The sequence below is a fragment of the Mobula hypostoma genome, chromosome 5, assembly GCF_963921235.1.
Source record: "Mobula hypostoma chromosome 5, sMobHyp1.1, whole genome shotgun sequence".
In the NCBI taxonomy this organism is placed as follows: domain Eukaryota; kingdom Metazoa; phylum Chordata; class Chondrichthyes; order Myliobatiformes; family Myliobatidae; genus Mobula; species Mobula hypostoma.
The window spans coordinates 31,823,336-31,967,514 of NC_086101.1; the positions used below are offsets into that span (position 1 = coordinate 31,823,336).

At 47.7% G+C, this 144,179-nt stretch overlaps 3 protein-coding genes, 1 non-coding gene and 1 pseudogene across 11 annotated transcripts; 1 reads left to right on the plus strand and 4 right to left on the minus strand.

Annotated features, from left to right (window-relative positions):
- Positions 1-4,075: 4,075 nt before the first annotated feature.
- LOC134347381 (U1 spliceosomal RNA) lies at positions 4,076-4,239 on the plus strand. The gene has a single exon (XR_010018137.1). It is a non-coding gene; the product is annotated as a U1 spliceosomal RNA (small nuclear RNA).
- Positions 4,240-12,920: 8,681 nt separating this feature from the next.
- On the minus strand, positions 12,921-31,789 carry LOC134346732 (class I histocompatibility antigen, F10 alpha chain-like). Of its 2 annotated transcripts, none has more exons than XM_063048305.1 (7): positions 31,634-31,789; positions 25,089-25,349; positions 24,675-24,947; positions 24,227-24,499; positions 23,857-23,964; positions 16,131-16,178; positions 12,921-13,420 (listed from the first exon to the last, which is right to left on the minus strand). In XM_063048305.1, exons 1-6 carry the CDS (start codon positions 31,680-31,682, stop codon positions 16,132-16,134), a joined length of 1,011 nt encoding a protein of 336 aa, XP_062904375.1. In that variant the 5' UTR covers positions 31,683-31,789; the 3' UTR covers positions 12,921-13,420; position 16,131. The 2 variants fall into 2 exon arrangements, with proteins under 2 accessions (XP_062904375.1, XP_062904376.1); XM_063048306.1 differs by lacking the exon at positions 12,921-13,420 and adding an exon at positions 15,054-15,128.
- Positions 31,790-38,880: 7,091 nt separating this feature from the next.
- Positions 38,881-61,529, minus strand: LOC134346730 (uncharacterized). 2 transcript variants are annotated; one of them, XM_063048296.1, is made up of 12 exons: positions 61,363-61,528; positions 50,876-51,136; positions 48,830-49,102; positions 48,344-48,607; positions 47,076-47,348; positions 45,540-45,812; positions 45,054-45,317; positions 43,786-44,058; positions 41,869-42,141; positions 41,406-41,669; positions 39,987-40,034; positions 38,882-39,412 (listed from the first exon to the last, which is right to left on the minus strand). In XM_063048296.1, exons 1-11 carry the CDS (start codon positions 61,412-61,414, stop codon positions 39,988-39,990), a joined length of 2,517 nt encoding a protein of 838 aa, XP_062904366.1. In that variant the 5' UTR covers positions 61,415-61,528; the 3' UTR covers positions 38,882-39,412; position 39,987. The 2 variants fall into 2 exon arrangements, with proteins under 2 accessions (XP_062904367.1, XP_062904366.1); XM_063048297.1 differs by lacking the exon at positions 48,830-49,102 and having other exon boundaries at positions 38,881-39,412; positions 61,363-61,529.
- Positions 61,530-65,887: 4,358 nt separating this feature from the next.
- Positions 65,888-67,272, minus strand: LOC134347308 (nucleolar GTP-binding protein 2-like; annotated as a pseudogene).
- A 26,188-nt stretch (positions 67,273-93,460) lies between these two features.
- LOC134346731 (class I histocompatibility antigen, F10 alpha chain-like) lies at positions 93,461-139,074 on the minus strand. 6 transcript variants are annotated; one of them, XM_063048302.1, is made up of 9 exons: positions 110,787-111,006; positions 107,298-107,419; positions 101,505-101,732; positions 98,747-99,019; positions 97,311-97,574; positions 96,913-97,014; positions 95,683-95,727; positions 95,379-95,426; positions 93,461-93,938 (listed from the first exon to the last, which is right to left on the minus strand). In XM_063048302.1, exons 2-8 carry the CDS (start codon positions 107,371-107,373, stop codon positions 95,380-95,382), a joined length of 1,035 nt encoding a protein of 344 aa, XP_062904372.1. In that variant the 5' UTR covers positions 107,374-107,419; positions 110,787-111,006; the 3' UTR covers positions 93,461-93,938; position 95,379. The 6 variants fall into 6 exon arrangements, with proteins under 6 accessions (XP_062904372.1, XP_062904368.1, XP_062904369.1 ...); XM_063048298.1 differs by having other exon boundaries at positions 93,462-93,938; positions 101,505-101,765; XM_063048299.1 differs by lacking the exon at positions 110,787-111,006 and adding an exon at positions 109,823-110,015 and having other exon boundaries at positions 93,462-93,938; positions 101,505-101,765.
- Between the last annotated feature and the right edge of the window lie 5,105 nt (positions 139,075-144,179).

The window sequence follows — 144,179 nt, forward strand, 5'->3', positions numbered from 1 at the left end:
CCGAATGGCCTACTCCTGCACCTATTGTCCATTGTCTATTGTCTATAAAAGTGCTCCCAATGCTCCATGTGTGATCTGACCAGTGCCTTACAAAGTCTCGGCATTTCATCCTTGCTTTTACACTCTAGTCCTCTCGAAATGAATGTCAACATTCCACTTGCCTTCCTCACCACCGACTCAACCTGCAAGTTAATGTTCAGGGAATGCCGCACAAGGAATCCCAAGTGCTTTTTCACCTCTGATTGCTGAATTTTTCTCCCTGTTTTGAAAATAGCCTGTGTTTTTATTCCTCTATCAAAGTGCATAATCATACATTTCCCTTCACTCTATTCCATCTTTCACTTCTTCGTCCAATCTCCTTATCTTCCTAAGTCCTTCTGCAGACACTCTGCTTCCTCAACTCTACCTGCCCTCTACCTATCTTCATATCACCCGCAAACCCAGCCACAGAGCCTTCAATTCCATTATGCAAACCATTGATATATAATATGAAAAGAAACAGTCCTAACAACGACCCCCATGGAACATCACTAGTCATTGGCAGTCAACCAGAAATGGCCTCCTTTGTTCCTGCCAGTCAGCCAATATTCCATCAATGCTAGTATCTTTCCTGTCATACCGTGGGTTCATATCTTGTGTGTGTGTGTGTGTGTGTGTGTGTGTGTTGTAACGAGTCTTTCTAAAGCTGTGGGAGGGTTGTGTCTCCACATTAACAAGAGCTGGTGAGCAGACACTCAGTAGTACCAGCCCACTGTTCACAGCCAGTAGAGATCTCAGTGAACAAGTACTGGCCCTGCTACTTACCAAGGGAGTGCACTGCATTTCTGATTGTAACTGTGTACTGTATATTGTCAAGTCTTTCTTCCACACAGACACTGCTGCCCAGGTTTGGGATCTGGCTGGATTCAGACTCAGGACGATCCATCTCAAAGTCCAGTGCTGATACCACTAAACCACTGGCTGGCCCTTCACATACTGACGAAAAATCGACTGTCCACTCTTTTCCACAGATGCTGCCTGGCCTGCTGAGTTCCTCCAGCATTTTGTGTGTGTTGTTGGGCTTTCCAGCATCTGCAGATTCGCTCTCGTTGGAACAGAAGTAGAGAGGTATGGTATTTGGGTTCGTTGTCTGTTCAGAAATCTGATGGCAGAGATGGATCTCCATCCCGGTGAGAGGATTCTGGTCAGTTTGGAGTCAGGGAGTGATGGATCTCCATCCCAGAGTGAGGATTCTGGACAGTTTGGAGTGTGGGAGTGATGAATGTCCATCCTGGAGTGAGGATTCTGGACAGTTTGGAGTGTGGGAGTGATGAATGTCCATCCCGGAGTGAGGATTCTGGACAGTTTGGAGTGTGGGAGTGATGGACGTCCATCCCGGTGAGAGGATTCTGGACAGTTTGGAGTGTGGGAGTGATGAATGTCCATCCCGGTGAGAGGATTCTGGTCAGTTTGGAGTGTGGGAGTGATGAATGTCCATCCCGGTGAGAGGATTCTGGTCAGTTTGGAATGTGGGAGTGATGGATGTCCATCCCGGTGAGAGGATTCTGGACAGTTTGGAGTGTGGGAGTGATGGATGTCTGTGAGGATGCTGGAGAATTTGGTGTGGGAGGTGGCGGATGTACAGAGGGGAGTGTTCACTGAATTGGAGGGTCATAGGGATTCCTGTACAGTAGAGAAACTGAGTGATATTGTACACAGTTCTCTGACAATGGTGACACAGGTAGGGAGAGCAATGGTCTTCGGTCAGGATATTGACGGCTGGAGTTGGGATGTCATGTTACAGTTGAACAAGACGTGGGTGAGGCCAGTTTTGGTCTAATGTGTTGTCATGGTCCAGTCCGTGAAGTCCATATTCCGGTTCACAGTCCGGTCCATCAACCCTTGCTCCAGGTTTTCCTGTCTACCATTTCTGTCCTTGTTTAGCTCTAATTGAGGCAGCTGATTCTCGTTGGGGCTGGCTGCATAAATACCTCCAGAGACCAGGGCATGGCTGCTGGATTGTTCTTGTCCTTACTCCTTGTATCCCTTCCTCTGCCTCCTGTTTCCTCCCTGAAGCCCTGCCTTGTCTTGCCGGTAACTCTCACCTCACCTGAAGTTCTCATCTTGCCTTGCTTTGCCAGCAGCCTTTCCTTGTCTTGCTGTCTGGTCCTGGAGCCACCCTGTACCTAGCTCCCTTCCTGTTCCTTGCCTCCACCCAGGTAAGCCAGGCTGTCTCGCCGTTACCTGGGGTTGGTTCTGTCCCTTCCTGTCCCTTGCCTCTGTCGGGTGGTGATCCACACCCTGCCCAGGAGGAGCCTGCCTAGCCTCAAGCCTCAAGTCTCCTGCCTCCGGCCTCCAGCCTCACCTGTAGATTTCTGCCTCGCCCTTGCCTAGATCTGAGGTTCGAGTCAGAGGCAAGACCCAGGTACTGGGTCCTTGTCCTGTCTCTGGCTCGGAGTCCAAGCCCGGGCTCCTAGCTCCCTTGTTCAGTCCTGTTCCAGGTTCCTGGTTTTCCTGTCCATGTCCTTGCCATCGCCTTGTATCCTAGTCCTGTCCCTAGTACTTCAGTGTCTGTGTCTTGCACTTGGGTCCGTTCCCAGCCACCACCTTATGACATGTATACACATCCGGTCATCCAGGAGTTAAACCAGGAAAGGTGCAGATAAGATTTATTTCCCGAGAATGGTGGTTTCATTTATTAGGAGTGATCGGATGATCTGAGATTGTTTTTCCCCAGAGCAAATGAGACTGAGTGATAACCTTGTTTAGAAAATCACGAGGGCGTAGTGGATGGTGGCAAATTTCCCAAGGCAGTGGAGTCTAAATCTGAGACAATGGTGGATAGGGAGAGGGGATCTCCCACCCACTCTCCTCACTCCAGCCCCAGACTAGGACGGCAGGGTCTGGGCCCGAAACGCCGACGACACTCTTTTCCATAGATGCTGCCTGGCCTGCTGAGTTCCTCCAGCATCTTGTGTGTGTCGCTCCGATTTCCAGCATCTGCAGATTTTTTTTTCAAGTGCACAACCAGTACAGATAACTCACACACAACACACAAAGTGATATTACGATAAATGAACTAAGAAATAACAAGGTGCACACGTTACTGAGCAAACAGTGGAAGACTACTGGCACTTCATGCGCGATGAGACCGAGATGCGGTACGGACCTGCTGGGTAGGTCTTTCGATTGGATTTCAGTCCGTGATATTGCTGCGATGCTGACCCCAGTCGTCATCTGTAAGAAACGTTTCCCGGCAGGTGAGTTTACCTTCATTACGAACAACACAGCCGACCACATTTAGCTCTTTGTACCCTCACTGACTGCTTGGATCACATCGATTCCCACTGCGAGCAGCTGGGAGCACAGCACCGATCCTGCAGCAGGGATAAATCACAGCCTCTTCCCTAATCAGGAGGTGTACGTCTCAAAGCCATGGCAAATGTTCACCATTACCCGTTCCACCTCATAGTTTTTCATCCGGTTTTCTCTGGCACTGCAGTCAAAGCCTGCCCCGATGCTTAACCAGGTTCAACCCCCAGCTTTAGATGGTCACAACAATTTTGCGAGGTTTTGGTCACTTCCCGGTGGGGACTCTGAATTCATTCTTTCCGGTGACCAGAACAGCAACTCATTGAATCTTCAATACACGGAGAAACTCCAAGACCCCGGCTTTTCTCCAGGGTGCCCCAGCCGTGACTGCGAGTTCGCAGTACGAGCCTGGCGGTCTGGGCGAGCAGAACGCGGCCGGGCAGCGAGGCTGAGCGCACAGGAGCCGCGGACACCACTCACACGTCCCGCAGCCGCTGAATAAAACCGCGGAGTGGTGTGACACCTCGTGGTCAGTGTTAAAATTGCAGCTGGGTCGTCAGAGAGGCTATTTCCTTTTATGGAAAATATGCAAAGAAAAAGCGGGTGCGAAATGTCTAAAAGCTGCAGTAATTTACAAGAGACGAATATTAACTGGAGGAGGTACATGCGTGTGTAGTCTTCTGGTTGTGTTGAGGGAATGAAAGAAAATGTTTGAAATTGCTGGTCGTGAGGATGGTAAGGAGTGATGAGCATGATTGGCCGGGGGTGAGGAGACCGGGGTATCATACTTACCTGGCAGAGAACCGTTGGTGATCCGGAAGGCCGAGGTTCCAGGACGAGGCTATCCCATTGCACTCCGGGTGTGCTGACGCCTGCGATGTCCCCAAATGCGGGATACTCGACTGCGGAATTTGTGGTAGTGGGGGACTGCGTTCGCGCTCTCCCTGATCTTCAATTGAAAACTAGAATCCGACTCGTTATCTTCACAACTCCACTTCCTGCGAGTCCCTTTTCCTCACCTACTGGTGTCTGGGCATCGCGGGCCGGTTCCTGTGCCCTGTAATGGCTGGGTTTTAGAATGCCCGGAGGTTGGTGACTCAAAGTTTTTTTGAGGGGATGGTTCCCATCACAAATAATGGCGCGACCGCACCGTCACACCAGGGGACCGGGGAAGGGACTAAACGGGCAGGGAGCAGTGTGTAGGCGATGAGGTAACTGGCGCCCGGAAAGGTGTTTCACGGAATAGACACCTGTGATCGGAGGCACAATGAGCAACTCTGCTCCAGTTCACCAGCTGAATCTTGTCACTGCAGCCTCAGGTGCATGTCCATCTCCCCTATAATGCCTATAGTGCTCCCTCTCTGCACACGATCTGGCACATCTCCCTCAGACCACCTCTTCCTCACTTAAACTCCACGATCATTCATGTCTTTTCAAGGCTGCGGATAGATTTTAAATTTTAGGAGAACCAGACAACATGGGGCCAGGAATTAATGATGGGGAATTCTAAAATGGCAGAGGTTCTACCTTGATCTCACTGGCAGATCGCGGAAAACATCTCAATAATGGAATCTTCATCACGAGAAGCAAGGTATAAGGCAAACTATTTTGGGGCAAAGGTAAGTACCCAGGATATGAGGGTCTGTATCCTGGGCTCCCGAAGCACATCGCTGTAGAGTCAATGATTCACCAAAATTCCCTGGATTCTCCGGAGAGGTCCTAGAGCATTGCAACACCACCATTCAAGGAAGGAGGGAGAGAGAAGTGGGAGCCTGTAGATCAGTTACTGGGAAAATACTGGACCAGCATCAGGACACTTAGAAAAAAGGCAGAATCAATGTGACTTTATGAAAAGGAAATTGTGTTTGAGAACATTTGTCAGACATTTGTGAGGATAGATAGGGGGTCCAATGATATACTGTTTCTGGGTTTCCGGATGCTCAGTATAAAAACTTCCTGCACAAGACATCACAGGGTTAGCGGTGACAGATCATCTTGGAGAGAGCGGTGGGAGTGTAACAGAGGACAGAGAGCCGTGATCAGTTAAACTGGTGAGTGTTCACAGGGGCTGAAACCTCTGATGCTGATGATGTGAATGCAGGGACTGAGTGCATTGTAGCCCGATCTACTGGTGATACACAGATATGTGGGGCAGCACGATGCAAGGGGGGCACGAAGAGGGATATGGAGAGGAGAGGTGAGGTGAATGGGCAAGGTGTTGGCAGGTTGAACGTAAGGAAGGGAAAACCTGAGTTTACTGACTAGCGAGGCGGGAGGTGGGGGTGGGGATGAAAAGACAAGTTTCCATAAACGCCGCCTGGCCTGCTGAGTTCCTCCAGCACTTTGTGTGCGTTGCTCAGTTTTCCAGCATCTGCAGATTTCCTCTTGTCTGGGATTGAACTCTGGCAGGGTGTTTTCCCAGGGTAGGGGTGGGGGTGAAGGAGATCTGGAAATAGTGAGCAGAGTCCCGGAATGATGCCTGTATCATGCGGCTGTGAGGTAGAATTCCTTCCCTCCGCGGGGTGAGGGAGGGGCGACTTTCGAAATCTCACCCCCAGGGAGTGGTGGAGGCAGAGTCGGTCAACACCTTCAAGTTGGAGACTGACAGATATCGAAACTGCATGGCGGTCGAGGGGTCCGGGGAGACCACAGGAAGGTGGTGTGGAGGCCAAGGTCGAATCAGCCAAGACCTTTTTGGAGTGGCAGAGCAGGCAGGAAGGGCCGAATGGTCTGACACTGGCCCACATCCTTGTACAGACAGAACTGGAAAGGCCGAATGGACAGTCCTGGACAATATCGTTGCACAAACAGCCATGGAGGGTCGGGTGATGAATGGGAAGAGCACTTGGTTACCTGATCCGTTCCAGGCTGGACACCGGGGACGGGCAGAGTCAGTGACCACAAGGAGCTGAACAACGAACAGGGGCGGGGTAAATCCCCGTTCAGCAGCCGGGCACACCTGGGGAGGAGGTGCTGGAGTGGGGAGCAGTGGGCCTCGGGAGGGGTTGGGTGGTGTGGTGACAGGGTAATCGAGGTGGAAGTAGTGAGGGGAAACAGGAGCGAGGAGACCAGGATGGGAAGACACGTTTAAAGAGGGAAGGGTCACTATGGGCTCAGAGTGAGAATAATATCTAAAAGAAAATGAGTGAAGTTGTTAATGGGACAGAGACATATGGCAAGATTTGGAAATACATATCCTGGTAATATATTCATTTTTAAACAATACTTTTTATCAGGTGGATCTCTCCAACAATTCAACAGCTAAATCCTTACAACACCGATTACATTCCAAGTAGACAGTTAGCACCTTATACACCAGGGAGTGGTGATCTGGACGCAGTGTCCCCAGGTAACTGCACACCATAACAACACTGACGCAGTGGCCTTTAGCAAATGCCACGCACTGAAAGAAGCTGCCTGTGATGCTGCGTGAGACTTCAGCACACCTGAGTCACCCTCAGACCCAGTTCATGGCGAGCAGGAGGCTGCCATCCCCAGAGAGCAGCGAGCAGGTAAAGAGGGGGCCAAACCCGGCAGAGTGCTGTGCACAGGGTGCCGCTTCAGAGCAGGGCAGCGGGCCGCTGATCGCTCCACTGGGCGAGGGTAGCGCAGGGGGTCGGAGATAGGGCTGCGCGTCGACCTTTGGAAAGGGCTGCTGGAGGGGGGAGCGAAGTGAGGAACTGAGAGCAGCGCAGACACTGTGGACCAATCTCTCGCATTCTCAGAATCAGTAACCGGGCACAGTCCGACTCCGGGCATGAACGGAGATCACAGCGGACGGCTGTGAGCTGAATATTACATCCCGGTGGTAGATGCGTGACGACACATTCCAGTGTGCAGAGTGACGAGGCAGTGGGATCAACTTAAACAGAGGAGAGGGGTGACGGGACAGCAGGGTCTTTATCTGAACGACAGCACCGTGCAGGTCTGTGGTGAACACGGCGGGGCGGGGTGAAACCTCCCAAAACAGCTGGTGGATACATTCTTCTACAAAATGGCACCTCTCCTGCATTTCTTCTGTTCCTGACGATGGCTGCCGGCTTTAACCACGAACAGCGGCGTGACAGACTCTCTGGCGCGATAACCTCCACCCACAGGTAATCCCGCAAAGCGATTCTTCGGGCGTGCGAAACCGCAGGGAGTAATCGGCGGCCCAACCTGCGCAGTCGCCATCTTCCCCGCTGTGCTTTGTCTGATGTTGTAACAAGTATCTAAAACTCTTGAACCTCTTTTGGCACAGGGCTGACTGAAAGGCTTTCTCCTCAGCGTGATGCTGCGTTAGATTACTGGACGTGTAAAAGCACTTTCTGCGCACTGAACATGCAAAAGGCCTCTCCCCAGTGTGGATGTGTGAAATCTCTTCTCACACACTGCGCACCTGGGCCTCTTCTCCCCGGTGTGAACCCGTTGATGCTCGATCAGGTAACCAGACCGGGAAAACCGCTCCCCGCACACAGTCCATTCGAAAGGCTTCTCTCCGGTGTGAATCTTCTGATGCTGGGTCAAAAGACTGGAGGTAGAGAACCGCTTTTTACACGCAGCACATTCAAACGCTTCCCCATCCGCCTGGACCTGCTGATGTTGGATCAGATTACTGGACGTGTGAAATCTCCTCGCACGCACGCTACATTCACACGGCTTCTCGCCCGTGTGAATCTGCTCGTGTTTGCTCAGGTCACAAGCTCTGTAGAACTTCCTTGAGCACAGAGCACAGGCAAACGTCTTCTCGCCGCTATGAATTTTCCGTGTTGAATAGGAGTACTGGATGTGTGATTTCTCTTCCTGCAGACGATGCACTCGAAAGGCTTCTCTCCGGTGTGAACCCCCTGGTGCTTGGTGACCTCGCTGGAGGAGTGAAACCGCACCTCGCAAGAGGCGCACTCGAAAGGCTTCTCCCCGCTGTGGATGCGCAAGAGCGTGTCCAGCGAAAGCGCTTCCCGCACGCGTGGCACGGCGAGGCGTCCCCGCACCGACTGCCCAGGAACTGCCGGCTGCAGTCAGCTGCTCCACCGGCTCTCTGCATAATCCTCGTCAGTGTTTCGCGTTTGTTTCGTCTTGTCCTGTAATCCATTCTCTGCAGCCCGGGATGTCTCCCAGACAAGAGCAAAAGGAATCAGTGATCAGCTGGGAATGTCGGGAAAACCGGTTTCGGGGAAAGGGATTCAGTGAGGAAAGGAACACACATCAAAGTTGCTGGTGAACGCAGCAGGCCAGGCAGCATCTGTAGGAAGAGGTGCAGTCGACGTTTCAGGCCGAGACCCTTCGGTGAGGTAAGGGATTATTTACGTGAGCTGGCATAGACAGAGGAAGGCCGATTGGCCTTCTCCATCATATAAAATTATGATCTGACTGTAACCTTAAACCCATAAGCCTGTCCATCTGTTCACCCCCTGCTAGTCACGTATCTACTCACTTCTGTCTTTAAAAAGATTCAAAGACTCTGCATACACTGGTCTTTACCAAGATCATAACTCTCTGACAGAAAGACACGATAGCTTTTCGCTCTGCCTCAACCGGCTGACCTCATAGTTTTAAACACTGGCCCTTGGTCCTAGATTCGAGGAAGGTGATTCTAGATTCAAAAGGGAATACAAGTTGGGGGCACAAGACACTGCGGGTGCTGGAAGTGGGCAGCACTGTGCAAAGTGCTGGAGGAACTCAATGTGTCTGGCAGCGTCTGTGGGCGACACGGTGGTGAGCATCACGCTGTTACAGTGCAGGTCACCTGCGTTCAACTCCTGACACTGCCTGTAAGGAGCCTGTACTGTCCATTCTCCCCGTGACCATGTGGATTTCCTCCGGATGCTCCAGTTTCCTCCACATTCCAGAGACGTAGGGGCTGGTAGATTGATGACGTGAGCGTAAGTTGCGGGAGGCGTGGGTTCGTTGGACTGGAGGGACCTGTTACCATATTGTATCTCTAAATTAAAATGTTCAAGTTCTGGGCAGGGAAATGCACAATCAACGTTTTGGGTAGAGACCCCTCATCATGACTGAGTGACGGAGAGGTTACGTTATTTGTCTCATAACTCAAAGACCCCGAGATCAAATCTCACTATGAAGAAATTCCTTCATTCAGACAGGACTAATATAACCATATAACAATTGCAGCACGGAAACAGGCCATCTCGGCCCTTCTAGTCCATGCCGAACTCTTACCCTATCCTTCCCCCTCCGACCTGCACTCAGCCCATAACCCTCCATTCCTTTCCTGTCCATATATCTATCCAATTTAACTTTAAACGACATCATCAAACCTGCCTCAACAACTTCTGCTGGAAGCTCGTTCCACACAGCTACCACTCTCTGAGTAAAGAAGTTCCCCCCATGTTACCCCTAAACTTTTGTCCTTTAACTCTCAACCCATGTCCTCTTGTTTGAATCTTCCCCACTCTCAATGGAAAGAATCTAACCACGTCAACTCTATCAATCCCCCTCATAATTTTAAACACCTCTATCAAGTCCCCCCCCCTCAACCTTCTATGCTCCAAAGAATAAAGACATAACTTGTTCAACCTTTCTCTGTAACTTAGGAGATGAAACCCAGGCAACATTTTAGTAAACCTCCTCTGTACTCTCTCAATTTAGTAAACCTCCTCCACTACTCTCTGGCATCTCCCATCTAGCCACCGCCGAATGCATTTTACTACTTCCATATTAATGCCTAATGATTGAACCTTCCTAACTAACCTTCCATGTGGAGCCTTGTCAAAGGCCTTACTGAAGTCCATATAGACAACATCCACCGTTTTACCCTCATTAACTTTCTTAGTAACCTCATCAAAAAATTCAATAAGATTTGTCAAACATGACCTTCCACACACAAATCCATATTGACTGTTCCTAATCAGACCCTGTCTATCCAGATAATTATATACACCATCTCTAAGAATACTTTCCATCAATTTACCCACCACTGACGTCAAACTCACAGGCCGATAATTGCCAGGTTTACTCTTAGACACTTTTTTAAACAATGGAACCACATGAGCAATACGCCAATCCTCCGGCACCATCCCTGTTTCTAATGACATTTGAAATATTTCTGTCAGAGCCCCTGCTATTTCCACACTAACTTCCCTCAAAGTCCTAGGGAATATCTTGTCCGGACCTGGACACTTACCACTTTTATATTCCTTAAAAGTGCCAGTACTTCCTCTTCTTTAATTCTCATACTTTCCATAACTACCCTACTTGTTTCCTTTACCCTACACAATTCAATATTCTTCTCCTTAGTGAATACCAAAGAAAAGAAATTGTTCAAAATCTCCCCCATCTCTTTTGGCTCCGCACATAGCCGTCCACTCTGATTCTTCAAGGGATTATTTGGAATTTTCTACCCTGGAGGTTAATGATCTGGAATTAACACCAATCTGTTGGGCCTGGGTGAAAAAAAAATGCAGATGCTGGAAATCTAAAACAGAAACAGAAACTGTTGGAAAAGAATTTAGCTGGTCGGGTCCAGAAGGGTCTGTGACATAGTTCCCTCTAAGCTGTGCGCCTGTGCGCAAGCACACACGGTTTTCAACCAGCGCACAAAGGAAATTAATGTGGGCACAAAAGGTTACTTACCTAAAATAACGTAGTAGTTAATAATTATACTTATTGAAAATAATCTTTTAGCTAACTGTTTCTGTTAACTAGTTAGTCGGTTTTTCAAATACCACAATGCACGTCACTAATTTACGTCACCTCACCTATCCTGTTCCAGTTTGTACAGCTGCATCACGGCGGCAGCTATGTTTGGCGGACAGTGTTCATATCGCAAAGTTTACAAAGATCTGTTTCAAATCCTGTAGATAGCTTACTAAGTTTTTATTGGAAAAAATATTGATTCACTATGTCGAATTCAAAAGAAGCGAAGGGTGTGAAGCGCAAAAGAACTGCAAATTTGTTTAAAGTTGAATGGCTTAACAAAATAGTAGAAACTGCAACACGGAAAGCTCATGAGGTCATGAACGTTCAGCTACGAGAAATATTTATGTACGATTCAGAAACTCGAGTTATCTGTTTGCATTGTCGTGATGCGAAAGTTGCTGGAGAATTTGCTAGTGGAAAGAAGTGAGATGATATTTGGAAACTTGACTTTTTGAAGTGTCATTTGGCAAGTAAAGCGCCACGGTTAACCACACAAAAAGTGAGACCTTGCTCTTCGGCAACTGACCCAGCCGATCCTGTACCCCCTTCACGGTCCGGTGCTGGGGATCTGGTTTGGAGGGGCTGAGTTGGGCAAAGAATTGGCTGCAGTGACTGGGAAGGTGAAGCAGAAATTGGGTCTGCGGGGAAGATGCTCCCTATCAATAACTGGGAAGACTCTGGTCATCAGGTGTGAGGTGCCCTCAGAGCTGATGTACTTGGTCCCTTGCTCCTCCAGCTTGGGAATCACTTGAGCTGCCTTCAGGGAATCCAAGGTGGAGGAAGTAAAACAGGTCAGTGCACAAGTCCATGGACACTGCGGACAAAAACATACCAATGGCACCCTGACCCTGATGACCCCCTTCATGAATGGTTGCATCAGGCTGTGTGTGGAACCGAGGAAGTGAGCATCAAGTTCCACTATGTGCCGAGGATCTACCTGTCCCGTGTTGCGAAGATGTTGCCGGCCTAGTTGTCCTTATTAGCTCAGTACTTTTTTAAATTTCTGTTTTTGCATTACTTACTTAATTTAACTATTTTTATATATAAAATATAAATTTACTGGGATCTTGTTTTTTTCCCGATATTATCATGTATTGCATTGTACTGCTGCCGCAAAGTTAACAAATTTCACGACAAATGCTGGTGACTCTGATACTGAATTACTCCAGCCCGTCACCTTTGACTACAAGGCCATCAGCATGGGTCAGCACAGAGCTTCTCGAAAACGCTGCAGGGAAAGGACTCGATGGACACGGCGGGGTGGCTTCCTGAGCAGACGGTCGGAACCATCTGGCTCACTGCCAGATCCCACCGGCAGATAGCGTGAACTTGCCTGGCATGCAGTGAGAGGGGTCCTCCCAGACTGTTCCCTCCTGCTTGTCCGGTTCGTCACTCCTGCTGTGCGCTGCCCAAGGGACGATGGAGGTGAGGTTTGCAAAGAGGGTGTGAAGAAAGATGCGAGGGCCTGTGTCACAGTAGTTCAACCCAAGTGTCGCAGAGGACTCTCTGCCGTACAGGCTGTTCCCAAGGACGGACGGAGGACATACACACACACACACACACACACACACACAAACACACACACACACGACATCTATGTTGTTCGCAGATCATTAACTCAGTGAAAGACGCTCTTTGGTCAGCCTGAAACTCGTTGATCTGCCAGCACATCGAGATTTCCATGGAAGAAAGCTGCCATCTGACCTAGTCCAGGCTGCAGGAGTACGTATTTGCTGAGGGACACACTGATGCTTGGGGCAGCCACTGTAAGGGCTGGGTGGGGGAAGGACTGGGTGGGGAAGGACCACAGTGTAAAATTCTTCTTGTGCTGGAGAGGGAAGGGCTGGGTTGGAGGAGAAAGCCCCTCCGTTACTACTGTAGCAGTGTCCCACCCCAGGGAGCAATGAATGCATTGGAACAGAACAGAAAGCATTGTCTATGGATGTAAAGAATAAAAACGCATTCAACTGTTTATCCTTGTAAATAATTTATTAAGAATAAAGTTTATTCTGTTTAAAAAAAGTAGTGTACCACCCAGAGGACCACATGAGTGACAATGTTGCTATTGGCTTTAAAAAAATATAACTGAGGATTGTCTACTAGTAAGTAAAAAGGTGTTGCAAAGTTTATACTTGTAAATATTTTTATTCTGAATAAAGTATATTTTTATAAAAATAGAAATTCCCCTCTAAACCCCATTCACTTTATTCAAACCAAATCACTTTTCCAAAGTGATTTAACTTTTGAAAAGCAGCATTATATAGTCCAGCTTCTGCCGTGACAGCAGTGACTTGTCACTAAACCCAACCAGAAAGGTAAACACCCAAGTGATAGATTTCCCTGTAGAATAAGGGTTCCCAGCCTGGGGTCTGTGATATTGGTCCATGGCATGAGAAAGGTTGGGAACCTTGGCATAGAAAAAGGCCCAGCCAAGGATTACACTCTTCCACCCAAGTTTTCTTCATCAACATCCCACCGTCGATCAGATTTCCTGCAGAGGAGGAGGGGAGTGGGAGAGAGATTGATATAGTGAGACAAACCCACAGAAACTTCCGTAGTCAAGCTTCCCCCAATACTGACAGTGAAACCCACTGAAACCACCCACGCAACAGTGAGGATAATGTCTCGGCATTCCCAATTCCCAATATCCACTGTAATGTAACCCGGATATCCTCCCGCTCCCCCACCATCCCATCTAACAGCCTCACCCCATAACTCCCCATCACAACACCCCACAACCCCCGCAAGACGGCAGTGGTGTGGAACCCCGGTCACAAACTGCACGAGAACCAGGAACACGATTCCCTGGAATCAAGCGAAGCCACAGCCCGTTCAGAATCACTGGCATATGTTATGAAATTTGTTGTTAATGCGGCAGCAGTACGATGCAATGCATAATAAGAACGACAAATATAAATATATATTTAAGAAGTAAAACAAATAGTGCAAAAAGAGAAAGTAAAAATATTGAGCTGGTGTTCATGGGTTCGATGTCCATTCAGAAATCTGATGACAGAGGGGAAGAAGCTGTTCCTGAATCATTGAGTGTGTGCCTACAGGTCCTGTACCCGCCTCTGATGGTAGCAATGAGAAGAGGGCATGTCCTGGGTGATGGCAGCCCTTACTGCTGGATGCCACCTTTTTGAAGCATCACTTCCTGAAGATTACCTGGATGCTGGGGAGGTTAGTGTCCATGATGGAGCTGATTGAGTTTACTTTCTGCATCTTATTCTGATCCTGTACAGTACCCCCCACCCCCCACCATACCAGGTGGTGATGCAGCCGGTTGGAATGCTTTCCACGGTACATCTGCTGAAATTTGCCAATGTCTTTGGTGACAATATCAACATTCCTCAAACTGCTAATGAAATATAGTCACTGTCATGTCCTCTGTCGACCTGCATCAAGATTTTGGGCCTGAATAGATTCTTAGGGCTGTTGACATCCAGGGACTTAGAATTGTTCAGAATCAGATTTAATTTCACCGGCATAGGTCATGAAATTTGTTAACTTTATGGCAGCAGTGCAATGAAATACATGATAAATAAATATATAGGAAAAAATTGAGTTACTTTAAGTATATATATGTCTATTAAATAGTTAATTTAAAATGAGTGGTGTGGAATAATGGGAATAAAAAAAGTAGTGAGGTAGTTTTCGTGGGTTCAATGTCCATTTAGGAATCGGATGGCAGAGGGGAAGAAGCTGTTCCTGAATCGCTGAGTGTGTGCCTTCAGGCTTCTGTACCTCCTACCTGATGGTAACAATGTGAAGAGGGTGGTGGGGATTTTTAAAGATGGACACTGCCTCCTAAGGCATCGCAACTTGAAGATGTCTTGGATACTACGGAGGCTGGTACCCTTGATAGAGCTGACTAATTTTGCAAGTTTCTGCAACTTATTTTGATCTTGTGCAGTAGCCCCCCGCCCCCCACCCCCCATACCAGAGGGTGATGCAGCCAGTCAGAATGCTCTCCACAGTACATTTGTAGAAGTTTGAATGTTTTAGTTGACAAACCAAATCTCCTCAAACTCCTAATGAAATATAGCCGCTGTCTTGCCTCCTTTATAGCTGCATCAATATGTTGCGTCCAGGTTAAGTCCTCAGAGATATTGACACCCAGGAACTTGAAGTTGCTCACTCTCTCCACTTCTGATCCCTCTATGAGGATTGGTTTGCGTTTCCTCGTCTTGCCCTTCCTGAAGTCCACAAGCAGCTGGTTAATCTTACTGACATTGAGTGCAACTGAGTTACATTAAGTATATATATGTCTATTAAATAGTTAAATTAGTTGACTACAAGGTTGTTGCTGTCACACTACTCAACTAACTGGTATGTCTCCCTCCTGTACACCCTTTCGTCACCATCTGAAATTCTGCTGACAATGGTTGTATCATCAGCAAATTTATAGCCACACAGTCATGGGTGTAGAGAGAGCAGAACAGTGGGCTAAGCACACGTCCCTGTGGAGCACCAGTGTTACTTGCCAGTGAGATGGAGATGTTTTTTCCTAACCGCTCAGATTGTGGTCTTCTGTTTAGAACGTCGAGGATCCAGTTGCAGAGGAAGGTACAGAGGCCCAGGATCTGTAGCTTTGTGAACAGGACTGTAGGAATGATGTGTTAAGTGCTGAGCTATAGTCAAACAAACAGCATTGTCCAGGTGATCCAAGGCTGCGTGGAGAGCCATTGAGATCACGTCTGCAGCAGACCCATTATGGTGATGGGCAAATTACAGTGGGTCCAGGTTCTTTCTGAGAGGGGTGTTGATTGTAGCCATGACAAGCCGCTGAAAGCGTATTATCACCGCAGATGTGAGCACTACTGGGTGATAGCCGCTGAGGCAGCTCACACTGCTCTTCTTGGGCACTGGTATAATTGTTGCCCTTTCTGAAGGCAACAATCAATTCCTTAGTTTTAGTGACATTGAATACGAGGTTGTTGCTGTGACACCACTCAACCTCGCTCCTGTACGCCTTCTTCTCACCATCTGAAATTCTGCAAACAGTAGTTGTGTCATCAGCAAATTTATAGATGGCATTTGAATTGTGCCATTTATAAATTCCAAGGGTGAGATGCTGTGGGACTGGTTACTGCCCATCTCAGAGTACTAGTTCCAGTGCCCAGACTGTGCTGTAATGACCAGCTCAGTGACAAGAGCTGGGAAAACGAGCATTGACCAGAGCCCAACACAGTTCCTACCTCAGGCCACGTCGGAGGAGTTGGGAGAGGATTCTTCTTTGTCAGAAGCTGTGAATGAAAGGACAGGCAGGAAAACATTTACTACCAATGTAGTGCAGACACGGAGAAACAAAGACATATGCACACACTGTACAGACACAGGTTAAAGTCTGTAGAGATAAACAAGCACAGATACAAAGACATGCACACAGACAGCCCCAGATCCCTTAATAAGATATGTTAAACATACACTCAGTGGCCTCTTTATTAGGTCAACCTGCTTGTTAATATAATCAGCCGACTTTGTGGCAGCAACTCAAACATAAAGGCAAGCATGAAAGAGGTTCAGTCGTCGTTCAGACCAAAGGTTCATTTATTATCAAAGCATTTTGCAGTATACAGTTCTAAGATTCGTCTTCTCCAGACAGCCATGAAACAAAGAAAACCATGGAAGTCATTGAAACAAAGGCACCCCCCCCCCACTTCACACAAAAAAGAAATAAAATCCTGCAAACCCCAAATCCCCTTCTTGCACACAAAATACTAACAGGATGGGGAACAATTGTGATCAAAGTGACTTTGACCGTGGAATGATCGTTGGTGCCAGATGAGGTGGCTTGAGTATTTCAGAAACTGCCAATCTGTTGGGATTTTCACTCAAAACAGTTCTAGAATTTACAGAGAATGATGAAAATCAACATCGAGTGAGCGGCATGTCTGTGGGAGAAAACACCTTGTTAACGAGAGAGGTCAGGGGAGAATGAGCAGACAGGTTCAAGCTGACAGAAGAATGAGGTTAACTCAAGTAGCCATACGTGTGGAAAACCAATGGTGTGGAGAGGAGCATCTCTGAACATACAACACATTGAACCTTGAAATGGATGGACTACAGCAGCAGACTATTCCAGGTGTACTTAATGAAGTGCCAGTGAGTGTAACTACTGCAACACGACCATCCAGACGTGATTTATAGTGAACTTACTTCTGGTGGGATTGTAGCCGCTCTCCCCCTCTGTAAACTACAGAGAAGGCTCCCATGTCCCGAGCATATAACCTTGTATGCTCAATACCGGATGCACCCAGTGAGCTCTGAACCCCATTCAAACCATAGTCCAGATAGAAGTTGGGAAAGCATTAACTTTCCCAGCCCACTGCAACACCAATGAGACATCTCTCCGTAAAAGACTGAACAAAGTTGGCGGGAGACCGGGTGGGAAGGGGGAGGTCCGCAGTGACCATTTACTCGGATACTGTCCCCATCAGGTCCATCAGGTGGGAATATACACAAGGATGAGAAGCACAGATGAGGCAGGGAGGAGAAACCATTTCCCCAGGGCAGAAGTCTAAGAACGAGGAGCAACTGAACCTGAAACAACCTGAGAAAAGATTTTCCCCAGGAGGAGACTGGAACACACTGTGTGGGGGGATGGTGGAAACCCTCATATCATTGAAGTCGGATCTAGAGAGGCACTTAATTACCAATGTACAGAGAGATACAAAATGGGATCAGTCTGGACAGCAGGGGACAAGGGCTTCATACTGTACCATATGACTCTTGGTCATAGAGTCAGTACTGGGGAAGAGAGAGACAGGTTCTAGGGAAGGTGGGACCTGCACAAAAGAGCCAGTTTGCACCTGAACTGGAAGGGGGCTAATATCCTAGTGGGAAGGTTTGCTGGTGCTGCACAGGGATAGTGGATGAGGGGGTTTTAAACTAGAATTGCAGGGGGATGGGAATCAGATGTCGCTAAGATCTCAGAGAAAGTCAGGAATCAAAAGTCTGAGCATGGTGCAACTAATGTCCTGAGTTGTAAGCTGTGTATATTCCAACACAAGGAGTATCATGGGAAAGGCGGATGAACTCAGGGCATGGGTTGACACAATTATAATATTGTAGCCAATAATGAGACTTGGTTACAGGAGAGGCTGGACTGGCAGCTCAGTTTTCTGGTGTTTTGTTGATTTTGGGCACGACAGTGGGAGGGTTTAAAGGAGAAGGGGTCGTGTTATTGTTCAGGGAAATGTCACAATAGTGCTCAGTCAGGACAGACCGGAGAACTCGACTAGTGAAGAATTATGGGCGGTACTGAGAAATAAGAAAAGTATGATCGCATAAATAAGGCTATATTACAGACCACCAAACAGTCCGATGGAACAAATTTGTAGAGAGACTGCAGACTGTTGCAAGAAACACAAGATTGTTACAGTAGGTTATTTTAACTTTCCACATATTGACTGGGAATCCCATAGTTTAAGAGGACTAGATAGGATAGAGTTTGTCAAACGTGTCTGGGAAAGCTTCCTTAACCAGTACATAGAAGTCCCAATAAGTGACTGTGTGATACTTGATCTGCTATTGGGGAATGAGACAGGACAGGTGACAGAAGTTTGTGTAGGGGAACACTTTGCATCTGGTGATCACAGTGCCATTGGTTTCAAAGTAAATATGCAAAAAGATAGGTCTGGCCCGCAGGTTGAGATTCTAAATTGGGGTAAGGCCAATTTTGATGGTATCAGAAAGGATCTGGCAAATGTGGATTGGAACAGGCTGTTTTCTGCAAAGATGTACTTCAAAAGTGAAATTTTGAGAATACAAAGCTTGTATGTGCCTGTCAGAATAAAAGGTAAAGATAACCAGTGCAGGGACCCTTGGTTTTCAAGAGATATTGAGGCTCTGGTTAAGAAAGAAAAAGGAGGTGCCTAGCAGATATAGGCAGGTGGGAACAAAAGAGGTGCCTTTGGAATACAGGAAATGGAAGAGAACACTTAAGAAAGAAATCAGGAGGGCTAAAAGAATGTGTGAGATTGCCTTAGCAGACAAGGTGAAGGAGAATCCCAAGGGATTCTACAGATCCTACGCCCCTCTTCCCTCCGGGAGAAGGTTCAGGAGCTTGAAGGCTCGTACGGCCAGATTTGGGAACAGCTTCTTTCCAACTGTGATAAGACTGCTGAACGGATCCTGACCCGGATCTGGGCCGTACCCTCCAAATATCCGGACCTGCATCTCGGTTTTTTTTGCACTACCTTACTTTCCATTTTTCTATTTATGATTTATAATTTAAATTTTTAATATTTACTATAGATTTGTAATCCAGGGAGTGGGAAGCGCAGAATCAAATATCGCTATGATGATTGTACGTTCTAGTATCAATTGTTTGGTGACAATAAAACATAAAGTATAAAGATATGTTCACAGTAAAAGGATTGCAAGAGACAAAATTCTGTAAGATCACAATGGTAATCCATATGTGGTGCCAAAGCAGATGAGGGAGATCTTAAATAATTTTTTTGCATCTGCATTTACTCAGGAGATAAACGCAGAGTCTCTAGAAGACAATATGGCATCAACTTCATGGGCCCTATACAGAGTACAGAGGAGGAGATGTTTGCTGTCTTGAGGCAAATTAGGGTGGATAAATCCCCTGGGCTTGACAATGTGTTCCCTCAGTCCCTGTAGGAGGGCAAGTGCAGAATTTGCCGGGATGCTGGCACAGAGATTTAAAACATCCTCACAGAGCCCTGTTGGCAGCTGATGGAGTACCATCTGCTCCTACCCTGTTTACTTAATTGTCTCCGACCAGTCTTTTTTTTTGAAACTTTATTATAATACTTCAATACTGCTTTGCTATGGCTGGGAAAAGAACAAAAGCTTCTGCAAAAGCAAGGGAAACAGAAGATGAATCCCAGTCACTTTGGATTCAATCAGTGACTTCCTTAATCGGCAAAAATTGGAATTTTCTGAGGAGTTTCAACGACTTAACGGCAAATTGGTTAAAATTAAACAAACTTTATCTGAGCATGAGAACCGAATTCAGGAAAATACTGCGAAGCTGGTGACACTTGAAGAGGATGTTGACGATACAATTAAACTCTGCAAAATGTTATCTATCCAATGACAAAATGATGAAAAGGATCATCAGTCTAGAAAATAGAAACAGGAGAAATAACTTGTGAATTCTGGGTCTTGAAGAATTAATTGAAGGCGCTGACCCTACGAAGTTTTTTGCAAACTTTCTGAAACAGTTATTCCCTGCTTTATTCACTTCTGAGCCGAAGCTCGATCGAGCTTATGGATAACCGACGTTGAAGCCATTGTCGGCGGCGGCAAGACCCAGATCGGTAATTCTAAGCTTTCATGAATTTTGTATTAAGGGTCTTTTAATTCGCCATACCCGTCGACAAGGAATGATCGATTTCCAAAGTTACAAGGTTAGATTTGTGGAAGACTACTCGCCTGAAATTATGGCTGATCGCATAATTATAAAGAAGTTATGTCGGAATTTTATAATAAAGGATATTAAACTATCCCTTCAGATTCCTGCCCGTCTGAGTATTGTTTTGAAGAACGGATTGCAAAAAAGAATAAGGTCAGTTGAAGAAGCAAAAGCATTTCTGAAGGATGAAGTCTAAAACTGTTATACTTCTTATTTGATCAATTTTTTCTTCTGTTAATATGAATTTGAAATAAGGTTTCATTACGCTTACGTTTTGGCTGTTCATATATTGTCTTTTGTTGTATTTTCTTTTGATACATTTTTATTATATCCCTTTTTGAGGCTTTATTTTAATACAGCTCTCTTTGAATTTGTTTAAACTGATCCTTTTATATTTTTGAATACTGAGTTATTTTTCTTTTTATGTTGTGTCTTGGTAGGGACATGATGACCTTGTAGGACCGGAGTTTTTGTCAACTGATTTTTTGGGGAGGGAACTTGGTTCTTAGCTCGCTGACTGCCTATTGGTCAGCTTTCTCACTTCGTTTGGGGGAGGGGGTAGTGCCTATTTTTCTCTGGGAGCTGTGTTGGGCTGACTATATGATTGCTTGTTTGAATGCATTACCTTACGGTTTGTTTTCTAGTTTTAATAACTTATGGCCAGATCTTTTAATTACATGTTGATTGGTATTTAAAATGGTGCAAAATATTAACTTATTTAGTTTGAATGTGAAAGGGCTGACTCACCCCATTAAATGGAACAAAGTGTTTGCTTATATTAAAAAATTAAAAGCACCCATTATTTTCTTAGAAGAAACGCACATACGCAGCTGTGATAGCTTACGTTTTTTTTTACTCGGTGGAAGGGTATGCAATTCCATTCTTCGTTTAATGCAAAATCACGTGGAGTTTCGATTTTTGTAGATAATACAGTTTCCTTTGTTCAGCATAAAGTTGTGTCAGACCCTAATGGTCGATTTGTTATTGCATCAGGGAGTTTCAACAGTAAATTGATTGTTTTTGCTAATGTATATGCCCCCAATCCAGGATTTTTTGAACGTCTATTTTCATTTTTGCCAGATTTGTGTACTTACTCCCTTGTGATGGGAGGAGATTTCAGCTGCTGGTCAGATCCAGTATTAGATCGCTCATCTATTAAACCAGCCACATTTAATAAATCAGCTTTGTTTATCCAATCCTTTCTAACTAAATGTGGTACAGTTGATGCCTGGCGTTTTCTCCATCGGACTGACAGGGTGTATTCTTTTTTCTCTCATGTTCATCATTCTTATACCAGGATTGATTATTTTTTTTATTGATAGTCAAATGATTCCATTTGTTCAATCGATTGAATATAAAGAGATTGCTATTTCTGACCACTCTCCTGTACTTCTATCTTTAAATCTTCCTGATCCTATCCCTATGAGTAGATTTTGGCAATTTAATTTAACTCTGTTATCTGATGAGGCCTTTTTAAAATTTATGGAGAATCAAATTACTCTCTTTTTTTGAAGAAAATACGTTGGAAGAGAAATCTAGTCTTATTACATGGGATACTTTTAAAGCATACATCCGGGGTCAAATTATTTCTTATATTGCAAACATCATTAAAAAAGCTAACAAAGAGAGAAATGAACTAGCCAATCAGTTAAAACAACTGGACCATAAATATACTTCGGTACCCGATCCTGAAACACATAAGAGACATATTGAAACTAAAACTAAATATGATATTCTTCTAAGGTATCCAATTGAAAGCCAACTTTTAAAAGATAGAAGTCAATTTTCTATTCATGGAGATAAAACTGGTAAATTACTTGCTAATCAATTGAACCCTTTTATAGCCAAGCAGTAAATTAAAGAAATACGTAAAATTAATGGGGACATGACAACTGACCACCTTGAAATTAATAACACTTCTAGGGAATTTTATTTTGAATTGTATAGTTCTGACTCTGTTAATGATAATATTGCAATGAATAATTTTTTAGACCAGTTAAATATTCCTACTCTTTCGATAGATGATCATAGGCAATTGGATCAACCAACTTCCCAGGAGGAAATAGCCTAGGCTATTCGAGAATTGCAGTCTGGGAAATCCCCAGGACCCGATAGATTCTCTGGAGAGTTTTATAAAGCTTTTTCCTCCTTGCTTATACCACATTTATGTTCTACCCTTACAGATTCCCTTAAGGTAGGAAGATTGCCGCAGTCTTTTTACGAAACTTCCATTTTGCTCATTCTCAAAAAGAATAAGAATCCTACTGAATGTTCTTCGTATAGACCTATCTCTTTACTCAATTTTGATACTAAAATTTTATCTAAAATGTTGGCTCGCAGACTTGAAAATGTTATATCTTCTATAGTATCGGATGATCAGATGGGACTTATTAAAAATTGATATTCCCATTTTAATATACGGCATTTGTTAAATGTTATGTACTCTCCATCTAAGGAAATATCGGAATGTGTGATATCTTTGGATGCGGAGAAGGCTTATGACAGAGTTGAATGGAACTATCTATTTACATCCTTGGAAAAATTTAATTTTAGACCTAATTTTATTCATTGGATTAAATTACTTTATCTATCTCCCTCCACTCGGGTTCTTACTAATTTTCAGAATTCTAAACCCTTTAAACTCCAATGTGGAACTAGACAAGGTTGCCCTTTGAGCCCTCTGCTTTTTGATTTGGTATTAGAATCCTTTGCAATTGCTTTTCGAGAGTCTAAAGAGATCATTGGTATTTTAAGGAGAGGTACTATTCATAAAGTATCACTCTATGCTGATGAATTATTGCTTTTTGTATCTAATGTTACAACCTCCTTACCATTTGTGTTCCGTTTACTGACTAATTTTAGTCCGTTCTCAGGATACAAATTAAATTTACAGAAGAAAGTGGCATCACATGTAGATAGGGTCATAAAGAAAGCTTTTGTTATACAACATTATGAGGGGTAGAGAGAGGGTAAATGGAATCAGGCTTTTTCCACTGAGGTTGGTTGGGATGGCAGCTAGAGGTCATAGGTTAAGGGTGAAAAGTTTAAGCAGAATACGAGTGGCAACTTCTTCGCTCAGTAGGACGTTAAGAGTGTGGAACAAGCTACCATCACAAGTGGTGCATGTGAGCCTAAGTTCAATTTTTATGAGAGGTTAGGGCATGGATTGAAGGGGTATGGAGGGCAATAGTCTCGATGCAGCTCAGTGGAAGTAGGCAATTTAAATGGTTCGGCGAAGGGCCTGTTTTCTGTGCTGTACTTCTCTAAAAGACTGGGGGAAGATGGATAACGATTTGACTGACCCGACAGTCAGGGGGAAGGAGAGGGAGAGCAGAGTGCTAGGGATAACACAGATGTCATTATATCAGCAAAAGGGAAGGTGGTCAGCAATAGGAAGGACATGGGATGGGCGAGGAGGGGGAGGGTCTGAGGACAGGGCATCCTTTTGTGTAGAGAGGCTGGAGTGCTGAGAGGACATTCTCCTTCCCAAACTCACTTCCCCTGGGGAACAGTACATCTCCCTCCAGTCCTACCTTTCTTCTTGTAGAAGGGATAACTCACAACGTCAGCGAAGACGACCAGGATCACCAGGACCACGAGCACAGCAATGACCATGAGAGGTATATAGCTGGACTTCAGAACTGGCCAAGATTCAGAGAAACAGTCGGTTAGGCGCAGGGACCGAGATTCCCAGTCTGTTTCCACACCAACTTTCCCCCACCTTACACCCTTCTGTCCAACAGAGGGAGACTGACTTGCCCGGTCTTTTCATCCTATTCAAGGCCCACCATCCTGTCTTTGCACCTCTGACCCCCCTCCCTCTATCCACGCCAAGGCCAGTGGTCACCAGTGCTCCCTCTCTCTCCCTGCCTCTGTACCACCCCACTGGTGAGTGTCTCTTACCCAGGAACAGGACGAGGGGCTTGGGGAGACCCCGGTGTTCCACCCGACAGGAGAACTTGGAGAACTTTCCTGTGTCCGTGGGCTGCACCTGCACCGTCCTGGTCAGCTGGTAGGTGTTGTCGTGATTGGGGAGGATCCCGTGGGAATGGGTCTCCTCCAGGATCCGGCCGTCCCGCAGAATAGTCACGTCGATGGACTGAGGGTAGAAGCCGGTGGCCACACAGGAGAGGTGGCGGTTATCCAGTGAGGTGATAAAGGAGACTTCGGGGGGATCTGCAGTGAGAGGAGACAGTGCGGGGGGTACTCGCATAAAAACACTGATCCCTCCACTCACTTACTGACCCTACCCCCCAGACATGCATAACACACACGGAAAACTCCCAGGACACGCCAACCCACCATTCCACCCCCACTCCACAGACACACACCGGACGCCAGCACCACTTACTGGGCTCCAGGTGACTCTCCCCATCTTGAATGTACTTCTTCAACCACTCGACGCAGGTCTGCTCCAGGTATCCCTTGAACTGCTGGTTCCTGGCCGTGTTCTGGTCCCACTTGTCCTTGGTGATGACACCCCAGGGCACAGGGGTCACCCACACCATCCGGTCCTTGTCGAAGCTGATCAGGTCCGACCCGTCCCAGCTGTACTGCATGAACCCGGCGGTGGTCCCGTCGTCATGGAGCTCACAGCCATACATCAACTGGATAGTGTGGATCCCTGGAACACACCGTCCGTCAGTGTGGGCTGGGAGTGGGGTGGGAACCGTCCCCTTTTCCCACAAGTGCTGTTCCTCCCTCGCTCATCCGCCACCTGACACATCTCCACACCCACTCTGCCCCCACCTGGTGTCCCACTCACCGCCCGTCTGGTTGGTTCGCTTCTGCAGTGTCTGGATGTCAGCCTTGAACCCCGGCTCGTTGCCCCGCAGGTTCTGCGTCTCACGCTCCCAGTAGTCGGGGTCCTGGCTCTCCGCCATCCACCCCCGCCGGGGCACCATCCGCCCCAGCACACTGTCGTGGTAAACAATCTGCTCCTCGTCCACGTACCCGACCACCACAAACTCGGGGACCTCTGGCACCGGGGTCACCGCCGTGTAGAAATAACGGAGAGAGTGAGAGCCTGGAATTGGAGCAGAGAGTCAGGGAGGCCTCGAGACCCCGAACCCCATGATCAGGGTCCGAAAAACCAGGGGGGGCCCGTGGTATAACTCTGAACCCCCGAGTAAATCAGGGTCTCCATCGCAACTGACCCCTCACCCAATGAGCCATGTGAGTCCCACCTGGAGACAGCTGCAGTTTCCTGGATGACCTGCGTTGTGGGGTCCATGGAACACGACATGTTCAGCAGGGCCGGATGGGTTAAATCACTCTCTGTCTCTCTGAGCTCTGTGAGGGCGATTGAAGCACAGAAGCGAGACCAGAGGGCGAGCGCCAGCTGCCTGTCTTTTGGTCGGTTACTCTGTACCTGAGAGGGAAAGGCTTGCTCCTGTATCCGGCCCAGAAGAGTATTGTCCAGGTTTCTCTGTGCTCTTTGGATTTGGACTTTGGACTAATCTCTGATCTTCTCGTTGTTTTGTGGGGGAGGGGGATTTGAGGGTCGACATGCCTGATCTATTTTGCTGTTTTTTTTGTACGGGGGGGGAAGGATTTCGGGGTTGATGTGCCTGATCTGCTTTGTACATTTTTTGCATGGGAGGAGGGATTTGGGGGTCAACGTGCTTGATCTGTTTCGCTCATTTTTTTTTGTGTGGTAGGAGGGATTTGAGGGTTGAAGTGCCTGTTTCTTTTTCTTTGTGGGGAGGTGAGATTTGAGGGTTGAAGTGCCTGTTTCTTTTTCTTTGTGGGGAGGTGAGATTTGAGGGTTGAAGTGCCTGTTTCTTTTTCTTTGTGGGGAGGTGGGATTTGGGGGTTGAAGTGCCTGTTTTTTTTTGTGGGGAGGTGGGATTTGGGGGTTGATGATCGTGCTGCCTTTCTCTCTTGGTTTCGTTGCTACCTGGAGAATTGAAGAATTTCAGAGTTGTGTACTTTGATAATAAATTGAACCTTTGAGGTTTTTGAGTGTTTTGTCTCCACGTGGAAGGGACTGGGGATAAAGGATATGGAGGCTAAGGCAGTGGTCTGCACCTCCTGCAGGACATTGGAGATCAGAGACTTTGTAATATCCCATTGACTATCCCTGCAGAAAGCGGGTCCAGCTACTGCTCGGGGCAGACCACGCCGAGTACCTAGACTCATTATGAAGCATTCCAGCTGCAGAGAATGTGATAGGAGGTTTGGTTAGTCAGTCAATACCATCACAGGTCCAGAAAGAGGAGGTGGATGACCACTAGATAGGGCAATAAGAACAGGCCAGTAGTACTCGGAGCTCCTGTGGCCACTGCCCTCTCAACTATGTCGGACACTGCTGGGGAAGATACCTCAGAGGAAAGTGGTAACAGCAGCCGAGATTGTGGCATCATTGTTGGCTCTGATATTGGTGGATAAAGTTACAGTAAAGAGTAGTGGCCTTTGTTAAGTAAAGCTGTTCTGTGGCTGAGAGTGAGACCCGAGGATGGTGTACTGCCTCCCTGGTGCCAGGGCCTGTGATTTCTCGGACTGCGTACTGAAAGGTCTGAAGGGGGAGAGAGCAAAGCTAGAGGTAATTATAAATGTTGATACTAAAGCTACAGGTAGAAAGAGGGGTGAATTCCTGCAGAGGACCTTTAGGGAGATAGGAGAAGGTAAAAAGCAGGAACTCTATGGCTGTAATCTCAGGATTACTCCTGGAGCATCGTGCTTGTGAGGGTGGAGACCAGGACAGGACAGATGAGTATATGCCTGCACAGTCAGTCACAGCGCAAAAACAGGCACTGCAGCTCAACTGGTCCGTACTGACCAGATTCCCGTCCAAGCCAGTCCCATTTATCCCTCTAAACCTGTCCAAGTCTGTTTGAATGTCATTAATTCACTTGCCTCAGCCACCCTCTACTGGCCGCTCCTCCTCATATACTGATCACCCTCAGGTTCCTAATAAATCTCTTCCCTCTATATCCTCTAGTTCTTGATTCTCCAATTGTGGGAAACAGACTGTACATTCACTCTATCTGTGCCCCTTAAGACTTCATATACCTCTACAAGATCACCCCTCATTTGCCTATGCTCCAATGAAAATAAGTCCTAACCTACTCAGACCCTCGAGACCTGGCAACATCCTTATGAGTCTCCTCTGAACTCTTTCCAGTTTAAGGGCATCTTTCCTATTGTATAGTGACTAAAACTGAACACAATATTCCAGATGCAGTTGTTCAATATGTTGGTGAGGCTGCAAAATAACATCCCAACTTCTAGGCCTGATGAAGCCCAGCATATCAAAAGCCACCTTCGCCACTCTGTGACACCACTTTCAGGGAACCATGTACTTGTATTCCTAGATCCCTCTGTTCTACAACACACCCCATGGAACTTCCTACTCTATTTGACTTTCCAAAGTGCAACTCCTTGAACTTAAAAAATTCAACTCTATTTGCCATTCCTTGGCCCACTTACTCAATCGATCAAGATCTCTCTGTAAATCCTGATCTTCACAGTCATCAGCACTAGCTATATTAGTATTATTTATTAACCATTCCCTGTACCCTCTCTTCAAAATCATGAAGGAATTAGTGCAGGAGGGAGGGCTTTAGCTGTCTGGATAACTGTCATTCCTTCTGGGGCAGTTGGGACCTGTATCAGAAGGTCAGGTTACACTTAAACTGGAGGAGGACCAATATCCTTGCAGAGAGTACTGCTTGCACTACTCAAGAGAGCTGAAACTAAGTTGATTGGAAGTGGGAAACTCAGTAGTGGTGTGACAGTAATTGCAATCATGGAAATGTGGTTGTGGGAAGGACAGTTTCCAAGTAAAGAAGTTTCAGATGTGACAGTGGAATGACAAAGATGAGAGGCAGTTGAACTGCCTATTGAGGAGAAAATCACTGCGGAGGAGATTCTGAAGAGATTTTCCAGTGAAGCCATATCTGTAGAATTTAGGAATAAGAGAGGGGTGGTCAGTTTGCTAGGATTACATGAGAGGCCTCTCTTCCATAAATTTGAATTAGGATGGATATGTAAACGAGTTGCAGAAATGTGTTAGAGTTATAGTAGTGGGGATTTTATATTCCCCAGTATTGAGTGAGATCAATTCAGTGCAAAGAACTTAGATGGAAGGAAATTTGTTACGTGTATCCAAGATAGTTTATTCATACAATACATGGAGAGCACTGCCAGAGACCATGCTGCACATTTAGCGTACCCAGGAAATGAAATCAGGCCTGAGGTGGAAGTGTTCGTGGGAGGATGCTTTGGGAACAATGACCATAATTCTGCAAATTCCAAGGTAATTATAGGAAGGGTTCCCAAGTTAAGATCCTGAACAGATGGAAAAGTAATTTCACTGGTGCAGGAAAAGACCTGACAAAGGTAGGATGGGAGAAGATATTTGCAGGTAAAACAATAGCTGACGATTGGGAGGATCTTAAAAGGAGTTAGTTCAGGGCCATTTAGGAAAGGGGAAAGGCAAAGATAGCAAGTCGTCCTTGGATGAGGAAGGACAGACGTTTTGATCAGATGGAAAAGAGGCGGCGTATGGCAAGAACTTATAAATACAAGTGATTCTGAAGACGCTGGAAATCCAGAGTGACGCACGCACAAAAATACTAGAGGAGCTCAGCAGGTCATGGAGTTTCTATGGAAGGGAATAAAGAGTCAATGTTTTAGGCTAAGACATTCAATACGTTCCCTTGGCATATGGTACGTGAAGGAAACTGGAATCAAGCAAACTCTTGTGTCATAGAGCAACACATTACCGAAATAGGCAAGTTGGCCCCACTTGTCCATGCCAACAAAAATGCCCAATGGATAGACCCATTTCCCTGTGTTTGACCCTATTCAAACCTAGAGGATGCAGACATGAATTTAAGAATGGGATTGGGCGAGAGGTGGGTGACATCTGAGATTTGCTGCCGGAGAAGGTGGTGTAGTCAGATGCAAACACTACATTTGAGGCACTTAGACAGACACTCAAGTAGGCAATGTGTAGAAGGATACAGGCATGATGTCGACAAATGGGTCAGCACAGTTCTGATGGGCCAAAGGCTTCATTTCAGCACTTTACTTCGTTAGCTAACAACAGGCAGCCAGGAGTTCCCCAGCAGGTAAGCAGGAGGATCTCTGTAGGGGCAGGAGGTGGTCTTTGTGAATCTGGCATCTCCACAAGGATGGGAGGTGTGCAGGTAGTGGATTCTGCAGGGACAGCGGGTGGGTCCCTGCAGAGGTTGGAGGTGGACAGGGGTTCGATTCTATGGAGGTAGGGTCTTTTCAGGGGCGGGAGCTTGGCAGGGGGAGTCTGAGTCTGCAGGGGCCATGGTACTCCATGGTGGTTGGAGACGATGATCTGCTAACATCCTAGACACTTCCCCCATTTCTGTGGGCTACCAGCTGCTCTGGTCTGCTTGGGAGAGTCACTGACCTCCCGAACTTTGATATCTCTCTACCCAACTAATACTGGCTGGGAAAACCATCCCAGTATCGCCCACCCGACCCTGCAGCTGAAATCCCTGGGAGCACCCCACACCCCACATACTGTCTCCCGTCATTCCACGGTCTGAACACAGTTCCAGTTGAGTCCTGGCCATTTTTCACCATGATCTTGTACCCTGTGCCTCTCTGTGTGAATCTCAGGAGTATATCAACAACTGCCCGTAACAGGCCCTGACCTGCCGGGACTTTGTCTACTTACACCAGCTCCCTTTGGTCTGCACAACCTCAGTTCCACCATTTAACCTCTCTCCTCTCTGCCAGGATGCTTCACCTCCTTACCTCCTGTACCCCAGTTAAGCTGCTTTACACTATCCGGTAAGAATCCTCTCTCTGTCCCCTGGCCATCCAAGCTGTGTAAGTGTCCCCTGCACGCTCGTGTCTCAGTCATTAACGTGTCCGGAGGCCACAGTGCTCCAGCACAAACACAGTTCAGTGCGAAAGTCTTTACATGGCTGGAGTGCCTAAGAGTTTTGCACCGTAGTAAAGTAAAGTAGAAATGAAAAGAAGAATTGCCATTGCTAAACCCAACTTCCAAAAAATGAATCCCATTTTTACCAACAGACACATTTCTATGACAACAAGGCTTCGGCTACTGAAATGCTACATCTGGACAATCTTGCTGTGTGCTTCCGAAACATGGACTATAACACCAGAACTCCAAAGAAACTTAGAAACAATAGAAATGTGGTTTCTTAGAAGAATGCTGAAAAGATCATGTAGAGATAGGGTAACTAATGCGATAGTACTTCAAAGTGCCCATACAAAAAGATCTTTAATGAGAACATTAACTGAGAGGAAGCAAATTCCTGGGCCATGTCATCAGGAAGGTAGAAATGGAATGCCTTACATTCCTGGGCCGTATGCCTGGGAAACGCGGAAGAGGAAGGCAAAGAAGAAAATACATGGACACTGTGAAAGAACTAACAGATCTAAGTGTGCGAGATATCATTGACGCTGCATGGGATCGTTCGATGTGGAAAGCCGTGATCACCCGAGCGTGTAACGTGCAAGGCGCACGAAGAAGAAGATAGTGATTTTATGCATAGCACTGTACTGTTGCCGCAAGAAAAAAACAAATTTCATGACATATGTGAGTGATGATCAACCTGATTCTGATATGGGTCTCTACTGTGGACTGAGTGTGAAAGGGGCAGGGAGAGCGGAGGGAGCAGGAAGAAACAGATAGATATTCTGTAGTGATCAGGAAACCAATTGTTTGGAATCAAATGGCCTTGCCTGGTGTCTCAGGGCGGAGTGTGTCTGCACTTGCACCACCCACCGCCCCTGGCTCTCCTTCTCTGCCACTTGTCCCGTACCCCTCCCGCGGCGCTCCACCCTCGTCATTCCCAACAGCCTCTGCTCTCGCCAGTTTGACAAACTCCTTCTCCACTCCACTTAAACAGGTAGAGTACTGTGCAAGAGTCTCAGGCTTCCCAGCGGTAGATATGTTCCCAAGAAAAGTGCATAGTACTGTAAAGGGGACTGAATGGGCTCTTCCCGTGCCACCCCCGCAAACCCCAGTGCTAACCAGATCCCTGGTGTCCCACTGTCCACTTGTTCAGTGACACTGTTCCGGCCCAGGTCAGTGAAAGTGCCGAGGTTATTCCACCTCTCCCCGCCCTCTTCACCCCGTGCGCAGTTTCTAGATTACAACCCCTCCCCTCCCACCCCCACCCCCACCCCCAAGCTGAAACCCACTGAGCTCAGGATGAGCGGTATAGGACCCTCACCCCAGATCAGGGCCTGTTACCGTCTCCCCAGCGGCTCAAACCCTATCGGGGGGGATGTGACCCTGTGTCCAGCCTGTCACTGACCGGGATCTGGGTGCCCCGCTGACTTCTCACCCACCTGCGGAGGTCCCTCCACAAAGGAGGACCAACAGTAGTAGCCGCGACATCGTCACTCTATCATTGTCAGCGCCGTCTCAAGTTTCCCAGTCCCCCGCCAGCGCACGGTGCGATCCAACTCGGCTCACGGCCGCCGAAAGATCTTCCTATCCTGCCCGGCGCCGGGCGGGCTCATCCCCGGTCTGCGTGTCGATTGGTCCGCGCGATACCGTGACCCAATCGAGATTCGTACCTGCTCTTCATACCTGTTTGCGTCATTGGTCTCCAGGCGGAGCAAATCGAATCGCTTGGAAACCTTTCATTCAGGGCCAGAGCTATAATTCGCATCATTTGTTGCCGGGGACGGTGGAGCGAGTGGAGACTGCATTGACAGAAACTTTCATACTCCAGTCCACGACAGAGATCCACCTGGGCCATTTACTCCCGATCAGCTCACAGAATCTGGCATCCCACAGTGCATTATCTCACACTTAATTTGATTAAATTCTGCCTGCCTCAGCTCCAGTCAATCTTCCATCTGAGTTATTCATTCCTTCAAAGTTCAAAATTCAAAGTAAATTTATATCTGCATATACAACCCTGAGATTCATGTTCTTGTGGGCGTTTACAGCAAATGCAAAGAAGCACAGTAGAATCAATGAATAACCAGACCCAACAAAAAGGACAATCAATTTGCATAAGACAACAAACTGTGCAAATGCAAAAAGAGAAAAATAAAATAATAATAATAAACAATAAATATCAAGAACATGAGATGAAGAGTGGCTGAGCATTAAGTCCATCGGTTGTGGGAGATGTTCAGTGATGGGGTGAATGAGGTTATGCCCGGTGGTTCGGGAGCCTGAGAGTTGAGGGGAAGTAACTGTTCCTGAACCTGGTGATGTGGGCCCTGAGGCTCCTGACCCTCCTTTCTGATAGCAGCAGCAAGAAGAGAGCACAGACTGGATGGTGAGGGTCCTTCCCGGTGGATGCTGCTTTCCTGTAACAGCACTCCATGTTGATGTGATCAATGGGAGGGCTTTACTGTGTTGGACTGGGCCTTATCCACTATTTTTGTAGTCTTTTCCCTTTAAGGCATTGGTATTTTCATACGAGGCCATGATATAACCAAACAATATACTCCTCCACCACACGCCTACAGAAGTTTGTCGAAGTTTTAGATGGCATGACGAATCTTTGCAAACTTCTAAGAAAGTAGAGGAGGTGCTATACTTTATCTGCAATGGTACTGATGTGCTGCACTCAGTACAGATCCTCTGAAATGGTAACACCGAGGAATTTGAAGTTGCTGAGCCTTTCCACCTCTGATTCCCCGATGAGGACCGGCTCATGGACCGTGGGTCTCCTCCTGCTGTAGCCAATAATCAGATCTATGATCTTGCTGACATCGAGAGGTTGTTGTCGTGGCACTAGTCAGCTAGGTTTTCAGTCTCCCTCCTATATGCTGATTTGTCACCATCTTTGGTTCGGCTAACAACAGTGGTTTTATCGCCAAAGTTAAAAATGCATTGGAGCTGTGTTTAGCATCACAGTTCATAAGTGTAAAGTGAGTAGAGCAGGGGGCTAAGCACACAGCCTTGTGGTGCACCCGTGCTGACAGTGATTGTGGAGGAGATGTTGCTAATCCGAACTGACTGGGGTCTGCATCTGAGGAAATAGTGGATCCAGTTGCACAGGAGGTATTAAGACTTAGGTCATGAAGCATATTGATTAGTTTTGAGTGGGTGATAGTATTGAATGCCAAGCTAAAGTCAATAAAAGACATCCTAGTGTATACATCTCTGTTGTCCATATGTTCCAGGATTGAGTGAAGAGCCAATGAAATGGTATCTGCTGTTGACCTCTTGCAAGGGTGGGCAAATTGGAGCAGATACAAGTCACTTCTCAGACAGGAGTTGATGTGCTTCATCACCAACATCTCAAAGCACTTCATCACAGTGGATGTCATTGAAGCAGGTTACCGTGTTTTTCTTAGGCACTGCTTGAAGCAGGCGGTAACCTCAAGAAACAAGAGGTTAACATTATAAGTGAATACTCCAGCCAGTTGATCAGTCCAGGACTTCACTACTCAGCCAGGGCTGGGTGCTTCTGTGGGTTCACCCACCTGAAAGATGCTTTCATGTCAGCACAGAATCACTGGGGGCCGTGGGATGTCATGATGGTGTCTCCATGTTTTGTTGCTCAATGCGAGCATAGAAGGCATTGAGCTCATCTGGGAGTGAAACCTTGTTGTCACCTATGTCACTTGGTTTCACTTGGTACGTGGTGATAACCCTGCTACAACTGACGAGCATCCTTCAGTGATTCAAGTTTTGTCCAGAATTGCCACTTGACACACACTACCATGCCTGGACTACCCCAACCCCGTTTTCTGGGGATCGTATGTATTTAACTTAGTCACTTAACTGATCTGGTCCTCAGCAGATTGTGGCTCTCATAGTTCATCCAGGGCTCCTGGTTGGTGAAGACTCTGAATGATTTTGTGGGAACACACTTGTCTATGATCCTTGACTCTTGCCCTAATCCTCGACGTTTCTTGATCCTTAGATGTCGTCGTTGTTAGGTCACATCTGGAATTTCCAGTTGGCGGACGATTTCCCTCCACACCGCTCTGACATATTGGGAACTCATGTACTCGGCAAGTTACAGCAGTAGTTCGCCTTTGCCTTCTGCCGGGTGAGTTTAAAGAGATCACCACCTCTTGCAGTGGATGGCCAGGATGTCTAAGTGCCTTGTCGTGCTCTTAGCGCTCCACAATGCCTGCTGGCCTGCCTTCTTGACCGTTGGACCATTATTTGGTCTCTTCCACTCAATCCACCATGGCCAGACTTCACACGCTGGGACAGGCAGATCCCCTACCTCACCGAGGGTCGAAGACTCCTCGGCTACCCTCACCTGATTTGGCCCGTCTGCCGAGACGGTTTACCGGGGTGTGGCCGCTGCACGTGGTACAGCTGCTTGGAGCCACAGGTGAGAGCTGAGTGCCAGCTGGGGACCAAAGGTGGTCAAGTTGCCCTAAAAAAGGGCATGGCAGGCCCCCCCCCACCAGAGGTGCTACCCCTCCCTAGACACCCCATACACCCTGATCCTTAGATGACCTTCTTTATTGTCTGTAACTGCACCAAATACTGTGCTATTGAGGTATTTTACAAATAACAAAGGTCCCAGCAATGAACCCTGTGCTACATAGTTACAGACTCAATCAGATAAACACCCATCCACCACCACGCTCTGCCTCCGACCACCAGACCAAACTCTACACCCAGTTCACCAATACAACTCAGATCCTGAGCCTCTCGAGCAGCTTACCGTGCAGGATCTTCTCAAAAAGTTTACTGATCCATGTAAATCATGTGAACCAGTTTACCTTCATCAATTCTCTCATAAAGTGCATCAAAAATGAAACAGATTGGATCAGTGATACATAATCTCCTTTTCTTAAAGCCGTGCTGACTTCTCATCAGTCCCTGCCTTTCCATGTGAACTTAAATTCTGCCCCTCAGCGCCTTCTCCAGCACTGATGGAAGGCTCACGGTCTGTATTTTCCTGGCTTCTAAGGTGGCCCATTTTAAACAAGGGGACAACACGAATCATCCCCCACTTTTCCAGTACCTAAGCTGCAACCCTCTTCATCAGATACCAACTATTTGCTGGGGAGGGCATATGGGAACAGTGGGGGGAGAGCACCCAGTGGGAAGGATGTGCTGGTGATGAGCTGATGGAGAGTGTGGGGGAGTGCGGGAGTGGGGAGAAGCTCAGTGGTCGGGGACTCTTTGAGGCATTCGGATAGAAAGGTTTGTGTGAGGTAGTCTGATTTGAGCAGAAGGAGAGACAAAGGGACAGGGGATAGGTTACTTGAAACTGGGGAACTGAATGTTCATACCCTCAGGTTGTAAACTCCTCATGGGGAATATGTGATATTGTCTTTTAGCCTGACAAATGTGTTGAAATTCTTTGAGGAAATAACAGGAAGGATAGACAAAGAAGAGTCAAAGGTGGATATTGTTCACTTAAATTTTCAGAATGTCTTTGACAAGATGCCTCACACGAGGCTGCTTAGCAAGATACGAGCCCATGGTATTACAGGAAAGGTGCTAGCATGGATAGATGACTGGCTGACTGGCAGGAGGCAGAGAGTGCGAATAAATGGGGACTTTTCTGGTTGTTCTGCAGCAGTGTGCAAGGGGACCACTGACAGAACTGTTGGCATTGTGGCCAAATTTACAGTCAATACAGACAGGTGGAGGGGCAGGTGGTGTTGAGTAGCAAGGAGCCTGAAGAAGGGATTTTACCTGCTGACTCTCCCCACCAGTGTTTCCCCAAGCAGACTAGCACAAGTTTGTTCTCTTTCCCCTTCCTGAAGTCAACAGTCAGCTCTTTTGTTTTCTGGTGCACTATTTCCCCCAAGGTTATGTTCACGACCAGGAATTTAAAGGGTGCTACATTGTGTCCGTTCTGCCACTGGCCTCAACTCCTCTGGGCCAGTTCCCACGGCTTTCAGACCCTCGACTGTGCAAATATTTCTTTAACTCGATCTGAACCATCTCTAATGATCCAGCCCCCACTACTCTGGGGCTGAGGCCTCTAATGATTCACCACCCTCTGTCAGAGGAAGCCGGCCCAGAGCTCAGCTTCAAATTACTGCTTTCTGTCAGATGGATCCTGTGGGCAGGGTGTCCCAGAGGCATATGGTCATCACTCCCACGCCAGGACTGCCCAACGCCCCCCCATGGAATCTCACTGTGCAGGGATCACCCACTCTTTGAGAGCCATGCCCTTTCCACAACCCTAGACTTCCAAGGTAACAGGGCTTCTCCAGAACGTGACTCCTCCCTGCTATGCTCTAAAATCAAATTGAAATGTGTAAGACAAAGTGGTGTTAGCTTGCAGCATTTTGAGAAAGTTAAGGGAGAGGGGGAAGGGGAAGGATAGGGTGAGGGCCATGAAGGAGTGGGAACTGCATGAATGCTTGTCAGCGTTCTGCCAATCAGCTCATTTATGATGGTAGGTATTAGTTTGTATCCTGAACTGCTACTTTATTAACCATTTGTTTTTCTTTCTGTATTTTATGTTTTATGGAACTTCAATAAAGTGATGTATTGTGGTTTAACACATGTTCAGTGTCTTTTTTGGTTGTGAATATATACGCAAATGTCTACTGCTGAATCAAGAAAGAACAAAATGATTATAAGGAGGTGGCATGGCTCTGATGAGCTGAATAGCCTTTTGTGTGGTAGGGAGTAATCCCTCCAACCTGCCTCAGTAACTGTACTCCAGTGGGAGAATAGTCAAGCTGAGGACAAGAACTACCGGGCCTGACCAGATGTCAACCAGAGTAAGTGATGTTGGTGTTTGGGATCAGGCTGCTGGAATGCCCTGGATTCAGGGTGAGGCGGTCTATCTCTCACTGCTGCCCAAATATGCTGCAAGTGCTGGTCATTCCTCAGCCCTGTTTGGCTGCATTCAGTCCAGATGTGCTCAGTAGTGGGGAGGACTTCACCTGTGATGGACTGGGCCATATCCACTACTTGTTGTAGCATTTTCCACTCAAGGGCATTGGTATACTCATATCAGGCTGTGATGCAGCCAGTCAATATACCCTCCACTATAGAGGTTATAGAGGTTTGTCAAAGTCTTAGAGGTCATGCTGAATCTTCGTAGAGGTGTCTCTGTACTTTCTTCGCAGTTGGACTTCAGTGTTGGGCCCAGGACAGGTCCTCCAAAATAATAACATAGGGGAGTTTAATGTTGTTCAGCCTTTCCACCTCTGATCCTCCGATGAAGGCTGGCTAATGGACCTCTGGTTTCCTTCTCCTGAAGTCGATAATCAGCTCCTTGATCTTGCTGACACAGTGTGTGGCACCACTCATCCAGATTTTCAATCTCCTGCCTATATGATGATTCGTCACCACCTTTAATTCGGCCTACAGCAGTGGTGTCATCAGCAAACTTGAATATGGTATTGGAGCTGTGCTTAGCCAGACAGTCATATGTGTAAAGCGAGTACAGCAGGGGGCTAAGGACACATCCTTGTGGAGCACCTGTGCCGATGGAGATTGTGGAGGAGATGTTGTTGACAATTCAAAGTGACTGGGGTCTGCAAGTGAGGAAATCGAGGATCTAAATGCACAAGGAGATATTGAGACCAAGGTCTTGAAGCTTATTGATTAGTTTTGAGGGGATGATGGTATTGAATGATGAGCTGTAGTCAGTAATAAGCATCCTGATTTTAACTTCAGGGATTTTAAATTCAAGGAAATCTGCTGTGTGAGCAAACTGGAACAGCCCCAGTCTCAGTAATGAACCCTGCACAAGAGGATTGTCAGAAATCAGTGTCTGTGATCTCCAGGGAGGTGAAATGACATGATTGCACTAGACAGGGTGCAGAAGTTCACAAAAATGTTGTCTGGGGTGGAGCAGTGTGGCTGTAAAGGAGAGAATTGATAGCCCCTTTGGAGTGGAGGATGCTGAGGGGAGACCTGATAGAGGTACAAAATTATTACAGGCAAAGACAGGGTAGTCCATATGTGAAACCTTCCCCATGGCAAACATGTCTGAAACTAGAGAGATGGGGTTCGGGCAACGGTGAAGAGGGGATATGGGGAAGAATTTTCACACAGGCAGTGGGGGGGGGGTGGTGGTTGGAATGTGGGACACACCCCCTGATGGGGTGGTGGAGGGAGAGAATCTCACAATATTTAAGAAATACCCAGACAAGCATTTGAGTCAGCAAGGCAGAGAAGGTTGTGGACGAAGTGTCTGTGAGTGGGAATAACATAGATGGGTCATTGATGGTCAGCATGGACACAGGTCCACCGAAGAACGCATTTCCATGCTGTAGGACTGTGGGGTAGCCAGCAGACTCTGGACACTTCGCCACCAAACAACAAATCTCACAACATATGCCAGTGATATTAAACTTGATTCAAATGGTGCAATTAAACAATTCCTTGACTTCCACCCTCACATAAGGTAACATAAACATGGTCTTTGTCAGCTCTCTGCCTGGTCACTGTTGCCCCAGCAGTAACCACTCCTTGTGTTTTCTCACCCACCCGCCCACAAAGGCAGCCCCTCCCTCACTCTTAGGCAGCATGGAGCTGGACTAAGTATCAGCCAGCACCTCTTTAAATCCCTGCCACACATCACTCCCACTTTGTCCAGAGACCTGGTGGCTGCATCCTTCAAATCCCAATGTTCCCAACACCACAATCTTTTGCAGTCAGGAAGATGGAGTACATGTCGACTTTATTTGGATTCAGTATTAAAGAGCCTTGACAGTAAAGCACAAACAAACACTTCCCTCCCTACCTCCCACTCCCCCGGCATAAAAGTCACATTTCCAGATCTCCCTGTGATCACCCCCACAGCCCATGGGTCAAAGTGACACCTTAACTCCAGGACCTACCACCCACTCCCCTCCCATCCCACAGGGGCCAGAAGCCACTCTCGGTCAACAGTCAAATTGACTGAATGAGCAAATCTATTCACCCAGCTGTGAGTCTCCAGATGCTGACCAGGACTGAGCTGTGGGTCACAGCTGTTCCGCACTAAACCCCTTCACTTCATCCCAAACACATTAAAGTGATTCAGCTTTCAGCTTTCTATGAAAAGCAGCATTATAGTCTGGCTCCTGCAGTGAATCAGCAAATTATCAGTATTCCCAAGCATGTGGGTCAATGCCCAAATCAAAGGTTAACTCGTTAATCATCCGAAGCCCCAGGATTACATTCTGTTCCCCTTGATCTCTTCATCAACATCTTGCTGTGAATTGAATTTTCTGCAGAGAGGGAGAGAGATGAGGAGAGATAGTTATAGAGTGAGGCAAACCCACAGAGACATCAACAACAAAGCTCCCCAACACTGACAATAAAACCCACCGAAATGCCCCACCCATCACTGGGAATAATATCCAGCGATTCCCAGTTCCCAACAACTACTGCAATATAATCTAGACACGGAACCCATCCTGCACCACACCACACCCATAAAAAACCCATCTTCCCCAGCACCATAAACCCCCCACAACAACCCACCCTCCACACCCCCGACTTCCCCCTACAACACCTGAGCACACCCCTGGCCACAAAACACCAGTGGGGGGCAACCCTGGGAAGAAACAGCATTTCCAGTGACAAACTTCAGGAAAACTGGGCACTGGATCCTTGGAATGGAACGGAGCAGGAGGCCATTCCCAGGGTGAGGTGCTGTGGGGACTGGTTACAGCCCATCCCACAGTTCTGGTTCCGGACCGGGGTTTCTCAGTGCCCAGACTGTGCTGTAATGACCAGCTTCAGCTCCAGTGACAAGAGCTGGGAAGCCCAGCATTGACCAGAGCCCAACACGGTTCCTACCTCAGGCCATGGCAGAGGAGTTGGAGGAGGATTCTCCTTTGTCAGAAGCTGTGAATGGAAGGACAGGCAGGAAAATATTTACTACCAATGCAGTGCAGACACGGAGAAACAAAGACAGCCACATGCACACCATACACCACTGCACAAACACAGGTGTATACAGATAATCACACATACCGACAGAGACATGCACAAAGGTGTTGCACATACACACACGTGGAACCCCTGTTCTATTGAAGAAACCCAGTGAACATGAACAATGTCACACAACCATCCAGCTGTGATTTATAGTGAACATACTTTTAGTTGGATTGTAGCCATTGTCCCCGGCTGAAAAACACAGACAGATGGTGAGAACGGTCCCACATCCCCAGCATATAAGCATTGGCAGGAGATCCCAATCAAACAGAACTCATGGTACAAGTTGTGAAAGGAGACACATCCAACAGGATCACCAGGTGCCCGAACTCATTGTAAGGCCATGAGACGGAACAAAGCTGGAGTGTGACAGAGTGGTCAGTGGGAGGTTTGGAGTGACCATTTACCCTAATACTGACCCTGACCCTGGTCAGGTTCACCAGGTATGGATGCACACGGTAATGAGAGGCTCAGGTGGGGCAGGTAGGAGGAACTGATTTCCCGGAGCAGAGGAGTCCAAGATCAGAATCTGTCAGTGAGGAGCAAGATCACTGGAAGTGACCAGAGGAAGGAATGGTTCACCCAAACCCAGAGGGTGGCTGGAATCAAACACACTGAAGAAGTGGAGAAGGCAGACTCGCATATCACTGAGGATAGATCTAGACAGGTATATGAATAACCAAGATAGAGATGGCAAGGAAATGGGATCAGACATGCAAATATGTGATCATTAATGAGAGGTCAGGCCGAAGGAACTAATTCCATACAGTCTGACTCGCTGACTCTTGCACTGGGGGAAAGTAGAGCACAAAGTTACAGTTAGTCTATGAGATGATAAGAGGCAGAGATAATGTGGACAACCAGCTTTTGCCTTAACCAGGAAGCAACGCCTAATACCAAAGAACATCTTTTTAAGGTGATTGCAGAAAGTGTCGGGGCGATGTCAGAGGGGAGCATGGGACACTGCTGTGGTCGTGATGGAGACTGACACATTAAGGACAGTTCAGAGACTCTTAGTTAGGCACATGGATGAAAGAGAAATGGACAATTTGTGAGAGGGATGTGTTAGATTGACCGTGGAGTGGGTTAAGAGGTCAGCACAATTTTGTGGGCCAAAGGGCCAATACTGTGCTATACCGTCCTGCTCCATGACCCTACAGAGAGAGGCCAAGACAACACGGATACTGTTATAATGGGAGAAGGAAAAGTGGTGGGGAATTGTGGGGTGAAGATGGGTGACATTGGATGCCCAAGTACCGCACAACCAGTGGTGTTTCTTACCGAGGAACAGGACGAGGGGCTCGGGGAGACCCCGGTGTTCCACCCGACAGGAGAACTTTGCTGTGTCCGTGGGCTCCACCCGCACCGTCCTGGTCAGCTGGTAGGTGTTGTCGTGATTGGGGAGGATCCCGTGGGAATGGGTCTCCTCCAGGATCCGGCCGTTCCGCAGAATAGTCACGTCGATGGACTGAGGGTAGAAGCCAGTAGCCACACAGGAGAGCTGGCGGCCGGCCTCGGAGGCGGTGAACGAGACTTCAGGGGGATCTGGGGTGGGAGAGAAAGAGGAAGCATTGAGTGGAGGTAGGAAGGGGATGGGAAGAGGAGACTGCGTGGGGGGTGTTGCAGAGGAGGTGGCGGGGCTGGTGAAGGCGGCAAGGGGTGGGCAGGGGAGGGTGGAGATGGGGGTTGCAGACACTGACTTCCACTCCCTGGCATACACATTGACCCCACCCCACGCACTCACTGGGTTCAAGGTGACTCCCCCCGGCCTTGACATATTTCATCAGCCATTCGATGCAGGTGTGCTCCAGGTATCCCTTCCAACCCTGGTTCATGGCCATGTCCCGGTCCCACTTGTTCTTAGTGATGATACCCCAGGGCACAGGGGTCACCCACACCATCCGGTCCTTGTCGAAGAGGATGAAGTCTGACCCGTCCCAGCCGTACTGCAGGAACCCGGCAGTGGTCCCGTCGTCACGGAGCTCACAGCCGGACATCCTCTGGAGAAAGTGGATCCCTGGAACACATCATCCATTGGCGAGTTGTGGGGCTGTGGACAACTTTCCATCCTGCAGATGTGGCTTTTATTTCCACTCCCCCAGGCAGAACCAATATACACCCCACACGTTCCCCCACCGTTCACAATCCCTACTGTCACCGCTGAACAGACCCCACCATCACTTCTTCACCGCAACCCACCATTGACCCATCCCTACCATCACCTTCCATGTCACCCCTCACCTCCAACACGGTCCCCACCCACATCCTACCATCACTCTCTCTCCCCACCACTGCATCTGACTCCTGCCCCGTCTCTAACATCACCCCACCCCTCCCCACCCTGTATGATCTCTACTATCAGCCCCAAGACAAAACCTACCATCACATCCGTCTCCAAAATCCCCACTGTCACCCCCCCACAATCCCTGTCATCCCACCACCACAAATCCTTATGTCACGCCCACCAGCCCTACAATTCCCACCACACCCCACCCCATATGGTCCCTAACATCACTCCCTCCCCCCTCACACCCGCACTCTCCCCCATCACCTCCCACACCACTGCACATTCCCTATCATCACCCCCTCATTCAAACATTCTTTATTGTCAACACCCTACCCCCACACTGCCCCTACTCTCACCCCCACACCCGCTCAAAACCTACCATCAACTGTCACCCCCACACGATCACCATTGTCACCCCCGCCAGCCCCACAATACCTAACATCACCCCTGCCACCCCTTGCAAAATCACTGACGACACCCACACCATCCCTCCCAGAGCCCCCTGTGCATCCCCATGATCGTTAACGTCACCCCTGCACAACCGCATGATCCCTAACGTCACCCCTGTACACACCCAGGATCACTAACTTCACCTCTGTACATCCCCATGCTCACTAACGGCACCCCTGCACACCCCCATGATCACGAATGTCACCCGTGTACACTCCCAAGATCACTAACGTCACCCCTGTACACCCCCATGATCACTAACGTCTCCCCTACCATCCCCAACAATCCCCAACACCCCGTCACCACAATTTCTAATGTCATCCCTGCCATCCCTCCCACATACCCTAACATCACCCCTGCACCCCACAATCCCTAATGTTGCCCCTGCTAACAACCACCATCCCTCACTTCACAGTCCACAATCCCTAACGTCACCTCTACCACCCCCCCATGATCCCTAACGTCACCCCTGCTGTCCCCCACAATCCCCAACAACACCCCTCCAACCCCAAGATCCCTAACATCACCCCTGCCATACCCAACAAAGCCCAACAACACCCCTGCCACCCAATCCCTAATGCCATCCCTGCCACCTTTCCCATGTGCCCTAACGTCACTCCTGCCACCCCACAATCCCTAATGTCACCCCGGCTAACACCCACCATCCCTCACTTCACAGCCCACAATCGCTAATGTCACAGCCGGCACCCCCACCTCAGTCCATTGCATGACCCCCACCCAATCACTACCATCATCTCCACCACCCCACAAACCCCACCGTCACCTTCCACACCCCTCCCCACCCCACCATCTCTACCATCAGCTCCCCCAACCACCGAAACCGTGCCTGCCATCACCCACCTAATCCCCACAACTGTGTGTTCCCCTCTGCCACCCCTCCCCGCAGCATGGTTCCCCACTCACCACTCGTCTGGTTGGTCCGGTACATGAGGGTCTGGATTTCGGCCTGGGCCCACTGCTCATCGCCCTGAGAGATCCTTGTCTCCCGTTCCCAGTAGTCAGGTCCCTGAGTCTCCGCCATCCACTGCTGACGGGGAACCGACCGTCTCAACTCACTGTCGTAGTAACTGATCAACAACTCATCCACATACCTGACGGTAATGAACTCAGGGACCCCCGACCCCGGGGTCACCGCCGTGGAGAAATAACGGAGAGAGTGAAAGCCTGGAACTGGATCTGAGAGTCAGAGAATAACTTATATCTGAAACCAGGACCCTGAGGCCCAAGATGCCGGGCTTCACCCCCAACCCCCTGAGAGAATCAGAGTCCTAAAACCAGAGAATCAGGACTGTCCCCTCACCCCAAGGGGCATTTCAGCTGCACCTGAAGACAGTGAGAGTCCAAATCCCTGATCACATCTGCAGATCCCTGGCTGAGTTGCCTATATCCATGAGCTGTGGTGTCCCAACCCGGTGATGGAGCGGGGTTATGAAACAAGACACGTTCACCCGGACCAGACTGGGTTCAATCATCAGTGTGTCTCTCTGAGCTCAGGGTAAGTTGCTCTGTGAGGATAGGGATGTGCTCAGTGCAGGTGGGAAAACTCCCAATCGGGGTGAGGACTCGTACGTGCTCCCTCCCTGGTTTAGTTTCTCCCTGCTGTCAGTGGAGAGACCAGCTGAGAACTGAGGTCAGGCCGAAGGAACTAATTCCATACAGTCTGGCCCGCTGACTCTTGCACTGGGGGAAAGTAGAGCACAAAGTTACAGTTAGTCTATGAGATGATAAGAGGCACAGATAATGTGGACAACCAGCTTTTGCCTTAACCAGGAAGCAACGCCTAATACCGAAGAACATCTTTTTAAGGTGATTGCAGAAAGTGTCGGGGCGATGTCAGAGGGGAGCATGGAACACTGCTGTGGTCGTGATGGAGACTGGCACATTAAGGACAGTTCAGAGACTCTTAGTTAGTCACATGGATGAAAGAAAAATGGACAATTTGTGAGAGGGATGTGTTAGATTGACCGTGGACTGGTCTAAGAGGTCAGCACAATTTTGTGGGCCAAAGGGCCAGTACTGTGCTATACCGTCCTGCTCCATGACCCTACAGAGAGAGGCCAAGACAACACGGATACTGTTATAATGGGAGAAGGAAACGTGGTGGGGAATGGTGGGGTGAAGATGGGTGACATTGGACGCCCATGTACCGCACAACCAGTGGTGTTTCTTACCGAGGAACAGGACGAGGGGCTCGGGGAGACCCCGGTGTTCCACCCGACAGGAGAACTTTGCTGTGTCCGTGGGCTCCACCCGCACCGTCCTGGTCAGCTGGTAGGTGTTGTCGTGGTTGGGGAGGATCCCATGGAAATGGATCTCCTCCAGGATCCGGCCGTCCCGCAGAATAGTCACGTCGATGTACTGAGGGTAGAATCCAGTGGCCACACAGGAGAGCTGGCGGCCATCCTCGGAGGCGGTGAACGAGACTTCAGGGGGATCTGGGGTGGGAGAGAAAGAGGAAGCATTGAGTGGAGGTAGGAAGGGGATGGGAAGAGGAGACTGCGTGGGGGGTGTTGCAGAGGAGGTGGCGGGGCTGGTGAAGGTGGGAAGGGGTGGGCAGAGGAGGCGGCAAGGGGTGGGCAGGGGAGGGTGGAGATGGGGGTTGCAGACACTGACTTCCACTCCCTGGCACACACATTGACCCCACCCCACGCACTCACTGGGTTCAAGGTGACTCCCCCCGGCCTTGACATATTTCATCAGCCATTCGATGCAGGTGTGCTCCAGGTATCCCTTCCAACCCTGGTTCATGGCTGTGTCCCGGTCCCACTTGTTCTTAGTGATGATACCCCAGGGCACAGGGGTCACCCACACCATCCGGTCCTTGTCGAAGAGGATGAAGTCTGACCCATCCCAGCCGTACTGCAGGAACCCGGCAGTGGTCCCGTCGTCACGGAGCTCACAGCCGGACATCCTCTGGAGAAAGTGGATCCCTGGAACACATCATCCATTGGCGAGTTGTGGGGCTGTGGAAAACTTTCCATCCTGCAGATGTGGCTTTTGTTTCCACTCCCCCAGGCAGAACCAATATACACCCCACACGTTCCCCCACCGTTCACAATCCCCACTGTCACCGCTGAACAGACCCCACCGTCACTTCTTCACCGCAACCCACCATTGACCCATCCCTACCATCACCTTCCATGTCACCCCTCACCTCCAACACGGTCCCCACCCACATCCTACCATCACTCTCTCTCCCCACCACTGCATCTGACTCCTGCCCCGTCTCTACCATCACCCCAGCCCTCCCCACCCTGTATGATCTCTACTATCAGCCCCAAGACAAAACCTACCATCAACCGTCACCCCCACACAATCACCATTGTCACCCCCGCCAGCCCCACAATACCTAACATCACCCCTGCCACCCCTTGCAAAATCACTGACGACACCCACACCTACCCTCCCGCAGCCCCCTGTGCATCCCCATGATCGTTAACGGCACCCCTGCACAACCACATGATCCCTAACGTCACCCCTGTACACCCCCATGCTCACTGTCACCCCTGTACATCCCCATGATCCCTAACATCTCCCTTACCATCCCCAACAATCCCCAACACCCCGTCACCACAATTTCTAATGTCATCCCTGCCATCCCTCCCACATACCCTAACATCACCCCTGCACCCCACAATCGCTAATGTTGCCCCTGCTAACAACCACCATCCCTCACTTCACAGTCCACAATCCCTAATGTCACCTCTACCACCCCCCCATGATCTCTAACGTCACCCCTGCTGTCCCCCACAATCCCCAACAACACCCCTCCAACCCCAAGATCCCTAACATCACCCCTGCCATACCCAACAAAGCCCAACAACACCCCTGCCACCCAATCCCTAATGCCATCCCTGCCACCTTTCCCACGTGCCCTAACGTCACTCCTGCCACCCCACAATCCCTAATGTCACCCCGGCTAACACCCACCATCCCTCACTTCACAGCCCACAATCGCTAATGTCACAGCCGGCACCCCCACCTCAGTCCATTGCATGACCCCCACCCCAATCACTACCATCATCTCCACCACCCCACAAACCCCACCGTCACCTTCCACACCCCTCCCCACCCCACCATCTCTACCATCAGCCCCCCCAACCACCGAAACCGTGCCTGCCATCACCCACCTAATCCCCACAACTGTGTGTTCCCCTCTGCCACCCCTCCCCGCAGCATGGTTCCCCACTCACCACTCGTCTGGTTGGTCCGGTACATGAGGGTCTGGATTTCGGCCTGGGCCCACTGCTCATCGCCCTGAGAGATCCTTGTCTCCCGTTCCCAGTAGTCAGGTCCCTGAGTCTCCGCCATCCACTGCTGACGGGGAACCGACCGTCTCAACACACTGTCGTAGTAACTGATCAACAACTCATCCACATACCTGACGGTAATGAACTCAGGGACCCCCGACCCCGGGGTCACCGCCGTGGAGAAATAACGGAGAGAGTGAAAGCCTGGAACTGGATCTGAGAGTCAGAGAATAACTTATATCTGAAACCAGGACCCTGAGGCCCAAGATGCCGGGCTTCACCCCCAACCCCCTGAGAGAATCAGAGTCCTAAAACCAGAGAATCAGGACTGTCCCCTCACCCCAAGGGGCATTTCAGCTGCACCTGAAGACAGTGAGAGTCCAAATCCCTGATCACATCTGCAGATCCCTGGCTGAGTTGCCTATATCCATGAGCTGTGGTGTCCCAACCCGGTGATGGAGCGGGGTTATGAAACAAGACACGTTCACCCGGACCAGACTGGGTTCAATCATCAGTGTGTCTCTCTGAGCTCAGGGTAAGTTGCTCTGTGAGGATAGGGATGTGCTCAGTGCAGGTGGGAAAACTCCCAATCGGGGTGAGGACTCGTACGTGCTCCCTCCCTGGTTTAGTTTCTCCCTGCTGTCAGTGGAGAGACCAGCTGAGAACTGAGGTCAGGCCGAAGGAACTAATTCCATACAGTCTGGCCCGCTGACTCTTGCACTGGGGGAAAGTAGAGCACAAAGTTACAGTTAGTCTATGAGATGATAAGAGGCACAGATAATGTGGACAACCAGCTTTTGCCTTAACCAGGAAGCAACGCCTAATACCGAAGAACATCTTTTTAAGGTGATTGCAGAAAGTGTCGGGGCGATGTCAGAGGGGAGCATGGAACACTGCTGTGGTCGTGATGGAGACTGGCACATTAAGGACAGTTCAGAGACTCTTAGTTAGTCACATGGATGAAAGAAAAATGGACAATTTGTGAGAGGGATGTGTTAGATTGACCGTGGACTGGTCTAAGAGGTCAGCACAATTTTGTGGGCCAAAGGGCCAGTACTGTGCTATACCGTCCTGCTCCATGACCCTACAGAGAGAGGCCAAGACAACACGGATACTGTTATAATGGGAGAAGGAAACGTGGTGGGGAATGGTGGGGTGAAGATGGGTGACATTGGACGCCCATGTACCGCACAACCAGTGGTGTTTCTTACCGAGGAACAGGACGAGGGGCTCGGGGAGACCCCGGTGTTCCACCCGACAGGAGAACTTTGCTGTGTCCGTGGGCTCCACCCGCACCGTCCTGGTCAGCTGGTAGGTGTTGTCGTGGTTGGGGAGGATCCCATGGAAATGGATCTCCTCCAGGATCCGGCCGTCCCGCAGAATAGTCACGTCGATGTACTGAGGGTAGAATCCAGTAGCCACACAGGAGAGCTGGCGGCCGTCCTCGGAGGCGGTGAACGAGACTTCAGGGGGATCTGGGGTGGGAGAGAAAGAGGAAGCATTGAGTGGAGGTAGGAAGGGGATGGGAAGAGGAGAGTGCGTGGGGGGTGTTGCAGAGGAGGTGGCGGGGCTGGTGAAGGTGGGAAGGGGTGGGCAGAGGAGGCGGCAAGGGGTGGGCAGGGGAGGGTGGAGATGGGGGTTGCAGACACTGACTTCCACTCCCTGGCACACACATTGACCCCACCCCATGCACTCACTGGGTTTCAGGTGACTCCCCCCGGTCTTGACGTATTTCATCAGCCATTCGATGCAGGTGTGCTCCAGGTATCCCTTCCAACCCTGGTTCATGGCCGTGTCCCGGTCCCACTTGTTCTTAGTGATGATACCCCAGGGCACAGGGGTCACCCACACCATCCGGTCCTTGTGGAAGTGGATGAAGTCTGACCCGTCCCAGCCGTACTGCAGGAACCCGGCAGTGGTCCCGTCATTACGGAGCTCACAGCCGGACATCCTCTGGAGAAAGTGGATCCCTGGAACACATCATCCATTGGCGAGTTGTGGGGCTGTGGACAACTTTCCATCCTGCAGATGTGGCTTTTACTTCCACTCCCCCAGGCAGAATCAATATTCACCCCACACGTTCCCCCACCGTTCACAATCCCTACTGTCACCGCTGAACAGACCCCACCGTCACTTCTTCACCGCAACCCACCATTCACCCATCCCTACCATCACCTTCCATGTCACAATGCACACCCTACCATAACTCTCTCTCCCCACCACTGCATCCGACTCCTGCCCAGCCTCTACCATCACCCCACCCTTCCCCACCCTGTACGATCCCCACCTTCAGTCCCAAGACAAAACCTACCATCACATCCGTCTCTAAAATCCCCGTCACCCCACACAATCCCTGCCATCCCACCACCACAAATCCTTATGTCACGCCCACCAGCCCTACAATTCCCACCACACCCCACCCCATATGGTCCCTAACGTCACTCCCTCCCCCCTCACACCCGCACTCTCCCCCATCACCTCCCACCCCCCTGCATATTCCCTATCATCACTCCCTTACTCAAATATTCTTTATTGTCAACCCCCTACCCCCACACTGGCCCTACTCTCACCCCCACACCCGCTCAAAACTTACCATCAACTGTCAGTCCCGCCAGCCCCACAATCCCTAACATCACCCCTGCCACCCCTTGCAAAATCACTGACGACACCCCCACCATCCCTCCAGCACTCTCTAACATCCCCCTGCACATTCCCATGATCACTAACGTTACCCCCGTACACCCCCATGATCACTAACATCACCCCTGTAGATTCCCATGCTCCCTAACGTCACCCCTGCACACCCATGATCACTAACGTCACCCCGTACATCCCTTTGATCACTAAGGTTACCCCTGTACACCTCCATGATCAATAACGTCACCCCTGTACACCCCCATGATCACTAACGTCACCCCTGTACATCCCCATGATCACTGACGTCACCCCTGCACATCCCCATAATCACTAACATCACCCCGTACATCCCTTTGATTACTAAGGTCACCCCTGCCACCCCTCCTACATGTCCTATCGTCACCACTACAACCCCACAATCCCTAATGTCACCCCTGTACACCCCCATAATCCCTAACGTCTTCCCTGTCATCCCCAACAATCCCCAACACCCCGCCACCACACTCTAATGTCATCCCTGCCATCCCTCCCACATACCCTAACATTGCACCCCACAATCCCTAATGTCACCCTGCTAACACCCACCATCCCTCACTTCACAGTCCACAGTCCCTAACGTCACCTCTACCACCCCCATGATCCCTAATGTCACCCTGCTATCACCCACAATCCCCAACAACACCCCTCTAACCCCAAGATCCCTAACATCACCCCTGCCATACCCAACAACGCCCACAACACCCCTACCACCCAACCCCTAAAGCCATCCCTGCCACCTTTCCCACGTGCCCTAACGTGATCCCTGCCACCCCACAATCCCTAATGTCACCCCTGCTAACACCCACCATCCCTCACTTCACAGCCCACAACCGCTAATGTCACAGCCGGCACCCCCACCTCAGTCCATTACATGACCCCCACCCAATCACTACCATCACCTCCACCACCCCACAAACCCCACCGTCACCTTCCACACCCCTCCCCACCCCACTATCTCTACCATCAGCCCCTCCAACCACAACACCATGCCTGCCATCACCCCCCTAATCCCCACAACTGTGTGTTCCCCTCTGCCACCTCTCCCCGCAGCATGGTTCCCCACTCACCACTCGTCTGGTTGGTCCGGTTCATGAGGGTCTGGATTTTGGCCTGGGCCCACTGCTCATCGCCCTGAGAGATCCTTGTCTCCCGTTCCCAGTAGTCAGGTCCCTGAGTCTCCGCCATCCACTGCTGACGGGGAACCGTCCGTCTCAACTCACTGTCGTAGTAACTGATCAACAACTCATCCACATACCTGACGGTAATGAACTCAGGGACCCCCGACCCCGGGGTCACCGCCGTGGAGAAATAACGGAGAGAGTGAAAGCCTGGAACCGGAGCAGAGAGTCAGAGAATAACTTATACCTGAAAGCAGGACCCTGACTCCAAGATGCTGGGCTTCACCCCCAATCCCCTGAGAGAATCAGAGTCCTAAAACCAGAGAATCAGGACTGCCCCCTCACCCCAAGGGGCATTTCAGCTGCACCTGAAGACAGTGAGAGTCCAAATCCCTGATCACATCTGCAGATCCCTGGCTGAGCTGCCTATATCCATGAGCTGTGGTGTCCCAACCCGGTGATGGAGCGGGGTTATGAAACAAGACACGTTCACCCGGACCAGACTGGGTTCAATCATCTGTGTGTCTCTCTGAGGTCAGGGTAAGTGGCTCTGTGAGGATAGGGATGTGCTCAGTGCAGGTGGGAAAACTCCCAATCGGGGTGAGGACTTGTACGTGCTCCCTCCCTGGTTTAGTTTCTCCCTGCTGTCAGTGGAGAGACCAGCTGAGAACTTGCACCAAGTTCCCCACCAGTAGCAGCACTCTTCCAGCTCCTATAGAGTGCTTCTCACTTCACCTCTGACCCACAGTGATTCCTGGGTACTGAGAGGTATTCCTGGGATTACTGACAGGATGTCCAGAGGGTGGGGCTATTACACCTCCCACAAGAGGGTGACCTCTGTCCCATGTGCCGCTGTCTCTGGAAAACCACATTGAAAGCAGAGACAGGATCTAACTGTACGACACACTCTCCATTGATGGACAGGATGTCGCTCAGTCAACAGAACCAGAGGCAACAGTGGGACAGGAGGAATTTGTGGGATCACTGGTGGAGGAAAGGAATAGGAAGGGTAGGAAAAGAAGGTGCGGCCATTCTATTAGATAACATTTAGCCTTTAGTGAAGGGATTGCACGGTAATGTAACAGTTAGCATAGCACCTTGTAGTGGCAAGGATCTGGGTTCAATTCCAGCTAAACTCTGCAAGGAGTTTGTACATTTTGCACATGAATGTGTGGATTTCATCTCGGAGCTCCAATTTCCTCTCACATGCAGGCAACTATTTTCTCTGCACGTAGAAAAGACTGGGGATAAAAGAATTCGAGATGGGGACATTGGTCTGTCGCGTCTGCAGGATATGGGAGTATAGAGACATTTCCACACCTCATTAACTACTGTTGCGGGATGTGCGTCCAGCCACAGCTCATCGCTGGCCACACAGGGTTGCTGGACTCACTGTGGGTCACCTTGGATGCAGAGAATCTGGTAGAAGGTTCACCTAGTGATCTGGTCACGTTGCAGGCCCAGAATGAGAAGGTGGGTAACCACCAGGTAGGGCGGTAAGGACGGGTACGTGGTATCTGGAACACTCAGAGATCAATGTCCTCTCAACAAGTATACTATGTTGGATACTGATTTCCGAAAGAAACAACCACCAAGATTGATCTTTGAATGTTTCCTATCCATGTACCTATCAAAGTACCTTTTAAATGTTGTTAAATTACGAACAAGAGGAGACCTGCAGATGCTGGAAATCCGAGCAACACACACAAAATGCTGGAGGAACTCAGCAGGCCAGGCAGCATCTGTGGAAAAAGTACTTTGGACCTTTCGGGCCACAATCCTTCGGCAGGACTGGAGAAAAAAAGCTGAGGAGTAGATTTCATAGGTGGGGAGACGGGGGAGAGGAACACCAGGTGATAGGTGACACTTGGGTGGGAGGGATGAAGTAAAGACCTGGGAAGATGGTTGGTGAAAGAGACAGAAGCCCACCGAAGAAAGAAAAAGGGGGAAGGAACACCAGAGGGAGGTGATGGGTGGGCATGGAGATGAGGTAAGAGAGGGAAAAGGGGATGGGAGATGGTCGGGATGGGGTGCGGGGTGTTGGGGGACATTACCGGAAGTTTGAGAAATCGACGTTCATGCCATCAGGTTGGAGGCTAACCAACCTGTTCCTCTAACCTAAATATGGCCTCATCACGACAGTGGAATTGAAATGGGTGGCCGCTGGGAGATCCCACTTGTTCTGGCAGACGGAGCGTAGATGCCTGGCAAAGCGGTCTCCCAACCTACATTGGGTCTCACTGATATACAGGAGGCCACACCGGGAGCACCGGACACAGTATATGATCCCAACAGACTCACAGGTGAAGTGTTGCCTCATCTGGAAGGACTGTTTAGGGCCCTGAATGGTAGTGAGGGAGGAGGTGTAGGGGCAGGTGTAACACTTGTTCCGCTTGCAAGGATGCTCAATGGGATTCTCAATCGCCGGTTCTTTGACTTTCTCACGTCCTGCAAGGATCGGAAGATCTCCCGTCTACAGACCACCAAACCTATTGACTCCTATGCCGGCAGGCCCAGACGTCTCCAGACCGCGATCTCTGCTGCTGACCTCAACGGCTCTAACTATCCAGAGCAGATTCAAAACCCGGACTCCACCACCATGAGTGCAGGTTCCAATGACCTCAGACATCACCAAAGTGCCTATTGTGCAACCTGCAACTCCATCTCCGGCCTTGACCTCCATGCTGGGTCTTCAGGAGCTGCTGCTGGCACCCCCGTCTCCCCCTCCCCCACCGCCATTCCTCAATCCCGTTTCTTTCAGATCCCACCGCCAGCTCTTGGGCTCTCGGAGACTCCCTCTTTTCTCCCTCCACCATCCTGAACACCCCAAACCTCCTTTCCCCTCAGACACTATCAACCCCCAACCACCTCTGATCCCAGCTCCCATCCGTGCTGGGTCTTTACCATTCCCTCCAACCTTCCCCTCTCTGAGGCAGAATGTTCTGTCCTCAGTAAGGGCCTCAGCTTTGTCCCCCTGTGCCCATGACTCAGTGAGTTCCACATCCGCCACAACGCTAAGCTCTTCTTCCGCCATCCCCGTCTCCGAGCCTATTTCTTTGGCAGGGAATCTCCACCACGCACCAATGACCCCTTCTCCCATCTTCAACCATTCTCCTCTTCCTTGATGCCCCACCTTGGTCTTCTACCTGCTCTGGACCTTTTCATTGCCAACTGTTGACATGATATTAGCTGTCTAGACTTTAATACTCCTCTCTCCTATTCCAACCTAATTTCTTCCGAACGATCGGCTCTCCACTCCCTTCGCTCTAATCCTAACCTCACCATCAAACCCGCAGATAAGGGAGGCACTGTAGTAGTCTGGCGTACTGACCTCTACTTTGCTGAGGTCCAGCGCCAACTCTTAGACACCTCTTACTTACCCTCGAACAGAATCCCACTAAGGAACACCAGGCCATTGTCTCCCACACCATCACCAACCTTATTGACTCTGGGGATCTCCCATCCACCGCCACCAACTTCATAGTTCCTGCACCCCACACCTCCTGTTTCTACTTCTTACCCAAGATCCACAAACCTGTTTGTCCAGGTAGACCCATTGTTTCAGCTTGTACCTGCCCCACTGAACTCATATCTGCATACCTCGATTCTGTTTTATCCCCCCAGTTCAGTCCCTTCCCACCTACATCCGTGACACCTCACATGCTCTTGATCTATTCAAGGATTTCAAGTTCCCCGCCCCCATCATCTTATTTTTACTATGGATGTCCAGTCCCTATACACCTCCATCCCCACCAGGAAGGCCTCGAACCTCTCTGTTTTTTCTGGACACCAGACCTAACCAGTTCCCCTACACCACCACTCTCCTCTACTTAGTGGAACTTGTCCTCACTCTAAATAATTTCTCCTTTGGCTCCTTCCACTTCCCTCAAACAAAAGGTGTAGCCATGGGCACTTGCATGGGTCCCAGCTATGCCTGCCTTTTTTGTCGGCTACATGGAACATTCTATGTTCCAAGCCGACACCGGTGGCCGCCCCCCATTTTCCCTATGCAACATCGACGACTGCTTTGGTGCTGCTTCCTGCAGCCATGCAGAGTTCGCCAACTTCATCCACTTTGCCTCCAACTTCCACCTTGCCCTTAAATTCGTCTGGTCCATTTCCAACACCTCCCTTCCCTTTATCAATCTCTTTGTCTCTGTTTCTGGGAACAGCTTATCTACTGATGTCTATTACAAATCCATGGACTCTCACAGCCACCTAGCCTACACCCCATCCCATGCTACTACTTGTAAAAATGCCATCCCCTTTTCTCAATTTACCCACCTGCACTGCATCTGCTCTCAGGATGATGCTTTTCATTCTAGAATGAAGGAGATGTCATCCTTTTTCAAAGAAAGGGGTTTCCATTCCTCCACCATCAATGCTGCCCTCAATGGCATCTCTTCCATTTCATGCACCTCTGCTCTTACTCCAACCTCCCTCCTCCGGCCACCCTACCTGGGATAGGGTTCCTGTTATCCTCACCTACCATCCCACCAGTCTCCGCATCCAGCACATAATTCTCCGAAACTTCCACCACCTCCAACGGGATCGCACCACCAAGCACATTTTTCCCTCCCCCCCCCCCGACTTTCCACTTTCCGCAGGGATCGCTTCCTGCATGACTCCCTCGTCCATTCATCCCTCCCCACTGATCTCCCTCCTGGCACTTATCCTTGCAAGCCAAACAAGTGCTACACCTGCCCCTGTACCTCCTCCCTCACTACTATCCAGGGCCCTAAACAGTACTTCCAGGTGAGGCGACACTTCACCTGTGAGTCTGTTGAGGTCATTTGCTGTGTTCGGTGCTACCGGTGTGGCCTCCTGTATTTCGGTGAGACACAACGTAGATTGGAAGACTGCTTTGCCGAACTTCTATGCTCCATCCGCTAGAACAAGCGGGATCTCCCAGTGGCCACCCATTTTAATTTCACCTCCCATTCCTATTCCAATATGTCCCTCCATGGCCTCCTCCATTGTTGTGATGAGGCCACACTTAGGCTGGAGGAACAATACCTTGTATTCCGTTTGGGTAGCCTCCAACCTGATGGTATGAACGTCAATTTCTTGAACTTCCAGTAATGCCCCCAACCCCACTTCTCTATTTCCCATCTCCATTTCCCTCTCTCACCTCATCTCCATATCCACTCATCGCCTCCCTCTGGTGTCCTTCACCCTTTTTCTTTCTTCCATGTTCTTCTGTCTCTTTCACCAATCAACTTCACAGCTCTTTACTTCATTCCCCCCCCCAACCCTCCAGATTTCATCTATCAGCTGGAGCTTCTCCCCACCGCGCACCCCCCCCACCTTTCAAATCTACCCCTGAGCTTTTTTTCCCTCCAGTCCCGCAGAAGTATTTCGGCCTGACACGTCAACTGTACTCTTTTCCATAGATGCTGCCTGGCCTGCTGAATTCTTCCAGCATTTTGTGTGTGCAGCTTTTAAATGTTGTTAATGTACCTGACTCAACCACTTAATCTGGAACCTTCTCTGGCAAAGATGAACCACACATTAGGTGCAGAAGCTGCCCTTTGTTAACTTATCTTCCCTTCACGTTAAACCTTTTCCCACAAGTCTTGATCACCCAACACTAGAAAAAAGATTGTGAGCATTCACCCTCAAGATGTTACCATAAGAACAGAAGGCATAGAAGCACAATGAGCTATTCAGCCCACTGAGCAGGCACTGCCATCTTAACATTCAAGGTTTCAATGAGATCCTTCCTCATTCTTCTAAATTCTGGCGAGCACAAGCCCAGAGCCATCAGTCACTCCACATACGATATTATTCCTGGAATCATTCTCATGAACCTCCTCTGAATCCTTTTCAATGTCAGCACACCCTGTCCTAAATAAGGGGCCCAGAACTGCTCACAACTCTCCAAGTGAGACCTCACCAGTGCATTAGAGAGCCTTAACTTTCTAAATATCCTTAGCATCCTTGCTTTTATATTCTAGTACTCTCGAAATGAATGCTAACATCGCATTTCCCTTCCACGAAATCCTGCACAAGAACTCCCGAATCCCTTTGCACCTCAGACTTGTGAATTTTCTCTCCATTTAGAAAATATTCTATGCCTTTACTCCTTCTACCAAAATCCATGACCATACACTTCCCGACACTGCATTCCATCCGCTACTTCTTTGCCCCTTCTCCTAATCTGTCTATGTGCTTCTGCCGACCCCTTGTTTCCTCACCACTACCTGTCCCTCCACCTATCTTTGTGTCATCCTCAACCTGCGCCATAAGCAATCAATTCCATCATGCACATTATTGACATACAAGGTAAAGAGAAGCGGTCCCAACACCAGCTCCTGCAGACAGCACTAGTCACCAGCAGCCAAACAGAAAAGGCTTCTATTATTACCACTTCTAGCTTCCTGCCAATCAGCCAATGCACGATTCATGCGATATCTTTCCTGTAATACCATGGTCCCTTGTTAAACAGCCTCATGTGAGGCACCTTGCCAATGGTCTTCTGAAAATTCATGTACACAGCATCCACCAATTCTCTATCCTGTTCATTACACACTTTGACAAGATCATCCCTCATTCTCCTAATCTCCAATGACAAAACACCCAAGCCACTCAACCACTCTCCATAACAGTCCTTCCAGCCCAAGGAACATGCTGATAACTCACTTCTGGTCCATTACAACTTAATGGCTTCTTTCCTGAAACAGACTGACCAAAACAGATCACAATACTCCAAATGAAACTGCTCCAATGTCCCAGAAATAATAAATCAACTTCCATACTCAGTGCCTTGACTGATGAAGGTGATCCTGCCAAAACCCTTCTTTGCCACCCTATCTACCTGTGATGCCACTTTCAGAGAACTTTGTAGTTGAAGACCTTGAACCTCTTCTACAACACTCCCAACTATTCACCTTGAAAGTCATGCCAGGATTTGATTTCCTAAATTACAGAACCTCATACTTATCTGAACTAATTTGTCATTGCATGAACCATTTACACCACTGGCCAAGATCCCTCTGTAATTTTTGACAATCTTCTGCACAGGCTGTCTGTTTGGTTACCTTCTTCAATGCCTGTCTGTCTATTTATTTATTTAGAGGACAAGCCCTTCCAGCCTTTCAAGCCAAACTGCCAGCAACCCCCATTTAAATTTTAGCCTAGTCCTAATCACAGATCAATTGAAAATGACCAATTAACCAACTAACTGGTACATCTTTGGACTGTAGGATGAAACTGGAGTACCTGGAGAAAACCCAGGCATGCTCTGGGGAGGGAGTACAAACTCCTTGAGGAAGATGCTAGAACTGAAGCCTGAAATCTGATGCCCTGAGCTGTGATAATGTCACACTAACTGCTCCACTACCGTGGCACCCAACACGATGAGGGTCAGTGTGCAACATGCTAAGAAGCTGGGCTTCTAAAGGAAGAGGTCATGTAAGGTCTTTGAAGCACATGAAAGTGGCTAAGTCCATAGGGCCTGTTGGGATATACCCAGGTTATTGAGAGAGGCAAGAGATAAGATTGATAGGGCCTGATAATGATCTTTATGAACTGTGATCTTGAATAATTGTTCTTTTGTGGTAAAAGGGAAAGTCCTGGTAACTACAGGGCAGTAGTAGGGAAGCGACTGACAAAAACTAAATGAAAGGACAACACTCTGACTCCTCCCACTGATCCAATTATGTATTGATTTGGCTAGCTTACCCTGGATCCCATATGTTCTCACTTTCTGGACCTGTCCACCATGTAGGATGTCATCAAAAGCCTTTCTGGAGTCCATGTTGGCAACATCTACTGCCCATCCCTTGTCAATCCTCTTGGTCCCCTCTCCAAAGACTGCAGTCAGATTTGTGAGAAACAGTTTCACAGCCCTTGCCTTTCCAAATACAGGTTGATCCAGTTTCTCGGAATCCTATCTGGTACATTTTCCAGCACTAACGTTAGGTTCAACAGCCTGTAGTTCCCAGCTTGCCCATGCAATCTTTCTTACGTAAAAGGATAACATCAGGTATCTTCCAATCTTCTGGTACCATACCCTTGTCTATTGAAGAAACTGATCTCCCAGGGCCCTTACAATTTCTGCCTTCATTCTTATAATATCCTTGGGTACTCTCATTCAGACCCATGGATTTATCCATTTTTATGCACCTCAAGAACACCAACACCTCATTTGTAATATTGAAATGTTTCAGGATGTCTCTATAGTCTTTCCTGAGTTCCCCAGCTTGGGCCTGACCTTCTCCCCAGTTAAGTGGAGATATGAAGTATTTATTTGAGACCTCTGGCTCCACATATATACAGCCACACTGATCCTTCAGGGACATCTGCTCTCCCCAATTAGCCCTTTGTTCTTGATATACGGATAATTTTCGGATTATCCTTGACGGAGAAGGTAAAGAAGATCTCATTCTCCCTATGATGGAAATGCATAAGACGGTGGTCAGGCTACTGTGAACATGTCTGCTCAGCATACCATTGGAGGCTAAGAGGTGACCTGATATGTAAGATAAGAGCCATAGATAGGATAGAAAATCAAAATCCTTTTCATAGGGGTATGAAAACTTGAGGTCGGAATTAAGGTGAGAGGCAGCAGCTTTACAGGAAATCTGTTGTATTTACACAGAGAGCGTTGGTATTTGAAATTCATTGCTAGTGGTGAGTTTAAGAAGGCGCTGATGACTTGGCGACTTCGGGCTGGTGGATAACGAAACAAGGAAAACAACTAAATACTTTGTTAATCCCAATATTTCTGGCAAGTAATAGCCTGTAACTTCCCTTTGGACTCGGAGGCAATTTGATGTGGCAGAACCGAGGCATTGGGCCCGTCACCGAGAGCGGGGAAGACCCGAAGTTCGATCTTTCGAAGTGCAAATGTCAGTTACCGGCCGAACTGAGGCGGCGCGGTCGGGGCACCAGGGCGGATTGGAGAGACTGGACTCGATCGTTTGAAAGGAGACAAGCACAGGGCCGAATCGGAAAGATTGGTTACAGTCCGAATCTTGGCGGCGCGGTCGCAGCACAGAACGTATCAAGGCGATTGAACCCTATATTCGATTTTGGCTCCCGGCAGGTTGAAGAGGTCAGGGTGAGGGGGGCCCGGGGCAAAGGAGGGGCCGGTTCATATCGCTGCTCCGTGACTCTGCTCTGCGCTGAACTACGGGACTCTGTTTGCGGACTTCATTTCAGAATGCTATGTGCTTGCAGCTATTGTTTGCACGAGGATTTTTCCCCCTCTGCACATTGGGTGTTTGGCAGTCTTTTTCAGATGGGTTCTTTTAGGTTTTTTTTGTTTCGTGGCTGCCTGTTAGGAGACGAACCGCAAGTATAATGTACACAAACTTTGATAATAAATGTACATTGACAGAACTTTGAGGATGTGGTGCAGACTAATCCGAGCATTGCATTTAAGAGGCAATTGGACACTTGAGTAGGAAAAATCCGGCAAGGACGGTTCCAGGACCGGCTGAGAAAGAAAGGAGGCACGGTGCTTGCGGCCTCATTCCGTAAAAACCCAGAGTGACAGAAACTCCGAAGATTTCATCCCTGGGCGAGGAAGGATCTTCGATTAGAAGACACCTGCTGGGCTGCACCTGGGGACAACTTGAAAGACTGGCTAGGATTCTAGCGATCTGCAGTCGGCGGCCCCTGCCCCAGTAGGGGAGATGGGATTCAGCTGGGCTTGAATGGGAAAGGTATAGGAGGGATGTTGTATATCTATGCACAACCCCCTCTGGTCAGTTGCACCTCAGTTCCACCATTTTACCCGCATTGTCTCTCCAACATCAGAAGCGGAAAACGCTGGAATTTCTGAACAGCTGAGCCAGCACCATATTTAATGTTTCAGGTCCAGAACTGGGAAACTGAGAAAACGAGTGGGTGGGAGGGATTGGACAAGTACACTATCTCTGATACGGTGGTCAGCGCTGGCCGGTACATACACTCGTCTGATGATCAGATGCCTTCACAATGCCAAGGTGCTTCACTTACTGACACTCCTGTAACACATTTAACCTGCTTCGCACAGCCCAGTCCGAACCTCTCGCTGTCCTCTTGGGCCAAGCTGCGGAAATGCCCGCTGCACAGCTTTACCGCAGTCATGAACGTGTCGGGAGGAAGCAGTTCTCCAGCATGGGGACGGAGGACTGAACTGGCTCGTCCATACCGTGCTATAAACCAGACCTCTGCCCACCTCCATCCCAGGTCAGTGAAGGTGCCGAGGTTAACCCATACACCCCCCCCCCCCGCGCTTCCCTCCCTACTTCCCCTCCCGTATGCAGTCTCTGCGGGGTTTCCCACCACATCAACCTCCCACCCCCACCACCACACTGATACTCATTGTGCTCAGGCTGGGTGGCGTGGGACCTTGACATCTTGACGAGGGACGATCACGCTGTGTCCATCCGCTCACTTACTGACCGGGGGCTGAATGTCCCGCTGACCATTGCCCCTTCACTCACCTGCGGAGACCCCTCCACACAGGAGGGCCAGCAGTAGTAGACGCAACACCATTCCTCCCTCTGTATCAGAACTGTTTCGAGTTCCCAAGTCCTCCACCCGTGCTCAGTCTGGTATCAATCGCACTCGGTTCATCGCTCCCTTCTGCGGACTGTGCGCGGTGTCCGAACTGCACGCTGATTGGTCCGCGGGATGCCATTCAGCATTTGCCTCTGCTTAGTGTCATTGGACTCTGGGCAAGAGTGGTCACTGAAGTTTGAGTCGCTTGGAAATAAAGTTACCAATTTCTGCATCCATCCAATCAGAAAAATAGCTGTATGTGTGGACGACGGGTTGAATAGAGTTTGGGAAAAAAATCGACAGTGTAGGAACGGGAGGGAGAGACAGAGTCCTGCTGTTACAGCTCCCGGAGCAGACCCTGGGGGCCAAACTCCGGTGACACAGGAAGGAGGAATGAAGCTACTTCTACTACTGTTTGCCCTCCTCTGTGGATGGGTCTCCACAGGTGAGTGAAGACACTGAAGGAGATAGATAAGCTGGTAAATAAATTCGGCGCGAGAAGCATCCGTGGAAGAACAGAGATGGTCAGTGCCGTGGGATTGAGAGTGCAGAGGGGGGGAAGCCAGTCCAGAGAGGTGAACCAAGGGGCGAGACAGGGGATGGTAGGTGTTGGGTGGAACCAGGTGAGGGCCCAGCGAATGGACCGATGGAGTTCAGAGACAGACTCTGGTAGAACCAGAGGGGAGGGGTGATGAGCAGATGGATCCAGATGGCAGAGGAGATGGGGAGGGTAGGCCAAGGAAGGAGAATCTCAAGTAAATAGATGTATTTAAACCCTTTTTTTTTACTGAAGAGGCATAGGCATCTCTGATCACGGTGCGGTCGTGGTGTAGGAGGTTGGGGTAACAAGTGGAATAGAGGGGCTGGGGGAGTGAACAAGGATAGAGAGAATACCAGAAATGGGAAGGGAAACACAGAGGGTACCGCTAACTGAAATCTGAAAGTAGAATGTACAGACCATCGGGTCGTGAAGGGTGAAAGGACAGGTAAATGGCGGGGACAGTACACACGATCCTACTAAATGGCTGCCCCTTGATCTCGCTGATGTAAATCAGGCTGGAGTACCTGAAAACAGAGGAGGAGTTTGGAAGTGGTGAAGACGAATATAAATTCACCTAGAATGGGTGTTCAGGTCCCTAGATGGTGGCGGTAGAGAGGGTATGGGGACACCTGTGGTGCCTGTAGAGGGACGGGTTGAGTGGATCAGTGAGTCACGAAGGGAGTGGTCCCTACAGGAAGCCAAAAGTGAAGTATGAGGAGAAGGTGTGACGAGGTGGTATTCCACTGTAGCTGATGGAAATGACGAAGATGATATGCTGGATATGGAAGCTGATGTAGCACTGATAGAGGGAGATAGTGATGGGTTCTTTGCTAAACCTTGTTTCCAATCTACTTAGGCTGGGTCATTCTTATGTCGAATTGACAATTTGAATTCCAGAGTTCCCTGTTGTCCCTTTGCATTTGTATTCAAACCCTTTATGATATTACGATCGCTGGTTACTGGATACTCCCGACTGATAGATGCAAAACTTGGTCAAACTCTTTCCCCAGAACCAAATCCAACAAAGAGGCTTCCTTAATCGGCCAGACACATCCCAGAGATCAGACACAATGAAATTTATTATCACTAACTTACCTGATGTGAAATTTGTTATTTTACAGCAACAGTGCAGTAAAAAAATGACAAAATTATTGTAACTTACAAAAAAACAAATAAACTCTGGGAAGGAAAGGAATAATGATATTGTGTTCATTGAGCTTTCAGAAATCTGATGGCGGAGGGGAAGGAGCTGCTCCTGAATTAATGAGCGTGGGTCTTCAGGCTTTTGTGCTTCCACCTGATGTTAGTATGGAGAAGAGGGCATGTCCCAAACAGTGAAGTTACCAAATACCTATAGTCTGTAGCGCTTGCATGTATCCGCAATTTCCGAGTAATTGTCTTTCAACGTGCTCCCGGACCATTTCAATCTGTAGAATATCCCAATGGTGAAACCTTCCGCATACTGTCTCCTAAATCTGTATAGATACATCATGTTCTTCATTGTGCCAGGACATTCTCTCTTCTCACAAGACATTCCTTCATTCCTGTTTTTCATATACAATCTGATCGCATTTGCTTAGAGTCGCTCCGTGGGTACGCGTTGTCCTCTTATGGTTTACCTTTTGTGTTTAATTGTTTGCCTTTGGCCTATATCTGGCAGGTGCCTCGTGTGGTATGATGGAGATAATTAATCTCTCTGCATTTATCACCTGCATTCGATTAGAGAATTTAATTGGCGCGGTATTTTCAATGTGTTGTAGTGGTTAGCTTTGGGAATTTTGGTTCGTCTGGATACTGATGTTTTCTGATTGGGCCTGAATTCCTACGTGTTTCAGTGTGTATTTTAGAGGGGTGCATGCCAACCCCTCTTTGCTCTCTCGTTGTGGTTCCCTGTCAGGTGAAACTCAGACCGAGTTCTTCTGTCCGCGCCTTGTGGCGCATCGCACCTTATCGTTTCTTCATCATTTGTCTGTTTTTTTTTTACAAGGCCGAGTTCCGAGCTCGATTCTGAACCCAGCACGGATGAAAAGTGTGCGAACACCCGGCTGGTTTGGACCCGGGACAACTCGTCTCGACGTCCGGGTGAATGTCACGGCAACACCGGGCAGCTCTGTTCTGTGTATCCGCAGTGATTTCAGTTCGTCCAAATTCTGTACAGGTTACCTTGGCTCCAGTTAGTTTTTCTCCAGTTAATTTCCAGTAATATATCTTTAGTTTTTCTGAATTGCCGACGTCTCTGTGATCCCTGTACCTGAGTTCGCTGTGACGACCGAACCGAGACAAATGACCTCAGCAATGTAGGGCGTGCGATCAGATCTGGTAAAGCAGAGAGCCACGGTCAGTAGGCACGAGCAGCAGCTGTAGGAGATGGTCACGTTTTCGAGGAAAATATAAAAACCGAGGAATCATGTATGCCACGACCCGGGGGAGAGTGCCAACAGCTCCCGAAATCTGTCTGCTCCGGAGCGATTTGACGGGATCCCGGGATGTGACGGGTTTGTCACATAGTCGTGTCGAACTGATGCCGCACAAGTTTCAGCATATCCTTTCTAAGATAAATGGGCCACACCATTACATCCGTGCTTTTATATTCTTGTTCTCTTCAAATGAATGCTAACATCGCACTCGTCTTCCTCACCACAGACGTAACCTGCAAATTAACCTTTTGGGAATCCTGCACAAGTCCCTTCGCGCCTCAGGGTTTATTGTACTTTCATTCCATCTAGAAAATAGTCAACCCTGTAACTTCTTTTACCAAAGTTCTTGATCACACACTTCCCGACACAATATTCCATCAGCCATTTCTTTGCCCACTCTCGTAATCTGTCGAAGTCCTTCCGTAGCCCCTATACTTCGTCAAAACTACCTGCCCCTCCACCTATCTTCACATTATCTGCAAACTTTGCAACAAAGCCATCAATTCCATCATCCAAATCATTGACATAACGTAAAAATAATCGGCTCCCACACGGACCCCTGTGGAACACCGGCAGCCGACCAGTAAAGGCTCCCTTCATTCCCAGTCTGCCTCCTGCCAATCATCCATTGTTTTATCCACGCTAGAATCTTTGCTGTAATACCATGGGCTCGTAGCTTGTTAAGTAGCCTCATATGTTCTATCTCGTCAAATACCTTCTGAAAATCCAAGTACACAACAGCAACCGATTCTCCTTTCTCTATCCAGCCTGTTATTGAGTAAATTGAGCCGACTTCTGCCTATTTTATCATGTCCCTCCAAGAACCCTGAGACTTCATCCTTAATAATCGATTCCAACACCTTCCCCACTACTGAAGTCAGACGAACTGACCTACAGTTTCATTTCTTGTGCCTCTCTCCATACTTGAAGAAGTGTAATGGCATTTGCAATTTTCCAGTCTTCCAGAGCCATTCCAGAATCTAGTGATTTTTGAAAGAGCATTACTAATCCCTCCACAATCTCTTCACCCACCTCTCATGACCCTGGGGTGTACACCATCTGGTCCAGATGACTTATCTACCTCGGACCTTTCGGCTTTCCAAGAACCTTCTCTCTAGTTATGGTAACTTCCCACGCCTCATGACCCCTGACACCTGGAACTAGCTTCTCCATCGTGAAGACTGATGCAAAATACTTACTCAGTTCGTCCCCATTACTACCTCTCCAGCATCGTTTTCCAGCGGTGTGATATCCTCTCTTGCCTCTCTTTAACACTTCAAGAATCTGAAGAAACTTTTGGTGTCCTATTTAATATTATTGGCTATCTTACTTTCATATTCCATCTTTACCTTTTAAGGTCTTTTTGGTTGTTTTCTGTTGGTTTTTAAAAACTTTCCAATCCTTTAACTCCCCACTATTTTTTGCTCTATTATATGCCCTCTCTGTGTCTTTCATGTTGGCCTTGATTTCTCTTGAGAGACAGTCTTTCTTTTAAAAAAGAAAGTCTCTTTATTTCAAAGTTATCATTTTTTTACATTTCTGTGATTTGGATGAAGGGTTCTTCTTGTTTTTATTTTTGTTCTTGACATTGTGTGTTTCAGAATACTGGACACCAACCTCCTTTGAGCACTGCAAGCAGTCCAGCCTTCACCTCTCTTTGAATGAAAGGTTGGGAGGAGGTTCTTCATCCTTGATTCATCTTGAGATTTTCTTTTTCTTCTTCTCCCACCATTTTCAGTAGATTCCTGTGTTTGATCAGATGTCTTTTGACTTGTTTGGGTGAGTAATTTTGTGGTAAGCCCCTTAGGAATCCTTATAGCTGAGAATCTCTCTGCTTTGGCTTTATCCAAGAACTTTTTGTATTTCTCAATCTTTTCATCCAAATCCCGTAGTGTCTGTTTTGGCTTGTCCACACACTGGTGATTATTCTCCTGAAGTTTACTTCGTTCAGCACCAGTTGATTCTTTCCCATCACTATCTTCATTACCTTGCTCTTCCTCTTCATCCAAAATGTCGTCTTCATCTTAAGAAATGTTCGCAGGTAGAAGGTCCGTCTCAGAAAATTCAGGCGCCACGTTGATTTCCCCAAAGTTTTGCCTTGCGTATGCAACTATTTGTAGTACTATTGGATTTTCAGCTTTTTCATGTTCTTCAACAATTGCTGTTTCTGATAACCCTTTCACATGATCAGATTTGTTTGGGTCTTTTTCCACTTTTAACATAGTTAATGGCTGAGAGTCACCTTCAGCATCTGGTGGTTTAACATAAAAAGGTATTCGCCCTCTTTGCCAATCATTCAAAACCATTTTGGCCACAGTTTGTATGTCAGATTCTCCACCCTTCAAAAGCTTTCCTGTTCTGAATGCAAGCTTCTCTAAGAAATCAACTGGATTGTTTCAAACGTTTCTGTATCCAGAATATGTACTTCTGAATTATAAGGTGTGATTCGGTCATTCAGAAGAGACATCAGAAGCTGGGTTTGTTTAAGAATTACCCTATAAGGGTCTTTCATAACACTGCCCATCTTTTGGAATTGCTGCAGAGATGACTGCTTTATGACTTGAGTGTTAGCAAGCCAGCTGATGTTTGGTTCCACTCGAGATGTGGTGCCAGATGTAACTGTTGACTGGAACTGCAGTGACTTGACAATCATCCCATGTTTGTTTCTTCGTTCCTTCTGGCTGTACCTATTCAGACGTTAAATAGTTGCCCTATCCCTCTTGAGGCCTCCCCCATCTTTGGGCCAATCTGGGTTGGTGCGGGCGGTGGATGGGTTGGCTGAGCTGCGGCCCTGGTACTGAGCCTTCACCATCTTCGACACCCTGGGACGGGAACCGAGTCCCGCATGGCTGCTTCGCAATCACCCTGCGACGGCTCAGACACAGTTTTGTCATCTTTCCTTTGGAATACGTCGTCCTTTTTGGATGTCCATATCTGTTGCCTTCCAAATTGCCTCTAGAGATTCCAACCAATCACCAGCTGAATCCAATTATGATATAGACAATTGAGAGTTGTTGGCTGTTAAAATGTCCTTGGAAGAGTGGCATTGCTGGTTGGAATGGGCTGAGCATCTGTTTGTAGTTTGGATGGATGATAAAAATTAAACTTGTATTGTGCCACCCGAACATAGGTCAGAGGACTTCAAATGGGGGAATACATCTGAAATAATAGCCTGCCCTGGGGTTTCATGCACCTCAAAATTCATACAAACACGTGATTGATGGGATGGTATTGACAGGGATGTCAGTTCATTTCTCCAAGCCTGGAACTTTTCTGTCCATTATGGGCAATCTTTGCTCAGATTAAATGGTCACTCCAAGAGGATTTGTTGCCAGAAATGAGGCAACGAAGAGTGCTTTCAAAATCTTGGTAAGTCCTCTCAGTCTGACCATTCATTTGTGGGTGGAAAAAATAAACTTGTTGGAGCTTTTATTCTTGTTTTCAATTTTGAATTTAAATTTGGCTTTAAGCCTCTTCTCATTCCCAAACAGAAGGTGAAAGTTGGTGTCCCATCTGCTAAATAGTTTATCGAGCACTGTACACAGCTTCAAGCCAAGAGGCCTTTGGTCTTTGCTTTGGCGAGGCAACAGTTTTGTGACAACAGGAAACAGTCAATCTTTCTGTGTGGGTCAGCAGGTTTGGCTTTTGACCCAAGAGCTCCCCCTTGAAACTGAATCGTGGAAGCTAGCGCTTCACTTCATTGGGCCTTTAGGATTGTTAAGGTCAATCCTCTAAGTTATAGATAACAGCTTCCCAGTTCTCTCCAAATCCATCCCACAATTCTCGTCTCTAAACTTAAATCACTACTCTGTAGTCCTTCAGCTCCTACTCTTAAACCTCCCCTCCTCCTAGAATCGTAGACAGAGAACCTGTTTACACTGTCCACAGACTGCTGGATTCCCGGCAAGATAAAGGTCAGTTCCAGTACTTAGTCGTAAACACGAGGAATTCTGCAGATGCTGGAAATTCAAGCAACACACATCAAAGTTGCTGGTGAACGCAGCAGGCCAGGCAGCATCTCTAGGAAGAGGTACAGTCGACGTTTCGGACTGAGGCCCTTCGTCAGAACTAACGGAAGGAAGAGCTAGTAAGAGATTTGAGAGGGGGAGGGGGAGGGGGGATCTCTTACTAGCTCTTCCTTCCGTTAGTCCTGGCGAAGGTTCTCAGCCCGAAACGTCAACTGTACCTCTTCCTAGAGATGCTGCCTGGCCTGCTGCGTTCACCAGCAACTTTGATGTGTGCTGCCAGTACTTAGTCGATTGGGTCGGGTATGGGCGGGAAGAAAGGAGTTTGGTTCCGGTCCATGGTATTTTGGATCCTGATCTGATTGCTAATTTTCATCGGGTTCACCCCGATTGCCAGGAGTTGCCTTCAGAAGGTGACGGGGGGAGGGGGCGGCGTGGATGGGATTGACACAGCCAGGGGTCATGTAAATGCCTTGTTTTGTTAGTTGATATGTGGTCTCTATTTGCTCAGCGTCACTTCGTGCGTTGTCCTTGGATTGTTTACCTTTTGTGTTTAATTGTTTGTCTTTGAACTAGCTCTGCCTTTTCACTGTTTGGCTGGTGTCCCATTTGGTATTATGGGGATTTTTAAACTCTTTGTATTTATTGTGTTACGTACCCTGTAACTGGGTTGCCAAACCAGCAGAAATGGACCACTTATTGGAGTCTGAATTACTAGGAACTAATAAAGTTTTATTAAAGAAATAAATAACACAGTACTCTAATCGTAAGGATATAAATGCAACAGGTTAACAATGATAATACACACCTATACACAGAACTAGGGTAATAGGAATCAAACCAAGCTCTATCGCAGTCTAGGGGTAAAATGATCAGTCTTAAGTGACGCAGAGTTCAGTTCAGCTTAGTACAGTTCACAGTAATCGCTGTTGTGCAGTTGGGGGGGGGGGAGATGCAATTTGGTTCAGGCAGACCTTTGATGTCTTCTATCCCACTGTGGTCACCAACTGTGACCCCTCCGTTCCGGATAAGATCGTTCTTCTGTGGCGAACCCGGCACCCAGGCAAGGGCGGACACACACACCAGGTTCCCACCAATCGTACCTTTACACCCTGTGAGTCTATGGTCGGTTCCCGTGATCTGACCTCCAAACTCCCACCAACTTGTGGGGGCACACCGCTCTTTCCAGGGTCTTGTTGTCTCGTGGTGTCCCGTGCCTTAGCGAACCTGTTTTTTATCCCCCTGCTGGGGTATCGCCTGTCCATCAAACTTCAAACAGTTCAGGTTCAAAGCAACCGGTCTGTCAATATTCTGAATTGTGTTTCTTTTCTGTTAATCCCTCTCTCCTCTCTTATTAGCATTTTGAGCATTTTTCCATTGTCTCTCTTATCTCTCTCATTAGCATCAATCGTCCAATAGCTTGGTTTGGTGTCACAATCGCCAGTATTCGATGAGAGATAATTTAATTAGCACAACATTTCAATGTTTTGTATTGTAGTTGTTGGCTTTGAGAATTGTTGCTTTGTCTGGACATTTATGTTTTCGGTTTGAGCCTAAATTCCTCCGCGCCCCAGGGTATATTTCAGGAGGCCATACCAACCCCACTTGGTTCGGTCATTGTTCTTTGTCGGGTGAAAGTCTGACCAAGCTCTTCTCTGTATCAGTAGGCATTTGAGTTCATCGAGATTCTGTAGAAGTTATCTTGGCTCTTGTTAGTTTTCCTATATTGTTTTCTGTAAATTTTGTCTGAATGGACGATGTCTCTGTGATCCCTGCATGTTAGTTCGCTAGTGGCATTTACACCCACACTTACATCCATTCTCAACATCTCCTTCGGAAAGGAGGTCAGTGCATATAGTCCTGTCTACACCAGTGGTACTGAGGTCAAGAGGGTCGAAAGCTACAAGTTCCTAGACTATGCCTTAATTTCTTCTAACAAAGTGCTGTAAATGACCGTAAATTTCCCTACACTATATCCCATCTGTCATTTCTTTGCCCATTCCCCTAATCTGTCTACATCCTTCTGCAGACTCCCTGCTTCCGCAACAGTAAACACCCCTCCATTTATCTTTGTATCATCTGCAAACCTGACTCGCTCTTCCTTCAGTTAGTCCTGACGAAGGGTCTCGGCCTGAAAGATGGACTGCACCTCTTCCTACAGATGCTGCCTGGCCTGCTGCGTTCACCAGCAACTTTGATGTGTGTTGCACAAAACCAGCATTGTTTTTCATCAAAGTCCAGTCATCTGGCCTCCCTCACCCTTGGGGCAGAGAATTCCATGACTCTTTCAGATCCTAAGAAATCTATTCCTTCTATGTTATCTATATTTTCTGAACTCAGTAGTTTTTCTGGGTATAAATTAAATTTACATAAAAGTGAGCTATTTCCTATTAATAATTACTGGGATCCAAATCACCAAGTACCTTGTATTGCTAAATATTACTTTACCTACCTTGGTATTAAAATTACTAATTTTAAGGATCTCTATACATTTTTTCCCCATTAATTGGCTACACCAAACAAATACTTTCTAAATGGTCACCTATGACATTATCATTAAGTAGGTCGAATTAATACTATTAAAATGATAGTTTTACCGAAATTTTACCTATATTTCAGGCAGTTCTTTCCTTTGATCCTAAAAAGTTATTCGACAGAATAGATTCTATAATCTTAAATTTGGAACAATAAAAATCCCAGATTGATTAAACCCTTGCAGAAATTAAAAAAGGATGGTGGTAAGGCTTTACCTAACTTTAGAATGTACTATTGGGCAATTATTATTCCATATTACTTTTTGGATTCACTATTCAGATATACATGAAAGTCCTTCATGGTTGGATTTGGAGGAAAACTCGGTGAAAGGATTCTCTTTGGCCTCTTTACTAGGAGCTCCTCTTCCCTTTTTGTTTTCTAAGATTAGTAGACAAGATTTTAATCCCATTATTAAACATGCATTAAGAATTTGGTTTCAGTTTCGTAGATTTTTTGAGTTAAATAATTTTATTCTTTCTAGTAATATCCATCTCAATTATTTTTTAAACCATCAATTTTGGATAAGGCCTTTTTAATTTGGAAACCCAAGGGAATAATAACTTCAGATTTGTTTTTAGGGGACTGTTTAATGTCTTTTTCTCAGTGGATAAATATGATTTATCTAATGTACACTTTTTTAGATATTTACAAATTAGGAATTTTTTTACGTGGTTTGTTGCCAAATTACCCTTCTGCTTATCCACCTAATATGACAGATGCCCTCCTTCAGTTTAAACTATTTCAAAAAGAGTTGATAGCTATAATCTATAAATGGTTGTTGAACTTATGAATGATATCTAATGATAAAATTAAATGTGCTTGGGAATCGGAATTTCAAGAGTCATTTTCAGATAATCAATGGAGTAAAATTTTTCATTTGGTTAACAACTCATCTATTTGTGCCCGTCATTGCTTGATACAGTCAAGGTAGTGCACCGGGCCTATATGTCAAAGGATAAACTAGCGCTTATTTTCTCCAATATCAATCCTATTTGAGACAGATGTAACACTGAGCTGGCCACTTTAACTCATGGATTGATCTTGTGTAAAGCTAGATAACTTTTGGAGAGATGTTTTTAAAACACTATCAAAAGTTTTGGATCTGGATCTACAACCTAATTTGCTTATGGCAATTTTTGGGATTATCCCATTGGAAGCAGGAAATATTTGCTTTACTTTATCGTCGCCAAACAATTGATACTAGAGCATACAATCGTCAGTGATATTTGATTCCGTGCTTCCCGCTCCCTGGAGTACAAATCGATATTAAATAGTAAAAATTTAAATTATAAATCATAAATAGAAAATAGAAAAGGGAAAGTAAGATAATGCAAAAAACCGAGAGACAGGTCCGGATATTTCGAGGGTACGGCCCAGATCTGGGTCAGGATCCATTCAGCAGTCTTATCACAGTTGGAAAGAAGCTGTTCCCAAATCTGGCCGTACGAGTCTTCAAGCTCCTAAACCTTCTCCTGGAGGGAAGCGGGACAAAAAGTGTGTTGACTGGGTGGGTCGTGTCCTTGATTATCCTGGCAGCACTGCTCTGACAGCATGCGGTGTAAAGTGAGTCCAAGGACGGAAGATTGGTTTGTATGATGTGCTGGACTGTGTTCATGATCTTTTGCAGTTTCTTCCAGTCTTGGACAGGACAACTTCCACACTAGGTTGTGATGCACCCTGGAAGAATGCTTTCTACGGTGCATCTATAAAAATTAGTGAGGGTTTTAGGGGACAGGCCAAATTTCTTTAGTTTTCTCAGGAAGTAAAGGCACTGGTGTGCCTTCTTAGCAGTGGACTCTGCTTGGTTGGACCAAGTCAGGTCATTTGTGATATTGACCCCGAGGAACTTAAAGCTTTTGACCTGTTCCACTTGCGCACCACCGATGTAAATTGGGTTGGGCGGTCCGCTACTCCTGAAGTCAACAACCAATTCCTTCGTCTTGCTGACATTGATGGATAGGTTATTGTCTTCACACCATGCCACCAGGTTCTTAATTTCCTCTCTGTACTTGTATATTCCTGTTTCCGCTCAATGTATGATGGCCTTTTCGACCTTACTGGCTAGGAGAGCCATTTTATTGAAGTGGAAGGATTCTAATCCACCTACGGTCTTTTATTGGTTTTCCTCCATGTCCTGTTTAAGTTTAGAGAAAATAAGAAGTTGAACATTTGATACATCCTTTAAATTTGAGCAAATCTGGTGACCTTTTATCCAATATTTTCATTTAATTTGATTTATTACTCTTTCAATTTTTTTTCAAAGTTTTAGATTTGATCAGAAAGTCTTTTTTTTTTGTCCTATCCTCAAAATGGACTGCCAGTCACTTTTTTTTTGTTTTTTGTTTTTTTTAATATAGTATCGTGGGTTTTTTTCTTCAGTTAAAACTTAATGTTTTTTTTCTTTTTTTCATAAACTGATGAGAATTGCTGTGTTCAGTTTATAATTATATATTTTACACTAGTTTAACAAAATCTATGATTTTGACAATGTCCATCTCAATCTTGGTTTGTATTGTTACTGATATATATATTAGATAATTCTTCTCGATTGTATTTATGCTCCTTTTAAACCAATAAAAAGATTAATAATGAAAGAAAGAGAATTCTATGACTCACCACTGTCAAAAAGCAAGAATGTTCTATGAGCCTCAGTGTAAAAGGACTGGCCCATTATCTTGTACCTATGTCCCCTTGTTTGTGTCTCTCACTGGCGGAAATGTTTCAACATCTACCCTGTTAACCCCCGTTACAATCTTATATGTTTGAATAAGCTCACCCCTCATTCTCATAAGCTCCAGAGAATGCAGATATAAACTACCTAACCTCCTGGACAGGATGACCCTCCCACCCAGACAGTAGCCTGGTGAATCTCCTCTGAATTGTTCCCATTTCTAATATATATATATATATATCAGTTCTTGCATTCTCAGGGTGCAAGCACATATTTGATCTCGTGGGTAAACTAGGACACTCCCTCTGTCCCATCCACTGGCACAGAATATACCCTGTCATGTTCACTGGCACACAACGATCCCCTGTGTTCTTTTCACTGGCACAGGGCACTGCCAGGCTGTGTAACAGCTTTTCCTTGAGGCTGTGAGACAAATGAATGCCCTGCCAACCCCAGGGTCAAAGCCAAAGTATATTTATTATCAAAGCATCTATACAGAATATAACTTCTCCCACAGACAGCCATGAAACAAGAAACATCATGGAACCAGTTCAAAGGAAATGTCAAACACCCAACCTGCGGGGAAAAAAAGAACAAACTGTGCAAACAGGAAACTGCGAGCGAACAGCACACAGAATATCAACATCAATCCAAGAGAAGAGGAGAATTCAGCTTAGTTTAGTTTAGACCACAGAGCCAGTCTTTGCCAAAATGTCCCAGTCTGCAACAATCGCCCAGATCAAATCACCAAAAACAGCAAAAGACAGCAACCAGAATCCAGAAACATAGGCAACATGAACCTCAAAGTCCCCAGAAACGAATCCATAGCCCACCAATCATTGCAATGTGGTTTGCAAGACTCCTGTAATTTCCTCTGACAGCACGTAGCGAAAAGGAGGGGAAGTCAGGTCAAATGTAGGCAGGTGGTGTCGAACATCTGCCCGACCTCCACTCTCGTCTTCGTCGACTTCAACCTCAATCGGAGAGAAGCAATTGAGTCGATCATAGGCTCGCACACCATCTCCAGGCCTCCCGGTCGTACACTCCACTCCAAATCTCGCTGAACTCCAGTGGGGAGACAGCAAAGCGCCAGCTTACTCAATCAACCCAAGGACACACCAGAAAATGTAAACAACAGGTTCCAATCACTGACAGATTAGTACTAGAATCATATTTGAAAGGAGAAGTAAAAGAAGTAGTTTCATGAACTGTCTGTCCGTTGGTCACTGGCGTAATCTTGGAGAGGTCACAGAGAGGTCTGATCATTAAGACAGTTCTACTCTCACTGGACGCTCTGGCAGATCCGGGAGTGTCCTGCTGCCACTCCGGGGCTGAAGGAGTGTTGTGACAGCAGACCAACCTGACAATTCCCAGCCAGCTTGGAGTGGTGTGTCCCCGCGATTGCAGGGCTGTGCGTGTGGTGTTGTGTAGTTAATATCTCAGAAGTATGAGTAATCTTGTATTAAGCATTCTTGTTTCTTTAAATAATTAATTAGGGGTTATATGTATAAATACGCGAATTGTGCATATCTTCATGCTACCATGTGATAAGTGCGTGCCTTGCTTAAAGTAAGACAAAACAAAGTACACGCCTAATCTCCCAACTCTCCTGTTTTCCTTTCAATTGGTTTAATGTTTTGAATTTACGAAATATAACAATAGATACCGACCTGTTGAAGCTCACTGAGGAACAGCGAGTGAAAGAAACAGCACAGCATGTGCAAAGGCAGTCCATTTAAAACAGGCAAAAAACACTGAAGGTGGGAGGAGAAGATGGCGACGTGACGCAGCTCACAGCGGCCACTCTGGTGGTGTTATCTGTCAAGTAGGGTGCTGTGCACAATCCTGATTTGATGGAGACGGACGTGAGAGCATGGAGGAACATCTGGAGAAACTTCTGAAATGCCTGCTTCGCTGCTGCTACTGTGTGGTCCAGAATCTCCGAAGGGGAAGGCCTCAAGTCCTCGGCTTTGCTTGTTGCTTGGCGGCCGGGGCAGGGTCGAAGCGCTTGGCAGAGGATGGTGCTCAGTGCTCGGTGTCAGAGGGCTGGTCGGAGGCTCGAAGTTTTCAGACAGACTCAGGGTCCGCTGCGGTCGGGTGCTTCCAATGGTGCTGCATCGGCAAGTTTGTGGCGCTTAGAGGTTCATGGCAGGGAGAGTTTCTCCCTTCTACCGTCTGCGTGAGATGATGAGGCTATCGGGACTTGAGACTTTTTTTTACCGTGCCCATGGTCTGCTCTTTATCAAATTACGGTATTGGTTTGCACTGTTGTAACTATATGTTATAATTATGTGGTTTTGTCAGTTTTAGTCTTGGTTTGTCCTGTGCTTCTGTGATATCACTCTGGAGGAACATTGTATCATTTTTTAATGCATGCATTTCTAAATGACAATAAATGAGGACTGAGTGTCCTTATAATCTAATCTAATCTAATCTAATTCAGGGGTCAAGGTTTAAAGGCATACAGTTTGCTCCAACCAAACCAGCAGAAATGAGCTTTACTGATATTGTGAAAGTAATGCAGGGACATTTAGAACCAAAGCCATTATTGATTACAGAACCCTTTAGGTTTTATAAACAGAGTCAAAAGGAAGGAGAGTCCATTTCATCGTATGTGGCTGAACGGAAGTAGCTGGTACTTTGGTAATGGGTTTACGGATGCACTGACAGATCATAAAGTTTGTAGAGTGTTACAAGAAAGCATTCAAACTCGGCTCCTAACTGAAGCTTAACTTACATTAAAAAGAGCAGTTCTGGCATAAGCACTTGATGGGGGTGAGTTTGCCGGAGAAACTGTCAGCTGACATGAATCATGGAGTGAGATTAGCCTGTGTTATGTGAGTTACTGAGGAAGGAAATAGCCTATCACTTCCATCGGTTAACCCAGTAGCAGAGGGTGTCATTTCCTATTTTGCCATGATTTGTACCAAAACCAAAGTAAAGTCCGGGTTGCAACCTCTGCCTGACTTGGATGCTGGTCTGTGCGAGGGGGTAAAACTGCCTTGCAAGTTATGCAGGCAATGGCGCCATGAGAGATATGCTGGTCCTCCTGCCCCTGCTGATATTTGTACAGATGATGTGCTCATTGATGATTTGGAAGGGGTCGTTGAGGCCTGGAAGGGGCCTGGGAAGGTTGAACGCTCCCATCTCGATGGCAAACAACCAGTGGAGCAGCAGAGAGTGTTTGCTGATTTTTCACAGTTGTTTCAGCAGAGACCAGGGCTGACAAAGGTCCTAACACATTCCACTGGGATCAGGGCTCTCTACACCAACACTGCCACAGAGTGTCAGAGTGAACAGTGGGAGCCCTGAATAATGAGAAATCGGACCATGCTGGAGCTGGGAGTCAGCGAGCCTTCAGACAGTGAGTGGAGCTGTCCTATTGTTACTGTCCCCGGGAAGGATGGCACCCGGAGGTTACGCATTGACTTCCGGAAGCTGAATGCCATTTGTTTATTTGAAGCTTATCCCATGTCCCGTATCGATGACCTACTAGAAAGGATTGAAGGGACAAACTCCATCACTACACTGGACCTTAGTAAAGGCTACTGGCAGGTTCCCCTGGATGACTGAACAAAATCCCTCACTCCCTTCCGCACCCCCTGGGTCTGCTTCCATTCACCGAGATGCCCCTTGGTCTTCATGGTTCCCCAGCAATGCTCTAGCAGCTGATGGACGGAGTCCTGCAAGGTTGTGAGGACTGCAATGTGGCCCACCTGGATGATGTGGTTGTCTAAAGGCAAGTGGTCACTGCACTTCAACCATTTGTGATGGACCGCGGGGAATATTCATGCTGCTGGTCTCACCCTTGATCTACGAAACTGTGAGTGAGCAAAAAGGGAAGCTAAATATCGAGGCTGCCAGTTGGGACATGGAAAGTTTCGAGACCAGGTGGACAAAGTGGAAATGATCTACAACAGTCCTCTGCCTCACACCAAGGAGGAAGTGAGGCCCTTCCTGGGTCTGGTATGGCAGGTTCAATTGCTAATACACCACTCTGGCCACACCTCAAACTAATCTTACTGGAAAGTTTATAAGCAACCCACTGACATGGATAAGTGAGTGCGAGAACACTTTTCAAACCCTTAAAGCTCGGAGCCCTGACTTTGACAAACAGGTCTTTGTCCAGCTGGATGCCCCAGGAGGAGGTATTGGAGCAGTGCTGACCCCGGGAGTACCTGGACAAGAGCGCCCTGTCCTTTACCTGAGCCGACATCTCCTCCCAAGGGAAACCAAGCCTTCCACCATTGAAAAGGAGTGTCTGGCCATTAAGTTGGCCCTTGGCGGCCTCTGGTACCACCTCCTTGGCAGGGAGTTTGACCTTTAAAGAGACCTCAGAGTGTTGACATGGATTCAGAGTATGAAGGGCCATAATGCCAGAGTGAGACAGTGGTAGCTGGAGCTCCAACCCTTCAAATTCTGTGTCCATCATAAAGCAGGAAAAGGAATCTTCCTGCAGCCTGTCTGTCTCAGGAGCCAAACATCATCGCTGAAGGAGAGGAGGGTGGTAATGTGACGGAGAGTGCTTGGTAAACGTGTTCCTTACACATCCACATTTTCACACAAACACATAAATGCGCACGTTGCCTTGTCATTCTGTTACCCTCCTGCCGAGTGTGTACACTTCAATGTCGTTTTTCCGGTATATCCTTAGAATTGGTTGTCTTTCTATTTAACAAGGAAGTGTGTATACATTATTTGTATAGTATATTTAAGATAATTGGTTCTGTTTATTTTGTAATATGATTGTAACTACATTATGGGGTGCATCATATTCTAATTCATGTGTCGTTCATGTTGTTAACTTTGGGTAATTAAAGATGATATTTCCTCGTGCTTTAAAAATGGGGCAGTTCGCTCTCAGTGAGACAGAGATCAAGTTGCCACGATTTCACACTGGAAATAGTGTGGAGCTATTTATTCTGTTTCTTGTAGATAGCTTTTTGTAAACATTGACAGTTTACTTGTATTCTTGTATTAGTGTATTCTTGTATTATTGACAGTTTTCTTGTGTAAAATTGATTTTTGACGCACTTAATAAACACCTTTCTGCTATGGTGCTAGGCGACTCCAGCCAGTTGTTTCTTCGGTCATAATCCACGAACCGTAACAGCGGGGCAGCAGGCGGGAATATGGCAGCTCCTGCTCCCCAGTACACTTGATTGACAAGGTTAATCGCTGTGACGATTTTGTGAATAGAGTCTAATGTTGCAAATTCCATTACATGACGAAAGCTGAAGAAAGCTTGAACCAGCCGTTGAATTGGTCTGCAGTGTTGATAGCTGTGACACTGTTCACATATTGAGACATTCTGGTCACGTGCTCAGTCTGGATGTCCAGGGAACTGGTGGCCTTGTCCAGGATCTGGATTCTGGGCTCTCGGAGCGGACCGCGGACGATGGCAATCCTCTGCTTCCGTCCCTCGGAGATCATGCACCTGATTCCTCTAATACTGACAACAGAAAGACTTCAGGTTGCCACCAATAATGGACAGAGAGTCCTCACAGATAAACACAGACAAAATGCTGGAGGAACTCAACAGGTCAGGCAGCATCCATGAAAATTAATAAACAGATGACATTTTGGGCCAAGACCCTTCATCAAGTCTGTTACTAGTGTTACCAGAGTCACAAACATTCAGTATGTCCCATGTGACTGTGACAGGGGTGATTCTGTGTTCTGTTACTGGATCATATCGGTGATCAATTCTATCGAAGAATGCCTGTGCATTGGCTCTCTCCACTGCCGCTGTGACGGCTGCTTGTGGGCAGTTCTATAGGTCGTAGCAGGTGTTGTACCTGATCGAGAACATGAACAGCAGGAGCTCCTGTCCCACCAAGGACACCTGCTTACAGTCTATCAGGGAGAGAATACTGTCAGTGTGTCAGGTAGAGAACACTGTAAGTGTGGCAGTGAGGGATGGTAAGTGTGTCGTGGCAGGTGTACTGTAAGTGTGTCAGGGTGAGAATATTGTAAGTGTGTCTGGGCAAGAATCTGTAAGTGTGTCAGATGTGGAAATGTATTTCACTTGTCGTAACAAAATGGCATTTTTCTCCAACAAAATGGAACAACCTTTTACTCAATGACAGCAAGACCAAGGAGCTGATTATTGACTTCAGGAGAAGGAAAACCGATCCATCATCCGCTCCTCATTGGAGGGTGAGAGGTGGAGAGGGTCAGCAACTTTCAATTGCTTGGTGTTATTATTTTGCAGGACGGGTCTTGGGTCCCGGTTTTGGGTGTAAGTCCGGGGAATGAGCGGCAACCCCTCTGCCTCCTTATGATTTTGTGGAGACTCAGCGTGACACGTGAGACTTTGACCGGCTTCTGTGTATATGCGGTGGGGAGTATGTTGACTGGCTGCATCACAGCATCGTATGGAACCACTGATACCCTTCGGCAGAGAATCTGCAAGAAGTCCTTCACGGGTAAAGCCCTCCCACCAACTGAGCACGTGTCCATGAAACACTGTCACGGGAATGCTGCATCCATCATCGGGGACCCTATCACCCAGGGCGTATTCTTTTCCTGCTGCTGCCATCGGGAGGCGGGTACAGGGGCCTCAGGACTCATGCCACCAGGTTCAGGAGCAATTTCTGCCTCTCGGCCTTCAGACTCTTGAACGGGGAGGCTTAACTTCTCTCAACTTCACCTGCCCCATCATTGAAATGATCCCACAACAAACGGACTCGCTTTCAAAGACTCTTCATCTCACAATCTCAATATTTATTGCTTATTATTTATTTATTTATTTTAGTATTTGCAGTTTGTTGTCTGGTTGAATGTTCAAGTTGGGCAGTCTTTCATTGATTCTGTTATGGTTATTACTTTATTGATATTGAGTATGCCCACAAGGAAATGAATCTGGGGGTTGTATATGGTGACGTGTATGTACGTTGATAATAGATTTACTTTGACCTTTGAACCAAAATGCTTTGCTAACTGTGTTTGTACAACATTATGCTGATGGACGTAGAGGACATGACAAATTGCAGAAAGACAAGCAGATATGGTTACTGGAAGAATGCCAAGTCCACTGATTACGCAGACGATCAGAATGCACCCTGTCCCTGAACTGGCACGGGTAGATAACATTTGTGTACAAAAGAGTGACTACGTTATTTGTTTTTTCGAAGCTACCGTCGTCTCCTGTGCGGTGACGGCTTCCCTTGCAGCAAATAAAATAAAAACGCTTACGATTGTGCTGCTTGAGTTAGGATTGTTTGTCTTCAGGTATTACAACCATGTGCTGAACAGAACTTGGATATTCCTCGGAGATCGTATATTTAGGTGCGATAGTGGAACAAGGGCTGGTGACCCCTTGCTTCCGGGGAAACTTTAGCAGAGGAGTGATTACCAAAAGTAAGTTTGTTTTTTGCTGTTTGCCCTTTCACCTGAGGAATTACAGCTCACATTGAATGGTCTCCGTAAACAGCGCCACCACATGGTCAGAATTACAGGACTCTGGGTACAGAGACACTGTCTGAACTCGGAGGAGGTACAGGATGACACAACATTGTCTCTACAACAGCTCCCAGCCACTCATGTGAGAGTGACAGTGATGAAACAAAAAGATTGACCCAATGCCAGGTGAAACTATTGCTAATCAATGTATTGACAAGCTAGTGGCAGATCAATCAACTAATGCTCAACTTTCTGCTGAAGGACAAGAAGTTATCAGATGACCCTGTGATTCTTAACAAAGAACAGCTGAAAGCATTTTAAACTTTAAAGGTGACATTGCGTACTGAATCTCATTAAATATCCCTGATACAGCTGGACAATTCACCTTGTATGTCAACAAGAAACACATATAGCTGTCCTAATTCAAGAACACGGAGACCGACAGCAACCTGTTGGATATGACTCTGCAAAGGATTTGATTCTATACACTAATGGGTTCTTGATGATTGAGAGAGGGACTCAGATGGCTGTTTCTGGACCCAAGGGTGTTGATCAGGTAACATGTCAGTGCAACTGGAAGTGCCAGGTCTCTCTCTGGGAAGCAGTGAAGGTAGATGAACGGAACTGCCAAATCCCAGTTCTCCCCATCGGCTGAACAGCACTCATTGGCTATGTGATTACTGGGCCTACTCCTGGCTGCTGGTAATGACCCCCAGAATGTGGGGAAGTGGAAAGAGTTGTGGCCCTGGGAGGGTTGCTGTTATCTTGCCCACCTAGTGCCCACCATGTGACACCTGGTGTCACCACCTCACACCCTCTGGTCCAGCAGCACCAGACGCCCATAACATGGACGAGAGATTCTGGATGATTGCCCTTCCAGGATGTGGGCTGCGAAATTGTTCTGGGAATTGATTAATATGGAAAATGGATCTGGTGCTTTCCCGATGTATATGACGAATAAACTATTCTCTGGCTCCAGCTGGATACAGGTATCGATTTTAACTGATATTTTGATGACAAACTCTGCCATCTTCGTCAGGGGCAATGATGATGTCTAGTCCGGTGCTGTTTATAACCCTGTTGTCCATCCCTCCTGATTGGTTAGTCCTCATCCAATCAGGTTTCTGCTGTCCCACTTTGTTTACAATTGAATTCCAGTTCTTACTTAGAGCCAAGTAAGACGAAATTCTCGCTTTAATTAAGAACTGGAATTCGATTGTAAACATGCTGTTTTTGCAGAATGTGTTCTTTGAGGTGCAGAGTGGGGAGGTGCCGGCCCTGGTGGGAGACTTGGCTGGGGGCGGAAGACCACCTGTGTGTCCCACCTGCCAGATGGGATTCCCATTGAGGAGTACAAGTATTACCACAGCAGGGTCTGAGGGGGCTGACACACCGGGCGGTGAGGGGGTGATAACACAACAGCTGAGGGCAGGGGGAAGAGAGGTCACACACATGGTCGTTTGGGAGGAGGGGTCACACTCGAGGACAAAACTCTAAGGTGCAAAGGGACTTGAGAGTCCTCGTGCGGGAATCCCTAAAGGTTAATTTGCAGGTTAGGTGGGTAGTGAGGGAGGCAAATGCAATGTTAACATTTATTTTGAGAGGACTAGAATATAAAAGGAAGGATGTAATGCTGATGCTTTATAAGGCACTGGGCTGGTCTTACCTGGAGTATTGTGAGCAGTTTGGGCCCTTATCTGAGAGAGATGTGCTGACATTGGAGAGGGTACAGAGGAGGTTCGATTGGAGATTGGGCTGAAAGGGAAATGGATCAGTCATGATGAAGTGGCAGAGCAGACAGACGATGGGCCGAATGGCCTAATTCTGTTCCTTTCTTATGGAATGACCCAGATTCAGGGTGAGGTGGTCCATCCCTCTCACTAAATACCCCGAAACATCGGGATTGTCAGAAATCCCATCAGTATCTGTAATCCCCAAATAGGGGAAAAGGATGAGATCGCACTGGACAGGGTGCAGAGATCCATCATGGTGGTGTTTGTGATGGAGCAGTGTGGTTATAAAGGAGAGAATGGATAGATCCCTTCCCTTGGAATGGAGGATGCTGAGGGGAGACATGATAGAGGTACAAAATCATTACAGGCAAAGACAGGGTTGTCCATATTTGAAACCTGCCCATGGCAAATGTGTCTGAAACTAGAGAGACGGGGTTCAGGAAATGGTGGAGAGGTTTAGAGGGGACCTGAGGAAGAATGTTCACACGGAGGGTGGGGAGATTGGAACCTGGAACACACTACTTGGGGGATGGTGGAGGGACGGACTCACAATGTTTAGGAAATACTTTGAGAAGCACTTGAATAACCAAGACAGAGAAGGTTATGGACCAGGTGACAGTGAATGGGAATAATGTGGATTGGTCATTAATGATTAGGACAGACATAGTGGTCTGGAGAGTCTGTTTCTATGCTTAAAGACCGTGTCAGTGTCCTGCAGAGTCGGGATATTGCACACTTTGATCAGAAACTCTGGCCCCAAAGTAAACAAAGAAAATCGTGAAGGTGTGAGGAGTGTGGTGTGTATAAAAGGTGGGAAGACGTGGTTACAAGGCCTGAGAGCAGAGAGACAGGGGGTAACATTATGGAACAGATGTAGAACCCACACCAGTTATACATTCCACCTGGGGTGAAAATACAGGAGGAAAGGCAATTCAGTTACAGCCACAGGAGAAGCTACGGATAACGTTGGATCCATGGAGGAGTGGTGTAAGACTGCCAGGTAATGTGACAAACCTGACCCTCGGGCACATGTCAATCCCACCACACACACACTGTTCCAGAAGCAGAAACAGGGGATCTGAGTAATATTGAAGGGAGAATAACACTGGACTGTAGAAGCTTTGATAACACGGAACAGAAACAGGCTGAGTGAAGGAACCCCATGATTAGAAATAGGACAACTTGTGAGATGAGTGAGGAATATTTCTTAACGTAATTTATCATTGTTTTTCTGTATTGCACAGTGCTAGTCAAAAAAAGTTCAAAATAAATGTATTATCAAATACAACCCCGAGATTCATTTACTTGCCGGGATTCACAGTGAATCTAAAAAACACAACAGAGTCAATGAAAGACTGTATCAACAAGACAGACTAACAACGAATGTGCAAAGGAACACAGGCTGAGAAAATACTAAACAAATAAACAATAAATATCAATCTGGTTTAATACCACTGTCGTGAAATTTGTTGTTCTGTGACAGCAACATAATAATAATCACTGTAAATTACAGTGAATATATTTTTAAAAGGTAACAAACAAGTAGCCCAATCAGTGGCAGGAAGAGGCCACAGCGACGAGATTTCTCACGGGTCAGTGACGCTTGTTTAAAAGTACAGAAGGGACAAGCGGGGTGACCATTGTTGGGAGTAGGCCAGTGGTGAGAGTAGGAGTGTCAAGCTTTGGTTCAAATGAGGCTTCGGCTTTAAAGAGATTTTGGCCCTGGGTTAGATTTTGTTAAAGTTCCCTTTTGGTTTCTCTTACTGTACCTGGTGTAGTAAACGGCTGTTATATATTCTTCATGCTGGATGCTGGAGTCCAGGGAGACCCAGAGTCTCCCAGGGAACTACATCTGTGTGAAGAGCATCCGGCTGCAGCTTCTGGAAGACCGTGTTAGGGATCTGGAGCAGCAGCTGGATGACTTTCATCTTTTACAGGAGAGTGAGGAGATAATCGATCAGAGTTACAAGGAGGTAGTCACCACTAATTTGCAGGAGGCAAGTAGCTGGGTGATCATCAGGATAAATGGAAATGTGAATGGGCAGTTAGCACAGAGCAGCCCTGTGGCCATTCCCCTCAATAATTAGTATACTGCTTTGGATACTGTTGTGGGTGGGGGGTGACCTCCCAGGTGAATGCCATGCAGACTGGGTTACCAGCACTGAGCATAGGTCCATGGTACAGAGGGAAAGAGGGAGAAGAAGGGAGCGGTAGTGAAAGGGGACTCAGTAGTCAGAGAACAGGCAGGGGATTCTGTGGACGTGACTGGGACATCCGAATGGTATGTTGCCTCCCAGGTGCCAGGGTCTGGGCTGTCTCGGATTACGTTCACAACCAATTGGACAGGGAATGAGTGCAGCCAGATGTCTTGGTACATATTGGTACCAATGACATGGGAAGGAAAAGCAAAGAGGTCCTGAAGAGAGAATTTAGAGAGCTGGCAGAGAGCTGAGAAGCAGGATCTCCAGGGTAGTAATTTCTGGATTGCTGCCTGTGCCACCAGTGAGGGTAGAAACAGGATGATTTGGCAAATTAATGCGTGGCTGAGAATCTGGTGCAGGGGGCAGGGCTTTGGGTTCTTGGATCATTGGGATCTCTTCTGGAGGAGGTATGACCTGTTCAAAAGTTATGGGACACACCTGAACCATTGGGAACTGGAGTGAAAGGACTCAGGACAGGACGGATGGTAAATAAGCAAAGATAGCTTGCAGTCAGACAGTCAGGAAGGGCAGGCAGATAATAGAACAAAATTGTAGCCAACAGGGCGAGTATCAGTACATTCGGGATGCAAAATCAAAAAGGTTAGCAAATGTAGTACTCAAAGTGTTATATCTCAATGCACGGAGTATAAGAAATAAGGTGGATGATCTTGTTGCAATATTACAGATTGTCAGGTATGATGTTGTGGCCATCACTGAATCGTGGCTGAAGGATGGTTGTAGTTGGGAGCTGAATGTCCAAGGTTACACATTTTATCGGAGAGATAGGAAGGTTGGCAAAGGGGGTGATGTGGCTCTACTGGTAAAGAATGGTAACAGATCAGTAGAAAGATGTGACATAGGATTGGAAGATGTTGAATCCTTGTTGGTTGAGTTGAGAAATTGCAAGGGCAAAAGGAACCTGTTAGCAGTTATACAGGCCTCCCAACTGTGACTGGGATGTGGACCACATATTACAACAGGAAATAGAAAAGGCATGTCAAAAGGGCAATATTATGACAGTCATGGGAGATTTTAACATGTAGGTCGTTTGGGAAAATCAGGTTTGAAATGGATCTCAACAGAGTGAAGGTGTTGAATGCCTATGAGCTGGCTTTTCAAAGAGCAGTTTGTTGTTGAGCCCACTGGGGAATCAGATACACTGGATTGGGTGTTATGTAATGAACCGGAGGTGATTAGGGAGTTTAAGATAAAAGAACGCTTAGGAACCAGTGATCACAATATGACTGAGTCCAACTTGAAATTTGATAGGGAGAAAGTAAAGTCTGATGTAGCAGTATTTCAGTGGAATACAGGAATTTACAGTGGTATGAGAGAGGAGTTGGCCAAGGTAAATTGGAAGGAGATGCTGGCAGGAATGGTGTGAGTTTCTAGGAAAAATGAGGAAGGTGCAGGATCGATAATGAAGAAAATGAATTTCTTCAAAAATGAAGATGGGGACAGCCGTGAAAGCGCAGAGGAACATTTGGAACAACTTCTGAAATGCCTGCTTCGCTGCCACTGCTACTGTGTGATCGAGAATCTCTGGAGACGTAGGCCCCAAATCCTTAGCTTTGCGTGTTGCCGGGGCCGAGGTTCAAACGCTCGGCAGAGATGCTGCTCAGTGCTCGGTGTCAAATAGGTGGTCAGAGGCTCGGAGTTTTTCGGACGGACTCAGAGTTGAACTGTCGTCAGATGCTTCCGGGATGCTGCATCAGCAAGTTGGCGGCGCTGGGGGTTTACCGTCTGCGTGAGATGATGGGACTTTGAGAGATTCTGAGACTTTTACTGTGCCATGGTCTGTTCTTATCAAATTATGGTATTGCTTTGCACCGTTGTAACTATATGTTATAATTATGTGGTTTTTGTTAGTTTTTAAGTCGGTTTGTCATGTGTTTTCTTAATGCATGCATTACTAAATGACAATAAAGGGACTGAGTGTCCTCATAACCATGCTCAAATAGCAAAATAGTACAACCGTGGCTGACAAGGGAAGTCAAAGCTAATGTAAAAGTAAAGGAGAGGGCATACAACAAAGCAAAAATTAGCAGGAAGACAGTGGATTGGGAAGCTTTTAAAAACCTACAGACAGCAACGAAAAGAATCATAGGAGGGAAAAGATGAAATCTGAAAGCAAGCTGTCAAACAATAGCAAAGTGCATAGAAAAAGTTTTTTCAAGTATGTAAAAAATGAAAGAGAGATGACAGTGGATGTAGGACCACTAGAAAATGAGGCTGGAGAAATAATAACAGGGGACAAGGAGATGGCAAGTGAACTAAATGAATATTTTGCATCAGTCTTCACTGTGGAAGACACGGGCAGTGTGTCAGATGTTGAAGGGTGTGAGGGAAGTGAAGTGAGTGTAGTTACTGTTACAAGGGAGAAGGTGCTCAAAAAGCTGAAAGACCTAAGGGTACAGAAGTCACCTGGACCAGATGAACTGCACCTTACAGTTCTGAAAGAGGTAGTGGTAGAGATTGTGGAGGCATTAGTGATGATCTTTTAAAAATTGTTGGACTCTGGCATGGTGCCAGAGGACTGGAAAATTGCAAATGTCACTCCACTCTTTAAGAAAGGAGGAAGGCAGCAGAAAGGAAATTATAGACTAGTTAGCCTCACCTCAGTGGTTGTCAATTGTTAAGGACGAGGTTACTGTGACAACAGACCAAGTTATCAGAAGATTGATGCCGATAAGAGAGATAAGTAAGAGGGTTACAAAGTACACATGGACTAAGATGTTAACTGTCCTGTGCTATCACCAGTGGGATCATCAGTTGATCTGCCACCTGTCTTCAGGAGAGAGAGATAAGTAAGACAATGGAGCAGCATTTGGAAATGTTAATGAAGAGACAAGAGAGATTAACGGAAAGAGACACCGGTCTGAGTATTGACAAACCGATTGCTTTGATCCTGAACTGTTTGAAGTTTGATGGACAGGCGATACCCCAGCAGGGGGATAAAAGGAACAGGTTCGCTAAGGCGAGCGACACACCACGACACCACGAGATGACGAGACCCTGGAAGCGGTGTGCCCCCCCCCACAAGTTGGTGGGAGTTTGGAGGGCTGGTCGCAGGACCAGCCATAGACGCATAGGGTGAGAAGGTACGATCGGCGGGTACCTGGTGTGCGTGTCCGCCCTTGCCTGGGTGTCAGGTTCACTGCAAAAGAACGATTGTATCCGGAACGGAGGGGTCACAGTCGGTGACCTCAGAAGACATTAAAAAGGGCTCGCGCAGAAAGCTAACTGCGAAGAACAAAGGTCGGTCTGAATCCTCTTTGCATATTCATTCTCTCTTCCCCCCCAAGGGCACGACGGCGATTATTGCGAACTGAACTAAACTGAACTGAACTGTGTCACTTGAGACTGATCATTTTACCCCTAGACTGCGATAGAGCTTGATTGATCCTATTATCCTAGTTCTGTGTATATGTGTGTTTTACCATTGCTAACCTGTTGCATTTATATCCTTACTATTAGAGTACTGTGTTACTTATTTCTTTAATAAAACTTCCAGTAGTTCCAGTCTAGTTCCAGTAATCCAGACTCCAACTAAGTGGTCCATTTCTGCTGGTTTGGCAACCCAGTTACGGGGTACGTAACATAACGAAGTACTTGGTCACACAGGACAAGATAGGACAAAGTCAGCATGGTTTCCATAAGGGAAAATCTTGCCTGACGAACCTGTTGGAATTCTTTAAGATGACAAGTAGGATAGATAAAGGGGATGCAGTGGATGTTGTATGTTTGGACTTCCAGAAGGCCTTAGACAAGGTGCCTCACACGAGGCTGCTTACCAAGTTAAGACCCCATGGTATTACAGGAAAGTTACTAACATGGTTAGAGCATTGGCTGATTGGTTGGATGCAGCAAGTGTGAATGAAAGGATCCTTTTTCTGTTTGGCTGCCAGTGATGGCAGGGGTCGGTGTTGGGACCTCTTCTTTTTATGCTGTAAATAAATTAATTAGATGATGAAATAGATGGCTTTGTTGCCACGTTTGCGGGTGATATGAAGATAGGTGGAGGGGCAGGTAGTGTTGAGGGAACAGGTAGGCTGCAGAAAGACTTAGACAGATTAGAAGAATGGACAGGAGAGTGGCAAATGAAATATAATGTTGGAAAAGGCATGGTCATGCACTTTGGTAATGGAAATAAATGTGCAGACTAGATTCTAAACAGGGAGAAAATCCAGAAAACTGAGGTGCCAATGGATTTGGGAGTCCTTGTGCAGAACACCCTAAAGGTTAACTTGCACATTGCATTGGTAGTGATGAAGGCAAATGCAATGTTAGCATTCATTTCAAAAGGTCTAGAATATAAGAGCAGGGATGTGTTGCTGAGGCTTTATAAGGCTCTGGTGAGGCCTCACCCTGAGTATTGTGAACAGTTTTGGGCTCCTCATCCAAGATGTATTGGTATTGGAGAGGGTCCAGAGGAGGTTCACAAGGATGATTCTGGGAATAAAAGGGTTATCAAACGAGGAATATTTGATAGCTCTGGGTCTGTACTCACTGGAATTTAGGAGGTTGAGGGGGAACCTCATTGAAACCTTTCTAATGTTGAAAGTGTTGCAATGTACGTGGCTGGAGCGGACCCAAGTGCAGGACACAGGCATGGAGACGGACTTGGACATGACTTGGACTTGGAGCCTGGACTTGGACTAGACTGGAGCTCAGAGCCTAGGCTTGGACTGGAACTGGAACACAGAGCCTTGACTTGGACTGGAACATGGAGCCTTGACCTGGACTGGGACTCGGAGCTTGACCTGGTCTGGGACTCGGACTCGACAAAACAAAACAACGACAGACCACTTGCATCCCAGCTAGGAGCAGCGGCAGAACGGCCGGCAACACGCAGGTGAACTGGGAAAATCAGGTTGGTACTGGACCCCAGGATAGGGAGTTTGTAGAGTGCCTACGGGATGCATTTTTGGAGCAGCTTGTACGAGAGCCGACCAGGGATAAGGCTATTCTGGATTTAGTGTTGTGCAATGAACAGGATTTGATAAGTGATCTTGAAGTAAACGAGCCATTAGGAGGTAGTGACCATAATATGATAAGTTTTTATCTGCAAGTTGAGAGGGATAAGGGCAGATCAGAAGTGTCAGTATTGCAGTTGAACAAAGGAGACTATGGAGCCATGAGGGAGGAGCTGGCCAAAGTTGACTGGTCGGATATCCTAGCAGAAAAGACAGTGGAACAGCAATGGCAGGGATTCTTGGGAATAATGCACAAGGTGCAAAATCAGTTCATCACCCGGAGAAGGAATGATTCAAAGGGGGGAAAGTGGCCACAGTGGTTGACAAAGGAAGTCAGAGATAGCATAGCATTAAAAAAGAAGTATAACAGAGCTAAGGTGAGTGGGAAGACGGATGATTGGGAAATTTTTAAGGAGCAACAGAACTTAACTAAAAAGGCAATACGGGGAGAAAAAATGAAGTATGAACGCAAGCTAGCTAGGAATATAAAGGAGAATAGCAAAAGTGTTTTTTAGGTATGTGAAGAGAAGGAAGATAGTTAAGAACAATGTTGGGCCCTTGAAGAATGAATTGGGAGAAATTGTTATGGGAAACAGAGAAATGGCAGATGAATTTAATAAGTACTTTGGATCTGTATTCACTAGGGAAGACACAAGCAATCTCCCAGATGTATGGATGGGCCAAGGACATAGGGTAACAGAGGTACTGAAACAGATTGACATTAGGAAGGAAACGGTGATGAGTAGACTGATGGGACTGAAGGCTAACAAATCCCCAGGTCCAGATGGTCTGCATCCTAGGGTACTAAAGGAGGTGGCTCTGGAAATTGCAGATGCATTGGTGATCATTTTCCAATGTTCCTTAGATTCAGGATCAGTTCCTGAGGATTGGTGAATGGCTAATGTTATCCCACTTTTTAAGAAAGGAGGGAGGGAGAAAACAGAGAACTATCGCCCTGTTAGCCTAACATCAGTAGTGGGGAAGATGCTAGAGTCCATTATTAAAGATGAAATAGTGGCATATCTTGATAGCAGTGACAGGATTGGGCCGAGCCAGCATGGATTTACCAAGGGCAAATCATGCTTGACTAATCTATTGGAGTTTTTCGAGGATGTAACCAGGAAGATAGACGCGGGAGATCCAGTGGATGTGGTGTACCTTGACTTTCAGAAGGCATTTGATAAGGTACCACATAGGAGATTGGTGGGTAAAATCAGAGCTCATGGCATTGGGGGGAGGATATTGACATGGATAGAAAACTGGTTGGCAGATAGAAAGCAAAGGGTAGCAGTGAATGGGTGTTTCTCGGAATGGCAGGTGGTGACTAGTGGGGTGCCACAGGGCTCGGTATTGGGACCACAGCTGTTTACGATTTACGTCAATGATTTAAAGGAAGGCATTGTGAATAACATCAGCAAGTTTGCTGATGATACTAAACTGGGTGGCAGTGTGACATGTGATGAGGATGTTAGGAGAATTCAAGGTGACTTGGATAGGCTGGGTGAGTGGGCAGAAACTTGGCAGATGGCGTTTAATGTGAATAAGTGTGAGGTTATTCACTTTGGGAGCAAGAACAGGAAGGCAGATTATTATCTGAACAGTGTGGAGATAGGTAAGGGAGAAATACAAAGAGATCTAGGAGTACTTGTTCATCAGTCTCTGAAGGTGAACGAGCAAGTGCAGCAGGCAGTGAAGAAGGCTAATGGAATGTTGGCCTTTATTACGAAGGGAATTGAGTGCAAGATCAAGGAAATCCTTTTGCATTTGTACAGGGCCCTGGTGAGACCACACCTGGAGTATTGTGTGCAGTTTTGGTCTGCAGGGTTAAGGAAGGACATCCTGGCTGTGGAGGAGGTGCAGCGCAGGTTCACTAGGTTAATTCCTGGGATGTCTGGACTGTCTTATGCAGAGAGGTTAGAGTGACTGGGCTTGTACACGCTGGAATTAAGGAGATTGAGTGGGGGGGGGGATCTGATTGAGACATATAAGATTATTAAGGGATTGGACAAGATAGAGGCAGGAAATATGTTCCAGATGCTGGGAGAGTCCAGTACCAGAGGGCATGCTTTAAGAATAAGGGGTAGGTCATTTAGGACAGAGTTGAGGAGGAACTTCTTCTCCCAGAGAGTTGTGGAGGTGTGGAACGCGCTGCCTCAGAAGGCAGTGGAGGCCAATTCTCTGGATGCTTTCAAGAAGGAGCTAGATAGGTATCTTATGGATAGGGGAATCAAGGGTTATGGGGACAAGGCAGGAACCGGGTATTGATAGTAGATGATCAGCCATGATCTCAGAATGGCGGTGCAGGCTCGAAGGGCTGAATGGTCTACTTCTGCACCTATTGTCTATTGTCTATTAACACTCAGCTGGACACGAGATAACAAAAAACAAACAACGACAGACCACTCACATCCCAGCTTGGAGCCAGCAACACTCAGCTGGACACTAGACGACAAAAACAATGACAGTCCATTTGTAACTTGGCTGGAAGAGAGTCCCTTATTCTTGGCAGCTCAGAACGAGCATAGCCGCACTGCTGAGGTAATGAACCAGCAGCGAGTAGATGTAAGCTGGAATCTTTATGTTGCCGGTTCGAATGAGGATCAGGTGACTCGATCAAGGAGCCAGGCAAAACACAGGGAAAAGGAAATCAACCGAAATAAGGAGTTAGCGGACCTGACTGTAACAGAAAGGCCAGACAGAGTAGATGTGGAAAAGATGTTTCCCATGGTGGGGGAGTCGTGGATAAGAGAGCACAGCCTCAGGATAGAGGGGTGTCCATTTTAACAGAGATGCAGAGAAATTTCTTTAGCCAGAGGGTGGTGAATTTGTGGAATTTATTACCACAGGTATCTGTAGAGACAAGGTAGTTGGATGCATTTAAGGCAGAGTTTGACAGGACACGGCATCAAAGGTTATGGGGAGAAGGCTGGGGAGTGGGACTGAGGAGTGGAAAAAAGGATCAGCCATGACTGAACGGTGGAGAAGACTCGATGGGCCAAATGGCCTAATTCTGTTCCCAAGTCTTATGAAAATCTGTTGGTTATCACCCCTGGGTCAAGAGCCTGAAGGTTGAGGGGTGACAACTGTTACTAAACCTGGTGGTGAGAGTCCTGAGGCTCCTGTACCTTCTTCCTGATGGCAGCAGCAGGAACAGAGCACGGTCTGGATGGAGCCACAAAACAACAAATTTCACAACATTGTCACTGATATTAGACCTGATTCGGAATGATGGTGCAATTACATAAATCCTTGGCTTCCAACTTCGCAGAAGGTAACTGGGAGCATCTCGGAAACATAGTCACCACTGTACCAGACCCCGTTTTACTGGTCCTTGCCAGATCTCTCCCTGGTCACTGTTGCTTCAACAGAAACCTCTCCTCATGTCTTCTCCCACACCCTCCCACGAATGTAGATTCTCCTTAAATCCGTAATACACATCATTCCCACTTTGTCCAGAGTCCTAGTGGCTGCATCCTTCAAATCCCAATGTTCCCATCACCACAAACACTGCCAGACAGGGAGATAGAGTAAACATCGATTTTATTTGGATTCAGTATTAAAAAGCCTGGACAATGAAGCACAAATGAACCCTTCCTTCCCTCCCTCCCTCCCCACACCAGCATTAAATCATGTTTCCAGATCTCCCTGTAATCACTCCCACAGCCCATGGTTTAAGTCTCACTTTAACTTCAGCACCTGCCACCCACTCCCCTCCCATCCCACAGGGGCCAGAACCACTCTCAGTTAACAGTCAAATTGACAGAATGAGCGAATCTGTTCACCCAACTGTGAGTCTCCAGATGCTGACCAGGACTGAGCTGTGGGTCAGAGCTGTTCCGCACTAAACCCCTTCACTTCATCCCAGACACATTAAAGTGATTCAGCTTCCTTTGAAACGCACCATTACAGTCGTCTCCTGCAGTGAATCAGCAAATTATTAGTATTCCCAAGTATGTTGGTCAAAGCATAAATCATAGTTTTCCCCGGAGAATATCTCGTTAATCACCCAGAGTCCCAGGATTACACTCTGTTCCCATAGATTTCTTCATCCATATCCTGCTGGGAACTGAATTTCCTGCAGAGGGGGAGAGGGGCGAGGAGAGATGGTTATAGAGTGAGGCATCAGCAGTAAACCTCCCCAACACTGACAATGAAACCGACTAAAACCACCCCCTACCCTGTACCTCTACTTCCTGTATACCCATGACTATATCGTCACCCACAGCTCCAATCTGCTAATAAAATTTGCTGACAACACTACATTGATTGGCCTAATCTCAAACAATAGCGAGGTGCCTACAGAGAGGAAGTCATCACCCTGACACAGTGGTGTCAAGAAAACAACCTCTCCCTCAATGTCGCAAAAACAAAGGAGCAGGTTGTGGATTACAGGAGGAATGGAGACAGGCTAACCCCTATTGACATCAATGGATCTGGGGTTGAGATGGTGAACAGCTTCAAGTTCCTCAGCATCCACATCACCGAGGACCTCACGTGGTCTGTACACACCAGCTATGTGGTGAAGAAAGTACAATAGCACTTCTTTCACCTCAGATGGTTGAGGAAGTTTGGTGTGGCCCCCCAAATCCTAATAACTTTCTACAGGGGCACAACTGAGAGCATCCTGACTGGCTGCATTGCTGCCTGGTATGGGAACTGTACCTCCCTTAATCGCAGGACTCTGCAGAGAGTGGTGCGGACAGCCCAGCGCATCTGTAGTTGTGAACTTCCATGATTCAGGACATTTACAAGGACAGGTGTGTAAAAAGGGCCTGTAGGATCATTGGGGACCCAGGCCACCCCAACCACAATCTATTCCAGCTGCTACCATCCGGGAAACGGTACCGCAGCATAAAAGCCAGGACCAACAGGCTCCGGGAAAGCTTTTTCCACCGGACCATCAGACTGATGAACTCATGCTGATTTGAATGTACTCTATATTACATTGACTGTTCTATTTACAGGTATTATAAATTATTTTTAAATTACTGTGATTGCACATGGCACATTTAGATGGAGATGTAACGTAAAGATTTTTACTCATGTATGTGAGGGATGTAAGAAATAAAGTCAATTCAGTTCAATGTCCAGTGATTCCAATTCCCAATAAACAGTACAACAGAATCTATCCATTAAACCCATTCCCCACCACATCACAACCATAACACAACCCTCAAAGCCATCGCCCCCAACCACCACAAATCACCCACAACACCCCATACCCCAAACTCTCCCGAGCCCTCTCCCACCCCCACCACATAACACTGGGCAACCCTGGGAAAGCAGCATTTCCAATGACAAACCATGAAAACTGGGCACTGGATCCCTGGAATGGAACGGAGCAGGAGGCCATTCCCAGGGTGAGGTGCTGTGGGGACTGGTTACAGCCCATCCCACAGTTCTGGTTCCGGATCGGGGTTTCTCAGTGCCCAGACTGTGCTGTAATGACCAGCTCCAGCTCCAGTGACAAGAGCTGGGAAGCCCAGCATTGACCAGAGCCCAACACAGTTCCTACCTCAGGCCATGGCAGAGGAGTTGGGAGAGGATTCTCCTTTGTCAGAAGCTGTGAATGGAAGGACAGGCAGGGAAACATTTACTACCAATGCAGTGCAGACACGGAGAAACAAAGACAGCCACATGCACACAATACACCACTGCACAAACACAGGTATATACAGATAATCACACACACCGACAGAGACACTCACAAGGGTGTCATACACACACACACAGACACTGAACCCCTGTTCTGTTGATGAGACCCAGTGAACATGAACAATGTCACACAACCACCCAACTGTGATTTACAGTGAACTTACTTTTGGTGGGATTGTAGCCTTTGTTCCCTGATGAAAAACAGCCTGCTGTAAAACACAGAGACAGTCTGTGAGAACAGTCCCACATCCCCAGCTTATAACCAGATAGATTCATCTCCTGCCCAGTGAGCTCTGAATTCCAATCAAACAGAACTTGAGGTACAAGTTGTGAAAGGAGACACATCCAACAGGATCAGTGTGGCCCCAACTCATTGCAAGGCCATGAGACAGAACAAAGCTGGTGTGTGACAGAGTGGTCAGTGGGAGATTTGGAGTGACCATTTACCCTAATACTGACCCTGACCCTGGTCAGGTTCACCAGGTATGGATGCACACGGTAATGAAAGGCTCAGGTGGGGCAGGTAGGAGGAACTGATTTCCCGGAGCAGAGGAGTCCAAGATCAGAATCTGTCAGTGAGGAGCAAGAAACTGGAAGTGACCGGAGGAAGGAATGTTTCACCCAAACCCAGAGGGTGGCTGGAATCGAACACACTGTCTGCAGGAACGGTGAAGGCAGACTCTCATATCATTGAAGATAGACTGAGGCAGGTAAGTCAGAGAGGGCGAGAAAATAGGATCAGAGTATACAGGTACATGTGATCATTAATGGCATGTCAGGCCGAAGGATCTAATTCCATACAGTCAGACTCGATGACTCATGCACTGGGGAAAGTAGAAAACAAAGTTTCCATTCATCGATGAGATGATAAGAGGCTTAGATAAAGTGGACAGCCAACCTTTTTTTAACCAGGGAAGTAATGCCTAATACCAAAGAACATCCCTGTAAGGTGATAGAAGGGAAGTACAGGGGCGCAGATGTCAGAGGGGTGTGTGGAACACTGCTCGGGGTGGTGGTCGAAGCTGACACATTAAGGACGTTTAAGAGGCTCATGAATGAAAGAAAAATGGGGGGTTTGTGGGAGGGAATGGTTAGATTGACAGTGGAGTAGTTTAAGAGGGCAGCACAACTTTGTGGGCCAGAGGCTGGTACTGTGCTATACTGTTTTGTGCTCCATGACCCTGCACTTAGAGGCAGTGAGTGGTAGAGACAACATGGATACTGTCATACTGAGAGAAGGAAAAGTGACGGGGAATGGGGGGTGAAGACAGGCAGCACTGGATGTGGGTACCCTTGGGTGTAGAAACGCAAGGGTACTGGGATGGGGTTCGCTGAGGAATACACCCTGCCCAAGCCCCCTTCCCCAGGGGAAGTCCAACTCCCTCCAGTCCTACCTTTCTTTTTGTAGGCAACACCAATAGCGATGACCACCACCAGGATCACCAGGACCACAACTATAGCGATGATCCAGATTGGGATGGAGTTGGGCTTCGGATCTATTGGTGATTCAGAGAAACAGTCACATCAGTGACAGAGACAGTGTTAACCCCGATTCTCCTTCACCAACCCCACCCACACCCTCCCATCCCACCAACCACCCTGTCTCAGAAACACGGATTTCTCCCCCTGTCCTCTCCTGGGCCTGTGGTCAGCAGTGACCCCTCACTGTGCTCTTGGACCAGAGGTCAACAGTGACCCCTCACCATCACAGCTCCCAGCCCTGGGCCAGTGGTCAGCCAAGCCCCCTCCCTCTCACTGCCCATGTACCGCCCCACCAGTGAGTGTCTCTTACCCGGGAAGGGCAGGGAGGGCTCGGGGAGACCCCGGTGTTCCACCCGACAGGAGAACTTTGCTGTGTCCGTGGGCTCCACCCGCACCGTCCTGGTCAGCTGGTAGGTGTTGTCGTGATTGGGGAGGATCCCGTGGGAATGGATCTCCTCCAGGATCCGGCCGTCCTGCTGAATAGTCACATCAATGGACTGAGGGTAGAAGCCAGTGGCCACACAGGAGAGGTGGCGGCCGTCCTCAGAGGTGGTGAACGAGACTTCGGGGGGATCTGGGGTGGGAGAGAAAGCAGTGAGTGGGGGCAGGAAGGGAGGAAGAGGAGATGGTGAAGGGGGTTGTAGGGGAGGGCAAAGGGGGAGAGGCAATGCAAGGGGGAGGTAACGGCAAGTGGGGAGGGGAATCAGCAGGGGAGGAGAGAGCAAGGGGGTGGAGAGGAAATGATGAGGGGGAGAGGAAACAGGAAGAGAGGAAGGGAAACCGTGAGGGGGGAAGAGGTTAAAGGCAAGGTGGAGAGGAGATGGCGAGTTGGGAGAGGAAATGGAGAGGGGCAGAGAGGGGACAGCGAGAAGGGGGAGAGGAGATGGTGGGTGGGGGAGAGGACATGAGGTGGGGTGAGGGGAATCTGCAATGGGGAAAGGGAGATGACGGAGGGAGGAGACGGTGGGGTGAGGGGAGAGGAGACAGGGATGAGGGGAGGTTGGTGAGTACGGGAGGGGAAATGGCGAGGGGATGAAGAGGAAGCAGTGAGGGGGCAGAGGGGCAAGGGGGAAAGCAGACAGCGGGGGGAATGGTGAGCAGGCGAGGAGGCAGCAAGGGGGGAGAGGAGACAGTGAGAAGGGGGGAAAGGAGACAGTGAGAAGGGAAGGGGAGAGGGTGAGGGGGCAGAGAGGAGACTGTGAAAGGGGAGAGGAGGAGGTGCGGGGCAGAGGGCGACGGGGAAGAGCAGACATGCGGGGGGTGAGGAGTCAGCGAAGGGGTGAAGAGGTGACGGTGAAAGTGGGAGAGGAGGGGGAGGGGGAGAAGGAAAGGGCAATTGGGGAGAGGAGACGGTGAGGGGGGAGAGGAAAGAGCGAGGAGTGGGAGAGGGAGGGGGTTGAGGGGGCAAGGGGGGAGGGGACAGGGAACACGGAGACGATTGGGGGGCAACCTGATGGGGAGCGAGGAGATAGAGGTTGAAGACACGGGAGGTGAAGAGACAGGGAAGAAAGGCACAGAGGTGAGGAGGCAAGGGATGAAGAGATGAGGTGAGGAGATTGAGGCGAGGAAATGAGGATGAATAGACAGAGGCCAAGGGGACGAGGGTGCAAAGAGACAAGGCGTGATCAGATGGGGAGCGTGGAGAGGAAGTGTGAGGGGACGTCAAAGGGAGGGGCGAGGAGATGGCGATGGGGTGGGGGGGGAGCTCTCCCAGACACACATTTCTCCACCACAACCCCCACTCACTGGGTTTCAGGTGACTCTCCCCGGCCTTGACGTATCTCGTCAGCCATTCGATGCACTCCTGCTCCAGGTATCCCTTCCAATAGTGGTTCCTGGCCGTGTTCCGATCCCACTTGTCCTTGATGATCTGACCCCAGGGCACAGGGGTCACCCACACCATCCGGTCCTTGTCGAAGGCGATGAAGTCTAACCCGTCCCAAGCGTACCGATTGAACCCGGTGGTGGTTCCGTCGTCACGGAGCTCACAGCCGTACATCTGCTGCCAAATGTGGATCCCTGCAACAAACTGTCTGTCAGGGGGAGGAGGATACAACTTCCCCATCCTGTAAATCCTCACAGTCACCCCTACACAATCGTAAACTCACCCCACCCATCAAACATTCCCCACCGTCACCCCCACTCATCCAACATTCCCCACCGTCACCCCCCCACCCATTGAACATTCCCCACAGTCAACCCAACACATCGAACATTCCCCACCGTCACCACCCCCCCACCCATCGAACATTCCCCACCGTCATCCCCCACCCATCAAACATACCCCACCGTCACCCCCACACCCATCGAACATTCCCCACCGTCACTCCCACCCATCGAACATTCCCCACCGTCACCCCCCCACCCATCGAACACTCCCCACTGTCACCCCCCAATCAAACATTCCCCACCGTCACCCCCCACCCATCGAACACTCCCCACCGTCACCCCCACCCATCAAACATTCCCCACAGTCACCCCCCCACCCATCAAACATACCCCACCGTCATCCGCCCACCCATCGCATATTCCTCACAGTCACCCCCCGCCCATCGAACATTCCCCATAGTCACCACCCCCACCCATCAAATATTCCCCACAATCACACCCCCACCCATCGAACATTCCCTACCGTCAACCCCCCCACCCATCGAACATTCCCCATCGAACATTCCCCACCGTCACCCCCACCCATTGAACATTCCCCACAGTCACCCCCCACCCATCGAACATTCCCCACAGTCACCCCCACCCATCTAACATTCCCCAACGTCACCCCCCCACCCATCGAACATTCCCCAGCGTCACCCCCATCGAAAATTCCCCACCGTCACCCCCACCCATCGAACATTTACTACTGTAACCCCCCACCCATCGAACACTCCCCACCGTCAACCCCCACCCATCAAACATTCCCCACAGTCAACCCCCCCCACCCATGAACATTCCCCACCATCACCCCCCATCAAACATTCCCCACCGTCACCCCCGCCCATCGAACATTCCCCACCGTCACCCCCCATCGAACATTCCCCACAGTCACCCCCACCCATCGAACATTCCCCACCGTCATCCCCCACCCATCAAACATACCCCACTGTCATCCCCCCACCCATTGAATATTCCCCACCGTCAACCCACCGATCAAACATACCCTACCGTCACCCCCACACCCATCGAACATTCCCCACCGTCATTCCCCCACCCATCGAACATTCCCCACTGTCACCCCCCACCCATCGAACATTCCCCACCATCACCCCCACCCATCGAACATTCCCCACCGTCACCCCCACCCATCAAATATTCCCCACCGTCACCCCCACCCATCGAATTTTCCCCACCGTCATGCCCCACCCATCGAACATTCCCCACTGTCACCCCCCCACCCATCGAACATTCCCCACCGTCACCCCCACCCATCGAACATTTACTACTAACCCCCAACACATCGAACACTCCCCACCGTCACCCCCCATCAAACATTCCCCATCATTCCTGGCTGATGTCCACGCACTTGCGCAGTCGTACCCTGATCGAACTGCTGAAGAAATATTGCATGGACCCTACCCTCACGCCCACACAGTCCCTACTGTCACCCCCACATGGTCCCCACCATTGCTCCTACACCTACACCTATCAGACAGTTCCTACTGTCACTTCTACCACACATCAGACAGTCCGTACACACCAGACCCACCACCCTCACACAATCCCCTCCATGACAATCTTACCACACCACGATCCCTACCATTACCTCCCCAACCCATGGTCACAAGTAACCCCCTCCCCCCATCCCTAATATTACCCACCGACCCACACCCATCCCCGCCTCCACACTGCTTCGACTGTCACCTCCCTCCCTTCCCCCACATGGTGTCAGCGGTGACTCACACCCCACCCCCAGTACAGTCTCCACCACCACCCTCCTATTGCCTGGTCCCTACTATCACCCTGGGACTCCCACTCCTGCACAGTTCTCATCATCATTCCCCACCCCACCCCCGTACGGTCCCATCCATCACCCCTTCCCCACCCACACATGGCCCTTCCCCCCACCCCTGCATCATCATCCACCACCACATCCCTGGCCCCTACCATCACGCCCACACAATCCCTACCATCGCTCCCCCACCCGCACTGATCACCCACTGTAACACCCTTCCCCCACCCCCACCCAGTCCCCACCATCACCCCTCATCCGCCCTCACTCACATTCCTTTCCGTCACTCCTTGACCACCTCCACACAGGCCCTACCATCATCCCCTAGGTCCTCACTTCCGCAGGTCCCTATAGTCACCCCCACCCCCAAAGTCCCTGCTGTCACCCCCTCCCCCCACCCCTGCACAGTCCCGACTATCACCCCACCATTCCCACCCCCGTAAAATCCCCACAAGCCCCTCCCATCGCCCCTCACCCGAGTGGTCTTTCCGTCACTCCCTAACCCCCACACCCGTGCAGACCCTGCAGCCACTGCTTCCCCCAACATTGTTCACCACTCACCCCCTGTCTGGTTGGTCTGGCTCATCACGGTCCGGATGTTGGCCTTGGAAACCTGCTCATTGCCCTGAAAGTGCCGTGTCTCCCGTTCCCAGTAGTCAGGTCCCTGACTCTCCGCCATCCACTGCTGACGGGGAACCGTCCGTCTCAACACACTGTCGTAGTAAACGATCTGCTCCTCGTCCACGTACCCAAGCACAGTAAACTCAGGGACCCCCGACCCTGGGGTCACTGCCATAGTGAAATAACGGAGAGAGTGAGAGCCTGAAATTGGAGCAGAGAGTCAGAGTGGCTGGGAGTCCAGGTTCCGAGGGGGAGCCATTTCTGAAACCAGCACCCTGAGACACTGGGGTCCAACCCCACCCCTCTGAGAGAATCAGGATCCCAAACCCGGTGAACCAGGACTGACTCCTCATCCCGAGGCATGGGAGCCCCACCTGAAGATAGTGGGGGTGAAATCCCTGATCACATCCGCAGTTCCCCGAAGGAGCTGTGGTGTCCCGGACCGAGCGATGGAGCGGGATTATGGAACAGGACACATTCACCAGGACCAGACGGGGTTAAATCATCAGTGTGTCTCTCTGAGGTCAGGGTAAGTGTCTCTGGGCGGATGGGGAGGTGCTCAGTGCAGGTGGGAACACTTCCAGTCACGGTCAGCAATAGTCTGTGCTCCCTCCCTGGTTTAGTTTCTCCCTGCTGTCAGTGGAGAGAGCAGCTGAGAACTTGCACCAAGTTCCCCACCAGTAGCAGCACTCTTCCAGCTCCTGTAGAGTGCTTCTCACTTCACCTCTGACCCACAGTGACTCCTGGGTACAGGGAGGTGCTCCTGGGATTACTGACAGGATGTCCAGAGGGTGGGGCTATTACACCTCCCACAAGAGGGTGACCTCTGTCCCATGTGCCGCTGTCTCTGGAAAACCACGTTCAAAGCAGAGACAGGATCTAACTGTACGACACATTCTCCATTGATGGACAGGACGTCGCTCAGTCGACAGAACCAGAGGCAACAGTGGGACAGGCAGTTATTGTACTCAATTGCTCCTTATACTCCCAAACAGCCTTTCACTCCCAGAATCATTCTTATGACACTCCTCTGAACCCACCCCAATGTCTGCACGTACTTTCTTAAAAAAAGGAGCCCAGAACTGCTCACAATACTCCAAGTGAGGCTCACCAGTGTCTTATAAAGCCTCAACATTACATCCTTGCTTTTATATTCTAGTCCTCCACCTATCTTTGTATCATTCACAAACTTGACCGCAAACCATCAATTCCAAATCAGTGACATACCATGTAAAGAGAAGCCATCCCAAAACTGACTCTTACAGAACATAACTAGTCACCAGCAGCCAAACAGAAAATGCTTCCTTCAGTCCTACACTTCGCCTCCTGCCAATCAGCCCTTGCTCTATCCACGCTCATATCTTTCCCGTAATACAATGTATCTTATTAATCAGCCGTTGTCAAAGGCTTTCTGAAAATCCAGGAGCACAACATCCACCAATTCTCATTTGTCTTTCCTACTTGTTATGCACCTCAACAAGATCACCCCTCATGCTCCTAAACTCCAAGGTCAGTGCCAAGCTGCCCAGTCACTCTTCATAACCGTCCCTCCAGTTCAGGCAACATGCTCATAAATCACCTCTGCTATTTTACAGTTTAATGGCATCTTTCCTGAAGCAGGATGACCAAAATAGATGACAATACTCCAAATGAATCCACATTAACGTTCTGCAAATAACGAATCAACTTCTACACTCAGTGCCTTGACTGATGAAGGCCTAACTGCCCAAACCTTTCTTCACCACCCTACCTACCTGTGATGCCACTGTCAGGGAATTATGTATTTTTACACCGAGGTACCTCTTCTAACTGGCTGGTGGTGTAGTGGCGTCAGCACCGATCCTGAGTTCGAATCCTGCTGGCTCCCAACCTGGGCAGCAGCTGTATTTGTGCGGAAGAAAGGCCTGGCAATCAGCTTCCATACCTTACTATGAAAACCTTACAGACAATTACACTATCTATAGGGTCGCAATGACTCGACGGCTCTCAACAACAACCTCTTCTAAAACACTCCAAACCATTCACCATGAAAGTCGTACCTGGATTTGACTTTCTAATTGCAAAACATAATACTCATCTGAATTAATTGAACCATTTGCCCTGTTGATCAAGATGCCACTGTAATTTTTGATAATCTTCTTCTGGAAGGGCCGTTCCAGCCCTCTGAGTTACACCACCGGCTACCCCTGATTTTAATCTGAGCCTAAACCTAATCATGGGGCAATTTACAATGACCACTGGATGGACTCTATCAAGACACTTGACAAGGTCCTGCATGGCAGATTGGTCAAGAAGGTTCAGTCACTCAGCATTCAGGATGAGGTAGTGAAATGGATTAGACATTGGCTTTGTAGGAGAAAACTGAGAGTGGTAGTAGATGGTTACCTCTCTGACTAGAGGCCTGTGACTAGGGTGGTGTGTGCAGAGATCGGTGTTGTATCCATTGTTGTTTGTCATCATGTGGTTAATAATGTGGTTAATTGGATCAGCAAATCTGCAGATGACACCAAGACTGGGCACTGAGGAGTGTGGTTGAACAAAAGGATCTGGGAATGCAGGTCCATAGTTCATTGAAAGTGGCATCACAAGTAGATCGGGTTGTAAAGAAAGCAAAGTATTGAGTATGGGAGATGAGATGTTATGTTGAAATTGTACAAGGCATTGGTGTAATTTAGAATACAGTTTTGGCCACCTACCTACAGGAAAGATGTAAATAGAATTGAAAGAAAAATTGTAAGGACGTTACTGGGTCTGGAGGATCTGAGTCAGAAAGAAAGATTGATTAGGTTAGGACTTCATTCCTTGCAATGTAGAAGATCGAAGGGAGGTTTGATAGAGGTATAGAGAATTATAAGCAGTATAGATAGGGTAAATGCAGGAAGGCTTTTCCCGCTGAGGTTGGTTGGGACTACAACCAGAGGTCATAGGTTAAGGGTGAAAGGTGAAAAGATTAAGGGGAACATGTGGGGAATTCTTCACTCAGTGGGCGATAAGAGTGTAGAATGAGCTGCCTGCAGGAGTGAGGCAATGCGAACTCAATGTCAATGTTTAACATGTTTTGGATTGGTACATGGATGGTAGGTGAATAGAGGGCTATTGTCCCAGTGCAGGTCAATGGGAATAGCAGTTGAAATGGTTCAGCATGGACTAGATGGGCTGAAAGGCCCATTTCTGAGCTGTACTTTTCTATGGCTCTGTATCTTTGGACTGTAGGAAGAAACCGGAGCATCTGGAGAAGACCCACACAATCCTCGGAAAGAATGTACAAACTCCTTACAGAGGAGACCAGGATTGAACTCCAAATTCTGACACCCTGAGCTGTGATAATGCCACGCTAACCGCTACACTACTATGGCAGGCAGCGCCATAGATCAGTGTGCAACGTGTTGCGATACTGGGCATTTCAATATAAAGAAAGAGCCAGTGATAAACCTAGGTTATAGAGAGAGGCAAGAGAAAAGATTGCTGGGGCCCAGACAAAAATATTTGTATCTCTACTAAGTACAGGTGTGCTTTTGAATAATTGTTCCTTTGTTCAAGAAGAGGAAGTCCTGGTAACTACGGGGCAGAGAGTCTCATATCAGAAGTAGGGAAGCGATTGGCAAAAAAAAACAAAAGGACTTATGTAAATTTAGAAAGTCAGAGTCTGATCAGAGAAATTCAATAGGGCTCTGTGGAAATCCTGCCTCACTAACTTCAACATTTTGTGAGGTGGTTATGAAGGCAGGGTGGGAGATGTTGAGTATATGACCTGGATAAGACATTTGACAAGGATTTCATGTTGGTCTGGATCAGAAAAAGATGGCAGATGAGATCAGGGAAACTGGCCATCTGGTTAGGTGATTGGAGGCAGAGGATGAAGGCTTGCTTTGCTGATTGGATGTCTGTGACCAGTGCTGTACCATAGGGATCAGTGCCGTGACCTTCCTTGTTTACAATATACAATAATGACTTGTATGCAAATTGGAGATTTCATAAGTAACTTTGCAGATGACATGAAAATTGGTGGTGTGGTTATGGAGAAGTTTGTCTAAGGCTGCAGAAGGATACACTGTAGATGTGATAGAAAGTTGTGCAGTGTGTTGAATGATGGAAGTTAATTCCATCAAGTGTAAGGGTACGGGGTAGGACACATACAATAAATAGTAGGGCATTGGAAAATGTCAATTTGAGGCTCAAATCCATAGTTCCTTGAAAGTAGCAAGGTGGTGTAGAAGGCATATGCTATTCCAGTCCTCAACGGTCAGGGCACAGAATACAGGAGTTGGGAAATCATAGATTCATATAGCGCTGAAACACATCCATATGGCTCAATTCAACCATGTCAGCAAAGGTTCCTCCCTGAGCTAATCCTTTTGACCGTGTTAGGCCCATATCCTACTAGCCTGTGACATGTACCTGCCAAAACATCTTTTAAACATTGTAAATATATCCTCCTCTACCACTTTCCCAAGTAGCTCATTCCATATACTCAACAGCCTCAGGTCCCCCTTATATCCTTCCCTCCTCATCTTTACCTACGTATGTCCTCCAACCCTTGGAAAAAGACTGTGACCATCCACTTTACCTTTGCCCCACATGATTTTATAAACATCCATAAAGTCACCCCTCTCTCTCCTTCACTCCATGGAAAATAGTCACAACCTCTCCAATCACTCCTTGTAACTCAAGTTCTCCAGTTCTGGTAACTGTATGTGAATCTTGTCTGCACCATTTCTAGGTTAATTGCATCCTTCCTATAGCTGGGTGACTAAACAATATTTCCAAATGCATTCTCATCAATGTCTTATACAGCTGTAACATAACATCTCAGCTCTTATACTCAGTAACATGACCAATGAAGGAAAATATGCCAAACTCTTTATTCACCTTTGCATAAGCAGTTCGCTAGCACTAACGGTAATAGAGACGCTTAGCGTGCTTTTGATGAAAAAGCGAGCCGGTAGTTAGATAGTGGTGAAGTTGTTGTAGGCCTAACAAGGTGGGACCAGGAGTCACTTTGTGGTGTATCTTACTGGTGGAGAAAGTGAAATTATCAGGGAATGCAAATCTAGAAAGTCCAAAGAAGGTGCAAGTACACATTAAGTGTTAGGCACTATCTGTACATCGGGAACAAAGTAGGAATAGTAGTATAAATAGTAGCTTACTTTTAAGACTATCAATAAATATAATCACTTAATCTTCATTATTTCTTTCCCCTAAAAGAATAAAAATGCAGCCTCTGCAATGTCAGTCTGGTCTTATGTTCGGATTCATGGAAAATTACTCCCCTGGAGAGTTCATATGTAAGAAACATCAGTTAATTCAACAACTCTGGAACACACTGATTGAACTTGAGGAGGAGGTAGCTGACCTGTGATGTTGTAGGGAATTGGCAGACGTGCTCCAGATGTCCTTTAGGGAGATAGTGTACACCTGAAGAGAGCCATGGGTTGAGACTCCAGACCAGAAAGAACGAGACGGGTGGGTGACCGTGGGAAGGAAGTTCAGAGTAAGAATGCACGGTGTCCAGGAGCATCAACTCCAGACTTGGAAGTGTCCAACCATTTTGAACATCTAGTGATGCTCCACGACAACCATGGAACCTCTGTGGTGGTAAGGTGGACAGACTGTCTCTAACCCTAAACCTAAACCCCGTAAAATGAAAGTAGTGGTAGTAGGGACTCAGTTATCGGGGAGGTGGGGGGTGGGTGTTATTGAGAATCAGGTGTGTACTGACAAGGGGTCCTGTACCAGAAGCACAAGTAGGAGACCTCCCTGGATGAGTAGATATGCGGCTGGCCGGAGCTGGGATGGATCCAATCGTCATTGTCCACACCAGAACAAATGACACTGGTAAGGGCCGGCTGTCAGTTCTGCAAGACAAATTTAAAGAGTTAGGTGGGATGCTCATGGACAGAACTGACCAAGTGGACTTCTCAAAAGTTCTGCTGTGCCACACGCCAGTCCAGCTAAGATGGAGGAGATTAGAAGATTTAACATGTGGCTCAAATCATGGTGTAGATTAGAAGACCATAGGCTTATGGGACATTGGGGCATCTTTTGAGGAAAATGAAACCTGCACCACTGGGACAGGTTGCACTTGAAGTGAAGGGGCACTAGAGTACGGGGCAGACGTATGCTTCGGTTAGTTGAGGACTGTTTAAACTAGAGAATGGGTTGGGGGTGGTGCGGACGGGGAACTTCAGACAGGCCAGGCTCAACTGTTTAAACACCTCAGTGGAGAATCACATATCAGGGCATAAGCCGATTATAGGCTTCAAAAATATAAACATGGGTCAGAATTGAATGAAAAATATCAGGTAATGGACGAAGGATGGCCTGTATAAATGCAATAAATACAGTGCATGCAAAAGTTTGGGCACCCCAATCAATATTTATGTTACTGTGAATAGCTAAGTGAGCAAAAGATGACCTGATTTCCAAAAGGCATGAAGTTAAAGATGACACACTTCTTCAATATTTTAAGCAAGATTACTTTTTTATTTCTGTCTTCTACAGTTTCAAACTAACAAAAAGGGAAAAGGGCCCGAAGCAAAAGTTTGGGCACTCTGCATGGTCAGTACTTAGTAACACCCCCTTTGGCAAGTATCACAGCTTGTAAATGCTTTTGTAGCCAGCTAAGAGTCTTTCAATTCTTGTTTGGGGGATTTTCACCCATTCTTCCTTGAAAAAGGTTTCTAGTTCTGTGAGATTCTTGGGCCGTCTCGCATGCACTGCTCTTTTGAGGTCTATCCACAGATTTTTGATGATGTTTAGGTCGGGGGACTGTGAGGGCCATGGGAAAACCTTCAGCTTGCACCTCTTGAGGTAGTCCGTTGTGGATTTTGAGGTGTGTTTAGGATCATTATCCTGTTGTAGAACCATCCTCTTTTCATCTTCAGCTCTTTTACAGACAGTGTTATGTTTGTTTCCAGAATTTGCTGGTATTTATTTGAATTAATTCTTCCCTCTACCAGTGAAATGTTCCCCATGCCACTAGCTGCAACACAAGCCTAAAGCATGTTTGATCCACCCCCGTGCTTAACAGTTTGAGAGGTATTCTTTTCATGAAATTCTGCACCCTTTTTTCTCCAAACATACCTTTGCTCATTGCAACCAAAAAGTTCTATTTTAACTTCATCAGTCCACAGGACTTGTTTCCAAAATGCATCAGGCTCATTTAGATGTTCCTTTGCAAACTTCTGACGCTGAATTCTGTGGTGAGGACACAGGAAAAGTTTTCTTCTGATGACTCTTTCATGAAGGTCATATTTGTGCAGGTGTCATTGCACAGTAGAACAGTGCACCACCACTCCAGAGTCTGCTAAATCTTCCTGAAGGTCTTTTGCAGTCAAAGGGGGGTTTTGATTTGCCTCTCTAGCAATCCTACGAGTAGTTCTCTTGGAAAGTTTTCTTGGTCTTCCAGACCTCAACTTGACCTCCACCATTCTTGTCAACTGCCATTTCTTAATTACATTACAAACTGAGGAAACAGCTACCTGAAAACGCTTTGCTATCTTCTTATAGCCTTCTCCTGCTTTGTGGGCATCATTTATTTTAATTTTCAGAGTGCTAGGCAGCTGCTTAGAGGAGCCCATGGCTGCTGATTGTTGGGACAAGGTCTGAAGAGTCAGGGTATTTACAAAGCTTTGAAATATTCATCACCTGGCCTTTCTTAACGATGACTGTGATTAAGTCATAGCCCTAACAAGCTAATTAAGGTCGGAGGACTTGGCAAAAGTTATCTGAGAGCTCAAATCTCTTGCGGTGCCCAAACTTTTGCATGGTGCTCCTTTCCTTTATTTTACTCTAAAATTGTACAAAACAAAAATAATACACTAATCTTGCTTAAAGTGTTGAAAAGAATGTTTCATCTTTAACTTTATGACTTTTGGAGATCAGTTCATCTTCTACTCACTTAACTATTCACAGTAACAGAAATCTTGACCGGGGTGCCCAAACTTTTGCATACCACTGTACCAGGCAAGTACTTATTGTGTCATGGAAGAAGATACAATAGGAACGTTTAGGACAAGGAGGTGAAAATGGTCGAATATAGATCGTATATTGGTTTGATTGGCATCACAGTCGACAAAGACATGGTGGGCTTAAAGGCCAGTTTCAGCGAGGGGAGGGTTATTGCATGAGGTGTGCACGCCTCGGAAATGAGCACTTTGGATATTAAGTAAGTTGGGAGGGGGTGGAATGTGCACGGGAAGAGGGGACCGTTTATATTATCCAGGCCCCACCCTCCGTTTATGATCGAATCCACTCACTTCTGGTCCAGAGAAACAGGTCTCCTCTGCGGCCTCACACCCACCGAGCCTGACTCCCACCACAGCGGGTATCAGCACTGAAGGAGCGGGCAGTGGATGAGGAAATTCCCCTTCCCTCGCCATTCCCGCTTCCTTCACGGACATTGGCAATTTCTTTACCGGCTGGTCTAGCACGGGGTCGTCGTGAACCCAGCGTCCGCACCGATCCCACCCCCCCCCCCGAGTATCCGGGATCCGGGGAAAGGGTCGGGACTGCGGGGTCACGTTGGGCAGGAGCTTGTGTCACTGCGCCGTTCGCTGCCTCAGTTTGACTCCGGACTGATGCAGGCAATTCAGTTCTGAGGCAACACATTGGCAAAGGGGTGACAGAGAGAAGTCGCCGTCATTTCCCGCTTCCTCGTTGGCAATCAGACTAAATAAGAATGAGATGAATTGTGAGAAATGCGCTCGTTACTGATCCTGGGACAGCCCAGTGGGCACTCCTGTGGGAACGGGCTGGGACTGTCGTGTCTCCCAGCACCACCACCCCCCCCCCTTCTCTCTCACTCACACACACACACACACACACACACGAGCTCCATGGTCACGGGGACTCTCCACTCAGCTCCTCCCGGCCACGGGCAGGGTGGAGGTATCCCAGGGAGAGATGTACACCCCAGACACGGGTCACGCTGTGTTTCCCCCCTCCCCCCGCCATCGCCGCGCCCGCCAGCAGCGGGGTCAGACTCCTCGACCCACAGATGCCAACTGCACCTGCACAGTCAGACCAGCGCGGTTCAGAACTGCTCAACGCCTCCCCATAAACCATCACACTGCTCCAGAATTCCCTAAAGTCAATCAATGTGCGCCCGAACGGTCAGTCTCGGCGTCCGATCCCCGTCCCGGGCATCACAACCGCCCACCACCACCACCACACAGACCAACCTTCGCAGTAAGCAGTGTAACTCTATTCCGTGTTACTTACCGCTTCCTCCAATCTTCGAGTCTGAGCCAGGAGCATCCAGCACCTCAGGCGGGACGTCAGCCGGACTCTGCACCTCTCGGCGTCTGGCCACCCGCGGGGTGGGGGCCAGTAGCCGCTGCCGAGTCTCCCCCGTGCCCGGGGGGCGGGGGCTTTGCTCTGGAGTCGGAGACTGGAGCGGTACGTCGGTGTGTCTGAACACAGATTACCAGAGCTGGAAACCCTCTCTCTGTTCCCAGTTTACTAGCTCCTCCCACCTCACTGTCCTTAAACATGTTGCAGGGAGATTTAACCCTTGGCTGCGCATACCCACACTCACTGTAAGGAGAGGGGCAACCCTCGCCATGGATGTGCGGGGCCACTGAACTCGGACAGACGCAAGCTGCCCCTGATAAGAAGCGCTGATCATCGCCGTCTTCACCCTGAGAAATCCACAGAACTTCCGAAGAAAGGACCCGGGAAGACCTTTCATTGGGTCTCCGCTGATGCTCACGGGCAGAGACTGAGTAACGGTCCACCCGCAGTCTCCCAGTGCAAACCCTCTGCGGACCGGGTGGAGTCACTGCCCAGCTACGCACCCCGCTAACCCTGCAAAATTACCTTTTCCTTAAGGTCCTGGCGAAGCCCCCTCCTCCCCTTGAGTGTAGGTATGCGCAGCCAAGGGTTAAATCTCCCTGGAACTTTCAGTGAGGTGGGAGGAGCCAGTAAACTGGGAACAGAGAGCGGGTTTCCAGATCTGGTAATCTGTGTTCAGACACACCGACGTACCGTTCTAGTCTCCGTCTCCAGAGCAAAGCCCCCGCGCCCCGGGCAGAAGGGAAACTCGGCAGCCGCTAACCCCCGTGTGGCCTGGCATCGGGAGGTGCTGGCGTCGGCGGAGACGGGCTGATGTCTCGCCTAAGGTGTTGGCTGCTCCCGGCCATTCTGTTCCTGGCTCAGACTCGGAGCTCGGAGGCAGCGGTGAGTAACACGGACTGAAGTTATATTGTGGGGTGGAAGCTTGGTTGGTGCATCGGTGGGGGGTGGAGGTAGTATCCGGATGGGCCGGACGGTGACACGACCCATTGACTTGAGAGAACTCCGCCCGAGTGTGGCTGAGGAAAGCCCGTGACATCCTCTAATATCCCCCTTGAACTTCCCACCCCTTACCTTAAAACCATGTCCTCTTGTATTGAGCAGTGGTGCCCTGGGGAAGAGGCGCTGGCTATCCACTCTATCTATTCCTCTTAATATCTTGTATACCTCTATCATGTCTCCTCTCATCCTCCTTCTCTCCAAAGAGTAAAGCCCGAGCTCCCTTAATCTCTGATCATAATGCATACTCTCTAAACCAGGCAGCATCCTGGTAAGTCTCCTCTGTACCCTTTCCAATGCTTCCACATCCTTCCTATAGTGAGGCGACCAGAACTGGACACAATACTCCACGTGTGGCCTAACCAGAGTTTTATAGCGCTGCATCATTACCTCGCGACTCTTAAACTCTATCCCTCGACTTATGAAAACTAACACTCCATAAGCTTTCTTAACTACCCTATCTACCTGTGAGGCAACTTTCAGGGATCTGTGGACATGTATCTCCAGATCCCTCTGCTCCTCCACTCTACCAAGTATCCTGCCATTTACTTTGTACTCTGCCTTGGAGTTTGTCCTTCCAAAGTGTACCACCTCACACTTCTCCGGGTTGAAATCCATCTGCCACTTCTCAGCCCACTTCTGCATCCTATCAATGTCTCTCTGCAATCTTTGACAATCCTCTACACTATCTACAACACCACCAACCTTTGTGTCGTCTGCAAACTTGCCAAGCCACCCTTCTACCCCCACATCCAGGTCGTTAATAAAAATCACGAAAAGTAGAGGTCCCAGAACAGATCCTTGTGGGACACCACTAGTTACAATCCTCCAATCTGAATGTACTCCCTCCACCACCACCCTCTGCCTTCTGCAAGTAAGCTGATTCTGAATCCACCTGGCCAAACTTCCCTGGATCCCATGCCTTCTATCTTTCTGAATAAGCCTACCGTGTGGATCCTTGTCAAATGCCTTACTAAAATCCATATAGATCACATCCACTGCACTACCCTTATCTATATGCCTGGTCACCTCCTCAAAGAACTCTATCAGGCTTGTTAGACATGATCTGCCCTTCACAAAGCCATGCTGACTGTCCCTGATCAGACCATGATTCTCTAAATGCCTATAGATCCTATCTCTAAGAATCTTTTCCAACAGCTTTCCCACCACAGACGTACGGCTCAATGGTCTATAATTACCCGGACTATCCCTACTACCTTTTTTGAACAAGGGGACAACATTCGCCTCCCTCCAAACCTCCGGTACCATTTCCGTCGACAACGAGGACATAAAGATCCTAGCCAGAGGCTCAGCAATCTCTTCCCTCGCCTTGTGGAGCAGCCTGAGGAATATTCCATCAGGCCCCGGGGACTTATCCATCCTAACGTATTTTAACAACTCCAACACCTCTTCTCCCTTAATATCAACATGCTCCAGAACATCAACCTCCGTCATATTGTCCTCACCGTCATCAAGTTCCCTCTCATTGGTGAATACCGAAGAGAAGTATTCATTGAGGACCTCACTCACTTCCACAGCCTGCAGGCACATCTTCCCACCTTTATCTCTAATCGGTCCTATCTTCACTCCTGTCATCCTTTTGTTCTTCACATAATTGAAGAATGCCTTGGGGTTTTCCTTTACCCTACTCGCCAAGGCCTTCTCATGCCCCCTTTTTGCTCTCCTCAGCCCTTTCTTAAGCTCCTTTCTTGCTACCCTATATTTCTCAATAGACCCATCTGATCCTTGCTTCCTAAACCTCATGAATGCTACCTTCTTCCACCTGACTAGATTCTCCACCTCACTTGTCATCCATGGTCCCTTCACCCTACCATTCTTTATCTTCCTCACCGGGACAAATTTATCCCTGACATCCTGCAAGAGATCCCTAAACATCGACCACATGTCCACAGTACATTTCCCTGCAAAAACATTATCCCAATTTACACCTGCAAGTTCTAGCCTTATATCCTTATAATTTTCCCTTCCCCAATTAAAGATTTTCCTGTCCTCTCTGATTCTATCCTTTTCCATGATAATGTTAAAGGCCAGGGAGCGGTGGTCACTGTCCCCCAGATGCTCACCCACTGAGAGATCTGTGACCTGACCCGGTTCGTTACCTAATACTAGATCTAGTATGGCACTCCCCAGGTCGACCTGTCAACATACTGTGACAGGAATCCATCCTGGACACACTTAACAAACTCTACTCCGTCTAAACCATTGGAACTAATCAGGTGCCAATCAATATTAGGGAAGTTAAAGTCACCCATGATAACAACCCTGTTATTTTTGCACCTTTCCAAAATCTGCCTCCCAATCTGCTCCTCTGTATCTCTGCTGCTACCAGGCGCCTATAGAATACACCCAATAGAGTAACTGCTCCCTTCCTGTTCCTGACTTCTACCCATACTGACTCAAAAGAGGATCCTGCTACATTACCCACCCTTTCTGTAGCTGTAATAGTATTCCTGACCAGTAATGCCACCCCTCCTCCCCTTTTTCCGCCCTCTCTATCCCTTTTAAAGCACTGAAATCCAGGAATATTGAGAATCCATTCCTGCCCTGGTGCCAGCCAAGTCTCTGTAATGGCCACTACATCATAATTCCATGTATGTATCCAAGCTCTCAGTTCACCGCCTTTGTTCCTGATGCTTCTTGCATTGAGTACACACACTTTAGCCCTTCTACCTTACTACCTTTACACCCCTTATTCTGTTTCTCTTTCCTCAAAGCCTCTTTATATGTTAGATCTGGCTTTACTCCATGCACTATACTTGCAGTTCTCACATGACCTTTATCCTCCTCCACCACCTCACTATCTGCTCTAACACTGTGGTTCCCCTCCCCCTGCAAATCTAGTTTAACCCCCCCCCCCCCCCGAGCAGCACTAGCAAACCTTCCCACAAGGATGGCAGTCCCCTTCCAGTTCAGGTGCAACCCATCCCGTCAGAACAGGTCCCTGGAACAAGGCCCAATTGTCCAGAAACATGAATCCCTCCCTCCTGCACCAACCCCTTAGCCACGTATTCAGCTGCATTATCTTCCTATTTCTAGCCTCACTAGCACGTGGCGCGGGTAGCAATCCTGAGATTGCAACCCTGGAGGTCCTGTCCTTCAACTTTGCACCTAACTCCCTAAACTCTCTTTGCAGGACCTCCTCCTCCTTCCTATACACGTCATTGGTCCCTACATGGACCACAACATCTGGCTGCTCACCCTCCCTCCTGAGAATACCGAGAACTTGATCAGAGATATCGCAGACCCTGGCACCAGGGAGGCAACAGACCAGCCGGGATTCTCGACCTCTCCCACAGAACCTCTTATCTGTCCCCTTAACTATCGAATCCCCTGTCACTACTGCTCTCCTCTTTTCCCTCCTTCTCTTCTGAGCTGAGGGTCCAGTCTCGGTGCCAGAGACCCAGCCACTGCAACTTGTCCCTGGTAGGTCATCCCCACCAACAATATCCAAAACGGTATACTTATTGTTGATGGGAACGGCCACAGGGGATGCTCTGCTCATTCTGTCTATACCCCTTCCCTCTCCTGATAGTCACCCAGCTACCTGCCTCCTGACTTTTAGGGGTGACTATCTCCCTGTAACTCCTGTTTATTTCTGCTTGTGCCTCCTGAATGATCTGAAGTTCATCCAGCTCCAGCTCCAGTTCCCTAACTCGGTTTGTCAGGAGCTGCAGCTGGATGCACCTTTACAGGTGTAGTCATCAGGGACAATTGTGCTCGCCCTGGCTTCCCACATACTGCAAACAGAGCACTCGACTGCCCTAACTGCTGCATCCATTACCTACTCCTAGGTTAATTAGAGTCATTAAAGGAACTTACCTGGCCTTACCTCACTGGGAGTGAAGCTCGTCCTCAGCCTCTGCTCGCCGAAGGCTCTCAAGCCAAAGCCTTCCTACTCTGTCTCCCACTACTCCGTCGCCTGCTCCTACGATGCCCGCTCTGTTAATCTGCTTGCTTTTTAAACTCTCCCGCTGTCTCACGGGCCGACTTTCACGCGCTTGCGCAGTCATGCCCCATTCAAACTGCTGAAGAAATGACCTTCCCCTTCTCAATCTGTTCGCTTTTAAACTCTCCCGCTGTCTCACGGGCCGACTTTCACATGTTTGCGCAGTTGTGCCCCATTCAAACTGCTGAAGAAATGCTATTCACAGTAACAGAAATTTTGACCAGGGTGCCCAAACTTTTGCATGCCACTGTATTAATAATGAAGTAAATGAGCTGGAATTATATGAATATGTATAAGTGTGAGATAATAACTGAAACCTGGCTGACCTCAAAGGACAGTGATGAATATAGTACTAAATGATATTCTTTACTTAGGAAAGATTAGCAAGATTGTAAAGGTGGAGGAATAGCCCTAAAACACCCTAGTGAAGGTTTTGCTGCTAATGCTGTAGGGCATTTCATGTAATGGTCTCTCTGTAAAAGCACAAGATAAGGGATGCTTAGGAAGGTGGTCATCTAGTCAGGATGGCGGAATGGGGAGAAAGTTCGAGGGAAGGCTGGAAGAAAGGTCTTTGTGACTGACAGCGGTGTAGGTCTTTGTCTTTGTTCGGCTGGGGATGAAGAGAGGCGACACTGGAGAGAACCGATCGTAGGAGTTGATGTGGTGGGAAAACGTAATTCGATGGAGCAAAGGCGCGGAGGTCTACCGACGAGCAGTGAATTTGGCTTTAGGGAGGTTTCAGCTCCAAACTGCAAACTATGATGGGCCCTTTTTGATTTTTTTTCTTTCTTTTCTTTACTAACTGTTTGGTTAAGTTAACGTTCATAAATATATTTCCTTATAATTGTGTGCAGAGTGCAATCTGTTATTTCATGCCAACGGGCTATTGCGGGGGCAGTAAATCACACAGCATCCACACAAACTGGGGTCGGGATGGACGAGACATGCCAATCTCACGGATTTGGCTGGACCAAAGTCGTATACACCCGAGACGTACGAAGCCAGAGAAAAGTGGGTTTCTCGGCGCGGAGTCCGGTGGCTGTTAGAGCGGGGCTAACGAGCCGTTTCTAGAGACACCCAGTAAAAACGGATTTCGCTGTGGGGGATCATCCGGGATTGAGTTCGTTGGATGCTGTGTTCATTGATTAAGTGGGTTTGTGTTTAAACTTTTGTCAAACTATTGTCCGGGAAACTGCTACGTGATTATGGACGCTGCAGGGATTAAGTATTGGTGTGATTCAAAGAGACAGCTTGTGTTCTGTGTGGAGTGAAAATTTTCAACCCAGATGAATTGTTAATTAGGGTTTTAAGGACTGTTAAAGCATTCGGAAAGTTATAATGATGATCAAGCTGGGGGATGGGGAAAATGTAGTGTTAATGTGGGAGGGAGGGTGGGGGGGGTAGATTAGTGTTAGTTCAGATAAACTCCGACGTAACCATTGGGGTCCCGGGAGAGGAGGGGCCATGGGCCGTCCATACTTTCCGAGAAGAGTGGAGTGTGACCCAGGCTGTCGAACTGGAGACCGAGATTCCCGAGGCTGAGGGCGGAGACTTTAAAGTCAAGTTGCTCTCGTTTCTGCGGAGTGAGGGGAAGGAGTTGTCTGATGCGGCAGGTCTAATGTGTCCTCCAGCGAAGGGTGAAAATTCTGAGCTGGTATCGGCCTTTACGTCCCTGGCGGATAAATGGCAAAGTGGACCTGCGGAGACTCGGAGTTATCGTAACTTGAGAATGTTTCTAGGAGTGAAGCCCACCCCCCGAGGGGGAAGAGGAGTATGAGACCGGGGGTTGGGGGGAGCAGACCTCTCAGTGCTGGATGAGTAGCTGTGCTCTGATAATGTGAAAAGACAGCGAGCGGTAGAGAGTCCGAGAGGTTTGGCTGCTGAGGTAGTGGGGTCCTTAAAGACCGAGAACCCCTTAGCTACTTCCGCGGGCTGCAAGCAAGCGTTACAAAACGTTTTTGGCGCCATAGGCAGCCGAATGGAGCTTATGACGGTGTTTAGAAGCATGTTTCAGGAGAAGGGGGAGAAACTCTCTGCCTACATTTTTCAGCTGGAGACAGCTGTGTTGCTTAAAGGAGCGATTCCACTGGCTGATGTGAATCAGTTACGGATGGACAAAGTGGGGAAGGGCGCACAGTCTCAGACATGATCGCTTGAAGCCTCCGAATGCCCGATAAGACGTGCCCTCTCCCTCGTTTGTCGAGCTGATCAGAGAATTAAGAGAGGAGGAAAACGTGATGGAGGAGCGGGAGGCCACCCGTCAGCAGGGTACAGTCACCGGTGATAGCCCTGTTGCTGAAGTGACCCCTAAAGCCACACGGGGGGAGTTTTGTAGGACTGTGTGAAAGATTTGACAGCCGAGGAATCTCAGTTTATATCAGCGGGTGCTGCCAGCAAACATGACGAAGCCGAAAACAACAGGAATTCTGCAGATGCTGGAAATTCAAGCAACACGCATCAAAGTTGCTGGTGAACACAGCAGGCCAGGCAGCATCTGTAGGAAGAGGTACAGTCGACGTTTCAGGCCGAGACCCTTCGTCAGGACTAACTGAAGGAAGAGTTAGTAAGAGATATGAAAGTGGGAGGGGGAGGGGGAGATCCAAAATGATAGGAGAAGACAGGAGGGGGAGGGATGGAGCCAGGAGCTGGACAGGTGATAGGCAAAAGGGATATGAGAGGATCATGGGACAGGAGGTCCGGGGAGAAAGATGGGGGGGGCGCGGGGAACCCAGAGGATGGGCAAGGAGTATAATCAGAGGGACAGAGGGAGAGGAAGGAGAGTGAGAGAAAGAATGTGTGTATAAAAATAAATAACGGATGGGGTACGAGGGGGAGGTGGGACATTAGCGGAAGTTAGAGAAGTCGATGTTCATGCCATCAGGTTGGAGGCTACCCAGACGGAATATAAGGTGTTGTTCCTCCAACCTGACTGTGGCTTCATCTTTACAGTAGAGGAGGCCGTGGATAGACATGTCAGAATGGGAATGGGATGTGGAATTAAAATGTGTGGCCACTGGGAGATCCTGCTTTCTCTGGCGGACAGAGCGTAGGTGTTCAGCAAAGCGGTCTCCCAGTCTGCGTCGGGTCTCGCCAATATATAGAAGGCCACATCGGGAGCACCGGACGCAGTATATCACCCCAGCTGACTCACAGGTGAAGTGTTGCCTCACCTGGAAGGACTGTATGGGGCCCTGAATGGTGGTAAGGGAGGAAGTGTAAGGGCATGTGTAGCACTTGTTCCGCTTACACGGATAAGTGCCAGGAGGGAGACCAGTGGGGAGGGATGGGGGGGACGAATGGACAAGGGAGTCGCGTAGGGAGCGATCCCTGCGGAAAGCAGGGGGGGGGTGGAGGGAAAGATGTGCTTAGTGGTGGGATCCCGTTGGAGGTGGCAGAAGTTACAGAGAATAATCTGTTGGACCCGGAGGCTGGTGGGGTGGTAGGTGAGGACCAAGGGAACCCTATTCCTAGTGGGGTGGCGGGAGGATGGAGTGAGAGCAGATGTGCGTGAAATGGGAGAGATGCGTTTGAGAACAGAGTTGATAGTGGAGGAAGGGAAGCCCCTTTCTTTTAAAGAGGAGGACATCTCCCTCGTCCTGGAATGAAAAGCCTCATCCTGAGAGCAGATGCGGCGGAGACGGAGGAATTGCGAGAAGGGGATGGCATTTTTGCAAGAGACAGGGTGAGAAGAGGAATAGTCCAGATAGCTGTGAGAGTCAGTAGGCTTATAGTAGACATCAGTGGATAAGCTGTCTCCAGAGACAGAGACAGAAAGATCTAGAAAGGGGAGGGAGGTGTCGGAAATAGACCAGGTAAATTTGAGGGCAGGGTGAAAGTTGGAGACAAAGTCAGTCCTGACTAGCAGCAACTTTTTCGAAATGGAGAAAGTACCGATCCACATCGGTATCGTCAAATGGGGAAACCAGCCTAACCTCCTGGGTCGGCCTGAACCCTCCACCTTGGTTCGGCACGAGCCCCTGCTCTGCCCTCATCTTTAACCTCTCCAGCTCGAATTCCCTTTCCCTCTGTTTCTCTTCTCGCTCCAACTGCCTCTCTCTCTCTCTCTCTCTCCTGCCTTTCTAACTGCTTCTCTCTCTCTTGCCATTCTAACTGTTTCTCTTTCTCTTCGCGTTCTAGCTGCCGTACCCGGAACTCGTGCTCGAGCCTCAATTTTTCAATCTGCACCTGCACTGCGTCTTCACCAGGTTTTCCAATAGACATCATCTCCAGCGCCTCTTGGGGAAACGCACCTTTAGACACATAATGCTCTATGATAGCTCTGTGCATCTCCTCTCTCCTCATTGTCGACTTCCCCTTACCAAGATTCAACCGTTTGGCCACAGCTACCAATTCTGATTTCCTGGCATCCTCTAATGCCTCCAAGGTTGGTGCCTTTACAAATTCCTCAACCTCCATTTCTGCTGTTTGCCTTTTCTTTCTTTCGGGAATTTTAACCCAATCAATTTACCCCATCCCAAATTTAGCGTTCAAAATCGCGGACGAAAACCCCAATTATGTTACATATCCCGTAACTGGGTTGCCAAACCAGCAGAAATGGACCACTTAGTTGGAGTCTGGATTACTGGAACTAAGAAAGTTTTATTAAAGAAATAAGCAATACAGTACTCTAATAGTAAGGATATAAATGCAACAGGTTAGCAATGAATAAACACACATGTACACAGAACTAGGATAATAGGGTCAATCAAGCTCTATCGCAGTCTAGGGGTAAAATGATCAATCACAAGTGACAGAGTTCAGTTCAGTTCAGTTCGCAGTAATTGCCGTCGTGCCGTTGGAGAGAGAGAGAATGAATATGCAAATCAAATTCCACACAGACCTTCGATATTCCTCGCAGTTAGCTTTCGGGTGAGCCCTTTGTAATGTCTTCTGAGGTCACCGACTGTGACCCCTCTGCTCCAGATCCGATCGTTCTTCTGCGGTGAACCTGGCACCCAGGCAAGGGCGGACACACACACCAGGTTCCCGCCCGACCGTATCTTTCCACCTTGTGCATCTATGGCTGGTCCCGCGACCAGCCCTCCAAACTCCCACCAACTTGTGGGGGGGGGCACCGCACTTCCAGGGTCTCGTTATCTCATGGTGTCGTGGTGTGTCGCTCGCCTTAGCGAACGTGTACCTTTTTATCCCCCTGTTGGGGTATCGCCTGTCCATCACTTCAGACAGTTCAGGTTCAAAGCAACCGGTCTTGACAATACTCAGACCGGTGTCTCTTTCCGTTAATCTCTCTCGTCTCTTCATTAACATTTCCAAATGCTGCTCCATTGTCTTACTTATCTCTCTCCTGAAGACAAGTGGCAGATCAACTGATGATCCCACTGGTGATAGCACAGGACAGTTAACATCTTAGTCTATGTGTACTTTTGTAACCCTCTGTTGTCACAAAAACAACACACACAATATGTTGGAGGAACTCAGCAGGCCAGGCTGCATCTATGCAAAAAATACAGACACTATTTCCAGCCTAAACCCTTCAGCAGGACTTGTAAAATTCGAAAGTTGTAAAATTAGTCAGCTCCATCTTGATTACTCGCCTCCATAGTATTTAAGACATCTTCAAGGGTCAAGGCAGCGTCCATTATTAATGACCCCCATCATCCAGGACATGTCCTCTTCGCATTGTGAATTGCATTGAATTGACTTTATTTCTTATACCCTTTACACACATTTTGACATTACGTCTCTGTCTAAATGTGCAATGTGTAATCATAGTAATTTATAATAGTCTGTAATAAATTATACAGTCATTGTAACATAGTGTACACTCAAATCAGCGTGAGTTAATCAGTCGGATGGCCTGTCTTCATTTCTGCTGTAATCCACAACAAGCTCCTTTGTTTTGTGACATTGAGGGAGAGGTTGTTTACTTGACACCACTGTGTCAGAGAGATGACTTCTTCCCTGTAGGCCATCTCGTTATTGTCTGATATAAGGCCAATCAGTGTAGTGTTGTCGGCAAATTTAATTAGCAGATTGGAGCTGTGGGTGGCAACACAGTCATGGGTGTACAGGGAGTAAAGGAGGGGACTCAGTACGAAGCCCTGAGGAGCTCCTGTATTGAGAGTCAGAGGGTTGGAGGTGAGGGAGCCGACTCTTACAACCTGCTGGAAATCTGACGGGAAGTCCAGGATCCAGCTGCACAAAGCAGGGTCAAGGCCGAAGTCTCTGAGCTTCTTGTCAAGCCTGGATGGAACTATGGTGTTGAATGCTGAACTGTAGACCAAGAACAGCACTCTCACATAAGCATCCTTCTTCTCCAGATGTGTCAGTACGGTATGCAGAGCAGTGACTATTGTGTTACTGCCAGGTAGGAGGTACAGAAGTCTGAAGACAGAAACTCAGCGATTCAGGGACAGCTTCTTCCCACTGCCATGCTTTTTATATACTTTTTTAATCCAACCATTTAATTGACATATATATTCATATATGTGTTGGCACGTGGCTAATTGATTAAGGTGTCGGTCTAGGGATCTGAAGGCAGCGTGTTGTGTCCTTGAGCAAAGCACTTAACCACACATTGCCCTGCAACGACACCGGTGCCAAGCTGTATCGGCCTTAGTGCCCTTCCCTTGGACAACATCGATGGCAAGAAGAGGGGAGACTTGCAGCATGGGCAACTGCCGGTCTTCCATACAACCTTGCCCAGGCCTGCGCCCTGGAAACCTTCCAAGGTGCAAATCCATGGTCTCATGAGACTAACGGATGACTATGACAGGTGATAGGCAAAAGGGATATGAGAGGATCATGGGACAGGAGGCCTAGGGAGAAAGAAAAGGGGGAGGGGAAACCCAGAGGATGGGCAAGGGGTATAGTCAGAGGGGCAGAAGGAGAAAAAGGAGAGAGAGAAAGAATGTGTGTATAAAAATAAATAACGGATGGGGTACGAGGGGGAGATGGGGCATTAGCGGAAGTTAGAGAAGTCGATGTTCATGCCATCAGGTTGGAGGCTTGCTCCTGCCCCACCAAACTCGTTTCTGCATACCTGGACACGGTTCTATCCCCCCTTGTTCAATCCCTTCCTACCTATGTTCGTGACACTTCTCGCGCTCTTAAACTTTTCGATGATCTTAAGTTCCCTGGCCCCCACCGCTTTATTTTCACCATGGATGTCCAGTCCCTATATACTTCTTATACTTTGCTGAACACCTACGCTCTGTCCGCCAGAGAAAGCAGGATCTCCCAGTGGCCACACATTTTAATTCCACATCCCATTCCCATTCTGATATGTCTATCCATGGCCTCCTCTACTGTAAAGATGAAGACACACTCAGGTTGGAGGAACAACACCTTATATTCCGTCTGGGAAGGTCTCAAAGCTCTCCGCTTCTTTTTGGATTCCAGACCTAATCATTTCCCCTCTACCAACACTCTGCTCCGTCTAGTGGAATTAGTCCTTACTCTTAATAATTTCTCCTTTGGCTCCTCCCACTTCCTCCAAACTTAAGGTGTAGCTATGGGCACCCGTATGGGTCCTAGCTATGCCTGCCTTTTTGTTGGCTTTGTGGAACAATCTATGTTCTGTGCCTATTCTGGTATCTGTCCCCCACTTTTCCTTCGCAACATCGACGACTGCATTGGCGCTGCTTCCTGCACGCATGCAGAACTCGTTGACTTTATTGACTTTATCTCCAACTTTCACCCTGCCCTCAAATTTACCTGGTCTATTTCCGACACCTCCCTCCCCTTTCTAGATCTTTCTGTCTCTGTCTCTGGAGACAGCTTATCCACTGATGTCTACTATAAGCCTACTGACTCTCACAGCTATCTGGACTATTCCTCTTCTCACCCTGTCTCTTGCAAAAATGCCATCCCCTTCTCGCAATTCCTCCGTCTCCGCCGCATCTGCTCTCAGGATGAGGCTTTTCATTCCAGGACGAGGGAGATGTCCTCCTCTTTAAAAGAAAGGGGCTTCCCTTCCTCCACTATCAACTCTGTTCTCAAACGCATCTCCCCCATTTCACGCACATCTGCTCTCACTCCATCCTCCCGCCACCCCACTAGGAATAGGGTTCCCTTGGTCCTCACCTACCACCCCACCAGCCTCCGGGTCCAACAGATTATTCTCCGTAACTTCTGCCACCTCCAACGGGATCCCACCACTAAGCACATCTTTCCCTCCACCCCCCCCCGCTTTCCGCAGGGATCGCTCCCTACGCGACTCCCTTGTCCATTCGTCCCCCCCATCCCTCCCCACTGGTCTCCCTCCTGGCACTTATCCGTGTAAGCGGAACAAGTGCTACACATGCCCTTACACTTCCTCCCTTAACACCATTCAGGGCCCCAGACAGTCCTTCCAGGTGAGGCAACACTTCACCTGTGAGTCAGCTGGGGTGATATACTGCGTCCGGTGCTCCCGATGTGGCCTTCTATATATTGGCAAGATCCGACGCAGACTGGGAGACCGCTTTGCTGAACACCTACGCTCTGTCCGCCAGAGAAAGCAGGATCTCCCAGTGGCCACACATTTTAATTCCACATCCCATTCCCATTCTGACATGTCTACCCACGGCCTCCTCTACTGTAAAGATGAAGCCACAGTCAGGTTGGAGGAACAACACCTTATATTCCGTCTGGGTAGCCTCCAACCTGATGGCATGAACATTGACTTCTCTAACTTCCACTAATGCCCCACCTCCCCCTCGTACCCCATCTGTTATTTATTTTTATACACACATTCTTTCTCTCACTCTCCTTTTTCTCCCTCTGTCCCTCTGAATATACCCCTTGCCCATCTTCTGGGCTTCCCCCCTCCTGCTTTTCCTTCTCCCTGGGCCTCCTGTCTCATGATCTTCTCATATCCCCTTTGCCAATCACCTGTCCAGCTCTTGGCTCCATCCCTCCCCCTCCTGTCTTCTCCTATCATTTCGGATCTCCCCCTCCCCCTCCCACTTTCAAATCTCTTACTCACTCTTCCTTCAGTTAGTCCTGACGAAGGGTCTCGGCCCAAAACGTCAACTGTACCTCTTCCTAGAGATGCTGCCTGGCCTGCTGCGTTCACCAGCAACTTTGATGACGAAGCCGATAGAGATCCGGACCCACTGATGGGACGGACTGAGCAGAGGGCTCTAATTGAATGGGGTCCCTTGGAAAGTGGGGCCAGCGGTGTTGTCTGTTATAAATGTGGTGAGCAGGGACACTTCTGGCAGGAGTGTGAAAGATGGGAAATTCATTGGAAAGTGAACCCACGGTTGCTTACACAGAAGGGGAAGTAGGGAAACTTCGGAGAGACCCAGTGAGGGAACAGACTGGCGTCTCGGGGGGAATACATTCCAATCAATATGTCAAGGAAAAGACGAAAGTGAAAAGCCCTCTTCCCGAAGGCTTAGTGGGGCCAAGCTCCAGTGTATCCCTACGGATCGAGAGTACTGTATTTATGCTGGAGCCATACTTGGTTCTCGGGTTACTCTGCTGTACAAACCCTTTCTACAACCGGTATTTAACACTTTTACCATTGATGCCAGTCAGTGCCCGAGAGCTCTGGGACCTTAGTACTAATGACTCTCCGTATGATGGTTATTTGTCAGTGAAGCTGGAGTTCCGGAGGCAGCTGAGGCCCTTGATACGTTAGTGTTGGTTTGTCCAGACCCGGTTGAGAAGGGTGAAGCTTTAATTCTTGTGGGAATAAATAATCACATTGTGAGGAGACAAGTTGGAGCCTGGAAGGAGAGAGTTGGTGAGAGCTTTCTGTAAACTTTGTCCGTTCACCCTGTGTTCAGAGCTGCTTTTGAGGAAGTGCACGTCCACCCTAGGCTGGATGATCAGCATATATGAGGAAATGTGTGGTTCACCCAGTACAAACCCATCGTGCTGCAGCCTGGGGAAGTAGCTAGAGTGACGGGAAACCCCAAATTTCCCGGAATGCCTAATGCCAGGGTGCTCCTGGTGGGTGATCCAGAAGATCACGAAGAGGAGTCACGCATACCTGCTGGGGTATTGGTGAGGCCTGAACTGTAGAAACCGTCGGTTGTACAGGTGAACAGGATGACAGTGATTGTCAGGAACACTTCGGAGAGAGAGGTCACCCTCAGGCGGGAAATGCCGATGGCTTTTTCCAGTGAATATAACGCCTACTTTTCCTGTGAGAAAACCAGGAGAGAGACAATCTCCAGGAAGAGGAAAGTTGACAGCCAATTCATTCAAATTTGGTGACTCGGAGAGTGAAGTGATGTTAAAGTTTGATGTCTTTTCTACTGACGAGTTTGATGTGGGTTGTTCCAAGTGTACTCGCCACACCGTCTGAGTGACAGAGGACACCCCTTTCAGAGAAAGGTCTCGGCCACTGGCACCCACCAAGGTGGAGGACGTCCGGTAACATCTGCAGAAGCTGGGATTATGCCACTGAGTCCTGGAGTCCCTATGCGTCCCCTATAGTGGTGACGAGGAAGAATAATGGGAAGGTACTACTGTGCGTTGACCATCGGAGACTCGGAACCGACGCACCAGTATATTGTTCCAAGGATCGAGGATGCACTGGCCTGCCTGAGTGGAGTGAAATGGTTCAGTGTGCAGAACCTAAGAAGTGGGTATTATCAGATACCTATGAGTGAGGCTGATGAAGAGAAGACGGCATTCATATGTCCACTTGGATTCTTCCAGTTTGAACGGATGCCCCAGGGCGTATCAAGAGCCCCGGCTACCTTCCAGTCTGTCATGGAGAAAACTGTTGGGAATATGAAATTGCTTGAGGTGCTGATGTACCTGGATGATCTCATAACGTTCTGGTCCACCCTGGAAGAGCACGAAGTGAGGTTCTTGAAGGTTTTAGGCCACCTGAGAGCTGAAAGATTAAAACTGTCCCTGGACAAGTGCCAGTTCTGCAAGATGTCTGTCAACTAATGTTGGGCAGATAGTTGCATGATATGGAGTAGCTACAGGTCCGTCTAAGATAGAAGCGGTGACCACATGGCCAAGGCTCAAGAATAGGATCGGCCTACGCCCTTCCTTGGATTCTGTGGGTACTATCGGAGGTTCGAGAAGGACTACTAAAAGCGAGTCACCCTTTGAATCATCCTCTGTGCTGTTACCTTCCCTTAGTGAAGAAAGGGAGGAGGACGAAAGGAGAAGATGGTAAAGCTTATCTTAGCCATTCGGATCCTTTTGGAGCAAGGTGGGATGCAAAATGTGAAGAAGCCTTTCAGTTGCTGAAGGATCTGCTGACGAAAGTGCCTGTCCTGGCTATTGCAAACCCCTGACTGGCCTATGTATTGCATTCAGACATCGGCTCAGAGGGTTTAGGGGGTGTTCTATATCAGGATTGGTGCACAGGGTTGAGACTTGTCGCTTTTGTCAGCCGGAGTCTGTCATACTCTGAGCAAAACTACCCCACACACAAATTGGAGTTCCTGGCATTGAAATGGGCTGTGGTGGATAAGTTAAGTGACTATCTATATCGTGCCAAGTTTGAGATGAGGACTGACAATAATCCATTAACTTATATCCTGACCTCGGCAAAACTGGATGCCACAGGCTATCGGTGGTTGGCGGGGTTGTCTGCCTATGACCTCAGCCTGAACTACCGGCCGGGGACCCTGACATTGATGCAGATACATTGCCCTGAAGTGCACATGAAGGGCTGGAAATGGATGGGGAGTGTGTTCCAGCACCTGGAGTTATCGCAAGGTGCCAGTTTTCCATCACAGGGAAGTCCGAGGAAAGGCAAGGGCAGGATCGAGCAGTAGATCATTTGGGAGCTCCTGGTTGTGCCATTCCATAAGCTTTCTGCAACCTAACCATCCTGAATACGAAGCAGTTGCCTGAGTTGAGCCCAGGGGAAGTGGCTGCCGCTCGGCATGATGACCCTTTCATAGGTACTGTATGGTCAGCTGTTGTGAAAGGGGATATGGTCCAAGCTGAAAAGATGAACTAACCTGCTGTATCTCTACTGCTGAGAGAGTGGAACAAACTGGAGTTGAGGAACCGGATTCTATAGTGGGTCATGTCTCCGCCAGACAGGCCTCGGTGTTCCCATTTGGTTCTGCTTGAGAAGTATCAGAGGATTGTGTTTAAATCACCCCACGATGATTCAGGTTATTTGGGGTTTGACAAGACCTATGGATCGGTCAGAGATCCACTTTACTGGCCCCAAATGAATCCTGAGGTCGCAGAGTACTGTAAGTTGTGCATTCTATGTTTCCTGGGGGAGACGCTGCAGATTCCTTTATCCCATTTGCAGAGCTTTACAACTGGACATTGCCAGACATGCTCGGAACCCTGGATATCAGCAAGAAGAGCAAGTGGAGTCAGCATATTGGCATCTGGTCCACTGCTACATCTGTACACAGAATGAAGCTACTGGATATTCGCCATATTATTTCATGTTTTGCATGAAGCAAGATTGCCTGTTGACCTCTGGTTTGGGACTGCTGGGGTAGATTTCCCACAGAAGAGCTATCTTAAGTATGTGTCTGACATGAGGAGGGAATTGCAAAAGGCTTATGAACTAGCCGAGGTCTCTGCTGCCAAGCAGAATCAAGAAAATAAGAGGGGATATGATCAAAAGATTAGTTTCTTCCAACTGATGCCTGGCAACAGAGTTCTCATAAAGAATTTGGGGCTACACGGGAAGCGTAATTTGGCTGACTGCTGGGCAGCTACACCCTACATACTGGAGAGTGAGATGCCAAACGTACCAGTTTGTCGGATGAAACCAGAGGATGGGAATGGACCTGTCAGGATTCTCCATCAGAACCATCTGCTACCTCCCGGACAAGAGGTACAAGTTGACCCAGAGCCTGACATGAACCCTACACCTAGTAAGAGGACTCTGCAGTGATATGGGACACAAGCAGTGGAGAGGCCTGGAATGGACAACCACTGAATGTTATAGAGAGGCAGAGGATGGGGAAATGGGGGTGTGGTATATGCTACCCTGTGCAAGCACCCCAATCATTGATGAACAGATTCCCATTCCTCCCCACGCTCATGTGGATGAAATGGGGGTGGGGGGGAACTAGCAGTGGACAGGCAAGCTTCAGCTGGACAATGAAGGGAGACCGGACTCTGAAGTAACTGGGAATGAAGCTGAGCTCAGCCAAGTGACAGGGAAACATGAGTTGCTGGAAAACACGAGTAATGGACAGGCAGAGAACTCTCCATGTAGACAGCAAAGATCCCAGGGGTGTCTGAAACTGAAGTAGATGTTGGGGTAAGGGGGTCTCAATGAGTCTGGAAACCCCCAGATAGATTGGCCTATGTTAGACTGGGAGAACAGAGTATTGTGTCTATCCCCCTGGTGAGATATCACTACCATGTACAAATGGATTGGAGACCCTGATATCACAAAATTCCTTTGAAAACTGTTATTAATGAAGGGATGATAAATTACTTCAGTCATGAGGCAATGACTATTTTGGCAGATGGAGAGTGTAACACCCTGGTAAACGTTTTACTGCTAATGTTGTAGGGTATTTCATGTAATGGTCTTTCTGCAGAAGCAGTGTTTGGGTTACTGTTGAAGATAAGGGATGCTTAAGAATGTGGGTTGTCCAATCAGGATGGCGGAATGGGGAGAAGGTTCTAGAGAAGGCTGGGGAGTGGCTTGTATGACTGACACTGGTGTGGGTCTTTGTCTTCATTCTGTGGGAGATGAAGAGAGACGACGCTGGAGAGAACCAGTCGTAGGATTCGATGCGATGGGAAATGCAATTTGATGGAGCAAAGGCACAGAGGTCTACTGAGGATAAGTGAATTTGGCTTTTGGAAGATTTCAGCTCCAAACTGTGTGCATTTGACTGTTTAATTATAATGGGCTCTTTTAGTTTTTTTTCCTTTATTTTCTTTACTAACTCTTTGGTTAAGTTAACATTCATAAATATACTTCTTTATAATTGCATGCAGTGTGTGATCTGTTATTTCATGCCGATGGGCTATTGTGGGGGCAGTAAATCACACAGCATTCACACAAATTGGGGTTTGGGTGGGCAAGACATCCCAATCTCACGGATTGGGTATACGCCAAAGATGCATAAAGTCGGAGAAGTTGGGTTTCTCCGCACGGAGTCTGGTGCCTGTTAGCGAGGGGCTAATAACCTATTTCTAGAGATACCCAGTCAAAAGGGATTTCATACATGAGACAATTTAAACATGAGACTGCTCTGATAGAAGATGAATCGAGACTTAATGATGATATCTGGGTGAGAATTGAAAACTATAAGGATAAAGGAATAACACTGGGTGTATATTATAGACACCCTAAAGCTGAGAGTGAGTTTAAGAAACAGCTCTATCAGAATATAGAAGAAACAAGTTCTGAGGGTGATGTTACAGCTACAGGAGACTTGCATTTCCCAAATGTTCAATGGGAGAACCCAGTGACTAATGGATTACAGGAAAGTGAATTCATTAAGTTACTGAATGATGGTTTTTTGAGCCAGTATGTAAATGCACCAACATAGGGAAGGCCTGTCTAGATTTGATATTCCATAATAAGATCATAAGATATAGGAGCAGAATTAGGCCATTTGGCCCATCGAGTCTGCTCCACCATTTTATCATGGCTGCTCCTCTTTTCCCCTCCTCAGCTCCACTTCCCATCCTTCTCCCTATAACCTTTGATGCCATGTCCAATCAAGAACCTTTCAATCTCTGCCTTAAATACACCCAATGGCCTAGCCTCCACAGCTACCTGTGGTAACATATTCCATGTATTCACCACCCTCTGGTGAAACAAATTTCTCCACATCTCCATTTAAATAGACGCCCCCCTATCCTAAAGCTGTGCTTTCTCGTCCTAAACTCCCCCACCCTGGGAAACATCCTTTCCACATCTACTCTCTCCAGGCCTTACAACATTCGAAAGGCTTCAGTGAGATCACCTCTCATCCTTCGAAATTCCATCGAGTACAGCCCAGAGCCATCAAATGTTTCTCACATGATAACCCTCTCATTCCCGGAATCATCCCTGTGAACCTCCTCTGAACCATCTCCAATACCAGCACATCTTTTCTGGGGTGATGAACCCCAAACTGTTCAAAATACCCAAGGTGAGGCCTCACCAGTGCCTTATAAAGCCCCAGCATCAAATCCTTGCTCTTGTATTCAAGATCTCTTGAAATGAATGCTAACATTGCATTTGCCTTCCTCACCACGGACTGAACCTCCAAGTTAACCTTTAGGGTTCCCAAGTCTGTTTGCATCTCAGAATTTTGGATCTTCTCCCATTTAGAAAATAGTCCGCACATTTACTTTTGCCACCAAAGCGCATGACCATGCATTTGCCAACACTGTATTTCATTTGCCATTTTTTTGTTTATTCTCCTAATCTGTCTGTCCTTCTGCAGCCTACTTATTTCCTCAACAGTACCTGCCCCCCACCAATCATGGTATCATCTGCAAACTTGGCAGCAAAGCCATTTATTCCATCATCTAAGACATTGATATCCAGCATAGAAAGAAGCGGTCCTAACACCATCCCTTGCAGAGCACTAGTCACTGACAGCTGACCAAAAAAGGATCTTTTTAGTCCCGTTTTCTGCCTCCTACCTATCAGCCAATGCTCTAACCACGCCAGTAACTTGCCTGTAGTACTCTTAACTCAGTAAGCAGCCTCAAGTGTGGCACCTTGTCAAGGGCCTTCTTAAAGTCCAAATATACAACATCCACTGCATCACCTTTATCTATCCTACTTGTAATCTCCTCAAAGAATTCCAACAGGTCATCAGCTAAGAACTTCCCTTCAGGAAACCATGCTGACATACTTGAAAAAGCTTTTACTATCCACTTTGATATTGCTTTCGTATTTTATCTTTTCCCTCCTAATGATTTTTTTTAGTTGCTCTCTGTAGGTATTTTAAAGCTTCTCAATCCTCTGTCTTCCCACGAATTTTTGCTTTGTTGTATGTCCTTTCTTTTGCTTTTACAATAACCTTGTCAGCCATGGTTGTACTGTTTTGCCATTTGAGTATTTCTTCATTTTTGTAATACATATGTCCTGCACCTTCCTCGTTTTTCCCAGAAACTCACGCCATTGCTGCTCTGTTGTCATCCCTGCCAGCAACTCCTTCCAGTTTACTTTGGCCAACTCCTCTCTCATACCACTGTAACTTCCCTTATTCCACTGAAATACTGCTACATCAGACTTTACTTTCTCCCTATCAAATTTCAAGTTGAACTCAATTATATTGTGATCACTGGTCCCTAAGTGTTCTTTTACCTTAAGCTCCCTAGTCACCTCCGGTTCATTACATAACACCCAATCCAGTATAACTGATCTCTAGTAGGCTCAACGACAAACTGCTCTTTGAAAAGCCATCTCATAGGCATTCAGCAAACTCACCCTCTTGAGATCCTTTACCAACCTGATTTTCCCAATTAACCTGCATTTTAAAATCTCCCATGACTATGATAACATGGCCCTTTAGACATGCCTTTTCTATCTCCCATTGAAATCTGCAGTCCCCATCACAGCTACTGTTGAGAGACCTGTCATAAGGGTCCTTTTACCCTTGCAGTATCTTCAATCAATCCACAAGGATTCAACATCTTCTGATCCTATGTCATATCCTCCTACTGATTTGACGCCATTCCTTACCAGCAGAGTCATGTCACCCCCTCTGCCTACCTTCCTACCCCCGTGATAAAACACGTAACCTTGGACATCCAGCTCCCAACTATAACAATCAGATAGAATTTTGAGTACAGGAGTTGTTGAGCCTTTAGGAACGAGTGATCATACAGTAACATTGTTCATCACAAAGTTTTTTGGGAAAGTATATCTATAAATTATTGAATAAAAGCCAGCCATATAATGAATACAGAAAAGAATAATAATGATGTTAACTGCAGGGCATATGAAAATATGTGAGTTATAGCTAAGAGGGAAACTTGATTGCCAAAAGGCAGGTTGGGAAGGATATTGCTGATAATGAATGCTGAGATTGACCCCAAGAGATTTTTTCAGTACTTTAATAGAAAAAGGAAAGGATGTTAAATGTATTAGAAATAATAGTGGGATGTTAAATTATGCAGAGAAGAACATCGTAGATATTCTTAACACATATTTTGCTAAAGATTTCAGCTGCAAAAATGTTAGTAAAGTGTAGAGAAAAATAAGGTTGTTTAAAGTGATTTAGAGATCTTAGAAAGTGAGGTCCTGCTTCAGCTGAAAAGGTTGAGTGTTAATAAATCTCCAGGGCCGGACAACATATATCCAAGGGTGCTTAAAGAGGTCTGTGATTATATATACAAACCCTCGAACCCGTGTTTTTCAAAAGTCATTGAAGACTGGTGAGATCCCTGAAGTCTTGAAATGGGTTAACATCGTCCCAGTATATAAGAAGGGTGACTGTACTGCCCCTGGTAACTATAGACCAGTAGGGTTAACATGTATCACACACATGTTAATGGAAACAATCATAAAGAATGAGATGGAAAAGCAGCTGATAAGAACACACATGTTAGCAGAAAGCCAGTATCAGTTCAGAAAGGGGAAATCATGTTTTACTACTCTGCTGGAGTTGTGTGAAGAGGCAATTAAAATTTATGACAATAGAACAGTTGATATCATTTACTTGGACTTTTAGAAGCCTTTTGACAAGGAACCTCACAAGAGGTTAATAATCAAATTACAGGAGGTAGGATTCAGAGTAAGGTGTGTGAATGGGTGCAGAATTGGCTCAAAAACGGAAATGAAAGAGTTATGGTGAGAGGATAATTTTCACACCGAGAAGGCGTTAAAGTGGGGTTCCACATGGAACAAACAGTTCATGGGGCCGCTGCTGGTTTTAAATTTACATTCATGATCTGGATAAGCACGTAACAAATAAACTAGTAAAGTTTGCTGATGGCGTAAAATTAGGGGGACAGACATTTAGGCAGCAGGATCAATATTGTTAGACCTAAACAAAATCCAGATGCGGGCAGATAAATGGCAGATGAAATTTAATGTAAATGTAGAGGAATTTTGCCGGACTTGGGGTTCATACCTTTGCGTGACTATAGAATTGCATGTCTGCACTGCTTAATGCATAGACCAGCAAAAATCAGGTACTTCCCCTTTGGCTACTGGTGTCAGTCACAAGACTGTGTGTAAATCACAAGACTATGTTATTTGAGGGTTTCTATGTGTTTGTATTCATTTGAACAATGTCTGGGGTAAAGTTCCTGTTCAAATGTGTAACCATACTGCTTGCATATCCTGTATGATATATAAAGGACCTCTCTACAGCCAAAGGCACAGTTCCTGCTCTCAGGAGGGACGACTCTCTGTGTAACATTAAATAAAGGGTCTCCTGAATACATGGGTTCGAGTCTGATGTGGAAATAAAATTTCCCTAACATTCTGGCAACAAGGATGGGAACTCTAAATACAGGATCCCATTGAACCTCGGCCGAGCAATTGACCCACCGGGAAGGATTTGAGACCCTATCTGTGAGACTTCCCTGAAAGACAGGAGTTCAGAGCAGGACCGCGGTGAGACGTGAGGAAAGTCATCCCTAACTGGCCAGTGACCAGTTCCTGACTTCCAGTTAGAACAAGAAGGAAACTGGGAGAAGGAGATTAGACCTAATAGACAAAATATTTTATGAAATTTAATGGGGCCCAGATATTCATTTATGCTAATCAGCTGATTACGAAGCGCAGTTAGAATAGAAACATAGGGCATAGAGTACTAATAATTCAGTAAGAGTATAGGTAAAATGGGTAACCAGGCTGGGATATCCCTGATCAAGCCAACCCGATCGAAAAAGGAAAAGGGACTCCCATATGAACGACTGGCTGACCCGATCACGAAGGCTCCAATGAATAAAGACACCGAGAAGAAAACTGCAAAATACAAAAAGACAAAATGACTGTTGGGCAACCTGCTAGCTCCCCCAGGTTCACCCGCCGATATGGTTTGGTTGGAAACGGGGGGCAACAGATACTCTGTTACATTTTCCAGTAACGTATATGGTTGGAGTCAATGAGTTTGATCTCTTTTGATTTGATAAAAATTGGATACTGGAAAGGAGAAACTGAGGCCTGGAAAGGGGATCCTAATTTGGATTTTGGATGAAACCCAGACTCATTCCAGGTCTGCAGGGTATGAGCTATGAAGAAAGATTGAAAGAATTAAATCTTTTTAACCTAAGTAGCGCAGAATGAGAGGAGACATGATCGAAGTGTTCAAAATGATTCAGGGCATAAGTAAAGTGGATGCCAGCTGTGCCTTCAGAGTTCATCCACCAACAAGGACACTGAGCCATAGGTGGAGACTGGTTAAAGGAAGATTTCAGACTAACATCAGGAAAAATTTCTTTACACACTGAGTTGTGGACACATGGAACAAACTACCTAGTTGTGCAGTCGAGAGTAGTACCTTAAAGACTTTCAAATCTAAGCTCAATAGTTATTTCAACACCCCTATGCAATAAACCAATCCAGAAGTGATGACTTTTTGTTCAACTCCATCCTTGTCTCTGGTCTCCTCTACACTCGGTCTAGGCTGCTCCTGGAGGTTCACAGGATAAAACTATGGAAATTCACCAAACCAATGCTGGTTCATCCCCAGCCTGGAATCCACCCCTGTACAACTATCTGTCTGCCTGAGTTGCCACATTCATGGAACAAGGTATTTGTACTCCTGTTCCACACTCCTCAGCAAATCCTTGTCATTCACTGTGTAAGTCCTTCCCTGGTTCAACCTCCCAAAATGAACCACATCCAAGTTAAGTTTCATCTCTGTTTCTTAGCCCACCTTCCCAGGTTAGATCCTGTTCCAACCTTACGTCAGTCCACATGGAGGTTCAGGGCCCAAACTGTTGAGGCCTCTTCATTTCCCTCTACACATACAGCTGGCCTGGCTTGTTGAGTTCCTCTGGTTATTTGTTTTCCTCCAGTTATTTGTTTTGTTTTTCAAACTTAAGAGAAATTATTGACTGTCCACCACACCAGCAGTGTTGTTGACATCTGCCACCCACATTCTCATCCAAACTGTGAACACACACGATCAGCAACACGTGTCCCAGAAATTATTCTTGCAACACAACACAGGTCACAGGCCTCCAATCTGGAAAATCTACTGTCCACCGTTGCACTCTATCTCCGACCACTGAGCCAATCATGTATCCAGTTGTCTAGCTTACCCTGGATCCCATAGACCATAAGATATAGGATCAGAAATAGGCCATTTGGCCAATCGAGTCTGCTCTGCCATTTCATCATGGTTGATCTCCACTCAGCCCCGATCTCCTGCCTTCTCCCCAAATCCCTTCATGCACTGAATGATCGAGAATCTATCAGCCTCTGCCTTAAGCATACAGAAGGATTAGGCCTGCCTTAGGGCTGCCTGTGGCAAAGAATTCCACAGATTCACCACTCTCTGGCTGAAGAAATTCATCCCCATCTCCATTCTAAAAGGATGCCCCTCTATTCTGAGGCTGTGTCCTCTGGTTTTATACTCTCCTAGCATAGGGAATATCCTTTCCACATCCACTCTATCAAGGCCTTTCACCATTCGATAAGTTTCAATGAGGTCACCCCTCATTCTTCTGAACTCTCATGAATACATGCCCAGAACCATCAAATGCTCTTCTTCTGATAAGCCATTCTATCCTGGAATCATTTTTGTGAACCTGCTTCCAACCCTCTCTAACTTCAGCACATCTGTTTTGAGATAGGGGGCCCAAAACTGCTCACAATACCCCAACTGAGAGCCAGTCAGTGTTTTATAAAGTCTCAATATTATTTCCTTGCTTTTAGATTCTAGTCCTTATGAAATTAATGCGAATATCGCATTTGCCTTCCTCAGCACAAACTCAACCAGCAAATTAACCTTTAGGAAATCCTGCACATGGACTCCCAAGTCCCTTTGTGCCTTAGTTTTTTGTATTTTCTCTCCATTTAGAAAATCATCAACCCTTTCATTTCTTCTACCAAAGTGCATGACCATACACTTCTCCATACTGTATTCCATCTGCCATTTCTTTGCCCATTTTCCAAATCTGTCTAAGTCTAGCCTCTCTACTTCCTCAAAACTACCTGTCCCTCCAAATATCTTCATATTGTCTCCAAACTTAGCAACAAAGCCATGAATTCCATCATCTAAATCATTGACATATAATGTAGAAAGAATTGGTCCCAGCGCAGCCCCCAACACTACTAGTCAACGGCAGCCAATAAGAAAAGGCACCCTTATTCCCACTCTTTGATTCCTACCAATCAGCCACTGCTTTATCCATGCCAGAATCTTTCCTGTAATACCATGGGCTCTTAGCTTGTTAAGCAGCCTCATGTGTGGCACCTTGTCGAAGGCCTTCTGAAAATCCAAGTACACAAAATCAATTGATTCCCCTTTGTCTATCCTGTTTGTTATTTCTTCAAAGAAGTCCAACAGATTTGTCAGGCAAGATTTTCCCTCGAGGAAACCATGCAGACTATGGCCTATGTTATCATGTACACTGAGACCACATCCTTAATTATCGACCCCAACATCTTCCCAACTACCGAGATCAGACTAACTGACCCATAGTTTTCTTTCTTCAGCCTCTCTCCCGTCTTGAAAAGTGGAGTGACATTTGCAATTTTCCAGTCTTCTGGAACCAATCCAGAATTTAGTGATTCTTGAAAGTAATTACTAATGCATTCACAATCTCTTCAGCCACCTTTTTCAGAACTCTGGAATCAGAACTTTTTAGTTGCCTTCTGTTGGTTTTTAAAAGCTTCCCAATGCTTTAACTTCCCACTAAGATTTTGCTCTGTTACATGCCCTCTCTGGCTTTCACGTTGGCTTTGACTGCTCTTGTTAGCCACGGTTGTGTCATCTTTCCTTCACAATACTCCTTCCTCTTTGGGATGTATATATCCTGTGCCTTCTGAATTGCTCTGACAACATCCCTGCCTGTGTTCCTTTCCAATCAATTCTGGCCAGCTCCTTTCTCATGCCCATGTAATTCCCTTTACTCCATTATAATACTGATAGATCTGACTTTTGCTTATCCTTCTCAAATTTTAAGGCGAATCCGATCATATTATGATTACTTTCCCCAAAGGGTTCTTTTACCTCAAGCTCTCTAATCAATTCTGGTTCATTGCATAACACCCAGAACAGCTGATCTCCTAGTGGGCTCAGCTGCAAACTGCTCTAAAAAGCCATCTTGTAGGCATTCGAGAAATTGCTCCTCCTGGAATCTAGCACCAACCTGATTTTTCTAGTCAACCTGGATATTTAAATCCCCCATGACTATTGTGACAAAGCCCTTTTGGCATGCGTTTTCTATCACGCATTGCAACTTGTAGACCACATCCTTACTACTGTTCAGGGCTCTGTATACAACTCCTTTGACCCCAATTCTTCAGCTCTATCCACAATGATTCCAATCCTATGTCACCTCTTTCTAATCATTTGATTTTATGTTTTACCAACAGAGCCACATCACCCACCCTGCCTTCCTGCCTGTCCTTTCAATACAATGTATATCCTCGGATATTAAGCTCCCAGTTATAATCTTTCAGCCACGATTCATGTGCAATCTCTGCAGGGGTTCCCATAAGACATAGGAGCAGAATTAGGCCATTTGGCCCATCGAGCCTGCTCTGACATTCAATCATGGCTGATCCTTTTTTGCCGTCCTCAGCCCCGCTCCCCGGCCATCTCCCAATAACCTTTGAAGCCATTTCCAATCAAGAATCTATCAATCTCTGCCTTAAATACACCCAATGACCTGGCCTCCACTTTTGCCGCTGGTAACAAATTCTTAGTTCATCTGCAATCTCCTAAATGAGTATTTTGTATCAGTCTTCACTGTGGAAGGCACTAGACACTAGATGTTGAAGGGTGTGAGGGAGAGAAGTGAGTGGAGTTACTGAGAAGGTGCTCAAAACACTGAAAGACATAAGGGTACATAAGTTACCCGGACCAGATGGACTGCAGTCCCCTCTCCCCTCCCCTCCCCTCCCCAAAACCGATCCCCACTGAGCTCAGGCTGGGTGGTGTGGGACCCTCACACCTTGCCTGGGGACTGTTACCCTGTGTCCATCCTCTCACTGACCGACCGGGGTCCGAGTGTCCAGCTGACCATTGACACCTCACTCACCTCCGGAGACCCCTCCACATAGGAGGGCCAGCAGTAGTAGACGCAAAATCATTATTCCCTCCCGGTCAGCGCGGTTCCAACTCCTCCGCCTTTGCACAGCACGATCCCACTACCCCTCGGCTCACCGATCCCTAACGATCCACGGGCCCGTCAAGTTCATCCCCGAATTGTATGCTGATTAGTCCGCGCGATACCCCCAGACTAAACATAATCTGCCTCTATTTAAAATCATTAGCCTCTGGGCAGGAGTGACCGCAACTCATCATTTGGAAATTAAGTTGCAAGTGTCTGCATCTGTCCAATCAGAAAAAGAGCCGTTTGCGGGAGTCATCTGTTGCCAGGAAGGGTGGCGTGAGCGGAGTCTGGGATAGACATGACAAGCGTGGGAACGCAAGGGAGAGGCGGAGTCCCGCAGCACAGACCCGGGGCCAGACTCTGGGGACACAGACACTGAGATCCTGAGACACACACACTGGGGAGGACGACTCTGGAGGAGAAAATTAACCCGATTAAAACAAATCAGCAGGGCGAGCAGCTTCTGTGGAAGCAACACACACAAAATGCTGGAAGTCAGCAGACCAGGCAGCATCGGTGGAAAAGTGGGAACAGTCGAGGTTTCGTGCCGAGACCCTTCATCTCGTGTACGTGAGCTTCTGTGGAAGGACAGGGATCGTCAGTATCCTGAGATTGAGAGGGCTGAGGGGGCAGAACCAGTTCAGAGAGGCGAGAGCGAAGGGTGAGGCAGGGGCTGGTCGTGTCGGTCTGAACCAGGTGAAGGGAGAGGAAATGGCCCGATGGAGTTCAGGGACAAATGAGAGGTAGAACCATAGGAGGGTGGGGTGATGGGCAGATGGAACGAGATGGCAGAAGTAGTGGGGGGGGGGGGTTGGCCAAAGCAGGAGAACCCCAGGTAAATAGGTGTATTTACCCCCAGTTATTATCTATTACGCACAAACAATGGGCAGTTGGGGTCAGAGCGGGCTGGGGGAGGGAGGCAAATTGGATAAAGGGGCTGAAGGGGTGAACAAAGGGAGAGAGAATGCAAAAAAAAAAATGGGACAGGAACACAGAGGGTACTGATTACCTGAAATGTGAAAGCTCACTGTACAGACCAACGGGCTGTGTGGGATGAAAGGACGGGAAACGGAAGCTCAAGATAGCTGGTATGGACAGGGCACGGCACACCGTTAAATGGCCGTCACTTGATCTCGCTGGTGTGAGTCAGGCTGGAGTACTGAATGCAATAGAGGAGATGAATTTAACTTCACACGGAAGGGGTGTTTAGGTCCCTGAATGGTGATAATGGGATGGGCATAGGGAGACCACCTGTTGTGTCCAGTGGAGGGGAGGGAGCGTGGAGAGGTGTGCAGGACCATTCTCTTCATGAACAGGGAGTCACGGAGAGAGTGATCCTTGTAGGAAGACAAAAATGAAGTATGAGGGGGTAGGTCACACCTAGTAGTCATTATCCCCACTGCCCTTCTCCGATCTTCACTCACCATCCTCACTTCCTGATTGCTGCCTCACTCCCTACAGCTGGTGGTCCACAGTCACAGGGGTCCAATCTGCAGTCTATACAGAACTGGAGGGTGAATTTTGTGAAGAAGTTGATAAGAGGACGGTGGAATGGATGGAGAGGATGTGGATGAAATTTAATCCTGGGAAAAGACTCATGTTACATTTCAAAAGGTATGACATGAGCTTGAAGGGACATAGTGAATGAATGGAGGGATCTGGGGTGCATGGACTTTCTCCTTTGGCATTAGTTTCCCTTCCCTCTACAGGAATGTACCCAGACTGTAGGTGAAACATCTCCACTGCAAAGCCCTCTCATTATGCACACGCAAGTTCCTTAGCGCAGGTTCTTTTCTAGTTTACCTGGGCTGGATCTTTCTTAATTCAACTGACTATTTGAATTCTGGAGTGGCCTCTTGACCCTTTTCATTGCTATTCAAACCCTTTATGATATTATGATCACTGGTTACTGGATGCTCCCCACAGATAGATGCATAACTCGGTCTAACTCTTTACCAGAATAAAATCCTGTAAAGAGACTTCCTCACTGGGCCAGAAACATTCCAGAGTTCAGATTCAGAATCAGGTTTATTATCACTAACTTAAATGATGTGAAACTTGTTACTTTGTGGCAGCAGTACAATTAAAAAAGGGCAAAATTATTGTAACTTACAAAAACAAATAAACTCTGGGAAGGAAAGGAATAATGAGATTGTGTTCATTGAGCTTTCAGAAATCTGTTGGCAGAGTGGAAGGAGCTGCCCCTGAATCAATGAGTGTGGGTCTTCAGGCTTTTGTGTTTCATTCTGACGTTAGTAACAAGAAGAGGGCATGTCCCAGACAACGAGCATACAATTACCTGTAGACTGAAGCTCTTTCATGTCTCTGCAATTTCCTGAGTAATTTGCCTTTCAACATCGTCCCCTATACCCCACCATTTTCAATCTCCAGGAGATCCCAATAGTGAAATCTCACCCCAACTGTTTCCAAAATCTAAACAGATACATTATGTCCTTGATAGTCCCAGGACATTTTCTCTATTCTCAATACTTTATTCTCATCTGTCTTCCCTAAACAAACTATGTCTCGGAATACTTCAATCCCATTCCCACCCTTTCGTCCTTTCTCAGCATCTCACTTTATACCTATTTTGCATTGTAGGTAAGCCTACAGAACGTGGTGGATACAGCCCAGAGCATCACAGGCAAAGCTCTCCCTACCACTGAGCTCTCATCTGAAAGGTGTGCTGCCACAGGAAAGAAGCTTCTATCATTCCGGACCCCCATCATCCGGTCCATGCTCTCTTCTCACTGCTGCCATCAGAAAGGAGGGACAGGAGCCTGAGATCCCCCAACACCAGGTTTAGGAATAGTTATTACCCTATCCTTCAACCATCAGGCTCCTAAACCAGCATGAGTTACCTCAAATCAACCGATTCCACAGCCGATTGACACACTTTCAAGAACTTTGCAACTCACGCTCTCTGTGTTTGTTTATTTATATTTTGTTGTTATTTTGTATTTGCACTGTCTGTCTTCATTTCCACATCAGTTCTTTGTCAGTCTGTGTTTCTGGAGAGATTTTCATTGTATTTCTTTGTTCCATTGTGACATTCTGGAAGAAAGTGAATCTCAGGGTAGAATATGGTGAGATACATATTTGGATAAGAAATTTACTTTGGCTTTTTCCTTTGTAAATCTACCTCGATCTCCCTGGAGTTTTCCTCAGTCCAGCCCAATGTAATTACTTCCATTTCTTGTCCTTCTGCGCTTTATCATTTTATGAAACTTTTCACTACAGTGTTCCTGTATCTAACGTCTTGAAAGATTACTGTCAATGTTCCTACATTGTTCCAGGTTTGGGGTCCGTAAGGGAGGTTTTAATGCATTGGAACCAGCTCAGTTTATTGGACTGGAATTATTGGTGGGTTGGTGGGGGGAGGGAGATGAATTGTTGTCATGTGATGGACAGGTTGGACCTGTCCACCAGTTTAGATGAGTTAAGACCATAAGATACAGGAGCAGAATTAGGTCATTTGGCCCATTGATTGATGCCTCCATGATCTCTTCAGCCACTTCTTTCAGAATTCTGGGGTGTACATCATCTGGTTCAGGTGACTTATCTACCTTCAGACCTCTCAGTTTTCCAGGAATCTTCTCTCGTGTTGTGGTAACTTCACACACTTCATGACCCCTGACACCTGGAGCTTCCACAATATTGCTAGTGTCATCCACTGTGAAGACTGAAGCAAAATACTTATTCAGTTCGTATGGCATTTTGTTGTCCCCTGTTACTACCTCTCCAGCATTGTTTTCCAGTGGTCCAATATCCACTCCCGGCTCTCTTTTACACTTTATGTATCTGAAGAAACTTTCGTTTCCTTTTCAATATTATTGGTTAGCTTACATTTGTATTCCGTCTTTACCTTCTTAATGACCTTTTCAGCTGCCTTCTGTGGTTTTCAACATCTTCCCAATCCTCTGACTTCCCACTAACTTTAGCTCTATTATTTACTCTCTGTTTGGGTTTTATGTTGGCTTTGACCTCTTGCTAGACAACGGACAAAACACAAATGGCCCTGCGAGGTCTAGACAGGATAGTTATGGAGAGGGTGTTTCCTCTTGTGGGAGAATCTAGAACAAAGGGTTGTTATTAACAAACAATAGGTCCCCCATTGAACACAAAGATAAGGTGGAACTCCTGCTCAAGCAGAACCTTGGGTTATATTAAAGGCAGAGATTGGTTATACCTGATTATCAGGAGGTGAAATGTTATTGGAGTTGTGGATAATGCAGCACTGAGGGTATAACCAATCAGACCTAACATAGGTGAATAGGAGATCAGGCTGGAAGGGCTGAGTGGCCTTTGCCTGCTCCCAATTCATATGCACCCTCACACAATACAGCTGGAGGGAGTTTACCAGCACAGAGAAGAAGAACAGCTTTTCCAGAGCCCAGATCTGATGCCAGAATCTATTCCAGACCCGAGGACACAGAGCTGTGGACAGTCACTGTTCCCTAACACTGGATCCAATCCTGGTCTGTATTCCAGACCCGAGGACACAGAGCTGTGGACAGTCACTCTTCCCTAACACTGGATCCAATCCAGACCCGAGGACACAGAGCTGTGGACAGTCACTCTTCCCTAACACTGGATCCAATCCTGGTCTGTATTCCAGACCCGAGGACACAGAGCTGTGGACAGTCACTCTTCCCTAACACTGGATCCAATCCTGGTCTGTATTCCAGACCCGAGGACACAGAGCTGTGGACAGTCACTCTTCCCTAACACTGGATCCAATCCTGGTCTGTATTCCAGACCCGAGGACACAGAGCTGTGGACAGTCACTCTTCCCTAACACTGGATCCAATCCTGGTCTGTATTCCAGATCCAGGGACACAGAGCTGTGGACAGTCACTCTTCCCTGGTACCCTCAACCTTGGCTGTGAGGTTTTAGCCTGAGACTGAGCATGTAAGATGCATGGTGGAGAGGACAAATGGCTTCTGGAGAAGGTCTTTGAACCATCAGAAGCGGGGTGAGATCCATACCCACATGTGTTTGGGAGAAGCAGCTCCTGGGAAGAGGTTGGACTGTGGATGGTGACCGGGGATTTCCAGGGAGTCTAACAGCAGTGTGCTGCCATCTTCACTCAGCAGCCTATTGCTGTTCCCATCTCCATGGTAACAGGTTCACACTACCCCGTCCGTGCCCCTGTCCCCAGCCTGGGCCGTGTACACGGTGAGGGCAGGCCATGTCTGAATCCTTGTCTCAGAATCATTACCTGGGAGAAGGGCAGCAGGGGCTG

Excerpts from the sequence above, each read along its gene's own strand:
- LOC134346732 (XM_063048305.1), bottom strand. The coding sequence starts at position 31,682 with ATGTCGCGGCTACTACTGTTGGTCCTCCTTTGTGGAGGGACCTCCGCA. Across the intron at positions 24,948-25,088 it reads GCGAACCAACCAGACGGGCG|GGATCCACACTATCCAGTTG; the intron begins GTGAGTGGGACA and ends GGTGTGTTCCAG. Across the intron at positions 16,179-23,856 it reads TCCCTTCTACAAGAAGAAAG|CTTCTGACAAAGAAGAATCC; the intron begins GTAGGACTGGAG and ends TTTCATTCACAG.
- LOC134346730 (XM_063048296.1), bottom strand. The coding sequence starts at position 61,414 with ATGGTGTTGCGTCTACTACTGCTGGCCCTCCTGTGTGGAGGGGTCTCC. Across the intron at positions 48,608-48,829 it reads GGGGAGTCACCTGAAACCCA|ATCCCCCTGAAGTCTCGTTC; the intron begins GTGAGTGCATGG and ends CTCCCACCCCAG. Across the intron at positions 40,035-41,405 it reads GCCCCTCGTCCTGTTCCTCG|CTTCTGACAAAGGAGAATCC; the intron begins GTAAGAAACACC and ends TTCCATTCACAG.
- LOC134346731 (XM_063048298.1), bottom strand. The coding sequence starts at position 107,373 with ATGACGATTGGATCCATCCCAGCTCCGGCCAGCCGCATATCTACTCAT. Across the intron at positions 101,766-107,297 it reads GTCTCCTACTTGTGCTTCTG|GCTCTCACTCTCTCCGTTAT; the intron begins GTACAGGACCCC and ends CTCCAATTTCAG. Across the intron at positions 97,575-98,746 it reads GGAGAGTCACCTGAAACCCA|ATCCCCCCGAAGTCTCGTTC; the intron begins GTGAGTGGGGGT and ends CTCCCACCCCAG.